General features: G+C 40.2%; 2 protein-coding genes and 1 long non-coding RNA gene across 5 annotated transcripts; 1 reads left to right on the top strand and 2 right to left on the bottom strand.

The window, feature by feature from the left end:
- Window positions 1–552: 552 nt before the first annotated feature.
- LOC134212543 (synaptotagmin-B) lies at window positions 553–116,107 on the top strand. 3 transcript variants are annotated; one of them, XM_062690508.1, is made up of 7 exons: window positions 553–1,212; window positions 101,623–101,908; window positions 103,704–103,885; window positions 103,954–104,291; window positions 104,354–104,474; window positions 114,780–114,970; window positions 115,029–116,107. In XM_062690508.1, the coding sequence occupies exons 2-7, from the start codon at window positions 101,688–101,690 to the stop codon at window positions 115,494–115,496; spliced, it is 1,521 nt and encodes a 506-aa protein (XP_062546492.1). In that variant the 5' UTR covers window positions 553–1,212; window positions 101,623–101,687; the 3' UTR covers window positions 115,497–116,107. The 3 variants fall into 3 exon arrangements, with proteins under 3 accessions (XP_062546492.1, XP_062546490.1, XP_062546491.1); XM_062690506.1 differs by having other exon boundaries at window positions 101,554–101,908; XM_062690507.1 differs by lacking the exon at window positions 553–1,212 and adding an exon at window positions 59,699–60,341 and having other exon boundaries at window positions 101,554–101,908.
- Window positions 17,338–17,965, bottom strand: LOC134216693 (uncharacterized). The gene is made up of 2 exons (XR_009980774.1): window positions 17,450–17,965; window positions 17,338–17,395 (listed from the first exon to the last, which is right to left on the bottom strand). It is a non-coding gene; the product is annotated as an uncharacterized LOC134216693 (long non-coding RNA).
- On the bottom strand, window positions 27,649–45,023 carry LOC134216692 (trypsin-like). The gene is made up of 5 exons (XM_062695532.1): window positions 44,833–45,023; window positions 44,476–44,700; window positions 43,798–43,961; window positions 43,549–43,725; window positions 27,649–28,125 (listed from the first exon to the last, which is right to left on the bottom strand). Exons 1-5 carry the CDS (start codon window positions 44,954–44,956, stop codon window positions 27,943–27,945), a joined length of 873 nt encoding a protein of 290 aa, XP_062551516.1. The 5' UTR covers window positions 44,957–45,023; the 3' UTR covers window positions 27,649–27,942.
- Window positions 116,108–121,896: the final 5,789 nt, after the last annotated feature.

Genomic DNA, 121,896 nt, shown 5'->3' with positions numbered 1-121,896 from the left:
GTGATATAAGATGATTGCATCTTGCACCGCAGGCTTCAATAACAATTGAGTTATTCACGAAATATAAAACCGATTAAGAGAAATCGGTCAATACAATTACGCCCTTATGTTTCTAATCGCGGGATCTATAAATATTACGATTTATTTACAGATAAACATCACTTGCACGCTACAGAGCAAACATATTAATTATTGTTTTGCATGCTCTTTCTGTTTTTGACTGCAATCAGAACCATGTAATGATAAATAACTTTTCCTCATTAATTAGTAGAAGTTGTTCAAAATGCCAAGCCGTCACTCGTGGTTTTCCTCGCTACAAGCATTCTCCTATACATAAGGATATTTAACCATTAATCTTTTAATCAGTTCCAGCTTCCCCGTAGGAACGAGATTCGAACCGTATGTACACGCCACTCACGAGCCATGGTCGGAAAACCTATCGGTATCTCAACCCACATCCAGCGGATGAAACTGAGCACCCCCATGACCCACGGAAAGCGCAACAGGAGCTAACCTTCACCCGAATGGCAGTCAATCAGTAAGACTCGGACACTCTACCCCGGTAGACGTGCCTCGTGTTCATCTCGTGACCTCGGCGACTAAACTCCTGTTTCGTTCGCAGATTACAAGGCGACCACGGCCCAATCTTGGAGCTTGGTAGAGGCTGCACCAACCATCCATTAAGTTAACGAACGTGTGTATACAAAGGAAAATATTGATTTTTCCAACCCCGTTTTCACCTCCCCGCGTCGTGGACCGCACTTTTTGTGAGTAAAACGTTGACATCCGACGGCGTTAGTGAAAGTGGCGAATTTTCCGGATGGCAGATGGCAGACCACAACTGTTTCGGTTAACATCGACAGCGCCGGCTGGATAATGTTTCGTCACTAATTAAATGGGTGATACCGGAGTGGCGCATTCCTTCGCAAAGTTCATGCCATTAACCCATTATCGTTGCTATAAAAAAGCTATCGTTGTTTAAGTTGTGTAGATGTTGTCCTCATATGTACTACGCATTATGGCGTGTCGTGACGAATGGTGATTGGTGTTTAACTATTTGGGATTCCGCAAGAGTGTGATCGATCACGCCAATTGGCAGCTGTATCAGAAGTTGCACGTGTGAGGAAATGATATTTTTTCCATGAATTTATATGGAAGCCCATTTGGAAGAGAGCTAAAGATGTGATTAGTGCTACACAATCCTTGTTGCAGGTAATTGCTAAATGTTCGGTTGTAACTTGAATATTTATTATATATAATTATTTATATTATTACTAGCAGACCCGACGAGCTTCGTTTCGCCTAAAATTTATTTGTTTTCAGATTAGATCTCGAGTTATGCAGAAATCTAAGTTTCATTTGTATGGGAGCCCCCATTTCTAAAGCGGGGAGGGGTCTCGAACCATCTTAAGAACCTTCCCCGGCCCCAAAAACCTCTGCACACAAATTTTCACGCCGATTGTTTCAGTAGTTTCCGAGTCTATAAGGTTCAGACAGACATAAATTCATGTTTATGTATATACTAGCATACCCGACGAACTTCGTTTCGCCTAAAATTGATTCATTCTCTGCTTAGTTCTCGAGTTATGCAGAAATTTCTATTTCGTTTGTATGGGAGCCCCCCTTTCCAAAAGAGGGAGGGGTCTCGAACCATCTTAAGAACCTTCCCGGCCCCAAAAACTTCTGCATACAAATTTTCAAGCCGATCGGTTCAGTAGTTTCGGAGTCTATAAGGTTCAGACAGACAGAAATTCATTTTTATGTACATAGATAGATATATATAGATTATATTATTCAAAATAAGTCTTTAATTGCTGATATTTAAAATATCAAATTTCTAATCTCAGCTATTTAACACTTATTTTTAGAACTTTACTGTCATTCACGAGTTGAGTTATTTTTTACTTGGACCATAAGTTGTAGATGAAAAAAAAGATAAATTGAAACGGTAAGCCAAAACAATTCATCACATTTACAACTAAGAACACTTTGGTATTTGGGAATATTTGGTCCATAAATTATGTAAATCAAAACGAATGTAACAAATAATTTATTAAAATCATGATTCACAATAACAGAAAAATGGGGTGAAATATTTCGAAATTGATTTGTGAGCTCCAACGGTCGATTTATATTGATGCGCGTGGGCACTGGGCTGTCAATATATACGCGAGCACAAAACACGATAGGGCAGTACAAAGAAGAATATGTGGGTGCGAAATAGAGGACGAGATCCTAATAACTGAAGTAATAGAGGAATTGCTGGTTTAGAGCAGGAAGGAGCAGGTGAAACGTGCAAACGTGTTAATCGAATAGAATCATAAGAGGCAAAGATACAGATTTCTGCTGAATTAAAGTTTTTGGTAGTGTGATATATAGTATTTTTTATTCAAAGTTCCAACGCTAAGATCTTGGAACAATAGTGGCTGACCTGATCGCAAGTGTGTCGTACAGGTCGAAGTTTCTGTGCATATGATCGTCGAAGGTTCCTCTTCTGGTCGCCTGACATCACCAAGTCCACTATCAACGAGCTCCGGTTGATCCACATCAATCTTAAATCTTCCTATAATCACCGAGGCCGTTTGAGATCACGGGAAAAATGCCATCTTAGTGAATCTTCGTTCTCACTAATAATAAGGAGGAGGCGTCCATTCCACGACACCAACCAAGCACCAGTTCCCACTGCCAGCCGGTCAGCCACAGTGGGTAACAGATCGGTCATCCGTCCTTGAGGAGTTCGCCACCGCCTTTTCTGGTGGCTTTCATTGTCAGCATCATTCAACGATTAGACCTGTGCGCCGCCGCGCCAGGCCGCCGACACTTTTCAACGTACGCCTATTAATGCCGGTTAGCTTCACGCCGCCGAGTATTGTTTTTTCACGCTGATAAATTGACCAACACAAAAAATTTAGTATGCAATTGCACCGGCCCAACCAAGGCAACTTAGTTGTCCATAATTAACTACAATACATAGCAAATTAGCAAAATTTTCATGTTGAATGTCAAAAGGGGGAATTTTGAAGGATAGGGAGACTGGGAAGACTTGATTCGCTTTTTTCATTTCCAATGAATCACCCACTTTGAGCGTGCTTACAGCGGCACACTAGGAGTTAACTTTCAGTCTATGGCGTCATCAGTATGGCGAAAGGCATCTAACGTTCGATTTCTTAAAATTGAGCACCTTCATCAAAAAAATATTTTGTATGCGTAATAGCGGATACCTTCCTACATAGCCGGTACTAAATAGTTTTTCATGAAAAGTTTCTAATTTTGAGAAAACCCGCGTTAGATGTCTTTCGCCATACAAATTTCTGGTGGTTAACTCATGCTGGCTATTTTGCGCATATACTATAGCGCCTGGATGTGACAGCGACGGTAGAAAATCAACCACTGCCAATTTCTTCTTCTTCTTCAATGGTTTTGCATTCCAACTAGAGATGGGCAAAACAGCTCATTGCAGTGAGCGGATCTGATCCGTTCAGCTCATTTAAAAGAGTCAGCTCCTTGGATCAGCTCTTCAGTTCTTTAATGCTACATATATTAAAACATAATTGTTAATATTATTATTTTAATTATTGTTCAAAAATTTGAAAAATTGATGTCATTCATTAATTTTTCGCGTGATTTTTGAAAACGTCGTAAGTCCAAAAGAGAGGCTCTCTTTGTTTACTTTCTCTTTCGATTATTACAAAGCCATACTAACATTTACATTGGATTTTCCAGCACCGATCTGAAGAAAATAGCTTTGTCTAGTGTGCTGAGGAGAAAATATTGCAACAAATTTTCAACTAGCCTAGATATTAGCAAAAGAGAGCGTAATGAAAGAGAGTCTCTCATTTGGACTTACGACGTTTTCAAAAATCACGCGAGCATTCATCATTCATCTATTTACCTCACTTTGAAATTTTTAAAATGTTAAGCTACAGTGAGGTAATAATTTCTATTGAAAAACCGACAATTTTAAACTAATAACATTTATTACGCTTTTTCTGACCGTCTAGTTTTGAAGTCTAGGAGTTCATTTAGAACCATCACATTTATTTCTATACAAAAACTAACTCAACATTATTTTCTATTCATAATTCTAAGTTACATTTTGTTGATAACGTTTCTCAAATCGTTAATTTGAATAATTCAGTCCGTAATCTCTGATATGTATATGAACCATATCACGTGTCATAAGTTTTCTATTCATACTGGGTGCAGTAAATCAATGCATTGTTTGAGCGCGCTTCTAACCCTTCTAACCATGCATAGTTGAAATTTTCATACAAGCGAGCCCATTCATCTACACGCTTAAAGTAAATTACACATCGCATGAATAATTTTCACACATGACGACGATGACACGAGAGAATAGCAATCTGTGTGAAAATTATGTGTAAGACATGCACAGTCGCTGTGTAATGTCTTTTATTATTTTAATATGTGTAAGAAACTTTGCTTCGAACTGTCAAGTCCATTTTGACTGCCATGATGGCGGTTGCGTCCGGCATGCACCGCAACGAAAATGACTTTTTCTGTGGATTTTCGTTATGTTTCGATACGATACAACTAAAATGTGCGACTATAAATACCGCACTTTAGTTTGGTCATATCGAAACAAATGGGGACTCCTCTGAAATAGTATAAAAATGTTGCGATAATTTTCAATTTACATGAAAAAATATAATTGAGGTTAGGTCCGTTTTCCGACCGCTCTCTCACTGTGTGAAATGAACTCATCGGAAATCGTTCACCGTCAATTACACTAAAATGAGTAACATGGCAGTTACTCATAATATGTGTTGTTCCAGGTTAGGCCCGTTTTGTGTGAACGAAACACAAAATTGTGTGAATGACTTTAAGCGTGTATATTGGCTCCCGAAATGCGAGAGAAATAAAAACAAGAGAGTAAAAAAATACAGAGCAGGGTGCTACACGCTTAAAATCAATAACACAGAGATGTGTTTGCATCGCACAAAACGGACCTAATAGGGAACATCCCCTAGATGAGCGATAGTTACACAGCCACAAAAATAGCTCGTGTAGCTTTATTAAGGCTTGGATTTCAATATTTTCAACAGTATTTGGTTCCTCATGAAACAAGGAATCTGTACAAACGCTTACATGTTGAAAAGGACCGTTATTACGACCGTACGAGGCATTTTTGTGCCTGTGTAACTGTCGCTCATCTAGGGGATGTTCCGCATTCGGTCCGTTTTGTGTGATGCAAACACGTCTCTGTGTTATTGATTTTAAGCGTGTGCACATGTAGCAGTATGCTAGCGGGAAAACCCGTCGCAAGTAAAAGATCCGCTCCGTGCAAGACACAGCTCCCAGTTCGGTTCGTTTGAACCACGCGGTTCGCTCGCTAGAATTGGTCGCGACTGATCCGGATCGAGATCCGTGTCGCACGGATCTGAGCTAGTGACGCAGCTCTCGCTTCCATGTCACAGCAATTTCGACACGCTTAAAGTAAATTACACATCGCATGAATAATTTTCACACATGACGACGATGACACGAGAGAATAGCAATCTGTGTGAAAATTATGTGTAAGACATGCACAGTCGCTGTGTAATGTCTTTTATTATTTTAATATGTGTAAGAAACTTTGCTTCGAACTGTCAAGTCCATTTTGACTGCCATGATGGCGGTTGCGTCCGGCATGCACCGCAACGAAAATGACTTTTTCTGTGGATTTTCGTTATGTTTCGATACGATACAACTAAAATGTGCGACTATAAATACCGCACTTTAGTTTGGTCATATCGAAACAAATGGGGACTCCTCTGAAATAGTATAAAAATGTTGCGATAATTTTCAATTTACATGAAAAAATATAATTGAGGTTAGGTCCGTTTTCCGACCGCTCTCTCACTGTGTGAAATGAACTCATCGGAAATCGTTCACCGTCAATTAGACTAAAATGAGTAAAATGGCAGTTACTCATAATATGTGTTGTTCCAGGTTAGGCCCGTTTTGTGTGAACGAAACACAAAATTGTGTGAATGACTTTAAGCGTGTGTGTATTTCTTATTCCTCTCTGCAGCAGAAATGATTTCTGTTGCTTGGCTAGATGGTGCTGTCGCTTGGCTTGATGGTGCTTGAGGTGCAAATAATAAACGATCAGCACGTGCGTGGTACTGGACTGGAATGCTCATTCAAGCTCGCTTGTGTTGTGTACCGCGAGCGTGGTATTTTCGTTTGTGCTGTACAAAATACAACAGCGCGCGTACTCGAGTGCGTACGTTCGAGGGAGTTTCTCTAGGCGCGTGTTTGACAATGATTTCATCAATTTAAAGTGAGCTGCTGAGCTGGGCTTCTTAAAAAAAGATCCATGGCTCATCAGCTCAATGTAAGGAAGCGTATCTTTGGAACAGCTCCTGAGCGTAGCGCCCATCTCTAAAGAATGCTGGACAGCAACCCTGTAAAGATGGTGTTCGCTTCCGATCCGGCAGGTACGAGACGGCGTGGAGCGCAGCGAGCGAGATGGGCAGACCAGGTGCAGAACGACTTGGCGAGCGTGGGGCGTATCCGAGGATGGAGAGATGCGGCCTCGAACCGTGCATTGTGGCGTCAAATTGTTGATTCAGTGTTATCTGTTTAGATGTTAACTAAATAAATGAATGAAATGGATTTTCCGACTTGCGGTGCGTATCCATGAACAAAATTTGTTATGGAATTCGGCACTCATTATTAGAATCTTGAGAAACATGATTCTCTGTTTTTTATATTTACCTAATTTTTTTTTCGAGTTCACTTTTCAATTCATTTGTAAAATTTACTGAAAATTGGACATCAGAGAATAAATAGGATTACCGTTCCTGGACTTCAACCCAAAGCTCCTATGTTCAGCCCTTAAAAAAACAAATTGAAACAAAAATTGATATGTTCCCATTTTTTATGATTTTTTTCAGCAGTGAGAACGCATGTTAGCAAAAAGAAGTGACGAAGTTGGTTCTGTATTTCTGTGTTTCATATCATCGAGAAACACTGCCGTAATCTGAAAAAGTGACGTATACGCCATTTTCCAAAAATGGCGTTAACGAGTACTACTCATCGAGCTCTTTAACAGAAAAATGGAAAACATGCATGTTGTAAAATGGCTGTTACGTCACTTTTCCAGATTACGGCAGAACAGGAACAGGAAGAAGGAAAACGGAACAGTTTTCCTATATTTTTTTTGATTTTTTTTTTCGTCAAATTTTTTTTTGATGGACCAATGAGGGATCAAGTGTCCCCATGATGAGTTAAAATATTTAAATAATCTTCTTCTTATTGGCATTACATCCCCACACTGGGACAGAGCCGCCTCGCAGTTTAGTGTTCATTCAGCACTTCCACAGTTATTAACTGCGAGGTTTCTATGCCAAGTTACCAATTTTGCATTCGTATATCATGAGGCTATCAGGTATCAGGTATCAGAACGTCGGCTCCAGGGGCACGTTCACCTCAATTTTGGAGATTTGTGCCATCGCCTTCACAGCCTTTTTCATCACACACCTGGCGGAAAAGAAAGTGAACAAAGAGAAAAGGAATGTGGATGGGAAAACAAAGGGAAAGTTTGGAAAAGGGCCCTTGAAAAGGGCATACAACGCATAAGCGTACAAGAGCTTATAGCTCCTTACCACAACGGGTTATGAACAACAAAATACTCTGAAGGTTCAGGTTTCTGAAGTCAATTTCACTAAGTAGTAAGTGTTTACCAAATATTTGGAAGCGCAATTTCGCATAGACTGGGCAGTTACAAATCAGATGATAAGAAATTCCATAATCGGATTCACAACTATCACAAACAGATTCAACGCGTTGAATATTTGCCATGTGATAGTTCAGTCGGCAGTGACCTGTCAAGACCTTGACTAAGACACTGCAATTCTGTTTAGACAGATTAGCTAAATAGCTTGCTACTACCGGAGATGGCTCCCAGATGTACAATTTTGTTTGATGACATGAATCCAGACTACTTCAATACCATTTGTGCTGAGTGACAGCCCAAGAGTTGATCAAAAGCTTCACCCAACACTTGGATATTGGAATAGCTGGCTCAGGGTCAATAAAGTCATGCGATGCTCCATTACGAGCTAACTCATCAGCCATTTCGTTTACAGCTATGGAAGAGTGGCCAGGTACCCATATAAGGTGTAAAGTATTAACTGAATTCAGTTCCTCAATTTGAGTACGGCATGCGATTACTAACTTCGACCTTGATTTGGCCGAGGCAACAGCTTTAATAGCTGCTTGGCTATCTGAACAGAAGTATATTACTTTGCTCATAATGCGTTGCTGCAGTGGAGATTGCACTCCACACATGATGGCAAATATTTCCGCTTGAAAGACAGAGCAGTGTGTACCCAGTGAGTGTGCCTGTTCCATTCTCAACTCACGCGAATAGACGCCTGCACCTGCTCTACCTTCGACGAGGGAGCCGTCAGTGTAACAAACAATACTGTCCGACATACTTCTCTCCAAATAGCCAGATGTCCACTCATCCCGCGAGGGGAATTTTGTTGAAAATGTCCTATAAGGAAAACTACTAACGTGTGTGATATCACTTGGAGCAAGGAAAATTTTGTCCCAATTAACCATAAGCGGTAACAACGAAGTGTGTGTAGAACTGCGGTTTACAGGATTCGCTTCCATAAAACCGAGTACCCATAATCGGTAAGTACAAGAAAATGCTTCTTGTTTAAGATGTATTTTTTTCTTCTTCTTTATTAAAGAGGCTTTCAGTTTAAGATGTATGTGTAGTGGGACAATGTCGAAGAGAACCTCGAGAGCAGCCGTGGGAGTTGAAGATGGCCTAATTTAGACTGAATTGTCCTCACTTCCCCCTTTTGCCACCACACAAGACATCTATAAGCCAAAATTGGTCGTACAACTGTTATGTAGATCCATTTGATATATTTGGGTTTAAGACTCCAAGTTTTACCAATGGCTCGTCGGCATTGGCCGAAAGCAATACACGCCTTTTTGATTCTGAACTCAATGTTAGTCCAGGAAAGCTTTGAATTCAAAATTAGACCCACATACTTTACTTGATCAGTTACATTGATTTCAGAACCAAAAAGATGTAATGGACGAATACCATTACGGTTACGCTTTTCCGTGAAAAGAACAATAGATGTTTTATTCGAATTAAGGTACACCGGGGCAAGTTGAAACGGGTTTTTTCAAAGTTGAAATTTGAAGTGCTGTAAAAAAATCATCCTTTGATACTTGTCATAAGACGAGTTAATACAATCCCATTGAATTCCACCACTTAATTGTATCTTGACAGATACGTATTTCGACCTCAAAAGTAGGGCCGTCTTCAGTGTCTCGTACTTGACTCGACGAAGTGTTGTATTAACTCGTCTTATGACAAGTGAAGACATTCCACTAAAAAGCTCAACATAATTTTCTCATCCTTTGATAAATTTTTAATCCGTTTGCGCTGTTTGATAGTTCGGGCCAAAGATTATGCATAAAAAATAAGCAACCAAAAATAAGCTTACCAAACTTTTTTATAAATATTTTGTATACTGAAAATATTTTTTTATATGCATTGTTTCAACTTGCCCCACATATCGGGGCAAGTTGAAACACTGCGCTATATACAAACATAACTTAATTTTGCCGTATTAAAAACAAAATATATGTACTCAGTGAGACTCAAGATCCGGAGATTATCAAGGTGACTATACTGCCAGGATTCGCAAAAGAGTCCCATGTAAATTTTCGACGGTTTTTGCTTTCTATCAGAAATTAGCTCAAAATTGTCTCCTGTTTAAGAAAAATTGATAAAATAGTAGGCTGTGTTCTAGAAATTTGGAAATCAAATCCCATTTGTGTTGTCTCATCTTGATATTTACTCGCATAAAGAACACATTCCAGATTTTGATACTCTTTTACACAAAAAATAAGCTAAAATATGGAACTCTTATGCGAAAAAGGGCAGTATACAACAAAGTCACAAACGTAATTTTCAGGGACCAAATTCTAGAGATCGCACTACGCTGAAAATTTAACACAAACAAACAAAAATCGTGATTCGGGAACACCAGTCATGTTTTCCAGAAAGTTCCAGAAAACGTGACTGTGTTCCCGAATCCGAGGCTGTTGTTCACGAAAAAATACACCGTGAGCTTGTTAGTTCACGAATTCATGAACGCTTTTTTTTGCGTGCAGATTGATAACGTCCTACTAGTCCACCACTCGGATTAATTTTCAGGATAATTCATTAGTTGGTTCACTTGAATTGTGTGCCCAAATTATTCGGTTGTGGCTTCTCCATAAATTCACATTAATTAACCACCGTATATTTCATAAACACCTCGATTAGAGAAAGAGGGGACTGCGGAAGTGAATGGTGGAGTTACTGAAATGTTTACATGCTTTATGATTTATATTTTTGAGTGCCAGTGCTCACTACGAGGAGAAGTTGATTAAGAATCTCAAAACTAGACCATGCAGTTTACCATGACCGTTTTCATCCTATTCTTTAGTAAAGATTGTAGGAGGGCATTCATGACGGGATGGGCGGAAATTTATTAAATTTATTTTCAAAAGCTTGGATCTTTTCATAAATTTATGTTCTCCGACTGTATTTACGGACCATGTTGAATTCAGAAAAAAATATTACTTTAAATTGCGAGAGTGACGTTTTGAATTGTTATTTCAACTTGCCCCGCACCACGCATTTCTATTTGCCCCGATGCGTTGAAAATGCGGATCAATTTCAAACGACCATATTTCAAAAATTAAAATGGTTTTTTCATTGATTTTTCATAATCATTATGCTTATTCAACATTGGATGATTGCCTACCATCCAAATTTGATGGAAACAACAATTCTAAATATCATTTTGAGACCTGTTTCATTGGCACGTCAAATAGTTGGTTTAGATTATGCAAAGGGTGGAAAATAAACAATGGCAGGAATTGCTTCTAGTAGCTGCAATCTTCCCGGAATGGCAGTCAGAAGGTGCGCTTAGGGGAGTAGTTTGTTGAAAAAAATAATCAGGGAATTCGGTCATTTCAGATCTAAATCACAGCTTCTGTTTCAACTTACCCCGCATTTCAGCTTGCCCCGGTGTACCTTAAATGAAAGGCCATATTGGCGACACCAACTTTCAACTACCTGAAGAGCGTTTTGCATCAGGTCGAATAAGGTTGTAATGCACAAACCCACTATCAATGTTAGATAGTCGTCGGCAAATCCATAGGTAGGAAAACCGCCATTATAGAGTAACCTCAATAGCGTATCTGCAACGAAATTTCACAAAAGTGGAGATAATACTACACCTTGAGGGCACTTAATTTCCTAATCGCTGCTTGACGTAATGTCGAGTAGAGAAGTCGGTTTTTAAGCTTTCATATTACTGCTAAATTTGGTTTTTGAAAACAGATCGTTTCGCAACAAAGACGATCTCACATGCCATAAAACTAGTTAGTACTATTCCATTTAATTCCACCATTTGATTGTTATTTTACAGATACGTATTTCGACTCCAACAGTAACGTCATCTTCAGTGTTTCGTACTTGACCCAAGTGGTGGAATTAAATGGGGTAGTACTAACTCGTCCTATGACAATAGAAGATATTCCATAAAAAAGCTCTAAATAATTTTCTTATCAAAATAATTGCTTGTTAAATACAGGCTGTCCATGGGCTAAGACAAGACGAGACAAAAGACGATCTATTTGCTTGCTATATTTCTTTTGTTCATAACGTAATAATATATTTGGGGTAGGTCAGTGGACAGTGCTGCGGAACGTTGTTTCTTGACTAAAGTTACTGTTGTCGTAGCAAATTTCATACAAACTTCAAACGGCTTGTGCTCTGTTCAATTACAATCAACTCTCAAAAATTGGAATGACTATTGAAATAGCAAGCAACAAAGTCAAATATAGTAGTAGTGAGTGATTTGCTTTATTCATCTGTTATGCTTGTTCAAATAGTTGTTTCGGTTCAGCTTTTGTTGTTGCTTTTGCTTTTTTTCAGCAGTTGTTTAGCTCGAGCTCAAGCATGAGAACTTGAAACTCTTTATAGGTAGAATAATTTTGATGGCGAAGTGATGAACAATGCTTATATCCAATACTTTGAGTTTTCATATGCCATAGAAAAGTTTTCAGCATGATTACATATTTCGGAATAATAGACAAAAAAAAATTCCAACAATAAAATTCATGTGGAAAAAAACTAAAATTGGTAGAATCTCGGATGCCATGAGCAAATTTTGGAAGTAAGACACTTCAATCTAATAATAAGAAAAAGGCATTTTTAAGGCTCTTGTGAACAAAACATACGTATTTGTAAGGCTTCAAATAGAAACAGACCAAAAAATACTAAGCAATACATTTCAAACTAAAACGTTAAAAAAGCAGTTAATCGCAACGTTTCGCAAAACAAAATAGTGATGAATAGAAAGCTATTGCTTTAAGCTTTGTAATGAGCATAGAATCTTTATGGGCACTCATTTGCGCCTATACTTTTGGAGCACTTCAATAAAACAAATGTGAGTATTTTAAATAAATTTGTATATAAAGTGACCTTAAGTTGAGTTCTTTCACCTATATTTGACATAGGCATACTATTTAAGACCCTGATAATGCAGTCTTGAAATAATATTGGTGTTAGCGATGTAATTGAAGCCGTACGATGCTGATCTAAACGCTTTGTCAAACAGCGTTTTCGATTGGAAATCAACAATCATGTTCAATTAAAAATGATGTAACAAGTCAAAACTCAACAAAACTTTTTCAAATTTTGAATTTGAACCACATAAGTAAAATGAGAAAAATATAATTCCGACCGAAATACGAATTTCGATTTTTAGGGTTTTGGCTGCCCTCGAACCATTGTGCAACGTGCGGCTTTTAATATTGCATCGAAAGACACGTTGACGAAGGCACCTTCAATATCTAAGAAAGCACCCAATCACGATTGCTTTTGAGTGAATGCTTTCTCGATATCGTAGACAACCTCACGGTGGACTTTCCAGATTGGTAAACATGTTGATTCAGATGAAGAGGCATGTTTGCCAAACAGTCATCACGAATGTGATGAACGAGAATGCGTTCTAAGAAGAAATGAGGTCAGACTGATGGGTCTAAAACTCTTTGCTTCTTCGTACGAAGCACGTCCTCCTCTTGGGATAAACTTTACAGTGATATCCCGCCAGGATATGGGAATATACCCAGTAGCAAAACTGCATACTAAAAGCTTTTTCAAAACATATTTGACATGCTCAAAACCTCTCTGAAGTAAAACGGGATAAATCCCATTCTCCCCTGGAGATTTGTAGGGAGCAAAACTGTTAAGTGCCCACTGAATCGATTCAGTAGTTATGATTCTACGTGCTTGAGCCCAAGACACATAGCTACATGAAAAGACATCAGGATCATCCGAAGATTTTATATCGACACATCCAGGGAAGTGCGTGTCAAATAAGTGCTCTAACGATTCTTCATCAGAAAAAGTGTAGTCGCCATTTGGCCTGCGAATCTCGCCAACTTGGAAATCCTTGGATCTCGCAAGAATTTTATTCAATCGACTGGCTTCACTCAAATTGGAAACATTTGCACAAAGGTTTTTCCAGCCGAATCGTTCAGCAGATCGTAGAGCCTTCTTGTAAGCTTTGCGAGCCAACTTGAAAGAATCCGTCCCTGCTGAATGGCGTCTGTTCCAACTCCTTCTACACTGCTTCCTTAGCGTAGCCAAATCGGAATTCCACCAAGGCAGTCTTCCCACGAACATGTGTGATGTTCAACACAAGTACATTTTCATCAACTCGTGTTGAACACTGAACATGAATTATTGACGTACTCGAGTACAAAGGGATATCCAGTACCTACCTAAACGAACTTGTACTTAAGTACAAAACACATGTACAAACTTGCGTTCAGGTCCGAGAGTCGACCGGCAAGAGACAAAGAGAATGAACAAAAAGGAATTCGAAAACTGTGCACGCTGAAATGAAGCTGCACAGTGGTGGCTGGATCTCGAAGATTTTTTTTCGAATAATTTTCTAATGTTGCAAAACTTTTTCACGACGTTGGTAACCAACTGACATGGGCTTCCAACATCACGTAAAAAATAATTAAGTTTACAGAAGATGTTGATAAATTTGACTTCGATTCACATACCGCTATATAACTTTTGTTGAGCGTGTACACTCAACAGGGAAGGAATAGAAATCGCATAAATATAAATACTATGTATACTCATAGATCAGTGGAACAATTTCTCGACTCTCTGTTAATGTATTCCTAATAAAACTAAATTATGTATTGTCACGCTTTTAGAAATGCTCCATCGGGAGAGAGCATTTCGTGTTGCACTATGGGACCGCTCACAAATTACGTAACATAAAATTGGGCGAATCCAGTCCTCTTCTTTGGAGCACATTATGTATTGACAATTTAATTTTTTTGTCTGAATCGTATCCCTTGAGGCTATCCCCTTTCTCCCTATATAGCGTCACGTAATTCATCCACAGCCCCCATGGATGCACAGCATTTTTTTGTCAAAAACCGGCTTCGTGTTGGAATATACCATACATAACATATTACGCAATAGCCTCCACAGACTACCAGCTCTTTGACTTAATGATATCAAAGATCACACACCTCATTTTATTTTAAAATGATATCAAATGACTATACTCGTAATCTGTACAGACTATAACCTAGGAATGTAGAACTGAACCATTCCGAATGACAACAACATTGTCCTCTCAGAATTGTCCTCAGAATTAACTAAACACGCAACAAGCGATTGACTTTGACTTTGCAACAAAATAGAGGCATAACACTTGAAAGATATAAACTTAATTTTTGCGTGAACACTTTTGGTGGCCATTTTACTGAGCCTTCTAAAGTACAAAACCTCATGAAAATATTGATATATAATAAATTTGCTTATATCCGCACATCTATGAATTTGTTCACTGTCTACATTTGCTTCGTTTGAGAAGCTTCTGGAACGCTATTCAACAGCAAATTTTACAGCCAGAGTGTACATGTGTACTGTACAGATGTACAGTACATCGGTACAAAATGAAACTCGGACGCAAGTTCGGGTACAAGTATACATTTCGTGCGTATACGTATAAACACGAAGCAAGGGTACAGATGGAGTATACGGACAGCTGTACTCAGCGTGTTTGATGTTCGTTTGGGAAGACTGCACCAAGGGGTTCCTCTTGAGGTTTTTACAGAACGCAAAGGGCAAGCTTCTTCGAAAGCTTCCAAGATGTGCAACGTTGTAGTATCAACTGCATAATCCAAGTCGGAAGGAGTTTCTATAGAAGGTAGATATCCATGAAATTTGGTAGAGAGCAACTCTGTGTAAAGATCCCAGTTTGTTGAACGAGGATTTCTAAAACTCAAGGTCTGCGAAGTAACATTCAAATGATCAAAGTAGATGTAGCGATGGTCAGATATCGATTCCTCATCTGACACATGCCAATTCGTCAACTCGTGACTGATTCTATTGGAGCAAAGGGTTATGTTTAACACCTCTGCTCTATTAGATACCATAAAGGTTGGGCGATTGCCTATGTTAAGTAATCTAAGTTCGGTACTACTTAAGTATTCCATCAAGCTGGAGCCTCTCAGATTGATATCCGATCTACCCCAGATGATGTGATGAGCATTAGCATCAATGCCAACAATTAGCGGAAGGCTTTTTGAAGTGCAATATATGACAACTCGTTTGAAAGCATCCGTAGGGGATGGTAAATAAACCGAAAAATAGACGTATTTCCTGACGGGGGTCCTGCTAGTTGCATCAATTGTGACAGCTCATACATCTCTGATTGTTAGTTCAGAGATAAGTGTAGCAACGATAGTGTTGTTAACAAGCACACATGCACGCGGCATTGATCGAGAGTTTGCCATTTCATTACTGAAAGCAGCAAAACCGGGTTCACTAGGTTACCTAGGTAGAAGCTACCCTTTCGAAAATAGGGTTCCTGCACCAACGTCACTTGGGATTTGCCATTTTGCATGAGTCTACAAAGATTAATCGTTGCTGTTCTTTTATGCTGAAGATTGATTTGAGCTATCTGAACTGAAGCCATTGCAAATTAAGATAATGGACTCCACAATTTCAGCATTAATATGAACAGCAACGATGAAACCAAATAGGTATATTATCAAGAAAGTCAAAGACGAGCTACAGAGTACAATGTGTATAACGCATAAAGCGAATCCATATAGGTGACAATTTGTTGAAAAACTAAATAAAAACATGCTCATAATCCCACCCTTATTTAACCTCAAGTTGAGATTGAATAAGAGTAGCCGATTATTTAGGAGAATTAAAAAGTCTCGTTAGCGCAGTAAGGGCTAGATACTGTGAAGGGTGCCCTGGTGCTTCACAGGCTCCGTTAGCGGTTAGGTTCTTTGTAGCCTGTTCGGCAGTTCAGACGGGAAATTTGTCGATCACAAGGTCGTAAATTATAATTAGCACTGTTATCTATTGCACCACCTATCACTTACCTTGGCAGGAGCTATTAGGAGCTGAATATGCGTAGGAATGATCCAACCAGTTCTAACGAACGAAGTGGAAGAAAAGCAAGGTAGAGGTCGTCTTGTTCACAGCGGACTACAAAAGGCCAAGGCTTGAACACCCCAATTGGGCACGGGAACGAACCAAAAGATTTAATGAGGGATTGCGTTCTTAAAGAAATCGAATCACCAAATTATGTTGACATTTTCAATTTTTATTTATCCCATTAGGGAGCATTAAATTTGTGAGAGGATATGATTTAGAAAGTACTTGCGTGGTGTTCAGGCATGCTAACGGATTTCGCTCGTCCGCCTCGTCGTCGTCCTCTACCTCGTCGGGTCGAAGCGATGGTGTCTCGGCTTTTCGAGAGACAATTTTTTTGGCCGTGCGCAGACGATAGCGATGGATTCTCCGACTTGTAGTGGCGATGGATTTCTAACAGATCAATACTCGGTGGCTTGTCGACAATAGTGATGTGGGGTGGTGGCTTCGCCGACTGGTAGTGGCAATGGCCCTCCAGCGGGGCGACTCTTGACGGCGTCTCAAAGATGGCGGTGAGTCGTAACGATTGTTCCGACTGACAATGGCAATGGCCCTCCAGCGGGCGACTCTCGACGGCGTGTCGATGACGGTGGAGTGTTGTGGGGGGGGTGTTCCGACTGGTTGTGGCAATGGCCCTCCAGCGGGGCGACTCTCGACGTGTGTCGAAGATGGCGGTTTGATGATGGCAGTGTGTCGTTGCGGTTGTTCCGACTGGCAGTGGCAATGGCCCTCCAGCGGGGCGACTCTCGACGCGTGTCGAAGATGGCGGTTTGTCGTGGTGGTTGTTCAACTACCGGCTAATTAAGGAAGCCTCTAGAAACCGTCCGAAAAACACACACAAAAAGAAAAGGCCCGCAAATCGTCACGGACCTGCTACACCATTAAACACTTCTAACCATAACCTCTCTTGTATTAAATAATTACCTTTTCTGTACTATTACTATTACACTTCGATTTTTATTTTACTTTTAGAATTAACTTCACTGAATCGGCGCGCACTACTACTGCCTTCAGTAGTCCGACCGGAAAAGAAGACAGACCCGTTGCTACCGTACTTTTTATCTATGATTCTTCCGTCCGTTCGTGTTTAGCCGAAGATTGACAGTTGTCATCACTCGACTTCGCAACGGTTGGTACGATCATGCGCAGGGTATTAACTACGCCTCCCCATCTCGTAACGGGTGGGCGTATTAGCTTACCCACGGTCAGTAGTGGGGGTGGGAATGAGCATAACAGGTGCTAATTAAATAAATGACCTAATCGATTATATATTTTTTTTATTCAGACAGCTGGGATCGCCACCAGTAAGGCTGTCCTACTAATAAAATTAGGGACGGACTGGGCGTTAGGTACTCACTGGCGTGGGGGACGAGACAGTGGGATACTTGTGGAGGAGCCAACAAGCTACGAATTGGAACCAACGGTTACATCTTTTGAGACCCCCCTAACCATTCATTCGTAGGCACGGTAAGCATAAAGCCGCATCACACCAAGAATTAGGGGTCTTCTGTATGGTATGGTGCACTTCAACCACTGCACTGTATCAGGCAACCCGTAGCGTTATTCTTAGCCAGATAACTGGCTGCCGACACCACACAGCTATCTTGGCTGTTCGGGGATAGAAGTTGACATCGACTTTACGTCAACTCTCAATGTGGCCGAACAGCCAGTTATTTTAACTGCGAGGTTTCTAAGCCAAGTTACCACCCGAGCAGGAGAAATTGGCTAAATAATACCTAATTCCGTTATTAATACCTAATTCTGTTATGAACTAGCCCTGCATAAGAGGTAAAATACCAAAGTGATAATACCAAAAACTAATATGCACAATACTTGAGCCATAACATACTCTGTTATTAAATTCTATTTCAATACCAAATGCATAACCAATTATTATTCGTTCCAACATCTGAAATACCTCAGCATGTTATGCCTCAAGTATTCTGCATATAAGTTTTTGGTATTGCGGATCTTTTCAAAATTTTCCATTTTGCGGATTCCGCAAAGTTCTTCCGCAGTTGTCAAAGTTCTACCGCAAGCCTGAAAATCTTCAATACACTGAAACAAAAATCTGATGTTTGGCGTAGTCATTGTAGAATGCCATGCCAAACAGCTGAGAGAAAGTATGAAGTGACAGCTGCGGTAGTTTAAAAATTGAACCGTAGAGAGGAAAGTTTTCTCTGGAACAACAATATTATTTTTTGATATTTTACCTCTTATGCAAGGCTACTTCATACCAATTTCTGTTATTGAGGTCGTCGCTCCTGCTCGGGCATTTTTGCATTCGTATATCATGAGGCTAACACGATGATACTTTTCATGCCCAAGGAAGTCGAAACAATTTCCAATCCGAAAATTGCCTCGACCGGCACCGGGAATTGAACCCAGCTACCCTCAACATGGTCTTGCTTTGTAGCCGCGCGTCTTACCGCACGGCTAAGGAGGGCCCCTATATAATTTCAAATATAAATATCTTTATATCGTTAGTTTAATACACATGCCTTATTATATTTATGAGATAGTGCTGTGAAAACATGATAGCAGTTGATCAATATTGGAATAAGTAATTCAAATTTTTCGTAGCAACTGTTATAGAGACTTCAACATTTATTACCTCAAACATCGCTCTCAGTATTTTTTGTCAATGTCATGTTCATTAGAAATGAAACATTCAGAAATGTTCAAAATGGTGAAATGCAAATAAATATTCACTAATATGAATCGATCACAAAACTGACACCGACAAACAAATTTCTATATAAATATATGCACGTACATTTGGGGTTCCCTTCGGTTCTTCATGCAAATTTGGAATATGCAAAACCGTGTCACCCCCTGAGAACCCATTTGAATAATAAACTAATTGCCGAAAACCTGATGTGCGCACGTGTGTACGGTGCATTCACCATATCGCCCGATTCACAGCGCACTAAACTATGTTCCAAGTACGACCGGTAACAATACCGGGGAATATATGATGGATTTTGTGTGTAACCTGTTGATCAAAGCGAAATGCATAGATAACAGTCTCATCATCGTACGGTTTACATGTGGGACAATTAACACAAAGGATGTAGCTAGAAACTATTTCAACGGTGCCAGAAAAATGTTTTATAGCATTTTCTTTTAAAGTTTTCAAAACGTGTGATGCAATTCACGTCGAACGTTCTTTCGAACGAACGCGTTTTACCATTAGTCCTCAAAAAAGCATGACTACATCACTGACCGGAATTCTGTTCTTCCGGCGCTTCGACAATCGATTGAGCAAACAGGAAAGGCAGATTGCAATGTCCAATCAAGGTCGACCGATAATTTTAGTTGCATACCTTCCAAACCGGCAGTGGGATATTATGTTGAAGGCCTTTGAAGTATAATTATGGTCCAACGTGTATTCTTCGTGGCACAATCACACACACGCGCAACCCTATGCATTTCGTTTACTTTATTTAATGGTAAGGGCAACGTTTTTTAATTGAATCCTATTAATTTTGTTTGGATTTAATTACGCGTATGCACTATGTACGTACCGAGCTATTTATATTTATTTTAAGTGGGTAGAGAAAGTTATGGGATAAATGCCTCCCCAAGTAGCACAAGTCTAATGAAACTGGTTACAACAACCAGAGTGTAAAATAATCGAAAATTTTTAGTGACGTCCATTTTTCTTCATTTGTCAGTTCACTTCCGACACATTCATAGTCGGCTCTGGACAGTCAATATTCAGTTGAATATTAGTCATTGAATATTTATGCACATTTTACAAATTGATAAATTATCTGAAATCTGAACACGTTTCAAATGAGTAAAGTGATTTATCACACAGGACTGAATCCGATTTTCATCCGCGAGGCACTTTCAGCGGTAAACATCAACATAAACAATGATAATTATGTTTTTTCTGCACATAGTAAACACATTCAGTGACAGTCGAATGAATGAGTTCGTGGAGTAGTCGTCTGATTATGTCATTCTATGTTTTGAATATTCATGCGATATTTGTCAAAATTCGGACCGAAGTTGCTTTATGAAGATGAATATTTTAAGCTCTGACAACAACTCATTTATGACAAATCTTGTCACACATAAGCTTCTGTGATCTATGTACAACATGTGTGCTTCTCGAGTCTTTACTATTGGTATTATAATGAGATGAGCATGAGCATGATTGACCGCTGCTCCGTTATTGCTAGGCCAGCTGTAATTACACAGAAAACCAATAGAAGTTTGGGACTAACATCATTTTCAATGTGTAAGAATCTTTACTATTGGTATAATAATATGAAATATGAAAACTCAAATCTATGAGTAGAATGTTGAGTCAGGCTCGAATAACTATTTAAAGAGTCTTAAAACAAATAAGAAAAAATAAGGCTATCTTAAATCGTTCTTGCAATAAAGTTCTTCAAAACGATTTTTGCTCCAGTTTCCGGTCTGCAGTAAGCCTTGCGAGCAAAGGCGTAGGATTGCCAATCCGGAGATCCTCGGTTAAGTCTAGGATGTTTTCAGATGGGAAAAGGTTTCGATTCCCTGGGCATAGAGTATTCATTGTAGCCACACAAGATAAATACTCATGCAGAGGTGGTCATAGAAAAGCTTTCAATTAATAACTGAGGAAATGCTAATAGAATACAAGTTGGAAAACAGGCGAAGTTCCACAAGAAGAAGAAAAAAAGACTTCGTGCAGGTGCTGATAATGGGACTTTTGGCGTAAATATCGATCTACACCCCTTAGTTGCCTAGCAAGGGATTAAATTTGAGCCGCATTGCGTGCTAAAGTGGAATTCTGTCATATCCCTGTGGAAGTTTCCATTGCATATGGCGGTAGCATGAATTGGCTTCGTCGTGAAATTTTTCATTCCTGCTGCTTGCTGCAAAGTTGTAAGTTCAAGAGGGTTATGCTCCACTCTTACGAAGAGTGAGTGAGCAGAGGGATCCTATGGAAAGGGGAATAACATCGTGAGACATGTCGTCAGCAGTTACCAAGATTTATTTTACAACTCAATACTTACCGCCAAGCAAGCGGCTGATGAATGGAGATTTTGTTTTCTTTGTTTTTGTGTTCAACACTGAAGGTTTTGAATCAGTTGCACGCGTCTTCGAATAAGCCAAATCAAATGATAAAAACGCTAGTGTTTGTTACAAACTTCCTTTCACATCATCGAAATAATAGTTCAGTAGTGTAGTAACGAATTGGGTTGAATACTCTTCACATTTTTTTATGCAGCAGCTGATAGTTGAACAAAGTTGTTTGCTGATGTATAGTTTACTTTTTATTTTTATAATGATCAGTGAAATCAGTTGAACAAAAGTGTTACGACGGAGATTGTTGCGTGAAGCGATAGTTTGAATAACATTTAGATCTGCCAAAAGTTTAAAATTAAACATTGTCCCTAGACAAAAAGACGTAGGCCAGATGGAAGCCAAAGAATAAAAACAATAGTTTTCTAGTGCTAAGAAGACTATTGGATTGGTGAGCTGCGCATATTTGTTGTTTCTCGGCCAATCACGACTAGCAACTACGATGTGTACAGTCAGTCAAGCTAAGCTAAACTAATTATTTATGCCAAAATTAGCAGCCCTTCATAAGACTGTTTAATAATATTAGATTGGATTTTCGACGTTTTTCAAATTCATTTCAATAATGTATTTAAAAAAATAAGTCTGTGTAACGGAAATAACAATATAGGGAAACGAGACGTAATGTTAGCTCTGGAAGTAGCGTTGACTCATCACGCAAATTAATCAATAACGCAGCGATAGTATATCGTTTTGTTGAGAGATATTTACCTCTGTTAACACACCTGCAAAAAGCGTGGAACGGCAACTTTGCCCCAATATATCTCAGGTGTTTTTAGTCCAATTGCCATGATTTTTTTCCGGTTATAATCTGTAGAATATCAGAATTTCGTTAATAATTTCGTTCGCCAAAAGTAAATTAACATTAGGTTTCATCAATAGTTAGTTTTATCTGTGTTTCTCAAAATCCAGTTTGTGAAAAAATGAGCAAGAAAAATAAATAATTTTCTTATACCGAGAAAACGGGATTAGAATTTGGATGATTTCTCGCTTAACTTTTCAAAAGGACCTAAGTAACATTTTTTTCATGAATTAATTTGAATAGTGCAATCAACAGAACAACATGAAAGCTATTGATTGCACTATTCAAATTAATTCATGAAAAAAAATGTTACTTAGGTCCTTTTGAAAAGTTTAGCGAGATTTGTGCAGCTGATAAGATTATGGTCGCTGGGGGAAACGAAGGATCGCGGCGCAAGTGCGCTAGCCAGGCTGAAAGCTGCAATCTGAACTGGTAAAGTAATGACGATATATAAAATTTTGGAATTGAGGAATTTTAAAATTCAGGATTTAGGGATTTATGTTGATCTATTAAGTATGATGGATATTCGATAGACAAAATTAATTATTTGAAAATCAACAGATTGAAAGCCGTTCGCTAGGGTACGAACAAGTATGAAGCGACAGAATGTGAATGGGAGGCAAAGATACCATCTATTGGATAGCACACAGTCTTCTTGCACTAACGTACTGGTTGTGGGCGGCGACGAATTTAGGAACTAAGGAACTTAGAGATTTAAGAACTTAGAAATTCAGGAGTTTTAGAAATTTAGAAATTTGGGAATTTAGCAATTTATGAAATTAGGGATTCAGGAAATTATGAATTTAGTAATTCAGGAATTTATGAATTTAGGAATTTGTGAGTTTAGGAGTTTAGGAATTAGGGAATTCAGGAATCCTCGTTGAATACCTTCTAGAGGTCTTCCAAAAACCCATTGTGGTGGATTACTCCTGAACTGCCGTCCTACGCAAAATTGTCTCATGTTACCTTTGGTGAAGAAAACCAAATTCAAGTCAATTTGTCCCAATATTTTTTTTAGAATAGGTTGGATCTGAAAATTTAACAAATATGTTTGATATATAAAATATATGTTATGAGCGTAGGCAACACTTTTCCAGGACATAAAACGAATCACTACTTATTAGAACGGTTTTCAGTCTCTATTATCATAAAAAAAACAACTTCATTTTTTCAGTGGGACAAATTGAATCGAGTTTGAGATTTTTCATCAAAGGTAACATGGGACAATTAAGCGTAGAACGGCAGTGCAGTTCTTATATGAATTCTTCCTGAAGTTCAATCAGGAATTCCTCCTGGATTTCCTGAAGGAACTAAACAAAGAGATCTTAGAGAGTTTCTACATAAATTCCTTCTGCAGTTCCTCCACACATATCTCCTGAAGTTCAACCAGAAATTCCCCCTGAGGAGCCTATAAAAATTTCTCCTGCAGCTCCTGCACAATTCTACTCTGAAGTTCTTCCACAAATGTGTCATGAAATTCTACCAAGAATTCCTTCTAGAGTTCCACCAAAAATTTCTCCTGGAGTTTCTATGATAACTCCACACCCAGATATTTTTGAGAATTACTTCAGAGAATCAGCCTGGAACTTCTCCAGTGATTCTTTCTTGTCTCCTATAGCTCTTCTAGGAATCCATCTTGAAGTTCCACAAACATATCCTTTTTATTTTTCTCCTAAAACTGCTCCGGAAATTTCCAAAATTTAAAATATAGCTGCCAAAGGATTTTTTACTCACATTTGCCGTCGGTTACCAACGTGAGTTATTCCAAAAAATCCTGGAAGAAGAATTTCTGGAGGAAACCCAGGTAGAATTCCTTAAGGAACTCCAAGAAAAATCCTGAAAGAACTTCACAACGAATCCCTGGAAAAGCTCCTGAAAATCAAATGAGAAACATTTGGAAGAACGACAGAAGGATCTACAGGAGTAATTTGTGGAGGAGCTCCAAGAAGAATTTTTGAAGCAACTCCAGGAAGAAATCCTGGAGTAGCTCCAAGAAGAATTCCTAAAATTCATCCTGAATTTCCCCAGGAATTCATTCTGAATTTCTCCAGAAATTCATTCTGAACTTACTCAGGAATTCATTCCTAATTCTATCAGGAATTTATTCTGATTTTCCCCAAGAACTCATTTTAGATTTCCCCAGGAATTTATTTTAGATTCCCCCAGGAATTCATTCTGAATTCCCCCAGGAATTCATTCTGAATTCCCCCAGGAATTCATTCAGAATTTCCCCAGGAATTCATTCTGAATTCCCCCAGGAATTCATTTTGAATTCCCTCAGGAATTCATTCTGAATTCTCCCAGGAATTCATTCTGAATTCCCCCAGAAATTCATTCTGAATTCCCCCAGGAATTCATTCCTAATCCCCCCAGAATACATTCTGAATTCCCCCAGGAATTCATTCTGAATTCCTCCAGGGATTCATTCCAAATTCCTCCAGGAATGCATTCTGAATTCCCCCAGGCATTCATTCAGAATTCCCACAGAAATTGATTCTGAGCTTCCAACAGAATGAATTTCTGGAGGATTTCTGAATGAATTTCAGGAGGAATTCAGGACGAATTCCTGGATGAGTTCTCCGGAAGTAATTTCTGGAGGAGCACCAAGTAGAATTTTCGGAAATTCATCCTGAACTTCTTCCTGAAAATCCTCCAGCTGTTCTTCTTCAAATTTCTCTGAAAATTCCTCCTGGAACTGCTCTAGGGATTATTCTTGGATTTTATCCAAATATTAAAACCAAAAATCAATTACGCAAAGATATAAGCATTTACTGGAGTGTTGTAGTGGTGAATTTATTTCTTTTCAAAGGTAAAAGAAACGAAATTTGCTCAAACCCCACTTCAGAGAAATGCTAATAACTTAGCCGGGCAAACTCTAATCTTCTCTCGGTTTTCTGCATAGCATTCTGTATTAAATTCTTCAAGATCTGAAGGAGTATCATGGTTTTTCATCGTAAGTTGTGCTGTCCATCTGCAATTTACTGTTTTTAGATGATTTAGCTGAAATTTTGTCCAGAGCATCAAGGCATCAAATAGAACCGAATAAAAGGGCGGCCCATCAAAAAATTGAAAAAGTTTTTCCCATACTAATTTGAGCCAATTTATTTGTGTATGTCTAGTCTACGTTGGTTGACGAAAAAAATAAATAAATAAATAAATTTGATGAGTGTGACCGCTCTAAGCAAAAGATTGTCGTTCATTCCGTTAATACCAAACAAACAACCATGCGTGCACCATTATTTTACATACAATTGAGTCATTTTACACCCCGTGGATTCCAACTCTTCCTCTTAGCGGATAATTTAATAGTTTTAGGGACGATGCCCACGTAGCGTCTTTTCAACGCTACGTGCACTCAGTGTTCAAATAATGCAGGTGTGCATCAACGTGGCGAGGCTGCGTTACCACTTTTTCCCGATGCACAGTTCTTTTAACGCCGCTTGCACGCAGTGTCGAAAAGACGCTACGTGGGCTTCGAACCATATTGGCATTTCATCAGCCATTACGACAAATTGTTCGGAAGCTCATAAAGATGAGAGGATGGGAATTCTTTTAAAAACTTTTATGAAACTGAACCTCATTCTCATCTTTCTGTCACATCCGATGGAAACTGTCCACGACAAAAAAAATGGAGAAAGGAAGCGCAGAGTTATTGGGTTCATTTCAAATAAAAACGAATGGTACTTCTTGTCGCATCCCGGGCATCATTGTGCCATCAACAGCTCACTGAAGTGGGGACAACAAACTGGGTTGGCTTTATCACCATCAAGGATCGCCTTCATATCCAATCCGTGCTGCACCCGCCGTCCTCGTCCCAAGGTACGGTGAAAGCATTATAGAAATTTATGACCATAAAGCATAAGCGATTTCTTCTATTGCGCCGTTTCGTCCGTTCTCTAAAGAAGTTCACGTAACAGGAAAATATACCAAACCCCGGATGAAATCAGATGATGTCGGTACTGCCATGAAAGATGAAGCTCGGCTTGCGAGCTATTCTTAGAACGGCCCCAGGGAAGGTTCAACGTTTCATGGTGCAGCATTTGCGGAATTTTAAGCCTTCTTGGTGCCTACGGTTGATGTAACTATTTTGATTGGGTAGGCTATCAAATTGTTTCATTCGAAATGTATGATACACTGATACGTTTGGAAAATTTTGTGAAAGAAACAACAATAATATAGGATTCAAGCATACCTCCGTATTTTGGGCACTAATCTCTCAGGAATGTTATCGCTCATCGGCACACCATCATTGGTAAGATTAAAGTAGCTGCATCGTTTAATCACGTGAAAGCTTTGTCAAAAATTACTGCTATCATTGATTATCGAGCTTGTGCTGGCTCTTTTATATTTATTGTGTTCCATGATAAAATGGATGAATTTCGTTACGTTGCTTCCTTATGGTGACGAAATTTAACACGTGCCTCCGATTTTTACAAAACTTTTTTTTTATTCTTTTTCAGCCCGAGACTTGCTCGTCTCGATTTCCACAACTTTGCATAATGTAGTAAACTGAAATAAACAGTCTAACTGATTTGGCATATGTGTTTTTGACATTGATAGTTTTAAAAAACTGTAACTCGGAAACCGTTAATTATAGAGAAAAAACGTCTTAGAAGGATTGGCTTTGTAAAAAAATATACACTGATTAAACAATATTTTTACATGGAAAAATTGTGCACAACTATACATTTAACAACAATTGGATTATATAAATAAAATTGAATTGGTAATAAAACAAAACGTAAACAAATTCACTGGCAGTTCTATACAAAAATCGAAGTTGGCTGAACCAAGATGAATACACTATACTAGGTGTTCCAATCTGACAAATTCACGATTCAGCCATCTTGGATTTTAGTATGGGAGAGCCAGCGAGTTTGTTTTCGTTTTGAACTGTAAAAGAATTTTTCACCCCCGCCGTCTTCTCGTCCATAATTTTTTGTCAGATTGGAATACCTTCTCACCCCCGCCGTCTTCTCGTCCATAAATTTTTCAGATTGGAACACCTAGTGGTGTATTCATCTTGGGATGAACCATGATAATAACCATAAACCAATAAATTGGAACACATCGTATGTATTTATTTTGGGTACATTCATCGAACTGAACTTTGGATATTAAATAAAAATCTTCAAAATAATGCATTTCTTACCAGAATATATTTCGTAATATATATGTACATCCTTTATATGCTGGAAAACTTGCATCATCCAAATAGCAATGCAATTATCATCAATATGTGTCATTATCCACAAAGTCGGCTACATCCGCTTATTGGTCGTTAGGTATCTGTCTTATCAATGTCACCTGCAGGTAATCAGGATAGGAATCCGACAAAAAAAATAACTGCTGGGAGGCGAAGTCGTTCTTTTCGCTTATCCGTTTTTGCTGTAGCACAATACATCTGGAGGAAAACGGCTCCACGAAGCTGCACATTGACATAAAAGCGGATAATGTATTACAATATCTTCCTGCCTTCCACTCGGAGCACCAAGGATGTTGTAACAATGACTCAATCTGGCTGAATAAAAAGTTGTTGTTACTGTTGGCACCAGCACGCCTCCCGACTATTGCTTTTGGCCCAAGCAACAAACTTGGTAACACGTGCGTACACTCCCGGGTAGTTGCGTTGGGCGCACTCCTTGCCCCACGAAACGACCCCCACGATCTCGTACCGACCGCTCGTGGGATTTACCAGCTGTAGAGGCCCACCGCTGTCACCCTGGAAGGGAAAAAAAGATATGGGAAACTAAAGCTTCTTCGCCTAGATGTCGAAAGGAAAACATTGTCTGAATTTTCTAATATAGGAGGATACGGAAAATAATACATGCTAAGAATTTGTCTGTCAGGATGTTTTGTATCCTCCCTTGAGATATTTCATTCCTCATCTCCATTGAATCAGGAACCATATTAGGCTAGGTAAACATTTTTCTTTACAATACAGGGAGAATGATGCTTTTATACAGTATCTGCATGAGAGAAATACATGTGTAAAAAATTGATTAGGTGCATCTTTTAACCGATTCAATACGGATGGGTCATATATGACCCGAAACGAAAATCAGCTATCAAAAATCAGTTTTAAGAGATAGAGCCCTGCTTTCTCCAGCAAAAATGTTCGAAATTAACTGTTCCATCCAGGAAAAATATTGCACAGGTTAGGTTTCGGGCAAAATGATGATCTAGAGCATCCAAACAATTTTGATATTCTAAGGAATCAACACCATATTTTTCCATATTCTGGTTCAATAATTGAAATTTAAATGCTTTATGATAAAATCCTGCTCCTGTCCAGCGGTATAATAGATATTTTTCAATATGTACGATACTCCAAACAGTCCTTGAATTCAGATCTCAATATTCAAATCGAGCAACAAGAAAATCTTCGATGTCCTCACTATTTATATAAGTTGAAATAGTTCCGCGGGACTTCGTTACACCATTTTAGACACACAATAGAATTTGTTCGACATCTACAACACTCCAAACCATCCTTGAGTACAGATCTTAATATTCAAATCGATCAACATGAAGATCTTCGATGTCTGAACTGTTTTGCCTTTCTCGTATACTAAGTATTCGTAAAGGCTATATAATCGCTCCAAAAACAAACTTTTTATAGAAGGCTCGGAGACCCATAGTGATATATACCAATCGACTCAGCTCGACGAATTGAGGTGATGTCTGTGTATGTGTGCGTGTGTGTGCGCTCCTAAAGACCAAAAAGTATAGCTCACTTTTCTGCACTTACCCTCAACCGATTTCCTCGCAACAGCATTGCATTCGGCGCAGTATTCTGCCCCACTGTTTCCTATTGGAAATTGACCAGATCTGACTATGGGCTTGGAAATTATGGCCAAAAAATGTTTTTTCTCATAAAAAAGCACGTAAAAAGTCCAACTCAATTTTTTTCACTAACCCTCAAATGATTTTTTCGCAAAGGTTGCATTCGACGCAGAATCCTGCCCCATTTTTTTCCTATTGAAAATTGGCCGGATCGGACTATGGGCTTGGAAGTTATGGCCAAAATATATTTTCTCTTTGCGCTTACCCTCAACCGATTTCCTCGCAATAGCATTGCGTTCGGCGCAGTATTCTGCCCCACTGTTTCCTATTGAAAATTGACCGGATCGGACTATAGGCTTGGAAGTTATGGCCAAAAAACTTTTTCTCATAAAAAAGCGCGTAAAAGTCCAACTCAATTTTTTTCACTAATTCTCAATCGATTTCTTCGCAAAGGTTGCATTCGGCACAGTATTCTGCCCCACGGTTTCCTATTGAAAATTTGCCGGATCGGACCATGGGATTGGAAGTTATGGCCAAAGGTCGAAATAGCACTTTAGGGGGATAGAGTTTACTTTTTCCATCAATTCTTATGCATTTGCGGTCATTTGAATGCATTCCTGCAATCCTTAAAAAAAAAATTTCCTTTTTGAAATTTTTTTTTCCCAAGGAAGGCAATGACCGATTAGGCCAATTTTCAATAGGAAATAACTAGACCACAATCCGCGTCGACTGCAACTTGTTGCGAGCAAATCGAATAATGCTAAGTACACTCAACCCTCTTTTTACGTCACTTATTGGGGGGGACGTAAACGGAATGTGACGTAAAAAGAATTTTTGCTAAAACTTCTAGTATTACACTTAAAATGATCGTTGAATACTTTTAAATACATTAGCTTGTGTCTTACATGAGGTATTGTAAAATCTCTTCAAATTCAGGAGATGTTATACGATCTCCAAATTGTCCTGGAGTTTGAATCAAATGGTCTGCCGAAGCTACTGAGGCTTGCATGATGTCCTCAGCCGCGGTATTATCCCAATCATGCCCTCCAAGTATTTGTCTTTTACTTGCGTCTCAAGTCCAGGTATATGAGAGGTTTTAAGATCACCAAATTGTCCTGGAGTTTGAATCAAAAGATCTATCGAATGAACCAAAGCCTTCATGATGTCCTAAGCCATGCTATCAACCCAAATATGTACTTCGAGGATTTGTCTTTCACTTGCGTCTCAAAACAAGACATATGAGGTGTTATGAGATCTCCAATTTTTTCTGGAGTTTGAATCAAATGGTCTAATGAATCAACCAAGGCTTCTATGATGTCCTCATATATTTGTCTTTCACTTGAGTCCCAAATCCAAGTATATGAGATGTTTTAAGGTCTCCATATTGTCCTGGAGTTTGAGTCAAATGGTCTACCGCATCAACCAAGGCTTCCACGACTTCCCCAGCCACGGTGTCAACCTAATTTTCTCTTCTGAGTATTAGTCTTTCACTAACGTCTCAAATAGAGGCATATGAGATGTTGTAAGTTATCCAAATTGTCCTAGAGTTTAAATTAAATGGTCTATCAAATCAAACAAAGCCTTCATGATGTTCTAAGCCGTGGTATCAACCAAATTATGTCCTCCGATTATTTTCCTTTTACTTACGTCTCAAATCCAGGCATATGAGATGTTTTGAGATCTCCAAATTATCCTGGAGTTTGAATCAAATGTCTACCGAATCAAACAAGGATTTCACGATGGCCTCAGCCGCGGTGTCAACCCAATATTGTCTTTCACTTGCGTCTCAAAACAAAACATATGAGGTTCTGTAAGATCTCCAAATTGTCCTGGAGTTTGAATCAAATGGTCTACCAAATCAACAAAGGCTTCTATGATGTCTTCAGTCGCGGTATCAACTCAATTATAATCCCCGAGAATTTTTCTTTCACTTGTCTCAAATCAAGGCATATGAGGTGTTATAAGATCTCAAAGTTGTCGTGGAGTTTGGATAGCTTGCGAATTGCGTCTCAAATTCTGGATTATAAGATGTTGTAAGATCTCCCAATCGATCTAGAGATTGAATCAAATGGTCTACCGAATCAAGCAAGACTTCCATTATGTCCCTAGCCACGATATCAACGCCATTATGTCCACTAAGTGTATTCAGTTTACTTATCAAATGAACAACGACTTGTATGATGTCCTTAGCAACGGTATCACCCAGTTGTGTTCTCCTAGTATTTATAGTTTACTTGCGATCCTCAAAATTGCCCTAGAGTAGGAACCAATTAGTCTACCAAAACGACCTTGTCTGGAACTATGTCCCCAATAAAGGTGTGTTCTTATTTTTTTTATCTTTATAAGCGAGGCTTTTAGCTTTATAATTCGGTTGATACCGCGGCTGGGATATCATGGAAGCCTTGGTTAATTCAGCAGACCATTTGATTCAAACTCCAGTACGATTTGGAGATCTTACTACATCTCATATGTCTGGATTTGAGACGCAAGTGAGAGCAAAATACTTGAGGGTATATTTAGGTTGATACCGTGGCTGGGGATATCATGGAAACCTTGGTTGATTCGGCAGACCATTTGACTCAAACTCCAGGACGATTTGGAGATCTTACTGCATCTCATATGTCTGGATTTTAAACGCAAGTGAAAGAAAATACTTCGAGGGCATACTTAGGTTGATACCGCGGCTTGGGGACATCATGAAAGCTTTGGTTCATTCGGCAGACCATTTGATACAAACTCCAAGATAATTTGAGATCTTAGAACAACTCCATATGCCTACATTTGAGACGTGAGTGAACGACAAATACTCGGAGGACATAATTGGGTTGTTACCGCGGCTCGGGACATAATGGAAGCCTTTGTCGGTTCGGTAGACCATTTGATTCAAACTCCAGGACGATTTGGAAATCTTACAACATCTCATATATCTGGATTTGAGACGCAAGTGAAATGCTCGGATGACCTGGAACGGTATTTGGTTTAATATATCAAGTAGGGCATGAACCATTTTTAAAAAGAGATAACAGCTCTTTCGTTACGCTTGTAGACCTTAGGTCCTTCGTTACGCGTGTAGACTCCAGGAATTTCTTGGATGACCTGGAATGGAACAATAGTTGAAGGCAAATGATGAATACACAATGGATCTACTTTTTTCTTTGGGTTTCTGAGAGTGCCTTCTTATAGGCTTTCTTTTGGATGTCAATAATGTTTCAAATTCTTTTTACGTCACGTGCCGTAAAAAGGAAGCCGTAAAACGAAGTGACGTATAAAAAACTGCCGTAAAAAGAGGGTTGAGTGTACCAAAAAGTGTGTCTCACATTTTTGTACACACACACACACACACACACACACACACACACACACACACACACACACACACACACACACACACACACACACACACACACACACACACATACATACACACATACAGACATCACCTCAATTCGTCGAGCTGAGTCGATTGGTATATAACACTATGGGTCTCCGAGCCTTCTATCAAAAGTTCGGTTTTGGAGTGATCCTATAGTCTTTACGTTTACTTTGTATACGAGAAAGGCAAAAAGCGCGTAAATAGTTTCAACCGATTTCTTCGCAAAGGTTGCATTCGACGCAGAATACTGCCCCATTGTAAACAAGTCTAGCTCACTTTTTAGCACTTACCCTTAACCGATTTCTTCGCAACAGATTGCATTCAACGCAGTATCCTGCCCTATTATTTTCTATTGAAAATTGGCCGGATCAAACTATGGGCTTGGAAGTTATGGCCAAAATACTATTTGTTTGACGCACGAAAAAGGCACCATCACCGCTAGGTGGATTAATCTGGGTTTTTATGAGTTGGAATTGCTCCACGGAACTTCATTACAACATTAAAGACACATTACAGAATTCGTTGAACATCTACGACATTCCACACTATCCTTGAGCTCAGATCATTTTATTCAAATCGTTCAAAAAGAAGATCTTTTATGTCCCCACTATTATTATAAGAATTTTTTTTTTGAAAAGATGTTTAATTTTGATGCACATAGTTAAGTTTGCCATTTTGTATCCATCGAATCTGCTTTGGCAACATTTCACACCTTTTCTCTCTACCCAACTATGTGTATCAGAATAGAACAACAGTCGGTTGCGTTTGAATCACAAACATGTGCTTCTATTTGTCGTATTGAGACTGGTTTAAGAATGAAAGTAAAAATCTTACTTCCCTCAAAAGTCATCAATCGAAAAAAACGGGAATTCGTTACACCATTTCGGGGGCAGCAGGGACTATGTCCAAGGGCTTGACGATCCCTCCCCAGGCCATCTGCGAGTTGTGGCGCCTGCCTAGGATGTGGTGGGGTTTGACAGTGGGCCCTGTTAAACCTCTATAAAAAAGCTGCATGAATCCGCAAGTAAGCTCCGCCAAAGCGACCGTGTGCCGCTCAAACCGCACAAACCCAAGTCCTGGTGTTAGGTGGGACGCTAAACAGCCCTGACATGAGTGACATGACGGCCCTCCGACGAGACAGGAGGTTGCGCAGGCCCAATAAGCCGCCTTTAAAAACAACTATTACGAACAACATAGAAGATAATACGACTCGATACAATCGGCAACGACCTGGGCGACGAATAAAGGATCACGATTGGAAGCTTGGAACATGGAACTGCAAGTCGCTAGGCTTCGCAGGTTGCGACAGGATAATCTACGCAACTTCGATGTCGTAGCGCTGCAGGAAATCTGCTGGACAGGACAGAAAGTGTGGAAAAGCGGGCATCGAGCGGCTACCTTCTACCAAAGCTGTGGCACCACCAACGAGCTGGGAACCGGCTTCATAGTGCTGGGAAAGATGCGCCAACGCGTGATTGGTTGGCAGCCAATCAACGCAAGGATGTGCAAGCTGAGGATTAAAGGCCGTTTCTTCAACTATAGCATCCTCAACGTGCACTGCCCACACGAAGGGAGATCCGACGACGAGAAAGAAGCGTTCTATGCGCAGCTGGAGCAGACATACGATGGATGCCCACTGCGGGACGTCAAAATCGTTATCGGTGACATGAACGCTCAGGTAGGAAGGAGGAAATGTATAGACCGGTCATCGGACCGGATAGTCTGCATACCGTATCGAACGACAACGGCCAACGATGCATAAACTTTGCAGCCTCCCGCGGAATGGTAGTCCGAAGCACTTTCTTCCCCGTAAGAATATCCACAAGTCCACATGGAAATCACCTAATCAAGTAACGGAAAACCAAATCGACCACGTTCTAATCGACGGTAAATTCTTTTCCGACATCACGAACGTACGCACTTACCGCAGTGCGAATATTGAATCCGACCACTACCTCGTCGCAGTATGTCTGCGCTCAAAACTCTCGACGGTGATCAACACGCGTCGGAGTCGTCCGCCGCGGCTTAACATTGGGCGGCTACAAAACGGTAGACTAGCCCAAGACTACGCGCAGCAGCTGGAAGTGGTACTCCCAACGGAAGAGCAGCTAGGCGCAGCATCTCTTGAAGATTGCTGGAGAGATATTCGAGATATTCCGCTGCACTAGGCATGGTGGCCCCGGATCAGAGAAACGACTGGTATGACGGCGAATGTGAGCAGTTAGTTGAGGAGAAGAATGCAGCATGGGCGAGATTGCTGCAACACCGCACGAGGGCGAACGAGGCACGATACAAACGGGCGCGGAACAGACAAAACTCGATTTTCCGGAGGAAAAAGCGCCAGCAGGAAGATCGAGACCGTGAAGAGACGGAGGAACTGTACCGCGCTAATAACACACGAAAGTTCTATGAGAAGTTGAACCGTTCACGTAAGGGCCACGTGCCACAGCCCGATATGTGTAAGGACATAAACAGGAACCTTCTTACGAACGAGCGTGAGGTGATCCAAAGGTGGCGGCAGCACTACGAAGAGCACCTGAATGGCGATATGGCAGACAACGGTGGCGGTATGGTAATGAACCTAGGAGCACGCGCGCAGGACATGCGACTTCCGGCTCCGAATATCCAGGAAATCCAGGAGGAGATCGGCCGGCTGAAAACAACAAAGCCCTGGAGTTGACCAACTACCAGGAGAGCTGTTTAAACACGGTGGTGAAGCACTGGCTAGAGCGCTGCACTGGGTGATTACCAAGGTTTGGGAGGATGAGGTTCTGCCGCAGGAGTGGATGGAAGGTGTCGTGTGTCCCATCTACAAAAAGGGCGATAAGCTGGATTGTAGCAACTACCGCGCAATCACATTGCTGAACGCCGCCTACAAAGGTACTCTCCCAAATTTTATGCCGTCGACTAACACCAATTGCAAGAGAGTTCGTGGGGCAGTACCAGGCGGGATTCATGGGTGAACGCTCTACCACAGACCAGGTGTTCGCCATACGTCAGGTATTGCAGAAATGCCGCGAATACAACGTGCCCACACATCATCTATTTATCGACTTCAAAGCCGCATATGATACAATCGATCGGGACCAGCTATGGCAGCTAATGCACGAAAACGGATTTCCGGATAAACTGATACGGTTGATCAAGGCGACGATGGATCGGGTGATGTGCGTAGTTCGAGTTTCAGGGGCATTCTCGAGTCCCTTCGAAACCCGTAGAGGGTACGGCAAGGTGATGGTCTTTCGTGTCTGCTATTCAACATCGCTTTGGAGGGAGTAATACGAAGGGCAGGGATTGACACGAGTGGTACGATTTTCACGAAGTCCGTCCAGTTATTTGGCTTCGCCGACGACATTGATATTATGGCACGTAACTTTGAGAGGATGGAGGAAGCCTACATCAGACTGAAAAGCGAAGCTAAACGGATTGGACTAGTCATCAACACGTCGAAGACGAAGTACATGATAGGAAGAGGCTCAAGAGAGGTCAATGTGAGCCACCCACCACGAGTTTCTATCGGTGGTGACGAAATCGAGGTGGTTGAAGAATTCGTGTACTTGGGCTCACTGGTGACCGCCGATAACGATACCAGCAGAGAAATTCGGAGACGCATAGTGGCTGGAAATCGTACGTACTTTGGACTCCGCAAGACGCTCCGATCGAATAGAGTTCGCCGCCGTACCAAACTGACTATCTACAAAACGCTTATAAGACCGGTAGTTCTCTACGGACACGAGACCTGGACGATGCTCGTGGAGGACCAACGCGCACTGGGAGTTTTCGAAAGGAAAGTGTTGCGTACCATCTATGGTGGGGTGCAGATGGCGGACGGTACGTGGAGGAGGCGAATGAACCACGAGTTGCATCAGCTGTTGGGAGAACCATCCATCGTTCACACCGCGAAAATCGGAAGACTGCGGTGGGCCGGGCACGTAGCCAGAATGTCGGACAGTAATCCGGTGAAAATGGTTCTCGACAACGATCCGACGGGAACAAGAAGGCGAGGTGCACAGCGGGCAAGGTGGATCGATCAGGTGGAGGACGACTTGCGGACCCTCCGCAGACTGCGTGGTTGGCGAAGTGCAGCCTTGAACCGAGCTGAATGGAGAAGTCTTTTATGTGCAGCACAGGCCACTCCGGCCTTAGTCTGATGATAAATAAATAATCGTTACACCATTACAGACGCATTATAGAATTTGTTGAACATGTACGAAAATCCAAACTGTTCATGAGTCCAATTCTTTATATTCAAACATGGGCGTAGCCAAGATTTCAATTAGGGGGGGGGGGGGCAAATTTTTTAGGTCTTCTGAATCGTAGTTTTATAGTAGTTTTATAAAAACACATGAATATTAGTACTTGGTACTTTTTTCTTCTAAGCTCCAAACACTTTGAAACCACATCCACAACCAACAGTAAAGGCTGAATCACAAAAGCGCGTTGCGCGTCAGCGTTTTGTACTAAAACGCAATGCCAATAAACGTGACGCATTCACGCCCGGATTCTTCAGGAATGCCTCCAGCAATTTCTTCGGCAATGTCTTCAGGAATTCCACCATCAATTTCGCCGGGAATTGACCAAAAATTCCACCATTATTTACTCCAAGAAATGCTCCAGGAATTCCTTTATAAATTCTGCAGGGAATTCTTCAGATAATTCTTTCATGCTGTTTCTCATAAAAAAAATCTGAAAAATTGCACCGTGGAATTCCAAAGAATATTCCAATAAACATTCTTGAGAACTTCGCGAAAAATCTTCGAACCATATTTTTTTTCGTGAAAGTTTCGAATAATTTGTTGTGAAAATTTCAAAGAACTTCTCCAGGAATTCCACCGAAAATTTATATAGAAATTATACCGAAAATAAAATCAACAATGGAATTTTTGGAGGAGTTCCTAGATTAATTCCCAAAGAAATCCAGAAAGAATTTCGGTGGAAACTTCAAGATTTCCACTAGACATCCTCCAGGAGTTTCTTCGAAAATTCCTCCGAGAATTCTTCCCGGAGTTAACCGGCAGATCATCCAGCATTTCCTCCGAGAATTATTCCGGTAGTTCTATCGGCAGTTCCTACGGGGGTTCTTCTGAAAATTCTTCCGCGAATTTCTCCAGAATTTCCTCCGGAAATTAAACAGATATTCCTCCAGAAGCTCCTCCTCAAGGAATTCTCCGGGAAGTCCTTTGATGATGATGATGGTCCTGCTACATACCCCTACAAAGGTTTCAGCTAGACGAGATTTGTCTATAAGATGAATTCTCCAAGATTTTTTCCGAGAAGTCTTTTGGTAGATTCACTGGCAGTTCCTCCGGGGGTTCATTTAAAAATTCTGAAGGGAATTTCTCCAGAAATTCCTCCGGGAGTTCCACCAGTAGCTCTTCCAGGAGATCATTCAGGCTTTTTCAGGAAATTATTTAGACTTTCTTCAGAAAACTAGCTGGAAATTCCTCCCGAAGTTCTTCCGATAGTTTCTCCGGGAGTTCCTCCGGGAGGTCCTCTAGGAATTCTTCTAGGAGTTTCTCCTGATATTCCTCCGGGAGTTCTTACGGGAGCTCCTCCGGCAGTTCCTACGTGAATGCCTCCGGGAGATCCACCAGCAGTTTTTATGAGCATTTCTCCGGGAGTTCCACCGGTAGTTCCTCCGGGTGTTCCTTTGAGGAATTTCTGTAGGAATTCCCGGAGAAATTATCAGAGAAATTTTCGGAAGAACTGCCGGGGGAACTGCTAGATGAATCTATTGAAGAACTACAGGAAGAATTTCCAAAGGAAATCGTGAAGGAACTCTCGTAAGAACTTCTGGATGAACTTCCGTAAGAATTCCAGGATAAACTCCTGGAAGAATTCTTAAATGACCTCCCGGAGGAGCTCCCAGAGAAATTTTTCGAGGAACTTCTGAAGGAATTTGTAGATAAATTCCCAAAGAAAGCCTAAATGAATTCCTGAAAGAAAGTCTGAATGAATTTCCGGAGGAACTACTAGTGGAACTTCCGGAGAAATTTTCAGAGGAACTGCCGATGGAATACCCGGAGTTGAATTTCTAGAGGAACTTCCGAAATCCCATTTCACTTGAAATTCCTGCCAAATATCCTCAAAGAATCTCCTGTGAAGTTCCTGGAGGGATTACTAGAGGAACTTTTGGAAAAACTCCTGGGGGAGCTCCCGGAGGAACTCCCACAAGCACTTCCAGAGGAATTCTCACAAGGTAGTACTGAAATAATTATTGGAGAAGTTCATGAAGGATTTTCTGGAGAAATATCTGAAGGAATTTCCGAAAAAATACCAGGAGGAATTAATGCAGAAATTCCCAGATGAATTACTGTTTTTTGTTTGTTCTGAAGAAATTCCTGGAAGAACTCTTGGAAGATATCCTGGAGGAACTCTCAAATTAATTTCCGAAAGAAATTCTGGAGTAAATTCCGAGTGAAGTCCGGAAAGAATTCTAGGACAATTTCGCGGAAAAAATTCCGGAGAAATTTCTGAAAAAACGGATGAATACTTGGACGAATTCCAGGAGAAATTCCTATAGAAATTTCTAGAGGAACTCTTGAAGGATATTCTGAAATAATTGCGGAAAGAATTCCAGAATGTAATTCTAGAGGATTTCGCTATTGAATTTATAGAGGTATTCCCGGAAAAATTCCTGGAAGTAATCCCGGAGGAATTTAAGGCAGTTTCTAGAAGAATTTCCAAAGAGATTTCTTATAGATTAGCTGATGAAATTATGGAGCGAAATCGGAGGATTTACGTCATAAATTACTGAATTTATACAATGTTTACCTACATATTTTTTTTTATCAATGCCAAGAAATCCAACATTTGATGAAAAATCGATAATGTTTGAGCTGTTATCGGTGTTTTTTTTTATCCACATAAGATTATGTGAGAGATTTGGACATCTTATGAATCTTTAAAGGCATGGTCAAGCGAAGTCCTTCGTCCACTTCGCGGTTAAATCATAAAAATTATCCACTGTTAGTTTTGACGCTATTTATGAAAATCACGCATAATTTTTTTTTCTCTAGAATATTGGATTTGGCACCCAAGTACAATTTCTATCCCGAAGGGTATTGAAGGCATTGATATTGATCTCTATTATTGCGAGAAGATTAAAAAATTCGAACCGGGGTCCGACGGTCGACTGTCGGAAAGCTGTTCCGCAAACGTCAAATCACTTGTTGCACGGTAAAAATTTTTGGTTTATTTTTTCGGTGTGAATGTTGATTATTAAAATCAACGAGAATATGCAACTTTAAACGAGTGTGACATGCCGCTATATTTTTTAAACAAGTTTTATGGTACTTTAAAGGCATTTTGTCATATAGGGTAAAGTGACCAATAATGGACCCCCAACCAATAGTGGACCCTCCAGCCATTTTTGCATTATTACTGCACAATGTCAATATTTTGCTATGAAATTCCATCGGGAGATCCTACCTTACAGTCCTATGATTTGATTACATGCATTGGAAATGCTATGGAAAGTCAAATTAGATAATTTTTTACAATTCTATAAAAAATAAACACGAGAGTGTCCATTATAGGAATATTTTGGGGGGTCCATAATAGGGAAGAAGAACGTCCCGAAACGGGACATGAAAATCAAATGAAGTGTCGACTATAGGGAAGCAATTTCCTATTATGGACCCCCAGGGGGTCTACTATAGGGCGAATTCAGTTAGACTTTAAAATGTTAATTTCAACGAATAACGTCGTGTATTTGAGTGTTTTATGTATGTATCGTGAAGAGGGGATGCAGAGCTTGTTGTTAGATATCGAGCAGAGTTAATATGTTGAATATTAATAAGCCTTATGACAGGAAGAGCAAAATTCCGCTACTAGGGGGTCCACTATTGGGCATTTTACCCTATTTATGTGATTTTGAAACATTTTAGATTTCTCGAATCTTCTTGATATCAAGAAATATCAACACTTTTCGTACAGTGCATGTCATTTTGAAGTTTCCGACACTCAGTCTGCTTCTTCTTCTTTGCTCCGCAAAATTAGAATTGTTCTCTTTTCTCGCAATATTGGGTCTCTGAAGAACCGTTGCTTGTTTTTTGGACATACATGCTGCATCATGTGGCTTTTCTTCAGCCTGTCTCGGCTCAGCACCGATGCCGGCCGGTCTCGGCTCGACTCTGCTGCTGCTGCCGGTATCTGCTCAGCATTGCTGCTTTGTCGGGTCTGTAGGGTGGCTGTGCTGTTGAGTGCTGTTCTATCGATGATGCGGTTGCTTCGCTTGTTCCGGTCAGAATGAAAGGAAAAAATCGCGTTGCGCTATTTTATGGCTTTTCGGCAGACCCAGCGGCTGCTCATTCGCTGGTGTCTGCACCAATCAGAATGTGGTAATGGAATGATGCAAGAATTATGCGGTACCCATATTTATAGGTTCCCTTGATCTCAATGTTTTTCATTGAAAACAGTTTCATGACTATTGAAACAAGTTTTCCGGGTCTTATCAAGCATGGACATGGAAGGCATACTTGAAATCTGTCGATTGAGGGGCTTACCGCAGAAATTCGTCTACTGAGACGAACGATATTAACGTTTAAAATCTTTCAACACAGCGTAACGCGGTCGATTTGAATATTTTGTAATGACACCCGGTATAGTAAAGAGAGACGTAAGTCCTACGTCAAAATAAAAATTGTTCTAGATTCCCCGATAGAACATTTGCCAGATATAAGGCGAACAGAGTTGGTAATACCTTCTTTTAAGGAACACATTTGCCTGATAGGTGAACATAGGAGATAATGCCTTCTTTAAATTAACGCGTTTGCTCGGTTTAATGCGAACAGAGATGATAATGCTTTGTTTAGATGAATGCATTTGCCCGATATGATTCGAACATAGTTGTAATGCCTTCTTTTAATGAACGCATTTGCTCGGTTTAAAGCGAACAGAGTTAAAAAAGCTTGCTATTAAAAAAAACGTGTTTGCCCGGTATGAGGCGAACAAAAAAGATAACACATCCTTTATATTTTGATTAAACGAATCGCGTGTCCAACACGGTGAACTTTATAAAAGGACTATCGGACCGAAAAATAAATACGGATCTACGATACAAATTCACATAAAAGTGTGTAATTTACTCAACTGGAGTCACCCTGCTAACAAGTAATAATCATTCACATGAATTTTAAATAAATTTCTATTGATTAATTGACTCATTCGGGGTAGTTCCCCGCTCGGGGTGATGGCATTCGGGGTAGGGACTCATTCGGGGTAATGGCGTCCGGGGAGGTGACCTTCGGGGTAATGACATTATAGGTAATGGAATTATGGGTAGTGCCATAGAGTCGAAATGGTTCCTTCTTCCAATTCAGCAATTTGTTTGGTTTAGGACACTGAAGACATTTCCCTTCTTTCAAAGGATGCATTTGCCCGGCAGACGGCAAGAGACGATATGATTTCGTCCTTCAATTCAGGCATTTGCTCGGCTTAAGGAAAAGAAAGTAATGATCCCTTCTTTCAAAGGATGCATTTGCCCAGCAGGAGTCGGAGAGGATATTCCTCCTTCTTTCAATTCAAGCATTTGGTTCGCTCGGTTCAATGCAAGGGGAGATATGATCCTTTTTTAGAAACCGTTTGCTAATAAAAGGGAGAAATGGGCAACAACAAAAAAAACATGCCACCAATGTCAATTTATTTTAATGCTGATCTATCTTGCTGGTAGTTGGTCAACATTTGAAATGCTCCCGTTTTGACAGGGAACTTCTTTATTCTTAATTTGTTACGCCGTACAATTCCGTTTCCAATTATCATGTATTGCCCATATGAAGGAAACCACGTAACTGAATGGCTCAACAAATCTTACTTATCCATTACACAGCTCAAATAAAAATCATGCCAAATGACCATTATGGCAAACGGGGTACAATCTTTTCAACACGTCTGCCCCTTCGTCACACTTCTTGTAATGAACCTCTGGTATTTTTTTTTATTAATCGTCGTGCTGTTCAGACCAAGAAACAAGTAAGTATGAGAGTACCAACGCCTTCGGGGTGCATTTTACTCTAATTCTGATCGATTATGGAGTAGCAACAATTCACATGTACAGCCGGTCATCAAGGGACGCCGTGGTTCCCGTATATAACACTATTGACGATAAAAGGAACGAAAAAATTTTAAATGCGATGTTTGTGATCATAATAACACGTTTTTTTCGTGCGTACGTACTGTATAAAGATGTCCAACGGAGCAATTCCAACTAACAAGCAAGTTTGGGAACCTTTCACCACTCTGTTATAGTATTCTGAAGTTCCGTAATTGTTCTTGGAATACTGTCATTTTTATATAATGGTGTAATGATGTTCGATGCTTCTCCAACTAAACAAACAAGCTTCAGAACCTATGAATCACTCTGTTGGTCTTTTAGACCTTCAGTATCTGAACTCATGTATGGTGCCGTAGATATTCTGGGAATGTTTTGATTTGTATGTACTGATGTAATGGTGTTTCATGGGGTTACTCTAACTAACACACAAGCTCAGGAACCTATTAATCACTCTGTTGGTCTTGTAGACCTCCAAGATCTGAACTCAAGAATGATTTGGAGTGCCATTGATGTTCTGGTAACACTGCGATTTGATAAAAATAGTTTAATTATGTCTCAAATACCATTGTCAACTTCATATTAGGATTGAGGTCCCGTAAAATGCTTTGTTTTTTATATATATAGACCGTCAAGATCTGAACTCAAGGAAGGTTTGGAAGCCCTAGAAGATCTGGTTTTCATCCGTTTTTGAAGCTGTATGTCCTTATTTTATGTTGAAATACGAGGAAAAAAACCGTATTGAATCGGTTTTAAAGCGCTCGTTAGGCGCTATAAAAAAACGATACTAGGGAGTAGGTGTGGATACAATTTTGGCCTTATATAGTTTACTGATAAACGATATTCGTAATTTGGTGTTTTTAGCACTGCACAAAGCCATTCAAATTCGCTGAACTGAATCCTAGTGTGATCCACTAAGGAATATGAAATCTCACCTGGCATGAATCTCGTCCTCCTTCCAAATAACCGGCGCACATCATGCGGTTTGTAATCTGAAACCTAAAATACCCGGAACGCTTACACTCCAGATTAGACATGATTGGTACGATTAACTGCTGCAGCATATCCGACAATGCCCCGTTGGCCGTCGTTCCCCAACCAATCAGTATTGCCTGCAATTCGTACGGGTTATGTTAGCTGCGGTTACACTCCGACAAATGTACATACACAATAACCGGAATTACCTTCCTGCCCACATAGCTATCCGAACCGTCCGGCAGGCAAATTGGCACCAAATTCGGTTCGATTGCAACGGGCTCCGCCAGTCGCAGTAAGGCCACATCGTTGTTGATTCTGGCTCCCTGGTAATGGTTCAGGGTAATGGATGCCACTTTTCTCTGAAGCATTTCTGTAAACAGATGACCCGTAGCAGATGGAATATTAGGTAAATATTGGACCAAAAGAGAATAAGAGAAAGTTAAACTACAGGGGAAAGGTAATCAATTGCGTTGCGGAATATTGCTTGTTCAATTTTTTTTATCATTTTTGTCTTTCTCGTACTTAACTCAAGGTGAACTGAAATACTTTTTGTTTCAGTTTTGAATACTAAAGATCAATAAAGTATAAAAATTATTAAACAAAATGATGATAACATGCCTATAAGAAGAACAATATGTATGATAACAACTGGAAATGTACATGGAAATGCAAATAAAAATGTTGTAATTTTGAATGTATTTTCTCGCAACGAATAGAGTGAAATTGTATGCATTGGAAGATTTTATTCAAATTAGTTTAAATGTCACTATTTTGTAAAACTTAACAACTCAACAATTTCCAAAACATTTTACTGCGTAGATCAAGTCATCCAAATGTAATTCAATTATTGAATTCCCTATTTTATTTCCCACATACCATCATACCTGGATTAGTGCTCCTGATGTTAATTCGTCGAAGAAATACTTCGAATTGTTTTGCGTTCGACCGAGCGACACAGTGCGCTGCCGTCAGGATATAGCGATCGTTTATCAAGCTTCCGCCGCAAGTAAATTGCCCCTGATAGTAAAGTGCCGCCATCCATGGATACGCTCTTATGTCGCTCTGGTTTCCTCCGATGATCCGGGAATTTACGTCCGCACCTCCACATGCTGCAAGGAGGCGAACGGAATCGATAAAATTAATTATAAGTTTAATCCATCCATTTGGGAACTTTTATTCCTTCTATTCGTGCTCAAAGCACAGAAGCTTCCGTGTCAACAATCAACCTCACAACGACTAACCACAGCTCGGGCAATTTTGCTTGGAGAGGGGAACTTTCCGCTCAACAGTTTCCAATTGCCAAGATGTCGCAATAAGATGAAGCCACATTAAACTTAATATCAGAGAAGAAACTCTAGCGGACATCTTCCAACTACCGAAGTAAATAGTTCTAGGCAAACTTTTTAATCACAAATTCGCGCCTCAGCTGTGCCTCAAGGCAAAATCGCAACTGGTGGAGCCCTGGATCTTGTTTTACCATTGGATAAGCTGGAGAAAGCGGACAAGCTTAAGTGCGGCGGTGTTGGGTGATCTCTGGCGTAATAAACCACAAGTGATGAAATTGCTCCAGGGAGAAAGTTCCTGGCAAGTGATAAATTATTCGTACGTTCAATTTTATATGAGGTAACTGGCTTGACTATGCTTTGATTGCAGATCTGACTACAAGAGAAAGTATTAAGCCTTACGGGAACGTCCACAAATTACGTCACGCTTAGAGGGGGGAGGGGGGGTTGAGTGAAGTGTGTCGATCCATACAAAATTTTCAGAAGCTTCATACAAAAAGTGTGACATAGGGGGGAGGGGGGTTGAAAAATTCCAATTTTTGCGTTACGTAATTAATGGATCTTCCCTACTAAGTATATCAATATTAATTTACTTTGCTTATAATCAATATAGTTTTTCGTATCACCATTGTCTTATTCTTTCTTCATTGTTGGCAATACATTCCTCGATACTTTTCATTAAGCACATGCACCGTTACTAGTTAACTGTAAGGTTTCTAAGCCAAGTATCCATTTTTGCATTACATATATCATGAGACTAACACGATAATACTTGAATGCTAATTTAAATTGAATTGATGTACATTTGTATGCTATTCCTTGATGATTGGTTTTCACTGAATATAACAGTTATTATACCTTTGTGGTATGTATTTAAATTTCATTATTTTTATATTGCAGTAACAAAAACACCTTCCTTTTATTATTAATGCATTTTCTATTGTAAGCAATGAAATTGTTTTAAAAACTTTTCATGATTAAGAATCGCACGTTCGTCTGGCTCTACTCACTTTTGGGACAGTTTCCTAAATAATTGAAACTGGAACACAAAAACGCGAACACGCGATACACAACGCGGCTGTTGTAATGCTTCCAAAAGTGCATTTGCACGAAATTCCACGCGGCTTTCCATATTCGAAAGGAATAACTTTGCTGAAATTTCTATGAAAATATGCTCTTTTGTGAATTTAATTCAGTTTTCAACAACAAAAGAATGTATTAAATAAAATCCAATAACTTATATGAATCATGTAATATTCATTATATGTAATTCAAACCGCATTCTCAAAGTTAGAGGCAATAACCAGCTTTACAGAACAGAGAAACCAAATTACCATGAAAATACGTAGTTTTGTGAATTAGAACCCGTTTTGTTTTAAATAAACGTGTTATAATAAATCTGAATACATTACTGAATTCATCGAAAAACAAATCTTTTGTGTACACTGTAAATGGTTGAAAGGAGTGAAACGCTGTTGACTACTGTAATAGATACAGTTACCCTAGATATGTTTCGCGCGAATACCTTTCAAAAACTCCTGGCGTCCAAGAAGCAACTCCTCACATAACAACCGTAATGTTCTTCATCTTTTTAACTCGCATAGGGTAACCGTACCCTTAGTGGAGGTAGTACCAATAGTGGAGGTAGTGGGGATTTAATGAGATTTATCATATTTATAGACTTTACGATGGTTTCAGTTGATGCATCGTGCTTTAAATATCCTGTTAAATGCAACTTACCTTAATATTTCGCTTGAAAAACTATTGAAAACAATGATTTTTCTTCACAAAATTGACTCCCTTGCACCTATAGTGGTGCAACTGTACCAATAGTGGCGAGTCTCATAAGAAACCAATGGATAACACCACTATAGGAACCAAAATTAATTTTTACCGCCACTAAAGGAACAGTGTACCCATAGTGGTGCAAGCAATATTTGGTAATTGTTGATGTTAAATGACATCTATCATCTATTGACTAAGATATTAAAGCTGTAAATTTCCGATAATTATCAATTTTTTTAAAATATTTTTTTTTGTGGATCTACTAATACCTCCACTATTGATACCGTTACCTAATGTTTTAAGGGTGGTATGGACTTCTAAAGTACTATGCAAAAAGATAGGATAAGTAATGATCAAGGAGCGATTGCGCTACTGAGATTTCTTGAACAGTACGGAGCTGATAAGGAAAACGAATAATTATGCAGTTAGCAGGCGTATTGCAGTAAAGAAAATACAGATTGACGTCTTCCCTTGCGGAATAATGTACTGGTGCATTATTCCGCAAGAAAAGTGACGTTTTGGTAAGTTGTTTTCTTTTCTGTTTTTTACCAATAATTTCAGGTCTATTATTTTTACGACTGGTGGCGATCTTCAAGTGTAGTGACGTGGAAGGCCATGTAGTTGCTGCAAATGGTCATGTGCTTGGAAGCGGCGATGTCAATTAGGACGTTTAAGTTCATCAACCATACGACGATGATCTTTCCACTAGTCGGTTTAAACTTATCCTGGCCAGCCTGAATGTTTCAATATCCTTTGCAGATTTTGATGACATAGCTTGAGCAGCTGTCTTATTTGCGTTCGAGCTGCGTGGATAATGAGTGTACATCATTCTCTGCATAGTGTCACTGATGGTGGCTGATCGTGTGTTTCTGATGTCCAGATCTTGTGTGTTGTCGCCGCTCTGATAAATGTTTTGATGACCTGCAAATCTTCAAACCAATGATTCCTTCAAACACACTTCCTTCTGCGATGGGGAATCCGCATTCCTTCAGTACATCGGCAAATGTGCTTTCCACTTAATAAAGTTAAGCGTTTTGTAGTAGCACCGAGGTTCCAACCACTAGAAACCAAATTCTATTTTTTTTCGGAATACGGATGGTACGCCATGCCCAGTGTTCACCTTGCCAAATATGCCAATTAGTAGCATAATTTAAAAAATATTTAATAGCGCTCTTTGAAAAGTCAAGGGGTGGAAGTAAATAACAAGTATTACAACAATAAAATAGAAAAACACTACGGACACCGTTTAGGAAATTCATAAAACTTTTCTCAAAGGAATAGTTCGTTCGAAATCCAAGGGCGTTAATTCAACGTAGAGTAAGTTGCTATGCTATATAGATCAAAGTGTATGTAATTCAAGAATTGACAACATGTATGAATAAAACAAAATATTTTTGAACTTTATTAAAGAATTTTTTAAAGATAGTTTAAGTTCCGCTCTTATAAATTAATAATGCTTTATTGGTACATGGTCTTCAAGTTCTTGCGAATGACTCATGTGTATGCGAGTTCATTCAAGCGTCAATTTATGTTCATGGGATTAACATTTATCGGAAAAGGGTGAACGATAGATTTGCTTAGCACTTTATCGAATTGAACTGAATTAAGATTTCCTCCAAGAATCGCTCCATGCAATCTTTAAGAAACTATTCCAACCAAAAATCCATCGTGCATCCTCCTGAAGGAGCTATTTTCTGGAGCAGTTTCTGGGAGGGCCCGGTACGGTAAGATGCGTGGTACAAAGCAAGACCATACCGCTGGCGGGGTTCGATTCCCGGTGCCGGTCCAGACAATTTTTGGTTTGAAAATTGTCTCATCGTTTAGCTTCATGATATACTAATGCAAAAATAGTTTCCTGGTTTAGAAATCCCGCAGTTAGCAACTGTGGAAGTGCTTAATGAACACTAAGCTGCGAGGCGGCTCTGCCCTAGTGTGGGGATGTAATACCAATAAGAAGAAGAATAAGAAGAACTTGTTCTGAAACTTCAAGGAGATCAACGGCACAACTCAACGCTGCCTCAACAGCAAATGCCTACTTAGTAGATTGAGAGTTCGATTACTTATGAACTATTTGTGAGGTTTCACCCGAAAAGCCGAAACCTAAACATTGCAAATAGCAAATACCTATCTAAAATACGAGGAAGGCTCATTAAATGTTCGGCAATTGCGGTACATTTACGCCTTCTCTTGAAATAATATGAACACAATATCTCAAAAAAACCTAGTTAATCCACCTAGCGGTGATGATGCTTTTCTCGCTCGTTCAATAGAGTTGATAATAGTCTAAATAACACTGATAGCTGAGTGGAACTTATTTTTCACATTTGTTTATACGCATTGTTAAAATCGCTGCCGAACGCATTTGTTGCAGCCATAGAATACCCTCTATACTTCTGGAGAAATTCCTTGAGTAACTTCCCTAGGAATTCCTGGAGGATTTTCCGAAGGAATTCCTGAATGAGTCTGCGGAGGAATTCCTGAAGGAACATCCGCGGGAATTCCCGAAGGAATCTCTGGAGGAATCCCCGAAGGAACTTCCGGAAGAATCTATGAAGGAACTTCCGGAGGAATTCTTGAAGGAATTTTCGAAGGAAGGAGGAAGTCCTGATGGAGCCTTCTTAAGAATTCCGGAAGGAGAAAATCGTGAAGGAACTTTCTAAAAAAAATCCTGAAGGAACTTTCGGAGGAAATCGTGAAGGAACTGCCTAAGGAATTCCTGAAGGAACTCCCGGAGAAATTCCTGAAGGAACTTTCAGAGGAAATCTTAAAGGAACTTCTGGAGGAATTCCTGAAGGAACTCCCAAGGGAATCCCTAAAGGAACTCTCGGGAGAATTTTTGAAGGAACTTATGGAGAAATTCTTGATGGATTTTACGGAGAAATTCTTGAAAGAGCTTCCGGAGGAATTCTTGAAGGAACCTCCGAAGAAATTACTGAATAAAATTGTGGAGAAATTCCTGAAGAAACTTCCAGAGGAATTCCAGAAGGAACCTTTTGAGGTAAAACGTTGAGATAAAACGACTTCCGGAGGAATTTCCGAAGGAACTTCTGGAGGAATACTTCAAGGAGGAATTCCGGGAGGAACTTCTTGAGAAATTCATGGAGGAATCTCCGGAAGAATCCCTGAAGAAACTTTCGGAGGAATTCTTGAGAGAACTTCCAGAGAAATTCCTTAATGATCCTCCGGAGGATTTCCAGAAGGAATCCTTGAAGAAACTTCCGGAGAAATTTCTGAAGGAACTTCCGGCGGAATTGTTGAAGAAACTTTCGGCGGGAATCCTGAAGAAACTTCCTGCGGAATTTCTAAAGGAACTTCCTGCAGAATATCTGAAGGATCTTCCGGAGGAATTCCTGAAGGAACTTGGATGGAACCGGATGGACTCCTGAAGAACCTAACGAAGGGAGTTCCGGATGAGGAATTCTTGAAGGGACTTCCGGTGAAATTCCTGGAGAAACCTCCGGATGATTACTTCGGAAGAATTCCTGAAGGAGCTTCCATGAGAATTCCTGAAGTATCCTCTTGAGGAATCCCTGAAGGAACTTTCAGAGGACTTCTTGAAGCAACTTTCGAAGAAATTCCCGGAGGAATTTCTGGAGGATCTTCCAAAGGAATTTCTGGAGGATCTTCCAAAGGAATTTCTGGAGGAACTTCCGAACGAACTTCTGGAGGAACTTCCGAAGGAATTCCCGAAAGAACTTACTTTATTTTTCTTCTTAGTCTTATCTATCTTATTTGTCTTACTTACACCAGTACCACTGTTATCACCCAAATCCTTTTCAAAGCTTGTGTGGAAACCTTGTACAGAAATCCTCTCACGTTATTTTCTAATGTTGTTCTAGAAACGGCTCATGTTTTTATTTTCCAAAACCAGCTGGAGTTAGTTTATTTTGATTTCCTCATTACGTGATTGGTCGGCTGCTGCTGTTCTCTCGCCGAACCACTGCACGAGTGATAAATTTCTTTCCCATTGCTTTTGTTCTCCGTTTACGGCAAATTCTCAAGCAATTGTAAACTGCATAACGATGACATAATTTTGGCGACACTGACAGCATCATTCTGGCGGGCTGAATTGGGCAATTTTCTCTCTCAGAGAGTGTTACCACGAGCTTTTGTAACGGAAAACCCTTCCCTCAGACCTTAAGAATTCCATTAGAAATGACTCCGGAAATTCCTTCGAAAATTGCTCCGGGAAATTCTTCTGAAATTTCCTCGGGCATTTCTCTGGATTTTTCTTTGGATCCCTCTGGATTCCCCCTGGAATTTCTACGGTAATTCTTCCTTGAATTCATCTGAGAGTCCTTCATAATTCCTCTGGGAATTTATGAAAGAAATTCCTCCGGGAGTTTCTCCAGTTTCTATGGGAATTCCTCTGGAAATTTCCCCAGAAATATCTTCGGGATTCTTCCAAGAGTTCCTCAGAAAATTCCTCCAGGACCCCAGAAACTCTTCCAGGAATTATTTCGGGAAAACTTTAAGGAATTTATCCGAGAAATTCCGGGTCTTCCATCAGAAATTCCTCTGGGAATTCCTCAAAGAACTTTTCCGGGATTTCCTCCGTTAAATCCTCCTGAAATCCCTCAAGAAATTCCTCCTTTTTTTTCAACCGATAATTTTTGCAGGTATTCCTCCAGAAATTTCTCCTGGAATACCACCAAGAAGTCGTCGGAAATTTTTCTAGGAATTCTTTCGGGAATTTCCTCCAAAAACATCATATGGGAACTCCTACGAGAATCCCTACAGGAATATCTCCAGGGTTTTTTTTACAGGATGTTCTCCAGGATGCTCTCGAAATTCTTTCATGAATTCCTTTAGAAATTTTTATGGGAGTTCCTCCTGGAATTCCTCCGGGAGTTCCTTCAAAAATTTCTTAAGCAATTCCTCCGGAAACATCTTTGGGAATTGCTCCGGTAATTCATTCGGCAATTTTATCAGATATTCCTTTGGTAATTCTTCCAAGAATCCATTCGGGAATTCTTTCAAGAATTCCTCCGGGAATTTCTCAAAGGATTCTTGTGGAAATTATTGCAAGTTTTTTTTTCTAGAAATTCCTCAAGAAATTCCTCCAGGAGTTTCTCCAAGGATTTCTTTGGGAGTTCCTAAAGGAATTCCCCTGAAATTTTCCTCAAGTATTTCTTCGGGAATTCCTTTAGGAACTTTCCGAAGCAATCCTTGAGAAACTCCTGGAGGAATTTCTGGAAAAACTCTTGGAATAATTTCCGGGAGAATTCTTTAGAAACTCCCGGTGAAAATTCTTCAAGGAATTCCCTGATGTATTCTTGGAAGAATACCCAGAAAAAAATCTGGTGGAATTGCCGGATGCATTCTTGGAGGAATACCCGGTGAAATTCCCGGAAAATTTCCCGAATGAATCTCCAAAGAAATAGCTTAAGAAATTTCCGAAGAAGTACTCAGAGGAATTCCAGGAGCACATCCTGCAAAAAATTCCCGGAGACATTCCTGCAGGAATTCCCATAGGAGCTTGTGGAGAAGGAGAAGAATTTTCTCGGTATTCTCGTATGAATTCCTAAAGGTATCCCCGATTGAATTCCCTAAGAAATTCCTTAAAACATTTCTGAAAAAATTTTGGAGGAGCTCTTGGAAAAATTCCAGGAGAAACCCGTGATGGAATTCCTGGAGGAATTTGTGGATCATCTACCGGAGGATTTCATGGTAACATTCTTAGAGGAATTCCTGGATGAATTTACAGAAGAATTCCTGATGGAATTTACGAAGAAATTCCTGGAGGAATTCCTGGCAGAATGCCAAAAGGAATTCCCGGAGGATATCGTGAAGCAACACCCGGTGGAATTTCTGGGGGAATTCTCGAAAGAAATTCCGAATTTTTGGAGGAATATTGGGACGAACACCCGGAGTAATTCCCATTCTAATTCTTAGAGGGATTCCCTGAGGAATTTCCAGTAGAATTTCTGTAGAAATTCCATTAGAAAATCCTATAGAAATTCCCGAAGGATATTCCTTCAAGAATTTCTCCGGAAATTTTCCCAGGAATTGCCCCGGGAATACCTTCAGGAATTTCCCCAGAAATATCTCTAGGAATTTCTGCTGCAATTTGCTTCCTCACTTTTTGCATTATTTGAAGAGGAATTGAACGCCATACATGAACCACGAAGTTTACGAGATGAAGAGTATGAGCTGGATATTCATTATCTGAGAAAAATCATGCTTTAAATTTAAAATTCCGGCAAATTGGCATGGAAATCAGCTAAAGCGAATATTGAGAACAGTTAACTTCTTATTTTAACATGATGGGACTTATACACGGCCATATGACATAATAATTTTGTTGACTTTTCGTGACGACAGCTGTTCATCAACAGATGCCTGCGGTCAGAGCCGTTGCGTAAGCTCTTATTTTCTTATGAAGAAAATAAACAAACTTTGCAATATTTTTCATAGGGCAAAATATTTTTTGAAGCATACCCAAACAAATTAGATGAAAATCAATAATTAAAGCTTTTTACGATTTTCTTAAGATTCAGCAAACTTTCGATAATGTGAAAGGAAAATTCGGAAACTTTTTGGTTGATTGTCCGAATAGTTATCGGACCTAGTCGGATCAAGCAAAAATCAACTCTGGAGTAAGTTTATACAGACATAAGGAAGTCAAATAACTGAAGTTAGTTGTTCGTTATGATTAGAAAACACTGCTGGTTGTGGAGCCAGTAAAATCCAACTCTGGAGTGGGCTGGTCGATAATTGTCTTTGCTCTTCGGACCTAGGCAAGTCCTCTGAACCAAATGATGTTATAAACGTATGTTTTCAGATCACAAGGAGTTTTTCTATATATCACGAGCAACTAATCGTACCTAAATTATTAAAAACTAGTTACTTAATGTCAGTTTAATATGCTACTGCAGTCAAATTACGGATCCAGAAGTCTATCGGTGAACGGCTCATAGCGACCAAAAATGGAACTAATTCGGACCATCCAACATTTTGAATTTAATTCAGGTTTTTTAAAATCATTGGTTTTCAAAACTGCTTTATTCATCGTGCAATGAATCTTCATTTTGACGCCCCTCAAGAATTGACTCTCTTGGCAGGGATCAACTCAGCCAATCGGACGCCAAGGTGCAACCTGCGGTGCATAATTCAAGTTCTCACAATTGGACATCAAACACCAGTGCCACTAGAGGACGATAGAAACTGAATTAGGTCGGTCGATTCCATGGTTGACATACTAAAACTGCAAAATGTTTGAAATATATAATTGAATATAGTTTAATTATGTCCAGTAATGACTTACCTTCTGAATGACTTTTTGAAAATCAACTAAAGAATGAACACATCAAATGTTTTGTTTTTCCGCCTACTTTTTTCAATTACTTTCGTTGGTTCGAAATTCCTTTGGTAATTATACAAAATTTTCCTTGACTGTTTTCCTTGAGAACTGCATACTATACGCTTTATTGTGAAAACTTTGTGTGTGAAGGCAAAAGGCGCAATTGACCAGTGCATGATGACGTAGGTTGACAGTTCACAGAGCTTGTTTACAAGGACTTAGTCTCTGGAGCTGCCTCCGGAAAAATTGTTTTGTGATTAATTCAGAATATTGATGTCTTCTGTGATTGATTTTTGGTAGGAATCAAAGCATATAACTAGAATATACTTTGTACTTGATGTACTTTGATGAAAAATTCAAAAATTAAAATGGTTTCCATTACTCTGTTATGATAGAATGAATAAAGGATCGATTAAATAAAGAACCGGAACAGTAACCCTGTATCCTCACAAGATATTTTTCAACTTCCAGGATCAAAGCAGTAGCACCGTGTTGACTCTGCTTGGGCTTTGCCAACAATGCTCAATGTTCAAGTAGGCAAACATACCAACGTTGACTGCAAGAAAAAGTAGCAAAACGGAATTCGCACGTTCATTTTTTTTTTCAATTTCCGTCACGCTTTAACAATTTAGGCGGATTATTTCTCATATCACGGGGGAGCTTTTATTCCACTTCATCTAGAAAACACGCAATAAAAATATGCCCTTGACTGAAGGTTTTACATTAACTCTTCGTTGGTACCCAAATCTTTTTAAAAGATAAAGGTTTTATTTTGCGACGCAATAGAAACATGCTTAGCATAAACATTTAGTGAATTGGAATTGGTGTGCATAACACGGCATTTCTTTTATGTGAACAATTATTTAATGTTTCTCAAGAGCAGGTACCATATCTTTTGGGAGTATTCTAAAATAAGTCAAACCAACATGGCACGCACTTCTTCATTACAATTTCACCAAATGATGAGACGTGCCAAAACTTCGAAAGAAGAAATTAATTCACGTCTGCGAATGAAATTCCGAAGCAATTCTGCTTTTCACAAGCCACCTAAAACGAAACACAGAGAAACCAGCCAAAGCGAACGGAAGCCCAACTTTAATCAAATTAACATCATTTCTATCCAACCTACCATTAATTTAAATTTGCACAAAAGCTTGGGTCGTTCGTATGGTACCTATTACTGTGGCAAGGACATGGTGATAAATCATAAGCGATGTAAAACGGTTAAAATAAATTGCGTAATATGATTAGCTGGGACATTTCCATTCAGGCGTCTGAATAATTAAATACAAACAAATTGGTACAAAATGGATTCTTGGGTGGTTTGCAGCAGGCGGTAATTACATTAGCAAATTAGAGTTATGAGCTTCGGTGACATTAACCACACTCGAAAACGTTGATTGTTGTTTTCATATTGACATTTTGATTTTGCATATGGAAAAAGAAGCAGAACACATTCCAGAATGATTGTACAGAAAGAGTATCGATAGAAATTGTGAAATAGTATTCAAACATATAGGTTTAATGAATTAAAAAAAGTTACCATACTCAAAATACGATATGCTTAGACAGTATTTGCAAAATATCTAAGAGTGCAGCTTCACCAACTAATAACTTTAAAAATGCTCATGAGAGCAGATAAATATCGTTCCGAGTTGTAGTATTGTATTATTATTTTTATTTTCACCAAAAATTTTGGAATAAGGGAAAACCCCCTTTCATTGAATTATTAAAGAATTGTTTCTCAAAGAGGCACTTAACCTCTTCATCTTTTCAAAAAATGTTGCAAAATAAAACTTAAACTAAAGGCACATGCGGCATAAATCCATTGAGGAGCCAGGTACTTCGAACGAGGATATCATGATGATTCTTCATGCTTCATTTCCAAAAAAGGAAATCAAGTAGGATATGAAATCTCATTCAAAAAGTAGTAAAGAAGCTTCAAAATAGGGGAAAAAATTCTTCTTGAAATATATCGAACAGAAATTGTAATTTGGAATCTTAGTTTTGCAATTCAAATCTAGAAAATAAGTCACGAGAAAGTACAAATACAATTTCGTTAACCACATACATTTTAAAACCACACGTTTTTCGACGATGAATTTTGATGATGAATTTTGGTTAAAAAAATCACGGTTCAGAAAAGTGTCCTCATGTACCGGACACTATTTCATCATGTTCAAATATGACCAAGTTCCTGTTAAACCGTTTAACATAAGTGAAGGCATCATTAAGAATAGCAATATTTTTCATTTGCTTTTTATTGTAGATATTAAAATATGGGCTGGTAGAGCTTATTTGACTCTTCAGCTGATTTTCTTTCATCCTATTCCGAATTCCCACCTTTTTCAATGACATCCCTAATGTTTTTACAGTAGCCGTTCGATAACTGCAAAATGTTTACTTTTCAGTTAACGAATGCCGTTCGATAACTGCAACGCATTCTAGACGTCAAACGGATGTCAATCGACGTCAGATGCATTAAAAGTGCATCTAAATGTGCAGCGCAATGCAGCTGTCATTGAGTTTGACACCAGTTTGAAGTTTAGCGGTCCGATAACTGCAAAACTGTTGCAATTATCGAATTGCAGTTAAAAAGCATTGCAGTTAAATGACTTGCAATTATCGAACGTCTACTGTATTTGCTTATTCCTGTGGCTTTCTGGAACCTACCGGATACAGAAATTGATTATGCACCACAGTTACATTATTTATCGAACGAATTGTGATTTTTATTTAAAATATGGTAAATATTGACCATCTCCACATAATCAGAATGCATTCTATTGATTTTAATATTGTCGATTCAAACCTTCTAAAGTAAGGCGAAACATAAATATTTTTGGCAATTTTGTTCAATTTCAAATTTTGTACAGAGTTTACAACATGATGATCTAATATACGATGCAGATAAAGAACTTTTCAATTGCTTTATATTGCACTACATGAGATGGTGGACAGACCTCTGCAAGTGTCGTTTTGAAAAGTGTTCGGTATTGGTAGGTGTCCGCCGCTGGGGGATCTCACCCTACTACCCTACAAAGCACATCTGGTTTTGCTAAACCATCAGCTTGTTAACACATCACATCACAAATCAGAGAATGAGCATGAATCCATATAAGTTTAAAAATAAAATCTTCAGTATATAGATTAGGTAACGATTATTTTAGCAATATAATCATATGATGAGTTTATTTTTAATTCATAAAACCTAATCAAACAAGTCAATCCATAAGTGCATATTACAAATAAGTCTGGCAAACGGTGCTTTATTAAATTACAGCTAAAATACAAAGCTGTTAATTCAGCAGTAAAAATGACACCTGGTGATTGAAGTTTTATTTTTTTGTGTGGTTAAAATTCAGTTTTATTTTGTCATTATATGTACAGTTGTAAATTGTAGTTCAGCGTTTTCAAATCAATTTAAATCTAATTGGAACATTAAAGCATCTACATCAATTCTATCGTTACACTCGTTAACAAAGCCGATGTACTTCACAAACAAGCGGAGAATTTCCACTCGCGCAGCTCTTCCAATTCCTGGCAAAACAGGTCTCGTGAGGTCCTCGACAGTCGCCTCCAACCATTCGTGTAGCCGGCTAGCCTCTGCTGTAGGACCGTCCAGGCCGGGCCGACACGAGTGCAGCGACAAACTGGAGTGTGAGAACTTTCGAGCGATCACCATCCTTAATGCCGCCTACAAAGTGATATCCCAGATCATCTTCCGTCGTCTGTCACCATTAGTGAACAAGTTCGTGGGAAGTTATCAAGCCGGCTTCGTTGACGGCCGCTCGACAACGGACCAGATCTTTACTGTACGGCAAATCCTTCAAAAATGCCGTGAATACCAGGTCCCACTGCACCATCTGTTCGTAGATTTCAAGGCGGCATACGACAGTATAGACCGCGTAGAGCTATGGAAAATTATGGACGAGAACAGCTTCCCTGGGAAGCTTACCAGACTGATCAAATCAACGGTGGATGGTGTGCAAAACTGTGTGAAGATTTCGGGCGAACACTCCAGTTCGTTCGAATCGCGCCGGGACAAAGACAAGGTGATGGACTTTCGTGCCTGTTGTTCAACATTGCGCTAGAAGGTGTCATGCGGAGAGCCGGGTGTAACAGCCGGGGTACGATTTTCAACAGATCCAGTCAATTTATTTGCTTCGCGGATGACATGGACATTGTCGGCCGAACATTTGCAAAGGTGGCAGAACTGTACACCCGCCTGAAACGTGAAGCAACAAAAGTTGGACTGGTGGTGAATGCGTCAAAGACAAAGTACATGTTTGTGGGCGGAACCGAGCGCGACAGGGCCCGCCTGGGAAGCAGTGTTACGATAGACGGGGATACCTTCGAGGTGGTCGAGGAAATCGTCTACCTCGGATCCTTGCTAACGGCTGACAACAACGTTAGTCGTGAAATACGAAGGCGCATCATCTGTGGAAGTCGGGCCTACTACGGGCTCCAGAAGAAACTGCGGTCGAAAAAGATTCGCCACCGCACCAAATGTGTCATGTACAAGACGCTTATAAGACCGGTTGTCCTCTACGGACATGAAACATGGACAATGCTCGAGGAGGACTTGCAAGCACTCGGAGTATTCGAGAGACGGGTGCTTAGGACCATCTTTGGCGGATTAGAGTTTATTAGGCAAAGATTTTAGCATTTTACTGGAGTGTTGTAGGGGTGAATTTATTTCTTTTCAAAGGTAAAAGAAACGAAATTTGCTCAAACCCCACTGCAGAGAAATGCTAATAACTTAGCCGGGCAAACTCAAATCTTCTCGCGGTTTTCTGCATAACATTCTGTATTAAATTCTCCAAGATCTGAATGAGTATCATAGTTCTTCATCGTAAGTTGTGTAGTCCAGCTGCAATTTACTATTTTTGGATGGTTCTGCATACATTTTTCCATATAAACTTCTAACGAGTTTAGCACCGCCCAAACGTTGACCGATTTGGCTGAAATTTGACCAGAGCATCAGGGCATCAAATAGAACCGAATAAGAGGGCGGCCCATCAAAAAAATTGAAGAAAGTTTTTCCCATACTAATTTGAACCACCCTAATGATTATAGATGATGCCTTTCTTCTATCACATGAATTTATTTTGTAGAAAATTCCATGATATATAATACCTTGGAAATCGAACAACAAACGATTCATCATCTCAATACCAAGAAGAATTAAAACCGAATGATAAAAGACAAATTAAAAAGTATTATTGACATTCACTGCTTTTTTGTATCCTTGGAAGACTTTTCCCAAAAAAAAGCAGAAATTCACTTTCCCAGTCAAGGAGCTGAATGTCTTCATCGTACATTGATAATATTAAACATTAAAGCTTGTTAAACGGCCGCCTGCGGATTTAGCCGAGAATGCTCCGTCATGCCCCTCGAAATGCTACTGTCTCGAGTAATATTTTCATAACCAAGCACACGTACCATGCAGCTTTAACTAACGTCTTCACGTTCACACAACCGCGTTTTGCATTGGCAAGCAGTTAGTGAGACGAGAAGAACCAGGCAGATATGTATCATGTTAACTTTTACCTTTCTAATGTAAGGCAGAAGGTAACTCAAAGGAATGCCGCGCCACGTAGGGAGCATGCGTTGGCCGCAAATTCTTCGGGTGAACTGAGTTACCAACTGAGAGAAAACCCACCCATACCCAAGCGGAGGCAACAAGTGTAGGACTTGGAATGCCAACAATTCAGTTCACTAGGAGCGGTTTCTGGTGGCAGACGGCACCTTGGGTAGCACCAGGAATATCCACCGACTGACTGTGTCGTCACTGCCATCTGTCAGAGTTGTGTCTGGTCCGAGGACAGAACATTTATATTTCATCAGCAGATTGGATCAGTGGAGCCGCATCACCACATTACATCCAGGTGAAGAGAAGACACCGCGGAAAGCTTCTAATCCCAACTGTTTGAACCGTCGCTCCCGAGTGTAGATTGGTTATTGATTTCATACTCGGTTTCTGTTAATATGGTATAGCCTCAAGCTAAGTTAATTCTCCCTTGGGGTTGAAGTGAAGGTCCACTCCAGTCAGGTTCAGTGCAATCAAAATTAAATGTTGCGGTACGTTGACCTATAAATGCAGCAAACAACGCGATATGTAAATGTTCAGTTGACTGCAGATTGTGTGACATTTCTACTGTGCAATAGTTCGAAGGATCAGCACATTCAGCTGATAACCATATTGTCATACGACGACAGTGAGTGAGTGCCACGCGACACATGTGAGAAAAGCGTTTTCAGCTGGTATCAGGGAAACATTGTGCTAACGAGTGTGCAAACGCCAAATGCTGCTACATACGGATGCTGGCGGAAGGAAGCAGATTGCTATTCTTTAGGAAACCAATTGTTAAGGGAGGTACGTAATTTGTTCGTACTCTGTGCGATAGGAAGCTGTGCAGCTTAAAGGAAACCACCCATTTAGATTGTGATCAGATTTTGAAATTTATGGGAAATATGCAAATGAACTATTGTTGGATTTACATATGAATCATATGATATGATAGAACCTAAGAGAATTCGCTTTTGGCTGCTTGTGTTGAACCTTTAAAAGCAAAGCCAAATCCTTGGTAAATGTGAATTGGGGACATAGCATCTTATGAACGGATGTTGAGTTTTATTTCAGTTATTGTAAATCTGTACAATACCATGGTAAAGAATTTTGATTAGAATTTTATACCAGATTTCATTGTATTCGAAAGCAAAACATTGAAACGTAAATAACACCAAAATAATTTACGGGTGGTCCCGTAGCTACAGTAGATTCGAGAGTGCACCATCCTGCTTCAATCCATCTAAAGTAACAAATGACGTCGATATTTCATCCGCAACCCTTACACTTGATTTCGATCCCGCCAACGTCATACGAATCAGCCGTATCAGTTTTGCCGGAACACCATGTTCTAGCCTAATTTGCCATAATTTTCCGTTTCACTGAATCGTACGCCGCCTTTAAATCAATAAACATATGATGTGTCTGCAAGTTGTACTCCCGGAATTTATCAAGGATTTAAGGAAGTCCTAGGCGAGACGGTCAAGGTGAGGGCACTCACGACGGAGATGAATCTAAGGGTTAAAGACCTGGACGAGATCACCGAAGTCGAAGAGCTCGTCACGGCACTGCGGCGACAGTGTGAAGTGGAGACGCCCACCGCAGCCGTTCGGCTACGGAAAGGTCCGGCAGGGACGCAGGTAGCATTGGATGGCTAGTTCAGGCGCAAATAAGAGGTGGTCCAAGGGATCGGAGTCGGCTTCATGGGTCAGATCGGTGGTCATGCTCTGTGGTCGAACTCGATCCTTCTATCGAACAAGTGGCCGCGCGAAGAACAACATGGTATCGTCGGCGTCGGTCAACCGGGGGGGTTCCGAGCCCGAGGACGGAAAGGGGTCCTCGCCAAGGCTGGGGCAGGCGTAGGCACCGCGTCCGCAAGTCCCTCTGTGTGCTGGCGAATAGGCCCTATCGCAGAAAGGTCAATTTGAGGTGCACGCGGCATCATCATTCTGATACCAGTCGTGCAGAGGGAAGCAGGAACGAAGTCGACCCTTCCCACCTTCCGAGGACATAGGGCGTGGTAAGGCCACCTGGAAAGCCGGCAACGCGCTGGCACGATACCATGGTGTTCTTCTAAAAAAGCGAGTTACGATGTGCGGTGCTGCAAGGACACGCAGCTAACCTCGAGGGTGCGTTGTGCACTGGCCATCCTTTGAAGCATTACTTTCTGGTTGTACCGAAGGGACTATGGGCTTGACGGCAATGGAAACGGTTTAGCGGGTCGGGGATGTAGTCCTGCCTCCCTCGTTTGCTGTTGGAGGTGATCCCTAACCCCGCACTTCCTGGACCACCCAGGATGTCTGTTGAGCAGATTCCCCCTCCATTGCTCTTTTCCCGAGCAACTCGTGGGACCAAAATAGAAAACCAATTAAATACTTCAATTAGTGGTAGTAGTGTAGGCGACAACCCCTTCGCAAGAGGTGGGTTGTTCAGGTCTCCGCCTAGGAGGCCAGAGGCCAGTTTCAGAGGCCTCAAGAGGAGTTTGCTGAAACTTCGAAAGTCGATGTTGGACGCCAAGTTGGAGAGGGCGGTCGGGACGGCTAAGTGTAAACCCATGAAATCCGTGGAGTCGAGGTCTACCCAGACTGAGGCCCAAGGATTCGCGGACTCAGGCAAGGTCGAATCGACCAAGGGCGTGCCAGCGAAGACGGTGGTGCCAAAGTCTACCCAGACTGAGGCTCCAATATTCGCGGGCACGTCGGGGGTGACTGCTCCAACGGAGCAGACACAAAAACGGAGGAGACAGTCTCCAGGGGATCAGCTCCCTGGCGGCCGCTCCAAAACGCGGAGGGTTACTACCCCGAACAAGGGTAGTGGGACTGGGAAGCTGAACCCCGGCCAGGTACCTCCAAAACCGGGGGAGGAAGGACCTGGAAAGATCCGACAAAATTGTTATGGGGTTTTTATAAGGATCTCTATAAGGCTTCCAAACGGTATCATTTTGGAATTTCGAGCGGAGCCTTTTAGGCTTCTGAACGAGATTCCTTTTGGTTTTCTAACAGAATTCTTTTATAATTTCAAACGGAAAGATTCTTTGATTCCTTTCGGAACCCTAAAAAGATTCTTAATCTATTCTGAAACCCTAAATGATTCCGTTCGAAAGTCCAAAAGAATCCTTGAACGAAATTCATTTGGGCTTTCGAGAGGAATCACTCTGAGATTCTCAAAGAAATCCTTGTGGACTTCCAAACGGAATTCTGATAGGATTCTAAACAAAATCATTCTAGAATCCCATACGGAATATATTTGTCTTCCGAACGGAATTCTTCTGGACTTTCAATTGGAGCGTTCTGGGCTTCTGAACGGTTTGAAACCCCAGAAGAGTTCCTTCAGAAAACCAAAAAAATCTCGGTACGTAAACCTTAAACAAGCACTTTCTCAGGGCTTCAGAACGAAATTATTTGTTTATTGGAAGGAATTCCCCAATATCCTGAACGAAATTCTTTTGGGCTTCCAAAACTGATCCTTGTTGGGCTATTGAACGAAATTATTTTGGAGTTTACTTTCAAACGAATTCTTTTTAGTTTTTCGAAAGGAATACTTTTGGAATTCTGAGTGGAGTCGAGATTTGTTTTCTCTTTCTGTACAAGGGATATCCTTTTGAGATTCCGAAGCCTGAAAAGATTCCATTCCGAAGGCAAAAGTAGTTTGTTCGAAAGCGCAAAAAGAGTTCCGGTCGGAAGCCAAAAAAAAGTTTAAAAAACCAGAGGTTCTCCGTTTGTAAACCCAAATGATGACCATTCCGTTCTTTGGGTTTCTAAACGGATTTATTCCTTGTGCACCTCTCCTCCGAACCAAACTTGAACTTCCAAACAGATTTTCAGTTAGAAAATTGCGTAAATATTATCAATTTATGCTGATATAACAACACACACACATTGATAAGAACATTATTCGAAGCATTTTGGTGAATATCTTCACTTGTCATAAGACGAAATAATTATCCCATTTAATTCCACCACTTAATTGTAACTTTACAGTGACTTCAAGAATACGTATTTCGACCTCAACACTAATCTTATTTGTCTTCAGTATCTCGTACTTGGCTCGACTAAGCAAGACTTTTTGATCATTGAAACCTCGATATCTACGTTGTCAAAAGTTCATAGTTTTTGAATATTTGTTTTAATTCCTGTTAGGGTGGCTGTGCCGTGGTGTACCAGTAATAGTGGAAACTCGATTTTCGCTGGATTAAGTGCATTTTGATTTTTACGAATTACTTCATAACATAGCGCTTGCTTAAAAAAGGTGAATGTGTGCGAAAAAGTTTACAAATTTTCCGGGAAAACATCGAAAACATCATTTATCCTTAACTAATACTGTATAATATGTATAATATAATAACAAATACTGACATTTTGCTGAGATTGATACAGACTTATAAGAATTGTATCTGACATCCCTGGTCAGCAGACTGCCGTGGAGTGAGAAGGAACTCAAGTATTTGTTGTTCTTTGCAGAGGTTACCTTGCCTGCCCAACAGGTTATGGGCCCAGCACCGTTTGGATCTACATCTTAGTGAGAAGGATTGTCCGTCGACGTTACAGCAGTGAGATCATGGATCGGCCGCATGAGTCGCGTGGCGCAGTCAGTGGGATCATGGATCGACAAGGAAGGTCATGGGTAGCTCAGTGTTAGGGGGAGCCAGGACAGTAGCGAGGCGTGCATACTAAGGAGGAGTGTTGGAATATCAGGCAGTGTGCGACACTTAGCAGTAGATCGCAGATGGATAAGAAGCAGGCGCCGGTTAATTGTAGTTGTTTTTTGGTATAGATTAAGGAAATTTGATGATGAGCCAAAACAAGCACGAGTCAATGATGAAGGTTTCCGTCCTTTAGCATTAGCATTGTAACGGTTAATTCGTAGATTGGACACAAGTAATACTCATGTTTTTATTTTGAAATTCATATCTAGAATGCTATCAAAGTGTGAGGATTACTACTCGTGACAACGCCCATCTTCACCGTAACTAGGGACAGGAAGAAAATGTTGATGTGGTACTTTCTTAAGAGAGGCCACCGACTTAGCGACACCCTTATTACTACCACGGAGTTCGATATTGGGGAAGGTATTCGTTGGATCAGGATTTGCCTAAAATACAACATCGCACGATGTGACTTTGATGCATTCAATGCTAAAATAGCTACATTTACTGTGCTCTGACTGTTTTTATGGCAATATTTACATTACAATGTCCCGCTGATAACCCTAAGAATGTCTACAAGATTCCAACAGCCATGGAGGAGCCAGCTTGGTCCGTAAACGTTATTTCCGTTCCTGGACATCTGCGAATAAGTATGCAGTTCAACTTGCGGATGCTGCGTATAACTGCGCACACGAAATCCGATTCCATGAATTGAACAAATACAACAGATCTTTGAAAAAAACCTTCTTTTTTCTGGTCTTTGAGCTTCCGTTCAATTCAAATTGAACTACCCATTTGTTGAATTTTCACAATAATGTAAAGACATTCATAATTCCACTACTTTATTTGCATTTTGACAAATACGTGGATTTTAATCTCAACTGTAAGGTTGCGCTCAGTGTTTTGTGCTTAACTTGCCTTGAATTCGAAAGGATATTGAAATTTGACCTTTACCTTTTGACCTTTACTGCCGCTAACCGCAAGTCGAGCACATCTGTATATGAAGGCCCATATACAGATGTGCTCGACTTGCGGTTAGCGGCAGTTTAAGGTTCCCCCAAACACACGCGACGCGACAGTCACGACGCGATTCTATCGCTTGGTGACAGCGATTCTGTCGCCGTTGGTATGGAAGCGTAAATAGAACATTGCCTGCAGCGACCCAACGATAGAATCGCGGCGACTAGTTGTCGCCGTCGCGGCGATGACATCGCTTAGGTCTGGGGGAGCCTTTACTTAACAGTAAAAGTGGAACCGCATGTAGAGAAAGACTCCAGCTAGGATGGTGGCTAACTACATACAACTTGACTCAAACTACAAACTACAAGACTACAAACTTGATAAACTTCACAAGACAATGGAATAAACCCTTCATTTATGTTTTTGTTAAATATCTTGTCATGTTTCGAAATGAACAATTATATAAAACTTGCGAAAAAGAATCCAATTGATATAAAATTTGCGAAAAAGAATGCAGTGTAAATCATTCACACTCTGCTGTGCCAAAGACTTGCTATACCAATCTATACAAATCCACCCAGTCCGCTACTGGGGGCAAAGTGTGTGAAGTTCTCGATAAGGGGCCCCATACACGCTCCGACATGTTGTACAACTTTGACTCCACCCCCAGGAAATTTGGTTCGGTCGGAGTAAAGTCGGACCGTCTGTGGGCAAGTTGTACTGTCAAACAGTCGGACAACTTGCCCACAGACGGTCCGACTTTACTCCGACCGAACCGAATTTCCTGGGGATGTAGTCAAAGTTGTACAACACGTCGGAGCGTGTATGGGGCCCCTAATAAACAATGTGGGCTCGCTTGACTGTGGATATACAACAGTAAATCAATGTGACGATTGGGCAAATCAAGCATCCGAAAGATGTTCAATTTGCAAAAAAAAGAGCTAACCGCGGTGGAGGTTGGTACTTGCATTCTGATGGCTTTTCCGCAACAGGGATGTCATTCTCCCCGGTGATTTTCGGTGTACGGTGCAAGCAGCACCGTGCACCGTGCGGTATCAAAAAATCACCGGGGAGATCGAGCTGAGCACCGCGGTGTTTCGGTGTAGAATACACCTCGGTGAGCCGCACCGTGCACCGCGGTGCGCCAGTAAGTTCGTAAGTACAGTTGAGTCTCCTATCAAACGTGCTATAAGTCTATAATAAGTTCCCAGGAGTGAACAATTAATATTAAAATATGAAGCCACCCAAATATACATTACATAATTACATATATTATTGTATAGACCGTAAAATTCGATGCCAGACGCCATTTTGAAATCCAAAATGGCGGACCAAAATTCTAGATGGAGGCCAAATGGACCAATTATTTGACGTGAAACCATGCAATATGGGTGTCTATCAAGGAATGTAATTGTCGCTGAAAAATGCAAAAAACAAGCGACAAAAGAGAATAACGATAACTCTTTGTCCTCATCTGCAGAAGATAAAGACAATGTTGCGTTCCGTTTTATTTGCAACAAACATGGAGAGGTAATTGTTGTGAACTTTTCAAACTGCGATAACTTGTATATTTCAGAAGTAAAACGCAAATCATGTCAACAGATGGTTAAGTTTATGTCTAATCTATGATAATTGATACTAATTTAACCAAAAACATCATCGGAAACCGACTACTTCTCAAAATGCGTGGCAGGCGATCATTGTCCTATTCTGTTGCAGTTTGGGACAAACGCTTATTGCGTTGTCATTGGCAATGTTGTTATTTTACATTCCTTGGTGTCTATCGATCGGGTTTGATCAGTAGAACTCGTAAATCGATGTCTGGTGCCATTTTGAAATCCAAGATGGCGGACCAAAATTCAAGATGGCGGCCATATGGACCAATTATTTGAAGTAAAACCAGGCAATATGGGTGTCTATCGATCGGGTTTGACGAGTAAAACAAGAGAATCGATATCCGACGCCGCTTTGAAATCCAATATGGCGGACAGAAATTCAAGATGGCGGCAATATGGACCATTTTTTGACCTGAAACTATGCAATATGGGTGTCTATCGATCGGGCTTGATGAGTAGAACTTGAAAATCGATGTTTGACGCCTTTTTGAAATCCAATATGGCGGACCGAAATTCAAGATGGCGGCAATATGGACCAATTGTTTGACCTGAAACCATGCAATATGGGTGTCTATCGATCGGGTTTGATGAGTAGAACTCGAAAATCGATGTCCGATGCCATTTTGAAATCCAAGATGGCAGATCGAAATTCAATATGGTGGTCATATGGACCAATTATTTGACCTGAAAATATACAATTTGGGTGTCTATCGATCTGGTTTGATGAGTAGAACTCGAAAATCGATGTCAGACGTCATTTTGAAAATCAAAACCACTTGGATTTCAAAATATCGTCGTACATCGATTTTCGAGTTCTACTCAGATCGATAGACACTCATGTTGCATAGTTTCACGTCAAATAATTGGTTCATAAGGACACTTTATCGAATTTCGGTTTGTTATCTTGCATTTCATCGCCATCTTTGGATCTAACATCTATTTTCGAGTTCCATTAATCAAATTAAGTTCCATTAATTTCTGTCCACCATCTAGTATTTCAAATAGCTGTCAAACATCGATTTTCAAATTCTACAGTGAACGTTCGCTTATTGGGGTTTTTCTAGTTGGGGCGCTTTTTAGTTGGGGGTTCGCTAATTGGGGCGAAACCCAATTAAAAAGCAGTCAAACGTCAGAATGTGATGTCAAAAATGCGTTGATGTTTTGTTTCCGTGTTTGGCGGGATCGATATTTTCTGGCGCGTAAAATTTTCCTTTGTTCAACGCAAAAAGTAAACAACATTGACGCTTGTCAAAACGCCCCAATTAGCGAACGGCATTCGCTAGTTGGGGTGAGGTCGTGCCCCAATTAGCGAAAGGGTCACTGTACTCATAAACCCGATCGATAGACACCCATATTGCATGGTTTCAGGTAAAATAATTTATTTATTTTATCTTCATCTTCAGTGTTAGCTGTACAGACTCCTTAAAAACTTATATGCTAACTTAAAATTTGCCTTAATCTAGTTTTGAATATCGTTCTGCTACAATTAAAATCGAACCAATCAATGTCGTTGAGGAGGTTGAAGCAACGTTAAAGCGGGTGATTTTTCCCAAACATTGTGGAGTGTCGGACAGACTGAACGAGCTGACATTGGCAGAAGCGACGGGCTGGAACATGAAAGTTAACTTGCTGCAAGAGCTTTTATAATGTCAAATGCAAAAACTGTCTGCAAATCTACACGTCGTTGTCGAAGGGTTTCGAGTCGAATCAGTTTGCATCGCTCTTCGTAGTGCGGTAACCACGGCAATCGCCTGAGGGCAAAACGAATAAAACTGCGTTGGACCCTTTCGATTCGCGTCATCTGGATTTCGTGATAAGGCGCCCACAATTGCTCAATATGGCCGCCATCTTGAATTTTGGTCCGCCATCTTGGATTCCAAAATGACATCGGACATCGATTTTGGAGTTCTACTCATCAAACCCGATCAATAGACACCCATATTGCATGGTTTCAGGTCAAATAATTGGTCCATATGGCCGCCATCTTGAATTTCTGTCCGCCATCTTGAATTTTAAAATGGCGTCGGACATCGATTTTTGAGTTCTACTCATCAAACCCAATCGATAGAAACCCATATTGCATTGTTTTACGTCAAATAATTGGACCATATGGCCGCCATATTGAATTTCGGTCCGCCATCTTGGATTTAAAAATGGCGTCGACCATCGATTTTCGAGTTCTACTCATGAAACCCGATCGATAGACACCCATATTGCATGGTTGCAGATCAAATAATTGGTCCATATGGCCATCTTGAATTTCGGTCCGCCATCTTGGATTTCAAAATGGCATCAGACATCGATTTCCGAGTTCTTCTCATCAAACCCGATCGATAGACACCCATATTGCATGGTTTTAGGTCAAATCATTGGACCATATGGCCGCCATATTGAATTTCGGTCCGCCATCTTGGATTTCGGTCCACCATCTTGGATTTAAAAATGGCGTCGACCATCAATTTTCGAGTTCTACTCATCAAACCCGATCGATAGACACCCATATTGCATGGTTTCTCGTCAAATAATTGGTCCATATGGCCGCCATCTTGAATTTCGGTCCGCCATCTTGGATTTCAAAATGGCATCGGACATCGATTTTCATCATTTTTCATTCGATTTTTTGGAATTTCGGTCCGCCATCTTGGATTTAAAAATGGCGTCGGACATCGATTTTCGATTTCTACTCATCAAGCATATTCGATACAATTTCATATTTGTCAAATATTTGGTCGCAATACGCATACTCGGGAATCATCCTGTAGCTTGCTGCTATTCTGCTGCACACCGCGGTGGCACCGAGGTGTCGGTGCGGCTCGGTGAGTGTAACATGAAACACCGCGATGATATTCGGAGAATTCACCGCGGTGCAGGCGCACATGTGCACAGCGGTGAATTCTCCGGGGAGATTGACATCCCTGGCGCAAACGTGACCTTTAAGTGGTATTGTTGTGTAGGGGTTATCACGCCTATCTAGAGAGTAGGATGTTGAGGGATCGAGTTCCTCCAAGACACGTGGGTTCTCTTTCGCAAATTTCATTTCAATTTGTTTATTTAGAAACATGTGCTGTGCATATGCACAGCCAAGATATTTGGCAAAATAAAAATGATTTTCGTACGGCGAGTGTCTTTGCCTTTCATTTATTGTCTTAATACCAATAGCCTGAAATCGCCTTCTGAAAAAGAAAAAGCTTTTGATTCTTCAATTATCTACCAGCTCTACATATCAGACAGGTCAACATTGAGAAAGTCAAATAACAAAGAAATATCGAAATAATGAGCAAGCATGTTTCCCTGTAAAAGAAAAAGAAATCAGTACATTGAATCTTCGTTATAACACCATAACCTCGTAACTACATGTCAGTTTGTACGTAGGAAAACTTTGATGCTTTGCTGTTCAGATGACCCTCGCCCTCGCTTGCGCGAAGTTTCCAGTTAGGTGCACCGCACACCCACTTCTTTGGGATGTGTTGTACGACCGAAGATATGGCATCCTCGCAGAAGAACATAAATTGTGTTTATTTGTTAGCGACCGAGAGCGTAAAATCAATATTTGCTTCGTAATGCGTAATGATTGACATTTGATGGCAAATTGCACGTGCCCATAAAAGGCGGAAGCTGGAGGGAAAACAATATCATTTGGCGCCGGATATGGATCTATGGGGGCAAATCAAACAAAGATGTTGTCTAGGTGTGGACGACACGATGGCGGGCGTTGTGACGCATCGAATGGATACATGGAATGCTTGTTGTTAGCTGGTAATATCAATGTCGTTTGTAGTGCTGCCTCCGACGCTGAACAATTGGGTATTTTGAAGGCAGTAACAGTATTTTAACCTTCAAGCTACTATTCAGTGCTTGCTTATTTCATTTCAAACATTTAATGTAGGTAGGGGAAAAGACGGCTTTGGCAGGTTTTGTTCTATTATTGTCAGGGGCGTTTTTGTCAACCAAATTTTATGAAATTTGGCCACAATATTCTTTGATATGCATAATCAGTCATGAAAAACCACCTGACAATAATAGAACAAAACCTGCCAAAGCCGTTCCTTCATCTATTTAAAATTAGGAATCACTTAAAAACGTACTTGGATATCCGGAGACCCAAACCAATCGACTCAGTCCAAAGAAATGAGGTGTGTCTGTATGTGTGCAAAAACGTGAAACATAGTTTCGGCACTCAGCACTTGATCACACATAACGTTGATTAAAATATTAGTTTATGTATAATTCGAATAGGTGAATATTCACCAAATCATGACTACCCACCCGTACCATCAATTAGGCACATGCATTCGTTTTCCGAGTTTTCAATGCAATTGAAGTAGAGAGAAGATCCATTAAAGTAGCAACTCAATTTCCCTTCTAAATGATTAATTTCCATCCTAATCGAACAACTTGGATTTGGTACACGATTAGTATCCGTAGGTTCTTTCTTGTTTCATTAAAAAGGTTTTCAAACGTAGGATGGTTCTTCACAGTAGATTTCTAGTGATGCATGAAAAAATTAAGCTATTTGATTGGAATGCGACTGAAAAGCGCCCAAGTTGCACTTCTTCCTCCATCTTCCTGATAGGAATGCATCCAACCTCCAAAGCATCTATTTTTAACAGCATCAGGAGAGCTTTTGTTTCCGTTCCTCTGAAATTTTCCAACAATGGATGCCGGGTGAGCATGTACTTCCCACCCACAATTCATTCACTAAAAATAGACCCGGCAAAGCTTACAGGGTAGAGAGAAAATGAACAAACAACATCTTTTTCTACATACATGTATGAAAATGAAATGGGATTGCTTTTAATAACCAAGCACGTTTGTTGATGCAACGCACCAAACAAATCTGTTTATTCAAATATTGATTCGGTCTAAATATAAAGAGGTCTGTGCAGAACATAAAAGCTCTTTTCATATAGGTTCACGCCGATTGTAATATCAATCTAAATCGAAGAATATGCATTTACTTTTTATTCTCTTCTATTTTAGAATGTGCTGTGATCTTGAAGCGGTTCAGTAATACTTCAATATTGTTCAAAATTACTTTGCTCTATTGATTGTATCCAATGCATGCAAACAAATATTTAATGAAGATGTGCATTATACACATTACGAGCTTTACAATTTTTGATAAAGTGTATTAGTAAGAAATAGATGCATAATTTGCTACGTCAAGTGTATATCAATGTTGAAGAAATAGCTCAAATTTTGAATAGCGTATTAGCAACCCGAACATTTTCTATTATATTTTAGAGGGTTACCTAAAACTTATGGTTATTAGTGTATGCAGGATGTGCACCCTATCTGCCGCTCCACACCATCTTTATTCTCGACATAGACGATGGTTATTTGTAAATTCCTATAATCTTGGAGCACTGAGGTGGAGAGCAGCATAAACAAAATAGTATTCCGCATGTTCCTGCATGTTCATCTCATCACTACCGTGTCCATAATCTCAAACTTAAAGAAATTGATCGCAAATTCACTCGTTCATCGGTGGTAAAAAGAGCCGAAGAAATTGTTGGTTTATTTTACTATTTTTAAAAACTAGGATTGTTTTGTTAGGAAAATGTTTTGTATTAGTTGGTAAGTGGAAAACTATATGTCGTTTGACTCAATACAAGGGTTCATTCATTGATTCTTTTTTAATTTTGGAGATTATTAGGAACTTGAAATTCGGATTCTGGGTTAATTATATGTCAGATTATAGTTTCTATGTGCTTTTAAAGTAGTTAGTGATACAAGTCTAAAAAATGTAAACACTTGGAATGTATACTTGAATGTTTGTAGGTAATATTTGTTGCGAAAAATAGTTTTAAATGTTCAATTAGATCATGAAGCATGAAGATCCGTTGCATTAATAAAGAATAAATAAATAAAGACGGCAACACTGCGGAAAAAACGTCGCGTTTCACTTCGCTCGTGAAAAATTTAAATTATAAGTGGAAAAAACTATGCTTTTTCAGTAAACTATTACTAAAAAGTGGTTCTCGGTACTCCTGTACCTGTCCTATATAGTAATTAACCCGGATTCTCGGTTTTACTGTGTTCTCCGTTTCGCTTAAAATCCGCCGCGACGACATAACCTAAATTGTTTTTTTTTGTTGTGACGTGTTATTAAATGCAAACAGCATAATTTGAAGATTCATCAGCTTGTGTAGTGCTGTATTTCAATGGTGAACGAAGTTTGCAACATCTGCGGAAAACGTAACCCTTCCAAATCCAAAAGAAAGGCAATCATAAACTGGATATCATGTGATCAGTGTCCCCTATGGTTTCACACCTCATGCGTCGGCATCAAGGATGCGCTGGTACCGGATCTCGATCACTTTTGGTACTACAGGCATACCTCGATAGTACGTACCCTCGATAGTGCGTACCCTCGATAGTACGTACCCTCGATTGTACGTACATTTTACCTCGATAGTACGTACACAAAAAAAAATTTTTTTCGTTCAATTTTCTGTACGATTTTAGTAAAAAAATTAATATGCATTGATCATGGCACATGCGGGGGTCCTTCATATGTTACGTAATAATTTCACAATAACTGATTTAAACACCATCGTGAGCTTATAACGATTTTAGTAGCAAAACTTTGAAAAAGCAGCGTGTCATAAATGTTTCCCAGTCTTACATAACACATACTATACTATCATTTTAAACAATTGAAGGAACATCTGAAACAGCTGAGCGATGCGGAGCGCCTCCAAGCCCTCATAAAGCTGAATATCAGCAAGAGGAATTCTTTTGTCTTGGACGCGTTCGCACACGCACTCGCGTGAGTATGTCATCGGCATAAGAGTGTTATCAGCAATAATTGAAATTTTATGGGTATGATTTTCTTATAAAGCAGATTAGCTATCCACTTAATTAAACAGTTACTATGTTTGTGAATTATTTTATCTATCAAGGAAATTAGTTCTAGTTCTAGAACCCTTCCCCATGCATTAGATCACCTGATAGACCAGAAAATATTTCCCCGAGGAGTAAATTAATTCCATCATGGGAATGGTGATTCATAAAATTGAATTTTCGGCAAGATACTTTACTGTTTAATTAAGTTTACATTAAGTTTAGTTCCATTCTATCCACTTGTCGGTAACATTATTTTTTTCTTGAGAAACAAATTAGCAGCGTTACTAAAATGGGGAAAATTTTTGGACGAAAGACGTCTTACTGGGTTTCCGAAGAAGTTTATCCTGGAACAGTAGTTCTCCCAAGGGTTCTTCCTGGGATACCTTGGTAGTTCGGTCCAAAATTCCATACATAATTTAACTAGATATTCTATCTAGACCTGTGCGCCGATTGAAATTTTATCGACGGTGAGGCGTGATAGATCATTTTCAGCGTGGTGGTGATTGGCGGCGGCGTGAGTCAGCGTGAATCAATTTCGTGTATTTTAAGTTTTCCGGAATTTATCTAGATGTTCCTGCAGGAATTCCTGCGATATTTCTCTGAAAGTTCCTCCAGGAATGCCTCTGGAAGTTCCTCCGGAAGTTCCTCTAGGAATTTCTCCGCGAATTTTTACGAAATTCCTCCGAACATCCATTTTAAATTATAGCCAAATATTGTTTCCGTTAATCCTTCCAAATATACCCTATAAGTTCCATTATTTTCTCGGTAATTTCTTCAGCAATTCACTTAGGAATTATCTGAGAAATTTACACATCCCCTTTCCCAGAACTTCCACCAGAAAATCATTCAGAAATTCCCATACAAACTCCTCCGGGCATCCTCTCTGGAGTTACTCCAGAAATTCCATCAAGATCTCTCCATTAATTACTTCGAGGTCTTTCCGGAAATTCTCATTGAATTTCTTCAGAAACTCACGCGGAAGTCCTTGATACTCACTCCCCAGACATTCCTCCAAGAACTCTCCCGAAAAATTGTTTTTTTTATCTTCGGGAATTCTCTTGGAAATTTCTTGCAAAATTCGTCTGCAAATTCATCTGGCTACAAAAACTAAATTTCGTCAAAACCAGTGCTGGAAATACTCGCTTCACGAGTAAGAAAAGAGTGTAATTCGCGTGAACCTACTGCCTGCATTTTTCAAGCGCTTGCTTTGTTCGCAGTACGGGCAGAGCAAAGACAAAAGCAGGACAGTATTTTTCGCGAGGAAAAATCACGATCACGAGTATTTGTGGTTACTTCGAATAAAATGGATAAATTTTACTTGAGCTTGAGCTTGATTGACTGCTCGTAGTTGCTACTCCATTATGACCAGATCAGCTGTTCTTGCACAGGGAACAAACAGATGTTTGCTTGGGACTAGCACACATCTTCAATGTACAAGTACTGGTGATCTCATTTGTTACGTCATACTGGCGCCTGCAACGTCAGAATGCAAGTCAATATAGGGAAGGGGGAGGAAATGATGATGCAACCCGACTAGAAGGTCATATCAAAATTATATCATACTATGTTATTATGTTATACTAAATTTTTATAACAAAATTTGTTAGAAACATGGTGCAGGATGTTGTTAAAATAACTAAATTTCTATCAAAATCTGCACTACTGGAAACAAAAAACTATCAAATTTTGTTACAATTTTATCATAAAAATAACATATTCTGTTAGAAATTTATAACAGAATCAGATACAAAATATTTTGGTGCTGTGCAGTTGGAATTTTTACAGGTCGTGATAGGTCTGCAGATTGTGATCAACAATCATAATTTTTTTGTTTTTGTCTGAACAAGAATATTTTTCGAGAACATGAAATTAACAACATAACAAATAAGGCAACCTTCTCAAATTATATCACCGTTGTGATACCTATGGCTGGGAGACTTTGCTACATCTATTTTAATTGCCTACTATTGGGCAGTTCGGCGTTAAGCATTTTTCAAATCATATTATGATATAATCCTGTTACAACATTTGAAAGATACTGGCTACTGAGAACAAAATTGTATTAAAATAAGTTATAAATATCACAATATGTTAAAATTGTGTTCAATTTTTGTTATGCTCTTCTAGTCGGGAATCACTCGCCCACTGCAAGCCGAATATACCTCTGCACTTGCCACGAGTTCAAGCGGAATTTGTTGGAATTTCTGGGTTAGGTTGGAGAGGCAGAGGGTCCGTCTTGGTTAACGAGCTGCCAATGTGATAGATAGGAGAAGGTAACTGATGGAATTTCTAATTGGATGTAGGAAACGAGCTCTATAGTTTATTTCCAATTCTAGCAGATTACTGATAGAATACTCAAGTTGAAGGTATAGGAATAGTAATGGAAACGGTATGGAAGTCCATTTCCAGTTCTAGCAATTGCTAGAACATGAGAAATAAAGAGAAAGATACAAAGTAGGAGAATGGAACGGACCTGGGATTGAACCCACGACCTCCTGCGTATGAGGCAGAAGCAGTAGCCATATGACTACCAAGCCCGCTTGAATAAAATGGATAAATTTTACTTAACATAAACACAAAATCAAATGTGTTCTTGCTAGAACATCCGTGAGAATCATGTTCCGAGGTTGGTTTATGACATTTGGCAAATTAACCCAAATGACTCGCGAAGCTCTACGAACATTTTTCGGGGTTCGCTTTTCTGTTTTCTCTGCGAGTAATAGGTAGGCAAGAAAAGGCAAATCAAGTTTTCCCGAGTATTTTGCATGGCCTAATTCTTGTTTTGTGAACAAGGTTCACAGATTTTCACCACTGGTCAAAACTCTTTTGGAATTACCTACAAAAATTCCCCTTGAAATTCCTCTGAAAATTATTAAAGGAATTCTCCCGGAAGATCCTGCAGCCATTCTCAGAATTTCTACGGTACTTCGCTTAAAATCATCCGAGTATTTTCCGAGATTTTTTTCCATGAATTCGCAGCAATATCTTAAAACAACAACCCCGAAAATTCTTCGAGAATTCTCACACTTTTTATTCTAGAAATTCCTCCATGTATTCTCCCAAAAAATCCGTTAATAATTTCCCGGAAATTACTTCAAAACTTCTTCAGAAATCTCTTTAAAGTTCCCCGAAAAGTTATTCAAGAATTACCCGGGATTTCGTATCGGTATTCCCACAGAATTTTCTCAAATTATTCTGCAGAAAATTCCTTCAAGAACTGCTCTGGGAAGTTCCTTTTTCAGGAAGAATAGGAGTATCCGAAAGGATTTCCTGAAGAATTTCCTAAAGTAATTTTTGAAAAAAATCGCGGTGGATTTCTTGGTTTAAGTTTAAGATTCGAAAAATCTTGATGGATTTACCTATGGATTTCCTGGAGATATTCTCGAAAAAAAATCCTAGAAGAATATCTGAAACAAATCTAGGATAAATATGAAAATAAGAAGTTTTTTGAACGAATTTCCTAAGGAATTTTCAGAGGAAAATATTTTTGAATGTCAAAATTAATTTCAAATAAATTTTTAAAATAATTTCAAACTAAAATACGGAAAAACTCTAGTAGAATTTCAGAGGGTGTTCTTGGAGTAATTCCTTAGTTTCCTGAAGAACAAACCCACATTTTCAGAAAAAAGTATCTTTATGTTTGGCCGAGAATGTGTTGAAAAGTGGCTATGTTGCCAAAAATTATCCCACGTCGCACTTTTTGGCCAGAGATCCACGCTAGTTCAACTAGTTCAGTAGATCAACATCCAATGATTTAGATTTAAATACTTTATCGACAGACACCACCTCAATTCATCAAGTTGATGTGTTCGCCGTCACATCAAGCTGATGTGACGCTCAGTGTTCTCAGAATATACATCTGTTACAGCCTTTCAGTCCATTATTGTCTGTTTTTGCTTTGTAGAAGCAAACTATCAAAATCTGTACGGATAATTTGCAGACACCCTGTATGTACGAGAAAATTAAAATTAATTAGAAAATTAGAAATTAGTTTATTTGTTATCTTTATACTCATCTTAGTGTAATGTATTTATGTATAAAATTACGAATCATAATGAAGATTCCTCCTAATCAACGCGATGCGTTTGTTGCTATAGCTAACAGTTTGTCGCTTTGGTGAGGAAGCGTCAATGGAGCTAATAGAATCACAACGACAGTGACAGTTAGGGACAAGCTTAAAGCTTTTCATTTACATAAAATCTATAGGTGGAATCCATAAAATACGTCACGTAAAAATGTTGTGATCCACCTCCAATCGTCACTTTTTGTAGTTACATGCATAATTATGCATGATGTGTAACCTATTTTTATAACGTTACGAATATCACGTAATATATGGATGTTCCGAAGCATTAACATACAATATTTCATAAAAACAATAGCCTCACATTTGCAAGGACGATAATTTTGCGCAATGCTACATGTAGGCACCATTTCAAGAAAAATCTTAGTTATGCTGGTCCGTTGTGTACTATATCAAATAAAAATTTGCTTAGAATACAGAGCCTTCTATCGAAATTTTGACTTCCTAGTGGTTTTATAAACATTACACCACTCCCAAATAAATAGAAAGGCAAAAAAAAATTTTTTTTGTTCGGTATTTTTTTGCTTCGATAGTACGTACGCTTCGATAGTACGTACACTAAAAATACGGAGGTGTACGTACTATCGAGGTATGCCTGTATTGTGAAAAATGCTGCATCCGTGGCAATCTAATCCGTAAACAGATAGCTCCCGAAAAACCTCAGACCATCGACAACAAACTTGCGGAGAAAATTCAAGATCTTTCTATGCAAGTCGAAGAGCTACAAGCACAACTTAAAACTGCTCAAGCTAGCAACAAAAAGCAGGTAGACAGGGTCCATAACCTGATAGCTGAATCTGAGCGGAGTAGTACCAAACAGGCCATTCAGTGTCAAACGCTTATGAGCATTGAGGACAAAATCGAGCTGATCAAGTCAGGCGCTAAACTAGCAAGCACGTTTGCTGAAAGTACCAACAGCTGCCGCCTTGCCATAAACAAAGTGCCTATCAAAAAAGATGAGAACGTCAAATGCATCGTTGAAAACATCATCAAGTTTCTCGGCCTTCCTCATATGATCCCACAGCTTCAAGCTTGTTTCCGCATAACACCCAAACCATCTAAATGGACCGATCGATCCGTCACACCTACCATCATAGCAGTTTTTGCTGATCGCAGAGCCAAAGATACCATTCTCCGTAAGTACTTTGAAGTGCACAAAGACGCCAAATTATGTGCCGTGGAGAAAAGTTATCCTTTAGAATACAGGTTTACGATTAATGAAGTACTGTCGCTGAATACCTTCCGGATTCGTAACCTTGCGCTCCGTCTTAAACAACAGAAGATCGTCCAATCTGTGTTCGTTAAAAACGATCGAGTCTCCATTCGATTGCCTGGTCAGAAAAGATACTCTCCAATTATTGACACTGAGCACCTAATCAGACTAACCAATGGCTCTGACGACGAAGCCCAAACTTCCGTTTTTTACGATGCTCATTCAACAAACTCCTCCTTCGTAGCACCAAACTAGTATTGTACCACAAGCTGATGACACCATTCCATAACATGACCACCTCCAATCTACGTTTAGGACACCTTAATGTTCGAGGCCTCGAATGTTCAATCGACGGTGTTAAACTCCTTCTTAGTAAACAAAATTACCACCTTTTCGGTCTGACGGAAACTAAGATGAAACAAACGTCTCCTGTAGGACCAGTACGCATACCCGGCTACAACTATATTCGTCACTGCCTTCCATCTAAGCGCGGGCGCAACAGTAAAAGCTGCGGTGGTATTGGCATGTATGTAACAAAAGGAATTAAAGCTACCCCAATCCTTCGATCATCGTTCAATGCTGCGCTTCCTATCTCATCACGGTTCGAATTCCTAGCAGTGCAAATGAAAATCAATAATATCAACATCTGCGTAACTGTAGTCTACAACCCTTCCGGAGCTAACCAACTATTCGCTGCTAACTACGAGAAGCTTCTGTTAGACCTCCTTGATTTCGGCTTCGATCGCATCTTCATTTTGGGCGACTACAACATTAATGTCAGGGGAGATCAACGTAATACCAATGCTGTATCTTTGAACTCGATCCATAACACCTTCAATCTCACCATTCTCGATACACCTGCCACTCGTATCACCGAAAGAAGCACTTCCACCATCGATCTTCTAGTCACCGATTCACCGCACACCGTGTGCAGAGCTGGAACATCTCCAGCGAATGATATCTCCGATCACGAAGTTGTGTATCTTGTAGCCGACATACGTGTGCCCCCAGCTGCTCCTGTTCGTACCAAAATCCGTAGTATGCGTAGAATTGATCCTGTTCGCTTGCAAGCTGATTTTCTATCAAAAAACTGGGAACGTTTCTACCATTCAAACAACATCGATGTAAAGTCTCAACTTCTGTCATGCGAACTTCAATCACTTCTTGAACAACATGCTCCCGAAGAAGTAATTACTGTCAGAGATAAGCGAACACCGTGGATCACCGTCGAAATCGAAGAAGCAATTGAGGTGAGAAATCTCGCATATTCTCTCTATTCCCGCAACCCGAATAGACAAAGAGATGATGTCCAGTGGGTTGAATATAGCAGGCAACGCGATAGGGTGAAATCTCTTGTCTTTCTTGCCAAGAGACAGTACGCTGACAGGCATTTTTCATGTGAACTCCCTGCCAAACAACTCTGGAGCAACTTGAAACGAGAAGGAATTCACAATCCTTCCAAGAGCAATATTGATGAAGGATGCATTAATGCTGATCAACTGAACTGTTTCTTTGCTGAAGGTCATCGTGTACTGATTCCTAACTACCATCATCCTCAGCCTGATCGACCGGAGAACAGACTGAGTGGGGTAGGTGTTGAGTTCGATCAAAACCAGCAGACTTTTCGCTTTCAACACACCAGTGCCGAAGATGTTTCTTTGAAAATCTGGGAAATTCACAGCAACGCCGCCGGCTGCGACAACATACCAATATCTTTCATAAAGCTACTTTCTCCGTTCATACTACCCCATCTTGTTCATCTGTTCAACAGTATCATCGACGCAGAATCATTCCCCTCATGCTGGAAAAAAGCAATCGTAACTCCTATCCCGAAATTAGCAAATCCAATCGAACCAAAGGACTATCGGCCAATCAGCGTGCTCCCTGCTATATCTAAACTGCTAGAGAAGATCCTTCTATCGCAAATCTCTAGCTATCTTGAATCATCCAATCCAACTCTCCTCGCTAAACATCAGTCAGCATACAGGAAGAAACATAGTACGACCACTGCTTTAACCAAAGTAGTGCATGACATCTACGACGGCTTCGATAAGAACTTTTGCACTGTCATGGTGTTGATTGATTTTTCTGTAGCTTTCAACAGCGTTAACCATAGTAAACTGAAAGTCAAACTCGAACGTGAATTCGGTTTATCCATATCAGCTTGCAACCTTCTTGGATCTTTCCTCACCAACAGGAGCCAGGTGGTCAAAATAAGAAGCACCCTGTCTGCTGAACACGAACTCACCGACGGCACTCCGCAAGGGTCCTGTCTCAGTGCGCTACTTTTCTCGCTTTATATAAACAGTCTGCCGAATGTTCTTCAGTGCGAATATCACCTTTATGCCGACGATCTCCAGATCTATGTCACAGGTCCAGCTGACCAACTAGATTATCTGATTGCAAAGATCAACACCGACCTTAAGGCAATCGAACACTGGGCAACTACTAACACTCTAGCCCCAAATCCCAAGAAGACGCAAGCGATCATCTTCACCCGTGGAGGCCCAAGCAACACTCAATACAACATCACCTTTTGTAATGAAGTAATAGTACCTGTAGAAAGTGTTAAGAATCTCGGCCTTCACATGGACAGACATCTGACATGGAGTTACCAAGTGAACGATGTGATAGCGAGAGTTTATGGGACATTACGAACGCTCCGAAGATTTTCTTCAGTTCTATCACTTGCAACTCTTCAAAAGCTTGCGCAGGCTGTAGTGGCACCGTTCTTCACATACGGCGATGTAATATATTTCCCCGGATTGAGCGCAGCATTGAAAAACCGACTTCACCGATGCTTCAAATCGGTCATCCGTTTCGTGCACCGGTTACGATCCAGAGATACTACTGTAGCCGTAAGAAACAGTATCTTTGGTTGTGATCTTCCTGAATATTACCACCACCGAATCTGCTGCTACATTTACAAGGGGTACTATCATAGCCTTCCGGAGTACATCATGCAACATTTGCAGCAAGGCCAAATGCAACGCAGCCGCTCATTTATCGTGCCTCCCCATTCATCGCAACTGAGACGAAGCGTATTGATACATGGCATCTGCCTCTGGAATAACCTTCCCCTCGAAACGCGACTGAAACCAACCTTAAATACGTTTAAAAATCCTTTCTAACTGTTTAGAATGTATTTAGTATGTATGTATTATGTATTTAGTATGTATTTCTGTATCCACTATATTTACTTTAGTTTAAATTTCCATAGTTCAACATGGTTGCTTCCTTGACCTCACCTAAGCATTTGATGTAAAAGGTTCACGTGATTATTCTCAATAAACTAAACTAAACTAAACTAAACTAATAAATAAATTTACCAAAAATGTTGTAACGAGTAGTACTACAATATAGACTCTTCCAGAAAATATAAGCACACTTGGTTTTATAAATATTTCAAACCTTTTTCACAATTTTTTGGAATCCAATAGTTTATTATCTTATCTAACTTATCTTACTTTCTTCTCAACACGAGTTTTGCAGATTTTATGGAATACTCACGGTGTGTTTGTCCGAAGAGGCTCACACTAACACTCACTACACGAAAGTATAGGTTTTCCTCTTTCACGTAGGTGCATTTTTAAAATGTTCTATCGGGGGTCATTTTTCCATACATTGTTGGGGGGTTAAATCGTTTGAGATTTTGAGATTTCTATGGAGTTTGCACCAAAAATAGTGAAAAAATACAAATTGTTCTAGATCCCCCGATAGAACATTTTAGTTTACCCATTATATGAAAGAGGAGAGCATATACTTTCACGTTGTGGGTGTTTCAGAGATATTGATTTTTGAAAAACCGTGTACTAGCTTTATGTACCCGTGAGTGGGTGGCTGTACTTGTTCATATCTTTATGTCCTACTTGGTGTTAGGCCATTCGATTTAATACTCTAGGAGAGGAGGTTCGGTTGTGGGCACCCTTTTGTCTTTCGTCTATAACTTTCCATAGTTGATCTTGTGCCGACATTAGTATAACAATGGAAAGCTAGACAAATAACCCTACTATTAGTGAAGAAATTATATTCGACGATTTGGAAAATTTTACATTTCAATTTTGTAATTCAGTTGTGGGCACCCTTGAAAACTCGGCAGAAAATAAAGGAGAAAGACTCACTACTACTACTACTACTACTTATTCCCGGGCAGAAGCTATGAACAGAATAACAAAACATGATATGGAATTGATTGATATAAGAGATAAAAGAACAGGCAACAATATCAAAAATTTGCACCGAAATATCATTTAAATATCAATATATGCTATGGATAAAAACAAACTAATGGCACTTGATATGGATCACTTATTACAAATAACATATCTTGATATCCTTAAGATATTTTAGTGCAAAATATTGATATTGTCGTCTGATCTTTTATCTCTTATATCAATCATGTCCATATCTAACTTTGCTATCTTATCAACATTTGATATTATTGAGCTATTTTCGTCTACTCGGGTTGGCATTACATCCCCACACTGGGACAGAGCCGCCTCGCAGCTTAGTGTTCATTAAGCACTTCCACAGTTATTCACTGCGAGGTTTCTAAGCCAGGTCACCATTTTTTTTTGCATTCATATATCATGAGGCTAGGACGATGATACTTTTATGCCCAGGAAAATCGAGACAATTTCCAATCCGAAAATTGCCTAGACCGGCACCGGGAATCGAACCCAGCCACCCTCAGCATGGTCTTGCTTTGTAGCCGCGCGTCTTACCGCACGGCTAAGGAGGGCCCCCTCCTGGCCACCGTTATTGATATTCAATATAGATTAAATTTATTGCATAAATACGCATTGGAACTAATTTTTTGATTGAATCACGTTGAAAAAGGTAAAAAAAACTTTCGTGAGACACACTTTTTTGTACTTAGCTTTATCCGATTTGCTTGCAACGATTCGAAACGAAATCCTTCCTTAATTTTCGGTATTGAAAATTGGCCCCATCGGCCATTGCGTTCCAGAGTGTTTTTTTCCTCAATTTCAAAATCGATTTTTTTAACTGCTGCAATGCATTTAAATGAACGCAAATAAATGTGAACTGATGGAAACTGAATCTATCTCCCTAAAGTGCAATTTATGTGCTTTTCTTATTACTCTTATGTGTTTTCTTGTTTTATAATACAAATCGGTCATTTGGCCGAAAGGGTCATTTGGCCGAATGGGTCATATGACGAAAGGGTCATTTGGCCGAATGGGTCATATGACGAAAGGGTCATTTGGCCGAATGGGTCATTTGGCTGAATGGATCATTTGGCCGAATGGGTCATTTGGCCGAATGGGTCATCAGGCCAAAAGGGTCGTTTGGCCGAAAGGGTCATTTAGCCGAATGGGTCATTTGGCCGATAGGGTCATTAAGCCAAAAGTGTCATTAGGCCAAAAGTGTTATTTGGCCGAGAGGTTCATTTGGCCGAAAAGGTCATTTGCCCGAAAGGGTCATTTGGCCGAGAGGGTCATTTGGCTGAATAGGACATTTGGCCGAATATTTCATTTGAAAAGTGAGAAATTAGGAATGAGAACGGAATAGAAGGAATAGGAATAGAATGAATGAGAAATGAGACGCCTCACTTCTCATTCCTCATTTCAAATGGTATATTCGGCCTAGTGGCATTCGGCTAAATGGCTTTCGGCCGAATGGGCTTTGACCAAACGACCCTTCCCCCGTGTACCAAATTTGGTTCAAATCGGCCCAGGCTACGGTGGCTAAAATCATAGTTTTAGCGTGTTTATTTAGTAGTAGTCTTCGAAACATTCAGTAAATCGATGCACTTCTTTGAAGGTATTCAGCATACTGATCAATCCCCCTAAAAGTGAGATGAAAAATTCGGTTTGATTCTTCATAAAAGTTGTAGCAAAAGTTCTCCTGAAAAACTTTGTCGCAGACACCAAGTTCGTAATTTCGTTACTTTTGGTGATTTTTTACGTTTTATGCCGACGACCCCTTAAGAGTGTTATATTTTATCATATCATTTCCCCCCCCCCCCCCCCCCCACACCTTTCCCGACTCTGCCCCTTTGCATAAACAACATATGTGAAAAATATTAAAAATAGGTCTTTCTTCCGTGATTAATCGCCAGAAATCTTTTTTTCAGCTGGATCTCCGCCACGAATCGTGTATTTTCCAATATCTATGATATTGAATAATATCCAAGAGCAAAAGTCTTGAAAAAGTACAATTACTGATCAAATTTAATTTTTTGGTGTTGCTTCTCAAAATAAGCAAATAAACCATCACAGTAGGCTCTGAGGTTTCGAATTTTTAGCAACGTTTATCGAAATTAAGTGATAAGCAACTTCTCTGAATAAATCACACTTCAAAGACGCTGTTTGGCCAATTTGGCGTATGCGACTTTTATGCGAATATCGCCAAAAATTGTTAATATTGACCAAAATGTCAGCATTGATGTATATTGACACTTCGCAGAAGACACCTATGGTCAATTTCACCATTTCAATGACTGAGAGGTTTATTCCATCTTTGAAACAGGGCTGCCACAATGTGCGCTGGTTCAATAATATAGGTAAAAAGTACCTTTTTCGAAATTAGGATCAACGTACAAAAAGGGAGTATTTTTTTATTTCAAATGAGTTAAAAATCATACGCTTTCATGAACATTTGTTAATAGTGAACAGAATCTCTCAAATCGAGAGGCAATTTCAAATTTTCGGAATCTTTGCCCTTTTCTTCACCCCCGCTTAGAACTTAAACCAAGCTTAAACGTATGGGTAAGCACCGCTTAAGAGTTGAGCGGAGGTGAAGAAATCGGTCCTAGGAGCAGTAAATCTAACCTCATACTCTCAGGCACAATCAAACAAACCAAAACAGTGGAAGTGGAAACCAAACAAACTTTTCAACTCGTGATCTCATCAATAACACATTCAACTCGTTCACTATTAGGCCACCGAAATCAGTTGGGCACACATATATTGCGAGTGGATACGTGTGGAGTATGTCCCAGAAGCTACACAAGTTTTCTGCAATCTATTTGCTTTGGAGAAATGCTTTTGCTATTCTTTGATATGTTTAACCTTTCAGTAGTGTTTGACTATGGTGAAATTCACATTGAAAATAGGAAACTTACGATTCAAGTTTTTCATAATCAACTTTTTGTTCCAATCGTGCATAAGAGATAGCATTTCCAACAAATTTTCATTATCGTGTACAAACATATGATTTTTTATTAGACTTGGAAGAAGAAAGTGTTTTATTATTCTCATTTTATAAATATTTTATTTTCCAAATACAAAATTCAACCTTCAATAATTAAAAAACTGGTAATCTGAAAATTGATAAGTAGGAAACCCTTCTTTGTCTGTTTATATTATTATACAAGATAAATAAGCAGTACAAAAATAACCCCATCATAGGTCCTGTTTTTCAACTCACAGCTATAAATATGATATTTCCATAAACTGCTATTTATCAAACGGAAATTAGCGCGTTGTAGCTACCGTAATCTGGATCCCAATTATTACTCGTTTCCGGTGCTAATAAAACAGATTGCTATATCTCAAACCGAAGCACGCTACACAACAACAGAAAAAAAAACAATTGAATACACGACAAAACTTCCAGAGTACGAATGGTTATGCCAAACAGAGAAGAGATGACATCAATCCACTTTAATTAAATCATAAATCCATTTCCGGAAAGGACACTCGGCTCGGTGCGGTGAGAAGCATCCATATAGCTTTCACGGGACGACGATAAAAGAAATAGCACGATATTCGTTCAGGCACAAATCCAACCGTCAGCCATCCCACGTTGCGCCACTTCAGGGTGCCATTTGAATGATGATTTTTGCCTTCGTCACATCAAATTCCCACTTTCACGCCTGATGATGACGAAAAAACGGTCCAGTTGCGTGTAGCTAAAGGTACTTACTAAAACGGAAGGGCTTGTACTCGAGCCCGTGGTCTATCGATGCAAACGAGGCAAGCATGCAATAATGAAATTTTGTCTTTCACCGCAACAGCGTAGTACCTACCGATCCTGGATATGAATTTGCTCAGTCATTTAATAACAACCGTCTTCGTTTGCGTACCCTGCACGATAAATCATAGAAAATTCTTTCACTTGCTTTTTAAACAGGACCCCTAGAGCTTGATCACGCAAATATGGCACCAGCTGTTTGACTTCATGCGGAGAAAAAAATGTGTTGCCTTTGAAACAGTTTTCCACACAATAACGTGGCACTTGGGAAAATCGAAGGGACATGCAATATGTGGGTATTCAGAAAAATGAGGCATGTATACGCCATAATGCATTGTGAATCTTCAGAATAGTAAAAAAAACATTTCAAGTCGGTAGTTACAGTCGTGTAACTTATCCAAACCTAATATTTAAAAGGGCTCCGGGTATCCGACCAGTAAAATAAAATTCGGTCCGGGTCCGACTCCGACATAGCCCGGATTATATTCGATGAAATGAGAATGAAGAATGAAGATGTTAGGTGTTGGAAGAGTGCATTTGATATTTGGAAATGAAAGTTGAGGCACACGTAAGCTTGTAATCATTTGAATTTCATGACAATCAGATATCTTTCAGGGGCATATTCAATGTGTCATTGTGTGTCGAGAAGGTTCTCGTTTATGTTGCCACAGATGTCAGGCTGTGGCACTTGGCCTTTACGTTTACGGTTCAACTTCTCATAGAATGTTGTGCGTTATTAACCAGCCCGGTGGCATCCCTATCTCACACAATAGGTTTGTTTTGCAGCCAACATTGCGCGACCGTATCCCACTGACAGTTCTGTATCCTAATGGGAATCAAATGCGATGTTTGTAAACAAAACACATACTATCATGAATTTTACACTGAGATGTTGGCTGCAATGCATGGCGTCGTGCCACCGACCTGTTATTAACGCTCGTTGAGTGGCACTTGAATCACATTTTTTTATATAGAAGGTTACAAAAATCCGCAACCAGACACCTGGAGAGACGCACCAAAGTAGTGTGGGGTTGGGATCACTACACTACTCCCAACCCACTAAAAATAGCTCCTTCTTCTCCAGTCCCTCGGCCCGCAAATAAGCAATTCTTCGGCGGGTGACTATTGAGCATTGCGCTTCCACTGAACGACGCCTCCACTACTACTCCCCATGCACCTCAGTACACAACCAAGCAGTCTACACTCAAGGTGACGCTGTTTTGTGTCCTGCAACAGCCGAAACCACTGCTCTGCCATGCCGGCGGAATCGCAGAGGCCAATTTGGCAATTACATTTTACTAGATTACCTGTGGTCCAGTGACGAGAAATGTCATTTCGATGTCATGGGACTAATTTGTTACTTACTACAATGTTTTTTTGTATGTAGTCCTTAAAAAATCTTAAATAGGTCACTGCTCCAAATCTAGATTTGGCGGCGTGAGAGCAGAATTAGTGTCAAATGACATTTATTTCATAACATTCCGCGACATTTTTATGTCTCATGTCTCACATTTTGTATTTCGAACAGTAATCTGTTTGATCAAGTTCTAGGATCCTTTAAGGTGACTTACGGTGCCGCTCAAATTTCTTTGTAGTTGTACCATAAAATCATCAACTCAAAATTAGTAGTCGTGAGAAACTTAATTACCAATCTACAAGGCAGACAAAAATAACCCCTTTTTGTTAACATTCGATTGCCGTAAACATTACATTAATGTGAACGATTTCAGTCCGAGTTGAAGGCAGGATTACTCAATACGATTTGACTACCAACGAAATGTGTCCGAAAATCAACAGATTCGCATTGATACGTTGATAGGGTAAATCACTACTTGGGCCTATGGACCCGGTTCCCGGCTCACTGCACAGAAAACTAATGATTTATACTGTTTGAAAGCCGTAGGTTCATGATTGATAATTTTTAAAAAGTCTCCCATTTATTTTTCACAATACTCAATATTTTTTAACCACTTGTTTTACTCCTAATTGATCCAATTGTAGAAAATAAAAATGTAGATTTCAAAATTTAAATTCACCGATGCCACACCACTGAGCCGGAGTGATTCTTTCCACTTTTACAAAACGGTATCATCAAATAAACACCTACATGAAAATCGTCACAGTGCTCGATACAACAATTGCTTGAAGCTGTTAATCACCAGAACATAATTTTAAACACACGCGCTTCAATTCTTCTTAATTTTTCGTTTCACTAGAACTTATTTAAACACATGAGAATACATTTTAAAATGCATTCTCAAACCGAACAAAAAATCACCTCGGCCCAAGAACTTCTTGCCGCACCGTGCTGCCAAAACGCCAGGAGTATGAAAATGATCCTTCATTGTTAATAGGAAAACTATCTAATACGTTGACGCTATCATGTTATTTATTATTCTCTCGATTTCAAAAGGTGAAAAAATATTGTTTTTAAGTATTTGGAAGAAATTTGGATGAGTAAATATATCTTTTCAACCAAATAAAAATGATTATGAATAATACCATCTGGTATCTTGTTGTCGTGGAACGTGCATATTTTTGTTTACGTCGAACTTTCTACCGTCCCGAGAGAGAAAGAGAGTAATAAGTTGAGAGATTGAGCGAAATTTTGCTTAGGCCGGGAAATGATTTGGAAGTGGGCCGGAAATTAAATCGCTATGACTGAAATGAGTGCTGCACCTCGTTAATTAAAATCAAATAAAAGCTCTTTTGAACGATATTTAGCACGGATAGCTATTTTTTAATCAGAAGTGAACCTCAATGCAGTATTATACAGCCCACAACATTCAGGAAAAGTTGCTTTCTGTCATAAATATCAATTAAATAATGAAGTCGTATGCAAGTTAGGCCGGGAATGGGGTAAGAAACCCTATTTGTGTGTTATTTTTTCATTATGCTGGCTGTGCACATATTGCGTCATTGTTGCCAGTTGTACAAACACAAATAGAATAGATACGACTCGAGTCGAGTCAAGTACGAGAAACTGAAGACGACCTTACTGTGGAGGTCGAAATACGTATCTGTCAAGGTACAATTAAGTGGAGGAATTAAATGGGATTGTACAAACTCGTCTTATGACAAGTGAAGACGTTCCACTGAGAAGCTCAAAATAATTTTCCGAAGAATTCTGAGCCTCTTCAATGGATGCTTCCAAGCCTCTTTAATGATTTCGTGTATAACTAACGAGGGGTTCATCTTTCTGAAGAATTTACCTCGAATTACTCACTAGGGGAAAGTGGGGAGACTTAATCCCCGGGGAGACCTAATCCCCGGGGAGACTTGATCACCCCCTGTTTTATCGCGAGCTAAAGTAGTATTGTTCTAGCCTATTTTTTAGTATAGATCCTCTAGACAAATGACCTTTATTTGGTGAGTTATTTTTTGGATTCACATCCTGATTTATTTTGCAGGGCGGTTTGTGTGTTTTGACCTTCCTAAAGATTTTTTTAGTGGCCACGCAAAATTTGACCAACTTTTCATAACAATGACCAAATGCTTTCGTTTTTTTCACAGCACAAAGCCATAAATATGCTTAATGATCAGTACTGATGAAAATGTCAACATTCCATCAAAGTTTAAGGATATTTGGATTTGAAGTTATTGCCCCAATATGGGGACACTTGATCCTTCATTAGTCACGCATACAAAAATTTTGCGAAAAAATTCAAAAAAATATAAATCTGATCTAAGGCTTCTAGTTTTTTGTAGATTTGACAGATTTGATGAAGGGTTGGCAGGAAAAAATATTTATTACGTAGATATCATAGAAAGAAGATCAAGTCTCCCCAAATTATAAAAATTGCATGTGCTGTCGAATTCAATAACAAAAATCGAAAATACCGCGTATTTCGAAGAAAAAATATTTAAAAAAAATCTGAGTGCACCTTTCTAACTTTATCAAAGCCATTTCTTGGAGAGGGATCAATTTCCCCCGAATATTTTTAAAGTCGATTTTTGACAGCACTCCAAAAAATCGATTGTGTATCAATAACAATAATAATTTAAGGACTGGCATGCATCAGTAAAGTTATATACTATATCTCTTAGAGAGTATGTGTGGAAATCTCGTATGTTTATTTATTTTTGGCTGTGATACATCGAACATCAGAAAAGGGGATCAAGTCTCCCCAGTCTTCCCTATACTAACTTATCACTGAGCACTTCTCACTTCTCTTTTCTCAACTTCTCTCTTTTTACTTTGCATTTCTCTCTTACATCTCACATTCTCACTCTCATTCTCACAATAACGCACGAAAGTTCTATGAGAAGTTGAACCGTTCATGTAAGGGCCACGTGCCACAGCCCGATATGTGCAAGGATATAAACGGGAACCTTCTTACAAACGAGCGTGAGGTGATCCAAAGGTAGCGGCAGCACTACGAAGAGCACCTGAATGGCGATATGGCAGACAACGGTGGCGGTATGGTAATGAACCTAGGAGCACGCGCGCAGGACATGCGACTTCCGGCTCCGAATCTCCAGGAGGAGATCGGCCGGCTGAAAAACAACAAAGCCCCTGGAGTTGACCAACTACCAGGAGAGCTATTTAAACACGGTGGTGAGGCACTGGCTAGAGCGCTGCACTGGGTGATTACCAAGGATTGGGAGGATGAGGTTCTGCCGCAGGAGTGGATGGAAGGTGTCGTGTGTCCCATCTACAAAAAGGGCGATAAACTGGATTGTAGCAATTACCGCGCAATCACATTGCTGAACGCCGCCTACAAGGTACTCTCCCAAATTTTATGCCGCCGACTAACACCAATTGCAAGAGAGTTCGTGGGGCAGTACCAGGCGGGATTCATGGGCGAACGCTCTACCACAGACCAGGTGTTCGCCATACGTCAGGTATTGCAGAAATGCCGCGAATACAACGTGCCCACACATCATCTATTTATCGACTTCAAAGCCGCATATGATACAATCGATCGGGAACAGCTATGGCAGCTAATGCACGAAAACGGATTTCCGGATAAACTGATACGGTTGATCAAGGCGACGATGCACAGAAGGACCAATCTTCAAAAAGACGGTCAAAAACCATTTTTTCTAAATGATCCAAATTGATAACTTGAGTCATGGGTTGTTAGTAGAATACTTGACGATGATGTTAACATAGTTTTGAGTCGTTTTATTCGGGTGGATCTTACCTTTACAGTCAATACAAGTTGAGCATGTTGTCGATTTTTAATTCTGTTAAATCTTGTAACATTTATCTTACTGCTTCATTATATTGGCCACAACGTATACATCACCCAAACCTATAATATTTGGCACCATCACAAAGTGTAGTCCAAAAACTAATAAAGCCACGCATATACGTTCGTAAATTATTTTTGAGCGCACAGAAAGTACTCGGTCTTTATTATGTATAAAATTATTATTGTATTATCTTCTTGCTGTATTCATTGTGAAATTCAAAAAGGTACCCATCGGTACCCATCAATGAAATTCACACTGTAGCTTCATTTTTTTGTCAGGAATCCAATCCTGCTGGAATTAGGTTCCGCCACCCTCCGCCTGCTCAGTTATTTCGGTTTTACTGACAGTGGTCGGTCTTGCCAATCAATTTTGATAAAAAGCGACGCACAATATGTTTTCTCTTCTCCTTCTACTTCTCATTTGCTCCAATACAATGGTGCGACATCAGCTGAAAATTGTCTAGGGGTCGTACACTTATTACGTAAGCGTTATTTCTGGTTTTTTCAACATCCCTCCCTTCATGTAAATTTTTTTACATATAAATAATTTTTATTTATAGGTAAAACGACAGATCCCTCTCCCCCATAAGGGCATACGGTGTACGGCCCGCTAGTACAATTTATTCTCGTCCTACACATACTTTAATTAAGGAAATTCGACGTGATCATGAGTTTTTACAGGCACTTGCGCTCTAAAATTTTGAAAATATTGTTAAAGGAAGTAGGATCAAGTCATGTCATGTTTAGTCGCAATACAGGGAGAGAATTTTATTTGACCCCTACGTCTAAATTTCCATACTTACTCTGTAAAAAGATCATGAGTTTTTCACATGAACCTTAATATCAAGAAACGATTTGCGCCTCTACAGCTTTAGTTTGTGTAGGGACGAAACAAAATCCATTCTATATGTTTACAATTTCTAATAATGGAATTCATTTTCCGTTAGCACTGCACTGAGGCGGCAGAAATTGGTAATTAAAGGAAGCAGTTAATACCTGTGAAAGTGCTCATAGAAATAGAACTCTACACTGGCCCCAGCCATAGATATTTTATGAGGCACCACTTGGTGCAAGCACGTTGTCTTTGAGAACGTTAGCGTGCTTGCGACGACTAGTGCCTCACCTCTCGTTCCGGTAGTGGATCTCTAGCTTACGGGTCGGTGAAGATTAACCATCCATTCAATGAAATATCATAATATGTGGCCAGCTAGACCATTTTATTCACTTCTAACATTTTTGACCGTCTTTTTTGGAATTGGTCCCACTGTGCGATGGATCGGGTGATGTGCGTAGTTCGAGTTTCAGGGGCATTCTCGAGTCCCTTCGAAACGCGTAGAGGGTTACGGCAAGGTGATGGTCTTTCGTGTCTGCTATTCAACATCGCTTTGGAGGGAGTAATACGAAGGGCAGGGATTGACACGAGTGGTACGATTTTCACGAAGTCCGTCCAGTTATTTGGTTTCGCCAACGACATTGATATCATGGCACGTAACTTTGAGAGGATGGAGGAAGCCTACACCAGACTGAAAAGCGAAGCTAAACGGATTGGACTAGTCATCAACACGTCGAAGACGAAGTACATGATATGAAGAGGCTCAAGAGAGGTCATTGTAAGCCACCCACCACGAGTTTCTATCGGTGGTGACGAAATCGACGCGTTTGAAGAATTCATGTATTTGGGCTCACTGGTGTCCGCCGATAACGATACCAGCAGAGAAATTCGGAGGCGCATAGTGGCTGGAAATCGTACGTACTTTGGACTCAGCAAGACACTCCGATCGAATAGAGTTCGCCGCCGTACCAAACTGACTATCTACAAAACGCTTAGAAGACCGGTAGTTCTCTACGGACACGAGACCTGGACGATGCTCGTGGAGGACCAACGCGCACTGGGAGTTTTTGAAAGGAAAGTGTTGCGTACCATCTATGGTGAGGTGCAGATGGCGGACGGTACGTGGAGGAGGCGAATGAACCACGAGTTGCATCAGCTGTTGGGAGAACCATCCATCGTTCACAACGCGAAAATCGGAAGACTGCGGTGGACCGGGCACGTAGCCAGAATGTCGGGAGGGAAAGGAGGCTTCCGAGCCTCTTGAAAGGAGGCTTCCGAGCCTCTTGAAAGGAGGCTTCCGAGCCTCTTGAAAGGAGGCTTCCGAGCCTCTTGAAAGGAGGCTTCCGAGCCTCTTGAAAGGAGGCTTCCGAGCCTCTTGAAAGGAGGCTTCCAAGCCTCTTGAAAGGAGGCTTCCGAGCCTCTTGAAAGGAGGCTTCCGAGCCTCTTGAAAGGAGGCTTCCGAGCCTCTTGAAAGGAGGCTTCCGAGCTGCTTGGAAGACGGCTTCCTAGAGGCGTAGAAGAATACTTCTAATCCTCTTGCAACGAAGCAATCGAGCTTTAGTGAAAAAAAAATCATTTTGTTCATTCGACGTTTTGTTCGTTTGATCTTTTGCTCCGCAGTCTTCATACATTGTGCTGTTTCTGGAAGGCAGGATTCAATTGGGATTTATTAATCGCATTGCATATTATGAACAATATTAATTTTTGAAATAGAAAATACACAATTATCAAAACTTTATCAATGAGTTTTGATACATTCCGTGCCGATAGTTCGAACGAGCCAGACGTGTGTGCTGTGTCTCATCGCGGATTGTGTTCGGTAGTGCGAGTGCTATTGTGTGGTGCGTATCCTACCTACGGATCCAAGGCGATCACTGTCGGCGAGGGGAAGTAGCTGCTTCTGGCGACGCCAGTGAAGCAGGCTATTGTTACTGCTGCTACCTACAGCAGCAGCCGCAGATAAGTGGCAAAGATTGTTGTATTGTTCTCCCACAGAGTGGGTCTGATTAGAATAGTTTGAATTAGTTTTTTTTATTAGTTTTTTCTAATTAGTTAATAGTTATTAGTTCTTAGCTTGTAATAACTATACTTCCAACACCTTGCGAGGTGATAATGGAGGCGGAGACTGCGGAGGGCAGTGGGCCTCCCAAAGATGGTGGTCGCACACGATTCTACCATGCATCTTCTCCTGGGCCTTGGGTTGTTTACTTTCGGCAGAAAGTGAAAAGCCTAGATTTTCTCGGCATTAAGCGAGATTTGACGCGTCGTTTTCCGAAAACTGATTTCCATCAGGTAAATCGGAACAAACTACGCATAACCGCACCTACATACAAGGATGCAAACGAAATCGCTAAAGACAAGCCCTACAATGTTGAATATTTGGTTTATGTCCCCTCGCGGGAGGTCGAAATCGAAGGTGTGATCAACGCAGCGAGCCTGACTTGCAAGGATGTACTTGCGGGAAAAGGCCGCTTAAAGAATGCAATTGAGTCTACTGTGGATATTCTGGATTGCAAGGAGTTGCATTCAGCTACCATGGTAGATGGTAAAAGAGCGTATTCTAAGTCAGGTTCGCTTCGGGTGACGTTCGCCGGTTCGATTCTCCCAAAATATGTAGATATTGAAAATATGTTATTTCCGGTGCGTCTTTTTGTGCCGAGGGTGTTCAATTGTACCAACTGCAAACAGTTGGGGCACACTGCCGAGTTTTGCGACAACAAGCCCCGTTGTGGCAAATGTTTCGAAAAGCATAGGGAGGAGTCCTGTCAACAACAAGCTACAAAGTGCGCTTATTGTGGCATGGATCCTCCCCATGGTTTGCAAGAATGCCCGGTGTACAAAAAGCGCACCCAAAAAGTGAAGCGCTCGTTGGTACAGCGCTCCAAGCAGTCGTATGCGGAAATGGTTAAGTCGCAAGACACATCCGCCACAACCACCGCCACTGCTGCTATTTCAGCTGCCGTTCGAGTAAGTGATTACTACGATTCTATTGCCACTGATGAATTGGACTCCGACGTAGCTGATATGGATCATTCTTCGAGGTACACGTGCCCGAAAAGAGGAAGCAACCGTCTTCCCAGGATCGCGCCGTAAGAGAACAAAAGTCATCCATAAAAGCTTGCCAAAATCTGAAGGTAATGGGGGATTATTTAAAATCCCGAAGCAATCTGTCTTCACTGCTCCTTTGGATCCTAGTTGCAGCAAGACATTCCCGCCATTGCATAAAACCGATGTTTCCAAGAAACATCCGGTTAGGAGAATCAATGAAAGAAAAAATGCAATTCGCACTTCCAGAAAAAATATTCCGTCCAAGCGAGGATTGATCTCCTTTAAGGACCTCGTGGACCGTTTCTTGAATTTGTTCAATATTCCGAATTCATTGAGGCCACTCATTGACCTCTTTATACCAACAGTAGAAAGTTATCTGAAGCAATTGACTGTTTCATGGCCCCTTCTTGCAGGAATTGTATCTTTCGATGGATAATACGGCTATTACACAAGATACAATCACTGTGCTGCAGTGGAACTGTCATAGTCTGAAAAATAAATTAGACGTGTTCAAGTTTTTGATTCGCAATTCCAATTGCGATATATTTGCACTCTGTGAAACATGGCTTTCTTCTGAAGATGAAATCAACTTCCACGATTTTAATATTATTCGCCAAGATCGGGATGATCATTATGGTGGCGTTCTTTTGGGGATCAAAAAGTGCTACTCCTTCTACAGTATTCCAATTCCGACTGTTAATGGCCTAGAGATCGTCGCTTGCCAAATAAATGTAAAGAATAAAGATCTTTGCATAGCTTCAGTGTACATTCCTCCAAATGCCTCTATTAATCGTCGACATTTTTGGAGCGCAGTCTCCCTCCTATCATCTCCAGTATTGATATTGGGTGATATGAACGCACATGGTATTGGATGGGGCGAAACGTATGACGATTATAGAGCGCCTATTTTCTATGATTTGTGTGACGATTTCAATTTGAATATTTTGAACACTGGTGAAGTAACTCGAATAGGACCAAATGGTCAACAAAGCCGTATTGATCTGTCTTTATGTTCAAATTCACTATCATTAGATTGCACGTGGAAGGTAATTCAAGATCCCCATGGTAGTGATCATATGCCGATAGTCACCACAATTAAGAGTGGCTATCAACAATCTGAGCCAGTTAATGTTCCTTTCGATCTCACGAAGAACATTGACTGGCAAAAATTTGCATCGGCGGTAAAAATTGGTATTGAATCAACTGATACTCTTTCCCCTTTGGATGAATATCGATTCCTTACTGAGTTGATTCAAAAAAGTGCACTAGAAGCTCAGAAACGACGCGTTCCAAGTACATCTGTCATCAGAAGACCAGCCACTCCTGGATGGGATGATGAATGTACTAAGTTGTATTCTGAGAAATCTGATGCCTTCAAGGCCTTCCGTAAACACGGAAGGTCAGAGCTTTTTGAAGAGTATTTGAGGCTCGAAAGAAAACTCAAAAATCTTCTCAAGGAAAAAAACGTAGCTACTGGCGACGTTTTGTCGAGGACTATCACGAGATACCTCAATGACAACACTATGGAAAACGGCTCGCAACATGCGGAACCGCATTTCAACCAATGAGCGTGAACAATACTCCAATCGATGGATATTCAACTTCGCAAAAAGGTCTGCCCAGATTCCGTACCAGCAGAACCGCTATTTCGAGAATCAGTCACTGATCCCGGTTCTTTGGGTGGACCATTCACAATGCTGGAACTTTCTATGTCTCTTCTTTCATCGAATAACTCTGCTCCGGGATGCGATAATATCAAATTCAATCTTCTTAAAAACCTCCCAGATATCGCTAAAAGACGATTACTTGACCTGTACAACTGTTTCATGGAGTACAACATTGTGCCACCTGAATGGCGACAGGTCAAAGTAATAGCTATTCAAAAGCCTGGGAAACCAGCGTCTAATCACAATTCATACCGACCGATTGCCATGCTATCATGCATGAGAAAATTATTGGAGAAAATGATCCTTTCAAGAGTCGACCATTGGGTCGAAGAAAATGCATTGCTTTCAAATACTCAGTTTGAATTTAGAAAAGGGAAGGAACAAACGATTGTCTAGCGTTGCTTTCTTCAGATATACAACTGGCCTTTGCGCACAAGGAGCAATTGGCTTCAGTATTCTTGGATATTAAGGGCGCTTTTGATTCAGTTTCCATAGAAGTACTGTCAGACAATCTGCACAGTAATGGATTACCCGTTATTTTGAATAATTTCTTGTACAATTTGTTGTCAGTAAAACATATGAACTTTACTCTCGGCACTCTGACAACTTCCAGAAATAGCTACATGGGCCTTCCCCAAGGTTCATGTTTAAGTCCCTTGCTTTACAATTTCTATGTTAAAGATATTGACAATTGTTTGGAAGGACAATGCACGCTTAGACAACTTGCAGATGATGCCGTGATCTCCCTAAGAGGTTCATGTGCAAATGTCCTGCAAAGACCATTGCAAAATTCCCTAAATAATCTGACTGTTTGGGCCAGACATCTAGGGATCGAGTTTTCACCGCAAAAAACTCAGTTGGTTGTGTTTACTAAGAAGCGGTATCCTGCTCAACTGAAACTCAAGCTGTTGAATGATGACATCAACCAATCTTTATCTTCCAAATACCTTGGGGTCGTGTTTGATTCCAAATGTACCTGGAAACTCCACATTGAGTATTTGATACAAAAATGCCGGAAAAGGATCAATTTTCTACGTTCTATCTCCGGAACATGGTGGGGTGCTCACCCGGAAGACCTCATCAAACTCTATAGAACGACTATTCTCTCTGTTTTAGAGTATGGCTCCTTCTGCTTCCTCTCAGCAGCTGATTGCCACCTGATCAAATTGGAACGAATTCCAGTATCGTTGTTTGCGTATTGCCCTTGGCTGCATGCATTCAACGCATAACATGAGCCTGGAGGTACTTGCTGGAGTCACTCCTTTAAAGCACCGTTACTGGGAGCTCTCGCTTAGAATACTCATCAAATGTGGAGCAAGTAACACACTTGTTCTAGATAACTTCGATAATATGCTTGAACTAACTTGTCGTTCAAGATTTTATCTCAACTACATATCATCAGATCTTTGTCTTCCGTGTTATAATCCCCCTCGAGTTCACTTCACCAACGACAGTTCCTCAATTGTATACGATCTGTCCATGAAACATGCTATTCAAGGAATACCAGATCATCTTCGACAAATATCTATTCCTCACTTTTTCTGAAAAATATGAACATGTCAATTGCAACAACAGATATTACACTGACGGATCTCGCAACAACGGATCCACTGGCTTCGGTGTTTTCAATGTAACTTCACCCATCTTCCAAAACCTTCAGGAACCGCGTTCGGTTTATGGTGCTGATCTGGCAGCAATTAACTTCGCTTTGGGGATAATTTCCAATCAGCCCGTAGACCATTATTTCATCTTCTCGGATAGTCTTAGTTCTATCGAGGCACTCCGGTCGATGAAACCAGTTAAGCACGCATCTTACTTTCTTACAAACATAAGAGAGCAGATGCGTGTTTTGGTCGAAAAGATCATTCAAGATTACCTTTGTTTGGGTCCCATCTCACTGCTCAATCTACGGCAATGAGAAGGCAGACTCGCTGGCAAAGGTGGGCGCACAGGAAGGTGAGATTTATGATAGACAATTCTCGAGCAACGAGTTTTTCCCATTAGTCCGTCAGAGTACTCTTCAAAGTTGGCAAAGGAATTGGACACACAATGAACTCGGACGGTGGCTAGTTTCCATAGTTCCAAAAGTTTCTGGGCGAGCGTGGTTCAGAGGTGAGGACTTAAGTCGAAGCTTCATTCGCGTGATGTCGAGACTTATGTCCAATCACTATTCACTAAACGCACATCTGTACAGAATAAACCTTGTCGATAGCAACTTATGTAGGTGCGGAGCCGGTTACGATGACATCGATCAAGTAGTTTGGTTCTGCTCGGAAAATGACGCATTCAGAGAGCGACTATTGGATACCCTAGTGGTCCGAGGTAAACAACCCTTCAGGGAAATTCGAGGTGTTTTGGAGGATCGTGATGTGGTCTATATGCAGGCCATTTATAGTTTCATTTGTGATTCTGACATCAAAATCTAATTTTTTCTTCTGACATTTTTTTTTGTACTGTCTCTGTCTCTATGTTCCGTAGATCTCCGTTACTCATGCCATCCGGAAGACGCTCCCAGTCGAACCATTCCTCGAGCACGACGACACGCCACATCGTCTCTTACGCCAAATGCCCGGATGAGCAGCCGATATTCCTTGATTCCGAATCCTAAGCCTCGTCCATCCTTTAATATTGTAAACTAACCTCGAGTCACCACGAGTACGCTGGCTCCTATCCCTCTCTTACTAACTGAAAAAAATGACATTGATTGTATATATCACAAAGAAATATGGCTCCGTAAAGTGTTATACACGCCTGAGCCTACCAAATAAACGAACTTGGAAAAAAAAAATGAGTTTTGATTGGAATTGTAATAGGGTACCTAGGCCCAGCGAAGGTACCCCCAGGGGAACAAGTACCCCAGGTTGGGATCCGCTGTATTAGAAGATAAAAAATAAAAATAGTTTATTTTAATTAGGGGGAATGACGGCTTTGGCAGGTTTTGTTCTATTATTGGCAGGGGGGTTTTTTATGACTGACTAGGCTCAAATTTGGCCTAAACATATCAAAGAATATTGTGGCCAAATTTCATAAAATTTGGTCGACAAAAACCCCCCTGCCAATAATAGAACAAAACCTGCCAAAGCCGTCTTTCCCCCTACGTATGCATATACTTTGACCGTATTATCAAAAACTATTGCCAATATTTTTCAATAATGAACCCCAATCAGGAGTGTATTCACTTACTTACTTACTTACTTACTTACTTACTTAATTACTTACTTGCCTTGCTTACCCTTAATTGCCTTGCCTTGCCTTGCCTTGCCCCCCTTGCTTACTTGCCTTGTTGCCTTGCCTTGCCTTGCTTGCCTTGCCTTGCTTGCTTGCCTTGCCTTGCCTTGCCACTTGCCTTGCCTTGCCCTTGCCTTGCTTGCCTTGCTGCCTTGCTTGCTTGCCTTGCCTTGCCTTGCCTTGCTTGCCTTGCTTTGCCCTTGCCTTGCTTGCCTTGCCTTGCTTGCTTGCCTTGCCCTTGCCTTGCCTTGCTTGCCCTTGCCTTGCTTGCCTTGCCTTGCTTGCACTTGCCTGCCTTACTTGCCCTTGCTTGCCCTTACCTGCTTGCTTGCCCTGCCTTGCCTGCCTTGCCCACTTGCTTGCCCTTGCCTTGCTTACCTACTTGCTTACTTACTTGCTTGCCTTGCTTGCTTGCCTTGCCCTTGCTTGCCTTGCTTGCCTTGCCTTACTTGCTTGCTTGCCCTTGCCTTGCCTTGCCTTGCCCTTGCTTGCTTACTTGCCTTGCTTACTTGCCCTTGCTTGCTTGCCTTACTTGCCTTGCTTGCCTTGCCCTTGCCCTTGCCTTGCCTTGCCTTGCTTGCTTGCCTTGCCTTGCCTTGCTTGCCTTGCCTTGCCTTGCTTGCTTGCTTACTTACTTACTTACTTACTTACTTACTTACTTACTTACTTACTTACTTACTTACTTACTCCGAAAGAAACTCTTTTAACTAATAACTCCTTCGTATCTCTTATTTCTTTCAGATAAATAAATTAAGAAAATTTAATCAACCCAAGCGTATCACCATCAATATGTCCCTTTCGTTTGATTAGTATCGGAAGGTCGCCGCATATGGGCACGTCGCGTCGATCGAAACACACCATCCAGCAGCAGAAAAATGAAACTACTTACCGGCATCTTTAGTGGAGAACCAGACAGCGAAGAAAATGGTGCATCCTTCGCACCGCTGCAACTCGTGCTGTACGTTTCGATCTCGTTTCTGATAGTGTCCCTGGTGGGGCTACTCATCTACATCACATGCTCGAAACGGTACCGGCTGAATTGGTTCGAGAAAAACCTGCTGGAAACTGCCAAGGAGCGCGAATCTTACGGGAAGCGGTGAGTGCTGTGCGATGCACGTACTGCTGGTGACGAATAAAAAGTTGTCATGTATGGGTAGTGTCGTTTATGATTATGTAAGCGTGCTGCCTTGAAGGTCATTTCTTATCAGTTTTGAGTTTTGAAATTTTCGAACCTCCTGTTCCTGTATTCAGAAAGAACTGGGTGCCAAGGATAGAATTTCTAACATTGGTAAAGAACCATTTCAAATATGAACAGCTGTCGGCAAATATGGCCCTTTTGAATTGATTTTTTTTAAAGACAGGAACACCGTCTGTGACCAGAGGTCGAACAGACTGAACACTTAACACCTAGCGTGAGACAACGGACAGGACACATAACACCCAGTGGAGCAGTGGAGAATTTCTTGATCACGAAAAGTTTCCTCCTTACCGAAGCGAACCCACACTGCATAGCGCGTGCGACTAGACGATTGACGTACCTAACCACATGCTCATGAAGACCACAAATTTACAGGATATATTTTTATCTAAGAACCTGAATAATTCCATTTTTTTGTTAATTTTTTTGCATATGCACAGCACATGTTTCGAAACGGACAAATTGATATGACATTTGCGAAGAAGAATCCACAAATTGATTCACACTCTCTATAGAAATCCGCCCAGTTCGTTGTTAGGGGCATAGTCTGTGATGTTGTCGATAATAAACAATGTGGACACACTTGACTGTGGCTGTGACTGTGACTCAAATTAATTCATGAAAAAATGTTACCCATGTCCTTTTGAAAAGTTAAGCGAGAAATCATGCATCCGAAAGATATTCATTTTGCAAAAAAGAGCTAACCGCGGAGGAGGCTGGTACTCGGATTCTGATGGCTTTTCTGCAAACGTGACCTTTAAGTGGTCTTGTTGTGTAGGGCTATCACGCCTATCTAGAGAGTAGGAGGTTGAGGGTTCGAGTCCTTCCAAGACACGTGGATTCTTTTTCGCAAATTTCATATCATATTCATATTTCGAAACATGTGCTGTGCATATGCACTGCCAAGATATTTAACTTGCACAACGCAAGCAACGGCCTTGTAAAAAAAATCCCATTCAAAATTTTTGCAAAGTTGCTTTATTTTGCATGATTGTCGAGAAATCATAAAACTTTTTGACACAGTTTTTCGAATTTTGAACTGAAAACTTTTTTTACACGGAACGCATCCCTCGTGTAAGAAAAGAATCGGATGTATAGAGACTCAGCCCTGTACTGTTGTAATAACCGATAAATGAGAATTTATCCAAGATGACAATCACTCAGTTTATTGAAAATAATCAAATGCACGCAAGTGTAGGGGAAAATGGTGTAAAACGACCGAACTAATTAAATCAGTCATATTATCGTTTGAATTACGTTTCTGTGTGATTATTATCGTTACAGAGCCAAACACAATGTATACGTTTGCGTGCGTGTTGCCAGTTTTCCCATTAGAAAACTATCAAAACGCACGCAAACGTATTCACTGTTTTTAACCCATAAAAGATTTTCTAACAAATTTTAAATTTTTTTTGAAACTCGGAAAACTTATTTATTCTGAATTAATCATTGTAATATGCAGCTAAATTAGTAAATTTGGTGTCTGCACATTGAAATGATTTGGTATCCGTTTTATATCGGATAAAACATCGAAGAAAGATCCTAAAGCCGAAAACTTAAAAAGGATATTTTGAACCATTTTCCCCTAAATAAATTTATTCTTCATATGGAGTTATTAATTTTTGCAATATCTACCATAAATCCGCTTTTGAACTTCTCACTTTAAGACTGAAACATTTGTTTTACTCCACAGAAGCGAAAGTCATGTTAGTTGTTCCATACCGTACAACGTAGATGCCGTAGCAGGCACTTCACGATACTTGAATCGAAACACCGGAAGCCCACTCGCAAAAACAGACGACCCACCCTTTTGGGCATCCCAAGGGCTTTATAAAACTAACACTTCTTGTGGTCAGTTTATCGACTCCTCTGATGGTAGGACCCACATAATACCCTTGATTTCGATTGATAATTCAACTCTCCCAATATTTTTTTTTGTGTAGAAGAACCTCCGGATGACAGCGCCGACTCATCGAGCAGCTGTAAATCTGTTATTGCGGTCGGTTCGGTGCCGATTGCCCGCACCGACAAGCACGTTGTTCTCAGCACAACGAGCCCTGCGAAGCCCACCACATCGACGGTGAAGGCGAAAAACAACCAACGAGGGCCAGGAGATGCTTCCGGCGCGGAGAACACGCTTGATACATCCGGCTCCGGTGGGGTCGCTGCCGGTGCCAGCTCAACCGTGAAGCTCGAACTCGGTGATGACTCCCGGGGAGCAATCCACCTAACGCTCAACTACGATCCCAGTGCGGGAATTTTGAATGTCAAACTCATTGAGGTGCGACTTTGGATAGTTGGTGAATCGGGGAAACTAACATACGTAATATTTTTATTTCGTAGGCTCAGGACTTGCAACCGCGTGATTTCAGTGGAACCGCGGATCCATACGCAAAGATAAGACTGCTCCCAGATCGCAATAACATGTGGCAAACTAGGATACACAAGAAAACGTTGAACCCAGGTAAGGAGGAGTGAGAATGTTAGAATTAAAAATGGAAAGTGGCGTGTTTTTCCATTGTTTTTTTTTTCTCGAGGCATCTTTACACCGTGATGTTTTCAAATAGAGTGGTACACGAAGCAATATGATGATAATAAAAAAAAAGTGAATGCCATAGAGAACAAAATGTTCTAGCTTGATATTATAACTCACAGCTGCAATCACTTGTATTATTTTTCGCTCATAAATTTCGTCACGCTTTCATTGATAGAGATGTTTTCGAGGAGTATGACGATTCCTTCATACTGTTTAGTGCTCTTCTCTAGCAAAATAAAAGAGAACCAGGAGGGCTTGGCGCTACCCAGGCCAGTTTGTGGCCCTCCAGAAAATTTAAAAAGGGCATTCGAAAATACTCATTTTTTAATTACCATTTGAGTATTTACTCATTCAGCTTTAGAATTTTATTAGAATTGTTTGCACTCATTAAATCGCATGTCTTGTATGACATTTTTTCCGAACTTTTCGTAGCAAAATGTAAACTCACATGATTTCGATATCAATCACCAAACCAAACCGTCATTCATTGTCATACAATTTCAAAATCACTTTCATTGCCATCCTCATTCATTTAAACATTACTCTTACAATGCGGGTTAATACTTGAAAAATATACATTGCGTTGCCAAAGAAGCTGAAAAAATTTTCGACCACAACTGAATTGAACGGCAAAACATACTTTCGCATATAAACAATTAAGAGAGATCCATTAAAAATGAAAAACGATCCATAAATAACACCTGATTGTTTCGTAGAACGCTACCATAAATTCATAGAATAGTGCAGGAACCCCCATACAAAATAATTTTATGTTCCATAACTGAGCTAAAATTTAGCAATTAATAGGAAAATATGTTCCTTTAGATATGGTAAAAAAACAATAACCGGATTGTCTGAAACTTGATTATGCATATGTACAACATGTGATAGATTTAGTTCGTAAAAGGTATTGGAGGGTAACCGCCCCTTCGGTGGTGTTTGATCCCTACTAAGCTACGAAGGACCTCCGTCGTCCACCGCACCGGGTGGCTTAATACCCGGCATATAGGCAATTAACTTTGAATGTACTGATCTCGAGTGGCGATCTCTCTTCGCTTGTGTGGTCGTGTTGGGATCTGACGACCAAACTGGCACAACCTCACACAACCCTACTTCATTGAGCGCCGTTGCTGATGAAGCAAGTGTGTAGGAGCCGGACAATATTAAATACTCATTCTACTTGGTTGACATTGTGTACAAAAATACATTTGAGAGAGTTAGTTCTGAAAATGTATTGCGAGAGATCGGCTGGTACCTGGTGCTGGGAATTTGGTTTCATCAGTACCCGCTAAGCTGCGGTGGACGACGGAGGTCCTTCGTAGCTTAGTAGGGAAAGCACCTGTCATGCGAACTGGGGTCGTGGGATCGAACCCCCCCGAAGGGGCGGTTACCCTCCCATACCTTTTCCGAACTAAATCTATCACATGTTGTACATATGCATAATCAAGTTTCAGACATAGTAATTAATTTCCACTCCGGGTGGCTTAATACCCGGCATATAGGCAATTAACTTTGAATGTACCGAATAACAGGATGTTTCTCCCAACAACTGATGCAACTCATGGTTCATTCTATTTTATTTTATTTGTCATCAGTCATTTCGTAGACCGTTACATTTATATATGTGGCTAAACTACAGTACATTAGTTTATTTTAACTATCCTTGGCTGGTTTAACTTATATCAAAAAAATGCTTTTTTAGGTATTTTTCTGGTCATTGTCACATAAATTTTGTCGCTGTGTGAGTTATAACAAGACATTATTCTGTTCAGAGGCACATGTTTGGCATAGTTTGTTCTATGATTACTTATACAAAACAAGTTTCTATTTCTTAATGAGCGAATGGGAGGAGCAGAGAAGTTTGAATTTTCTAAAATTTCCGAAGAGCATACTCTAATTGATATAACATTATTTATAAAAGCAACTCCTCCACGCCTCCACCACGTACCGTCCGCCATCTGCACCCCACCATAGATGGTACGCAGCACTTTCCTTTCGAAAAGTCCCAGTGCGCGTTGGTCCTCCACGAGCATCGTCCAGGTCTCGTGTCCGTAGAGAACTACCGATCTAATAAGCGTTTTGTAGATAGTCAGTTTGGTACGGCGGCGAACTCTATTCGATCGGAGAGTTTTGCGGAGTCCAAAGTACGTACGATTTCCTGCCATGATGCGTCTCCGAATTTCTCTGCTGGTATCGTTATCGGAGGTCACCAGTGAGCCCAAGTACACGAATTCTTCAACCACTTCGATTTTGTCACCACCAATACAGACTCGTGGTGGGTGGCTTACGTTGTACTCTCTTGAGCCTTCCTTCATCCTCTTACGTGCCATAATATCAATGTCGTCGGCGAAGACAAATATTTAACTGGACGAACTTCGCGAAAATCGTACCACTCGTGTCAATCCCTGCCCTTCGTATTATTGTATGTGGATTTCCCTATTGGACCCGACCGTTCGAAATAGTTGCTCCTTGAACAGTCGTTGGAATCGCCGTTTTCACCTTCACACCGGTTTTCATAGTAAAGTCTGTCAAAACTGACAAGTCTGCCACGTGCTTTTTGCTGTTTCCCTCGGACTTCTCTTCCTTTTTCCGATGTTTTGACATCTGTTTTGACAAGGAGCAAAGAATAATGTAATCTACCAAACATTTATTGAGTTTGACAAACCTTGCTGCAAAAGGAAACGTTTGAATTAGGCAAGTGAATCGACCTTCGAATCCATTGGTCAAGTAAATCCAAAATACTCCCTCCAAAGGGATGTTGAATGAGACACGAAAGACCATCACCTTGCCGTAACCCTCTGCCCGGACTCGAGAATGCCCATGAAACTATAACTACGCACATCACCCGATCCATCGTCGCCTTGATCAACCGGCATTTCTGCAATACCTGACGTACGGCGAACACCTGATCTGTGGTAGAGCGTTCACCCATAAATCCCGTCTGGTACTGCCCCACGAACTCTCCTGCAATTGGTGTTAGTCGGCGGCATAAAATTTGGGAGAGTACCTTATAGGCGGCGTTCAGCAATGTGATTGCGCGATGATTGCTTGTAACGAGGTTACAGAACAAAAAGATATACTTATCCCCAACCTACCCTTATCATACCTTCTTTAAAAAAATACTAAGTGTTAGCAATCAAGGACTTTCGTGTCGACTAGAGCGCCAAAGGAAGCTGTCAAAATCATACATGACATTCATGTTTAGGCCACCGGAAAAAGGTTTCCGAAGGCGAAATCAACCGATGTAGGCACACGGGTGTAGAATAAAAGGCAATATATGTGTATAGCCAGAATATTCCATCTGTGTAATGAGATATCATTCCGACCACGAAGCAGTGAAAACGTGACAGGAGAACTTAGTTGTGAGCACCCAAACCCGAACAGTAGCTTAGCATAGAAAAGTAGAGTTTAGTGCAAAGGTTGAGCGAGCTGGTAATAAAAAGTAGTCGTGTTTCAGGAAAACATTGACTAGAGTCTGTGAGAAGGTGGTACGAGAAAACCTAACCAAGACTGCTCAACACTGCGTGAATTGCAGTAAACTAAAAGGTAAACCTTTAAACGAAGGTCCCACTCTAGGGCTAGAAGTCCGGCCGCGAGCCCACCTTGGTCAGCAGGCCCAACCTACACGTGTCGACAAAACGAGTGACACCCTGGACGGTGGTACGTATCGACCCGAACGACCCGAACCCTCTCAGCTAAAGCTTCCAAGTTATCGTAGACCACCGTACTAGCCGCCTGCAACCACGATCAATACCGCCGCTCTGTAAGTTCGTATGCGGCCAGCCGCCGTTCGGTAAGCTCAAACGGCAAGCAACCGATATAGCATCGCAGCCAACGTTCGACGGCTGATGGTGTATGTCAAGGATTTAAGCTACCACCCACCAGCATTATGCAACAATCGCGCGCAACGAAACCCACCACCTGTGCAGCACCCATCTCGACAGTGACGTACGCAGTAAGCGATACCCGATACTAACCCCTAGAAATTAATGTATTGGAGAATGGATGGCGTTCATTGATTAAAAACCTACACACTTAACTCATTTCACAGTATTCGGTAAATTTTACCGAATTCTCAACAGCAGAACTGTTCGGTAATTATTTTACAGATTTTCTGTGATTTTTTCCATTGCTCAACTGTCAAAATCACCGAAAATCAGTAAAATTATTTACCGAACAGTTCTGCTGTTGAGATTTCGGTAAAATTTCACCGAATTCGGTGATTTATTTTAAGTGTGTATGTTTGAATGAAACGTTGAGTTGTGAAGTGGAAGGTTTATAGAAAGATACGCAAATCGAATGTTTTTTTTTTTGTTCTTTGCGGCAATTTTAGTTGTTTATTTCCAATTATTCTCCGTCTGTTGGTTTCACACGAACGGTTCGCCAGTGTATGATTTTCGGACAACCCGCCCTGAGGTCTCTAGCCGGAACGGGAAGTTTATAAATTGTTAAATCGCTCCTTCGCGGTGACCTCGGTCACCTGGCGCATAAGTGAGCTCCCTTTAAACCCTGAAAACAGCCCCGCCCGTTACATTTGGCGCCCAGCTAACGGTAATTTTTGGATTTGTAAATAATTTTGAAGTAGTTTTTGAAGTAGTTAAGTATTTGAATTGATTTATAGGTGTAAGTTTGAATTGAAATTTGTAGAATTAAGAAAATTTGAATTATGGAATTGAATTAGGAACTTAGTTGAATAGATTGGAGAATTAATTCGGATTTTGTTTGGAATATTCCCCTTTATATAAGCCTTCTATCTTACAATAAATATTGGCAGTTTACTATAAATAATTTATTAAAATTAGGAAATAGAATATTTCGAATACATCCTTCCTGTTTCGTTGGAGGATCAAATTGACGTAAAAGTCGGTTTGTAGAATTGGCATCAGTACAGCCTGAAAAACAAAATAAAGGAATTCATTAGTTCAAATGAGTAACCATTTAGCTCACCATTTTATGTACTTCATAAACCCTAACGACTTATTAAGTGACGAGGTTGATTACGAATTGAAGTTAAGGTGTCTATCAGTCGAAGGAACATTACAGGATAGAAGACAGGTACTAAAGAAAGCATTGTTGAGCGAGGTTAAAAAACCTAGACAATTAATTTCAAAGAAGTCATTAAATCAAGAGTACCCTATCGTATCACAGAAATTGCAAGATCTACAGCATACATTAGAAACCGGTTGCCCTGAACCGAAACACATTTCTAGATTACGACATTACAGAGCCAGAATATTAAGGATTGACGCGATCACTAGAGAACAACAGCGAGTAAAATCAGAATTAATTGCGTTTGCAGAAGGACTGTTAGATAGATACGGTAACCCGGAAGACAGACGAAGTAGCCTTCCACCAGCAAACGTGAGGTTGAACTATTCCAGCGATAGGATACAAGATTTCGTGAGTAGAATGGATAACGACACAGCACTCAATTTTCCACCGTTGCCAGACGAGGTGGACGTGAATGCAGTAGAGCATGGGCTACTGGATATAGCAGCTGGTCCAGCACACCGAGCCAGTCTAGGAGATTGGGCATCGAGCACAACTTTCCCAAACAGCAATAGGCCAGGAACTCACTACGCCCCGAACTCGAATCTATTACCACTTCGACAGCAACAGGAGAAAACAAATGATCGCGAAATGCTTGGAGATGAAATGAAAAAGGAAATCAATGCTTTCATCAAAGAGACAATATCGGAACAGATGTCGATTATGATGGAAGAACTGAAGAAAATAAGTCTACAACAACCTCCCGAGCAAACTCAACAGCAACCCCAACAACATCAACATACTCCAGGTAGGGTAACATATGCGCAGCAGGTTCAGAGGGAAGACATCTCACCACTGACGCCACCACCACGGTCACTACCAAAGACGACGAACCCAATCGCAACCACGAATCAACAAAGAGGCATCGAAGAAATTAGTAATCAACTTAGAGGAATCTATCCGCCAATAGGACAACGGGCACCACAAGACATGCAACTACTCTCGCTAACACAACCACCGCCACCACTACCATCGCCAACAAAAAAAAAAGACATGAAGAAGAACAGATGGGACACACGACACCATCCATCCACTCCTGCGGCAGAACCTCAGCCTCCCAAACCTTGGTAATTATCCAGTGCAGCGTTCTAGCCAGTGCCTCACCACCGTGCTTAAACAGCTCTTCTGATAGTCGGTCAACTCCAGGGGCTTTGTTATTTTTCTGCCGGCCAATCTCATCCTGAATTTCCTGGAGATTCGGAGCCGGAAGTCGTATGTCCTGCGCGCGAGCTCCTAGGTTCATTGCCATACCGCCACCGTTGTCTGCCACATCGCCATTCAGGTGCTCTTCGTAGTGCTGCCGCCACATTTGGATCACCTCACGCTCGTTCAAAAGAAGGTTCCCGTTTATGTTCTTACACAAATCGGGCTGTGGCACGTGGCCCTCACGTGAACGGTTTAACTTCTCATAGAACTTTTGTGCGTTATAAGCGCGGTACAGTTGCTCCGTCTCTTCACGGTCTCGATCTTCCTGCTGGCGCTTTTTCCTCCGAAGAATAGAGTTGTCGTTCCGCGCCCTTTTGCATCGTGCCTCGTTTGCTCTCGTGCGGTGTTGCAGCAATCTCACCCATGCTGCGTTCCTCTCCTCAACTGCTCACATTCGCCGTCATACCAGTGCGTACGTTCGTGATGTCGGAGAAGATTTTACCGTCGATTAGAACGTGGTCGATTTTCCGTTTCTTGATTAGGTGATTTCCGCAGGAGGCTACAAAGTTTATGCATCGTTGGCCCTTGTCGTTCAATGCGTTATGCAGAGACTTCCGGTCCGATAACCGGTCCGCAGTGGGCATCAATCGTATGTCTGCTTAAGCTGCGCATATAACGCTTTTTGCTCGTCGTCGGGTTTCCCTTCGTGTGGGCAGTGCACGTTGATGATGGTATAGTTGAAGAAACGGACTTTTATCCTCAGCTTGCACGTCCTTGCGTTGATTGGCTGTTTATTGCACTATGAAGCCGGTTCCCAGTTCGTTGGTGGTGCCACAGCTTTGGTAGAAGGTAGCTGCTCGATGCTCGCTTTCCCACACTTTCTGTCCTGTCCTGCAGCGCTACGACGTCGAAGTTGTTGGGATGTAATTCATCGTAGTTTATCCTGTCGCCACCTGTGCAGCCTAGCGACTTGCAGTTCCATGTTCCAAGCTTCCAATCGCGATCCTTTTGGTGGGCTTCGTGGCCGTGCGGTTAGCGACGTCAATCGTCTAGACGCATGTGCTATGGTCCATAGCCTATGGAGTGTGGGTTCGATTCCCGCCCCGGTAAGGAGGAAACTTTTCGTGATCGAAAATTTTTTTACTGGTCCACTGGGTGTTATGTGTCCGTTGTCTAATGCTAGGTGTTAAGTGTTCAGTGTGTTAAGTGTGCAGTGTGTACGACTTCTGGTCGAAGATGGTGTTCCTGTCTTTTTTTTATTCGTCGCCTTGGTCGTTGTAGATTGTATCGAGTCGTATATCTTGTGTAAGTGCACCAATGTCAAAAAATAGAGCTGATTTTTTTTATTGTCAAATGCTATATGAAATTTGAATTGTACTTGTTGAGATTTAAATTAGAATTCTCGCTTAACTTTTCAAAAGGTCCTAAGTAACATTTTTTTCATGAATTAATTTGAGTAGTGCAATCAAAAGCTTTCATATTGGTCTGTTGATTGGGCTATTCAAATTAATTCATGAAAAAATGTTACTTAGGACCGTTTGAAAAGTTAAACGAGAATTGTATTGGGCTTGGGATGGCATACATTGTGTTTGGATTGATTTCTTTCGGTTAGATTATGTTTTCTAACTAGATGGGGTTCAAATTTGGTTTGGTGCATTTAATATTGATTAGTTTTAAATTAGATTAGGAAGGTTTTGCGTGCAGATGGATTGAAGAGGACTAGGATAGTGTTTGGATTTTTATTTATATTGGACGTGAATTAATTAATGTGAAAACTGCATTTATGTTAATTTTGGATTGAATCTAAATCGAGTTTAAATTGGTTTTGATTTCTGTTAGATCAAATTTGGTTTTAACAGGTTTTAACTTGAACCTAATTTGATTTAGGTTTTTTTGGATGTTTAGGGTCTGTCTCAATTGGATAATTAAACTGAAATTAAACTTAAAAGTGACATTTCAATAATTATCAAATAACCCTGCTCGCAGAGCAAGATTACTTTTGAAAGATATCGAATCATTTTCCATCGATGTCCTATTGGAATTGCTGGGTAGCACCAGCCATTCTTATTACGGGGTGATTTTTTAATTTTCGAACTGTCACTTTTAAGTTTAATTCTCCAAATGAGACAGACCCTTAGTATAAAATTTTGATTTTAATAATTTGGACGTTGGATGTTGATTTGAATTTAAATCTGACTTAAAGTTTGTATCAAAAGAATGCACAGATAATTGTTTCGTATTGTTCCGAACTTGTCACTTATATTTTTCGTGTTTCTGTCAATCACGGTTTGATCTATTTTCTTTCTGTAAATGATTTTGGAATAAATTTAATAGAAGTTTAAATTGGATTTTTACTTTTATTTCGATTCGCTTAGGATAGAGTTTGGAATGGATTTAAATTGAATTTGGACTGAAGTATCTATCTTGGAACTGAATTTTGTATTGATTGCAATAAGATAGTTTTGGATTGAGCATGGACAAGATTTTGATACTGATTTTAGAATGTTTTAGAATAGATTAGAAATGGATCTAGTTTAATTTCAGTTTGGATTAGAATTTAATTTGGACTATAATTTGGTTTGATTTGTAGTGGATTTAGACTGTACTTTAGATTTGATTTTGATTTAAATTGGTTTGGACAGGATTAATTTAGATAGATCAGGCTCGTCTTGAATTTTCGTTTCAAACCAGATTTGGTTCGGATTGAATTAATCTATACAAAAATACAAATTGGATTGAATTATTGTTGAATTAGATTTTTTTTTCATTTTGAATATTTGGGATTTAATGTAAACTGAACTTGAACTAGTTTGTGTTTGGATTGACTAGAATTGAATTAGATTTATTTTAATTAAATGTGAAATAAAGTTTGCATGGATTTAGATTCTAGTGAACATCGTTCTAATTCGGATTGGATTCGGATTCATTTGGTACTGAATTTATATAAGATGTTTTTTTTGCATTTTATCGATTTTTTTTAGTGAAAGTATACTTAGAACCATTTTACAACTTGAAATTGGAGTTTTCATATATTTTTTAAAATTGTCATAGAGTAGATAAAGGGGCGAATGTAGTGAGCAGATATTGGAAATCAAAATTTTGAAAATGTTTTGGAAGTAAAAGTTGTAGCGATCGTTATTCTTAACATGAATGTGAATGCAAAATAACATTCATATTGAACTTCAATATTAAATGATTTTCAATTTCAACTTTGCCCATAGTGCCTGTATTATTCCATGGACTTATATGATAAATAATGTAAATACATAATCAACTCGAGTCGACAATGCGCACTATATTCAATGATTTGCATGTGCCAGAGAAGAACAAAAAACAAAGCTGCTTAGTTGAGCAAAATGAGACAGAGCAATTGATGAATGCATATTGCTAAGAGCATTCATATGTGAAAGAGCGTTAAATAAAGACGATTGAGAGCATGACAGAGAGTATTGTATTGTATTTCGAAGGCATTGAGGACGCTCAGTTTATTGACGATTTTTCACGCGGATAGACGTGTTCGGTCAGTGTTCGGCAACATCCAAGTTTGGATACGACAGGCCCCCTTCAAGCTCACAATCTTCCGGCAACGCTTCCTCGAGATGCTACACGTATACAGTGACGACATCAGGTTGCTTCAGCGAATCTATGACAAAAGCTCGAAGGACAAAAAGTCGAATGAACAAAAGGTCGATAGAAAAAAAAGTCGAAATTACAAAATAATTAAAATTGAAAAGCCACAGTCTTGAAAACAATACAAAGCAAGAAGTTTAAATGCGTTGTTTTGTAAGTTTAGAGTGCATTTAAAAATATCGTGGTGCGGGTTTTGGTGATTACGGTATAAAGTTTTAGGTAAAGTTAGTGTTCACCTGGAACCTGGTAGGACTGTAAGCAATTCATCTTAAATTTTTAAAAAATAGAGAAAAGGTTAGATACTAAATATTACACAAGGAGAAAGCATATGAGGAAAATCAATAAAAATCGAAACATTTATACAAGAATGGCAAAAATAGTAATAGAATATTTGATTCTCAATTCCAGTGTTCGATGAAGATTTTGTCTTCGAAGTTCGACCGGCCACCATCGGTCGCCGCACACTCGAAGTACTATTATTCGACTTTGATGCTTATTCCCGTCACGTAGTCATTGGAGGATCGCAACTTGCGCTGGCGCACGTTGACCTGACCGATCGTTTGGACATCTGGCGCCCATTAGGACCATGTTCTGAAACGGTATTAGTGCACGATTTATTTGTTTTTTTATTAATAAATTTTTTGACTACCCTTCCAGGACCCAAAGCAAGACCACGGTGACGTCATGGTTTCCCTTTCATATCTTCCCTCAGTCGAAAAGCTAACCGTAGTGATTATCAAAGCAAGGAATCTCCGCGTCGTCGACGAAACTCGGGGCACGTCGGACCCCTACGTTAAAATATCGCTCCACAATCTGGACGGAAAGCGCCTCAAAAAACGTAAAACTACCGTAGCAAGGAATACGGTTGCACCAGTCTACAATGAAGCACTTACATTTGACATAGCCAAAGAAACGCTTAAGAGTTGCTCCATTGAGCTGCAGGTCCGACATGATAGTCTGCTGGGCAAAAACGAAGTGCTCGGTTGCGCCACCGTTGGGAGTGGGCCGGACGTTAGACCGGAGGATCGCACATTCTTCGAGGAACTGTTTCGCAATCGATCAGCTACTGCTCAATGGATCGCACTGGCCGACTGGAAGACCACCAAATCTTCTGTGGTTAAGTAAAGAAATGCTAAAGTTTAACTCAGTAAGGGTAAACATAGCTGCAAGTTTTCAAGCAAACGTCCAACGTACCTTAATCTATTGCTAGTTGTTAACCAAAAGGGCAGCCAACAGAAATTTATCGCATTGTTGAATGTTTCAAATGTTGCTGTATAAATCGATGTTTAGTACCTGTTGTAAGCAGAAAGAGACAAGTGAAGCCCTTCTCTTCCTTGAGTTTGAACACTTGACTAACGATATTTACTGTAGATTATACATTCTAAACCTATACACCACCCTAAACGTATACTGTAGAAGGCTTGATTAGTGTTTCTAAAACCCATTCACCTATATCTTAGTTTCCTGTTCCCGCACATTCATAACATTAAGACATGAGACTTAATTGCAAAATATCAATCTTCAGGCACACCAAAGAATGCAAGGGATAAATAAATGAATAGATTTTGCGGACAAGTAGTAACTATTAGCTATGAAAGCAAACAAGAGTAGCGACAGATGCATATTAAATCAGAATAGAAGTACATATATACAAATAATTATCATTACTCTGAATATTTATTTAATGTTTCAAAAATAAAAATATTTACCAATAGCGGTAGACGTAGAAATAAAAACCTGTAATGTCTGGGTCCGAAACTCCACCCAAATCAAACTCAAAAATTTTAATAGTGTTGGAAATCTAAGTTGAAACGGTGGTCGCATCATAGCAATAAAGGATGTTGCCGATCATAATTTGGCCACGCCGGTGACTAATCGCAATAAAAAAAATCAACTTAAGTCGAGTCGAGCCAAGCACGAGATTCAGTGTCTCGGCCTAATAATTGAGATCGAAATACGTATCTGTGAAGAAATACAGCGTGGTAGAGTTAATTGGAATAGTACCAAATTAGCATTGGCGTAACTACAGGGGGGCTAGGGGGGGCTATAGCCCACCTAGGATCCAAATAGCCCCCCCTAGAATTTTTGCTACTTCGCATAAGTATTGCACATATCTAGCTGTCTGAGCTTAACTACAGATTATGAATTTTATTCATCTTCTCTCTTTTCAAATCTGTTTTTGGTTTCAGGTTTTTGAATTTCGAATAATTCAGGACCACTTTACGATTTGCAAATTCTTGCTAAAACATTTTTTTTGCGAAAAACACAAATCCAAAAGAGAAAGACAAAATCTTTCACTTTCATGTCTGTATACTACCTCTAGATAGGTAGCATACCGTGAGATACGTTTTTCGGAATCTTTTACGATAATAAGCTGATTCGGGGGCTATACCTCATGATAGAGGCCATATCAAAATTATATCAACATATGTTATTATGTTTTAAATTTTCTCAACAAAATTTGTTACAATATCTAAATTCATATAAAAAATAACACTACTTAAAACAAAAAGTTTTGAAATTATGTTACAGTTTTGTCACAAAGATAACATATTCTGTTAGAAATTTATAACAGAATCAGATACATAATATATTGTTAACTGTGTAGTTGAAAATTTTTACAGGTCGTAATAGGTTTCAGGATTGTGATCATCATCAGATTTTTTTGAATTTGTCTGAACATGATTATTTTTCAAGAACATAAACTAAGCCTTTGCCAATTTGGCAATCTTTTTAAATTACATCAACGTATGATGATCTATTTGGCTTGGAGACTTCAGCATGCTTAGGTGGCCGAAGAATTTCAAACAAATCCTGATTGTATCAATGAAATTTCTCAGCAAATGAGCAATATTTTAAAATTTTCAAGTTTTATTGAAGTTTTGTTGAAAACATTTATGATCTCACGCTTTCTAAAATAGACCTGTAAGGCGCAGGATCAAAATGTTATACAATGTTTCATATGCATGTATCCAATTCAGCCATTTCTGATTTGTCTGGTAAAGTGTTTGAGGGATTTCGTAATGTCGCTACTTCTTGAAAATTTTAAATTTTCAGTAAACAATTTAGGCTTCTTTATTTTCGACAAAGTTCTGGCAAATCTCTCGGATTTTGAAGAGAGATAGTTTAAATTTAAATGAGAAAGAACTTGGAATGATGTTGGATGGCTTATAAAAATCCACAGACTCATTTTGCTTTACTAAGGCTCCTATGATTTTCTCACGAAATTTCTATTTTTTATAGGCTCAGTGTCGTGGACCATAATTCATAATGTTCAAGTCGTCAATGGATGTGTTGTATATTAATAGGTCAATGTTTGTTTGATCGGCCAACTTGCGAGCAATATATATTAGTTGTTTTAAGCATTGAGCGAAAACGATAACCTAATTGTTTTGAGTGAAAAAGTAGAAACATTTAAAAAAAAAGTTAGCCCCCCCTAGAATTTTCCATTAGTTACGCCAATGCAAATTAGTCTTTTCATTTCATTTATTTAGTTAACATCTAAACAGATAACACTGAATCAACAATTTGACGCCACAATGCACGGTTCGAGGCCGCATCTCTCCATCCTCGGATACGCCCCACGCTCGCCCGTAGTAGGCCCGACTTCCACAGATGATGCGCCTTCGTATTTCACGACTAACGTTGTTGTCAGCCGTTAGCAAGGATCCGAGGTAGACGAATTCCTCGACCACCTCGAAGGTTTCCCCGTCTATCGTAACACTGCTTCCCAGGCGGGCCCTGTCGCGCTCGGTTCCGCCCACAAGCATGTACTTTGTCTTTGACGCATTCACCACCAGTCCAACTTTTGTTGCTTCACGTTTCAGGCGGGTGTACAGTTCTGCCACCTTTGCAAATGTTCGGCCGACAATGTCCATGTCATCCGCGAAGCAAATAAATTGACTGGATCTGTTGAAAATCGTACCCCGGCTGTTACACTCGGCTCTCCGCATGACACCTTCTAGCGCAATGTTGAACAACAGGCACGAAAGTCCATCACCTTGTCTTAGTCCCCGGCGCGATTCGAACGAACTGGAGTGTTCGCCCGAAATCTTCACACAGTTTTGCACACCATCCACCGTTGCTTTAATCAGTCTGGTAAGCTTCCCAGGGAAGCTGTTCTCGTCCATAATTTTCCATAGCTCTACGCGGTCTATACTGTCGTATGCCGCCTTGAAATCAACGAACAGATGGTGCGTTGGGACCTGGTATTCACGGCATTTTTGAAGGATTTGCCGTACAGTAAAGATCTGGTCCGTTGTCGAGCGGCCGTCAACGAAGCCGGCTTGATAACTTCCCACGAACTCGTTCACTAATGGTGACAGACGACGGAAGATGATCTGGGATATCACTTTGTAGGCGGCATTAAGGATGGTGATCGTTCGAAAGTTCTCACACTCCAATTTATCGCCATTCTTGTAGATGGGGCATATAACCCCTTCCTTCCACTCATCCGGTAGCTGTTCGGTTTCCCAGATTCTGACTATCAGTTTGTGCAGGCAAGTGGCCAGCTTTTCCGGGCCCATCTTGATGAGCTCAGCTCCGATACCATCCTTACCAGCTGCTTTATTGGTCTCTAGCTGTTGAATGGCATCCTTAACTTCCCTCAAGGTGGGGGCTGGTTGGCTTCCATCGTCCGCTAAACTGACGTAGTCATCTACTCCGCTGCCTTGACTTTCACTGCCTGTACTCTCAGCGCCATTCAGATATTCCTCGTAGTGCTGCTTCCACCTTTCGATCACCACACGTTCGTCCGTCAAGATGCTCCCATCCTTATCCCGGCACATTTCGGCTCGCGGCACGAAGCCTTTGCGGGATGCGTTGAGCTTCTGATAGAACTTGCGTGTATCTTGAGAACGGCACAGCTGTTCCATCTCTTAGCACTCCGCTTCTTCCAGGCGGCGTTTCTTCTCCTGCAAAAGGCGGGTCTGCTGTCCCCGCTTCCGGCTATAACGTTCCACGTTCTGCCGAGCACCTTGCTGCAGCGCGACCGCCCGCGCTGCGTCCTTCTCCTCCAGAATCTGTCTGCACTCTTCGTCGAGCCAATCGTTCCGTCGACTTCGCCCCATATACCCGACGTTGTTCTCCGCTGCGTCGTTAATGGCTGCTTTGACTGTATTCCAGCTAAACTAGTCTTATGGAAGTCAAAATTCAATTTCAAATCTATCTCAAGCTATGGTGTCCCTAGGTCAGTGTAGTGACATACATTGTCTTGGTTAATTAACAGGTTGGTTGATTAGTTTGAGAGTTTGAATGATGATTTATCTAGTATAATAATACACTTCTGTATTAATAATACACTATACAGAGAAAACTAACGAATGATAAGCGAGAAATGAAAAACAAAATGAGTAAGTAAGCAATGAGCAATGAGTAGTGAGAATAAGAAGTAAGAAGTGTAAAATTATAAGTGAGAGTTGAGTAGTGAGAAATGAGTAGTGTAATGAGTAGTGAGAATGAGGCGCGGGAAGTGAAGAGTATGAAGTGAGTTATGAAGAGTGAGAAAAGAAAAGTGAAAAGTGACTAATGAGAAGTGAAAAGTGAAATGAATAGTGAGAAGTGGGAATTGAGAAGAGTAAACTGAGAAATGAGTACTAAGAAGTGAGAAGTGCAAAGTGAGCAAAGATAATTGAGAAATAGTGCATAGTGAGACATGCTCTAAATCATTCTCACTCACTCGCTCTAACTCATTCTCACTCACTCGCTCTAAGTCATTCTAGCTCACTCGCTCTAAATCATGCTCACTTACTCGCTCTAACTCATTCTCACTCACTCGCTCTAACTCATTCTCACTCACTTGCTCTAACTCATTCTCACTCACTCACTCTAACTCATTCTCACTCATTCGCCCTAACTCATTCTCACTCACTCGCTCTAACTCATTCTCACTCACTCGCTCTAACTCATTCTCACTCACTCGCTCTAACTCATTCTCACTCACCTTCTCTCACTCATTTACACACATTCTCACTCGCTCGCTCAATCTAACACACTCATTCTCACTTACTCACGAATTCTCACTCACTCGCTTTCACTCAATCACTCGTTCACTCACTCGCTTTCACTCAATCACTCGTTCACTCACTCACTCACTTTGACTTACTCACCCACTCTCACTTACTCATTTTCACTCACTCATTTCCTCTTTCTCTCCCATTCAATCGCTCTCTCTCACTCATTCTCTCCCTTTCTCTCGCTATCCCAACAAACAACGACAAGCTACTAATAAGCATCTAGGTTGAATTATTGTTTATTTGTGATCTTCGTAGCTGAATAAAATGAATGCTAAATAATTCGCTAGACAGATTTCATTTCAGCATCTAATCTAACTAATATTCGACATATGGCCTATTTATTTGTTTACTACCTTTATTTGAAGTCGAACTAACGTTTTCGTTTTATCACATTTCAGCATATTGGGAAAGTTTAACAATATGCTGAACTAATGATTTTTAAAGTTCTCTGTTCGACTATGATGTGATGCTCTGAAAGGGTGGTCGAATTGAGTTTGAATAGTAAGTTAATAAGCAAGCATTAGACATCCTTCTTAACCGTTGTCCTTCTTAACCATTGGATTTCACATTTATCTGATCTATCGCACAGTGGAAAAAAGCATTATGCTTTTCAGTTTGAAAGAAAATCTGGATTCTAGATTTGGAAAATTTGATTTATAGGAAAATAATGAATTATTTTCAAGACATGCTTTTTATATTCATGATTTATTAAGCTGTCGGAACAAACAAAACTGCTGGAGCAATGAAAAAATCATGCATTCATGCGCAACTAAATTTAAAAATTATTTTTACGTATTTTTCCAAGTGTGCGATGGTTATGACTGGCTGAACAATGGTCGAAATAAAAATCTTGTACAGTTATTAACAAACTGTAGTTTGACAGATCGACTTATTGAATAAGAGTCCAATTATGATTCATATCCAGCAATAAGTTTATTTATGTTATGCATTGAGTGAGCCATATCTAACAAATCAAGGATGGCGCGGATGACAACGTTACCGGCAGATGATCAAATGACAGCAGTTCGAGACCCGATTTAGGAAAGTTTTAAAATGATCATATGAAAATAGCAATTGCTTTAAAATACGTTCATTGGAGATCTTAATGATGTTACCTTCTATGTGTTATTATTTTCGAAGAATTCACATGTAGCTGAATTGAGGCTTAGTAAAATGCCTATTAAAGGTTTAACGAATCAGTTAATAAAGTTGTTTTTAAAAATGAGATATTGTAGTTGTATAACTTCGCCAAAATTGTGTGAACAAAGCTTGAACAGAAGTTGTGATAAGAAATAGTACAGACATAATTCAACACAGCGCTGAATTAAATCATCACACTGATGTTAGTTCAACTAGTGAATGTTTGTTGGGATATCTCCCTCTTCTCGTTATTTTTCCAACTATTGTATAAAGAAATCCGAACCAAAACCCCGAAGTGTAAACTCAAGCACGGGCGAGGATACGCAGATTCTCAAATCCCGAAGCAAAATCCTGAAGTGTAAACCCAATCA

This window comes from Armigeres subalbatus, chromosome 2 (assembly GCF_024139115.2).
Source record: "Armigeres subalbatus isolate Guangzhou_Male chromosome 2, GZ_Asu_2, whole genome shotgun sequence".
Classification (NCBI taxonomy): Eukaryota; Metazoa; Arthropoda; class Insecta; order Diptera; family Culicidae; genus Armigeres; species Armigeres subalbatus.
This window is presented reverse-complemented; position numbering and strand designations above follow the sequence as displayed.

Coding starts and splice junctions, on each gene's coding strand:
- LOC134216692 (XM_062695532.1), bottom strand. CDS start 44,956: ATGTCCGCTAGAGTTTCTTCTCTGATATTAAGTTTAATGTGGCTTCAT. Junction 44,701..44,832: donor GCAAAATTGCCCGAGCTGTG/GTTAGTCGTTGT, acceptor GCCTCCTTGCAG/CATGTGGAGGTGCGGACGTA. Junction 43,726..43,797: donor ATAGCTATGTGGGCAGGAAG/GTAATTCCGGTT, acceptor TACGAATTGCAG/GCAATACTGATTGGTTGGGG.
- LOC134212543 (XM_062690508.1), top strand. CDS start 101,688: ATGAAACTACTTACCGGCATCTTTAGTGGAGAACCAGACAGCGAAGAA. Junction 101,909..103,703: donor CGCGAATCTTACGGGAAGCG/GTGAGTGCTGTG, acceptor TTTACTCCACAG/AAGCGAAAGTCATGTTAGTT. Junction 104,292..104,353: donor TGAATGTCAAACTCATTGAG/GTGCGACTTTGG, acceptor TTTATTTCGTAG/GCTCAGGACTTGCAACCGCG.